Source organism: Eleutherodactylus coqui, chromosome 10, assembly GCF_035609145.1.
Source record: "Eleutherodactylus coqui strain aEleCoq1 chromosome 10, aEleCoq1.hap1, whole genome shotgun sequence".
Taxonomy (NCBI): domain Eukaryota; kingdom Metazoa; phylum Chordata; class Amphibia; order Anura; family Eleutherodactylidae; genus Eleutherodactylus; species Eleutherodactylus coqui.
Window position 1 is genome coordinate 14581822 of NC_089846.1, and position 144179 is coordinate 14726000.

The 144179-nt window shown below is 47.3% G+C and overlaps 3 protein-coding genes across 7 annotated transcripts; 2 read left to right on the forward strand and 1 right to left on the reverse strand.

Moving 5' to 3' along the window:
* The first annotated feature begins 14172 nt into the window (after nucleotides 1-14172).
* PHF19 (PHD finger protein 19) lies at nucleotides 14173-70143 on the forward strand. 4 transcript variants are annotated; one of them, XM_066580311.1, is made up of 15 exons: nucleotides 14173-14435; nucleotides 23292-23488; nucleotides 25569-25650; nucleotides 31481-31576; nucleotides 34725-34825; nucleotides 42960-43108; nucleotides 43802-43897; nucleotides 49714-49782; nucleotides 51204-51324; nucleotides 55324-55391; nucleotides 57919-58086; nucleotides 58184-58271; nucleotides 59316-59401; nucleotides 61276-61371; nucleotides 64019-70143. In XM_066580311.1, exons 2-15 carry the CDS (start codon nucleotides 23297-23299, stop codon nucleotides 64365-64367), a joined length of 1761 nt encoding a protein of 586 aa, XP_066436408.1. In that variant the 5' UTR covers nucleotides 14173-14435; nucleotides 23292-23296; the 3' UTR covers nucleotides 64368-70143. The 4 variants fall into 4 exon arrangements, with proteins under 4 accessions (XP_066436408.1, XP_066436407.1, XP_066436405.1 ...); XM_066580310.1 differs by having other exon boundaries at nucleotides 23295-23488; XM_066580308.1 differs by lacking the exon at nucleotides 14173-14435 and adding an exon at nucleotides 22788-23142.
* Nucleotides 70144-73489: 3346 nt separating this feature from the next.
* Nucleotides 73490-87199, reverse strand: LOC136579684 (protein CutA homolog). 2 transcript variants are annotated; one of them, XM_066579739.1, is made up of 6 exons: nucleotides 87072-87199; nucleotides 83145-83293; nucleotides 79835-79894; nucleotides 78046-78091; nucleotides 77065-77114; nucleotides 73490-74286 (listed from the first exon to the last, which is right to left on the reverse strand). In XM_066579739.1, exons 1-6 carry the CDS (start codon nucleotides 87129-87131, stop codon nucleotides 74184-74186), a joined length of 468 nt encoding a protein of 155 aa, XP_066435836.1. In that variant the 5' UTR covers nucleotides 87132-87199; the 3' UTR covers nucleotides 73490-74183. The 2 variants fall into 2 exon arrangements, with proteins under 2 accessions (XP_066435836.1, XP_066435837.1); XM_066579740.1 differs by lacking the exon at nucleotides 79835-79894.
* A 16417-nt stretch (nucleotides 87200-103616) lies between these two features.
* Nucleotides 103617-111469, forward strand: PSMD5 (proteasome 26S subunit, non-ATPase 5). The gene is made up of 10 exons (XM_066580312.1): nucleotides 103617-103798; nucleotides 107108-107252; nucleotides 107331-107444; nucleotides 107742-107870; nucleotides 108965-109074; nucleotides 109156-109298; nucleotides 109379-109570; nucleotides 110019-110128; nucleotides 110239-110379; nucleotides 110562-111469. The coding sequence occupies exons 1-10, from the start codon at nucleotides 103626-103628 to the stop codon at nucleotides 110817-110819; spliced, it is 1515 nt and encodes a 504-aa protein (XP_066436409.1). The 5' UTR covers nucleotides 103617-103625; the 3' UTR covers nucleotides 110820-111469.
* The last annotated feature ends 32710 nt before the right edge of the window (nucleotides 111470-144179 follow it).

Here is a 144179-nt window from a genome sequence, read left to right on the forward strand (position 1 = left end):
CAATCCTATCCTGTGTGATACCGTCTGCTGCATCTAACCCTACCATGTGAGATACAGTCTGCTGTATCTAATCCTATCCTGTGTGATACAGTCTGCTGTATCTAATCCTATCCTGTGTGATACTATCTGCTGTATCTAATCCTATCCTGTGTGATACTATCTGCTGTATCTAATCCTATCCTGTGTGATACTATCTGCTGTATCTAATCTTATCCTGTGTGATACAGTCTGCTGTATCTAAACTTATAAAGTTTTATCCAAGCAGATTTAACCAGTTATGTGCTGACCCCAAATAGCATCAGAGAACAGAACTCAACACCTGCTGAGGAATAGGGAAGTAGGTGATTGATGTCACTGAATGGACTCATCAGGTGTGATGTCATCAGTGTTGTACATAGTGACATTTGGTAAAATGGCGGCAGGGCAGCGACTCACATGTGCCCTCGGTGCATCCTATGAGAATTGTCTGTATTCCAACCATTGCGTGACGCACAAAATGCGCAAATATCAACTCCATTCCTTTTAATGGAGTAATTCACATGAACGAGCCTTTCCTTCACAAAGATGCTACGAGGATAAATATCGCCGCGTTACGTATCTTCTGGCGCTTTCAATGGGACCTTTAAAGGCATCGCATGGCATTCGCATACCGTACGATGTGACGCTTCCCATTAAAATCGCATCCGCACGTGAAACGCACGTTGGCAAGCGTGATACGGAGTGAGTTTCTCAATGGCGAAAACAATCGCAAATGGGATTGAAAATCATTGGTTTCATCATTTCGTTTTTCGCTCGCTCTTGCGTAGATTTTCTCGCAGTGTGAAGGCGCCCGGAGTTCATATTCGCGCGAGTTTTGTGTATCTCACAACGCACAAAAATCATGCAAGATTCCCGCGCCATTCTCTGATTCCCTGTGAATAAGCCCCTAGGAGTCTGTGATGTTCAGCTCATACAACTGGATACAACTGTAACAGCCCCTCAGCTGTGAGAACTATATACTGTGTAGCCTTAGTGAGAATGTTTCTATTCACTGACAGCAAGCAGAGTTGTTGATGCTTGTTCTTAGTGACTTCTTCCAGGACGGGATCCTCTTGCTCTGTTTCCCCCTAATCGCTGGTTTTCCTGGAAGTGACGGATGACATCAACGCTGCTGCCGATGGGCTGAATCATAGGGGGGATTGCCAGGAACGCCGTCCTGCTGCTATGCGAGCTGCTATGTACGGGGCGCAGCAACACCGGGGAGATGCTTCCCTGAAAACGCATCAGAGACCCCCCCCCCTATCAGAAGGGGCGTACGGGTCTGCACCACTGACACAGAAGCCCCCTATACACAGCCTAGGGGGCAGCTCATACAGCCCCCCTTACAACCCTGCTGCATACAGGTCTGCCCCCAGGACCCCCATCCCAGAGGCAGCTGTGTGCAGTATACCGTATATCGCCTTATCATCCATAGTCACTGCCTCCTTTGTTCATCCTGAGCCTCCTGGTTCATGAATAGAACACCAGAGCTGCACTGCAGACTGACACACACATCAGGACAATAGTGAGAGGATTGAGGGGGGATTCACATAAATGATTTTCACGTTCAGGTTCTGTCCGGTTGCGATATGGAAGGAAGTCGACTCCCATCGATTGATAGCGCAGAACTAAAAAATTACAGTGCGCCCTATTTTTGGGTGATATCTCATAATTTTTTATAGAGGCCCCAAAAATCCCATCGCGCTGGCATGTGGATGCAATGTTCATACAATGTGATGGGATTTCCTATTTTTACTATTGGAGAAACGTGAAAATCGCAAGTTCAGTGCTGCGATGCGATTTTCTTACAAGACCGATCGCAACTGTATGTAAAAATGACGGGAGTACAAATGAAGATTGTCAATTCAGGAAGTATGAGAAGGTGGCTGTAGTGGACAACTGGGGGTCATTCACATAAGGATACATGTAGTGGACAACTGGGGGTCATTCACATAAGGATACATGTAGTAGACAACTGGGGGTCATTCACATAAGGATACATGTAGTGGACAACTGGGGGTCATTCACATAAGGATACATGTAGTGGACAACTGGGGGTCATTCACATAAGGATACATGTAGTGGACAACTGGGGGTCATTCACATAAGGATACATGTAGTAGACAACTGGGGGTCATTCACATAAGGATACATGTAGTAGACAACTGGGGGTCATTCACATAAGGATACAATACATGTAGTGGACAACTGGGGGTCATTCACATAAGGATACATGTAGTGGACAACTGGGGGTCATTCACATAAGGATACATGTAGTGGACAACTGGGGGTCATTCACATAAGGATACATGTAGTAGACAACTGGGGGTCATTCACATAAGGATACATGTAGTAGACAACTGGGGGTCATTCACATAAGGATACAATACATGTAGTGGACAACTGGGGGTCATTCACATAAGGATACATGTAGTGGACAACTGGGGGTCATTCACATAAGGATACATGTAGTGGACAACTGGGGGTCATTCACATAAGGATACATGTAGTAGACAACTGGGGGTCATTCACATAAGGATACATGTAGTGGACAACTGGGGGTCATTCACATAAGGATACATGTAGTAGACAACTGGGGGTCATTCACATAAGGATACATGTAGTGGACAACTGGGGGTCATTCACATAAGGATACATGTAGTGGACAACTGGGGGTCATTCACATAAGGATACATGTAGTGGACAACTGGGGGTCATTCACATAAGGATACATGTAGTAGACAACTGGGGGTCATTCACATAAGGATACATGTAGTAGACAACTGGGGGTCATTCACATAAGGATACAATACATGTAGTGGACAACTGGGGGTCATTCACATAAGGATACATGTAGTGGACAACTGGGGGTCATTCACATAAGGATACATGTAGTGGACAACTGGGGGTCATTCACATAAGGATACATGTAGTAGACAACTGGGGGTCATTCACATAAGGATACATGTACATGTAGTAGACAACTGGGGGTCATTCACATAAGGATACATGTAGTAGACAACTGGGGGTCATTCACATAAGGATACATGTAATGGACAACTGGGGGTCATTCACATAAGGATACATGTAGTAGACAACTGGGGGTCATTCACATAAGGATACATGTAGTGGACAACTGGGGGTCATTCACATAAGGATACATGTAGTGGACAACTGGGGGTCATTCACATAAGGATACATGTAGTAGACAACTGGGGGTCATTCACATAAGGATACATGTACATGTAGTAGACAACTGGGGGTCATTCACATAAGGATACATGTAGTGGACAACTGGGGGTCATTCACATAAGGATACATGTAGTGGACAACTGGGGGTCATTCACATAAGGATACAATACATGTAGTAGACAACTGGGGGTCATTCACATAAGGATACATGTAGTGGACAACTGGGGGTCATTCACATAAGGATACAATACATGTAGTAGACAACTGGGGGTCATTCACATAAGGATACAATACATGTAGTAGACAACTGGGGGTCATTCACATAAGGATACATGTAGTAGACAACTGGGGGTCATTCACATAAGGATACAATACATGTAGTAGACAACTGGGGGTCATTCACATAAGGATACATATAAGGTGGGTGTTCAGTTTATAGAACAAGTTAGCAGGTTCAGCATCCACTCCGTATTCTGCACGCAGCACATCTGCTAAACAACACGGTGTATACAGTGAGGGCAGTATAGGACTAAAATGTATATAGCACAGTATTTACAGTGTGGATGGTATGTACAGTGAGAAGTGTATAGAGGACAGCGACAGTATAGAGAATAACACTACAGTGGGACTAGTATATACCTTGTGGACAGTATATGCATTGATGAGTACAGTGAGGGCAGTATATACCGTGAGGAGGGTATAGAGGACCGTATAGACAGTGAAGAAGGAATATACAATGAAGACAGTAGAGAGGACAGCATGTACAGTGAGGATGGTATACACAATGAGGACAGTATAGAAGACAGTATATACAGTAAGAATGGCAGAACGTATGGTGTAGACAGCGAGACCAACATACAGAAGAGTATATGCTGAATACAGTATAGAAAACAGTGTCCACGATTAGGAAAGCACAGAACACAATGTATAGGGGACAGAATATGCAGTGAGGATGACATAAGGCACAGTGCAGGCTGAAAATGTATAGGTACAGTATGGGGATCGGAGGACGGTATGTACATTGCTGAGTACAGTATGGGGGTTCGGAGGACGGTATGTACATTGCTGAGTACAGTATGGGGGATCGGAGGACGGTATGTACATTGCTGAGTACAGTATGGGGGTTCGGAGGACGGTATGTACATTGCTGAGTACAGTATGGGGATCGGAGGACGGTATGTACATTGCTGAGTACAGTATGGGGGATCGGAGGACAGTATGTACATTGCTGAGTACAGTATGGGGGTTCGGAGGACGGTATGTACATTGCTGAGTACAGTATGGGGGATCGGAGGACGGTATGTACATTGCTGAGTACAGTATGGGGGAACGGAGGACAGTATGTACATTGCTGAGTACAGTATGGGGGATCGGAGGACAGTATGTACATTGCTGAGTACAGTATGGGGGATCGGAGGACGGTATGTACATTGCTGAGTACAGTATGGGTGATCGGAGGACGGTATGTACATTGCTGAGTACAGTATGGGGGATCGGAGGACGGTATGTACATTGCTGAGTACAGTATGGGGGATCGGAGGACGGTATGTACATTGCTGAGTACAGTATGGGGGATCGGAGGACGGTATATACATTGCTGAGTACAGTATGGGGGATCGGAGGACGGTATGTACATTGCTGAGTACAGTATGGGGGTTCGGAGGACGGTATGTACATTGCTGAGTACAGTATGGGGGATCGGAGGACGGTATGTACATTGCTGAGTACAGTATGGGGGATCGGAGGACGGTATGTACATTGCTGAGTACAGTATGGGGGATCGGAGGACGGTATGTACATTGCTGAGTACAGTATGGGGGAACGGAGGACGGTATGTACATTGCTGAGTACAGTATGGGGGATCGGAGGACGGTATGTACATTGCTGAGTACAGTATGGGGGATCGGAGGACGGTATGTACATTGCTGAGTACAGTATGGGGGATCGGAGGACGGTATGTACATTGCTGAGTACAGTATGGGGGATCGGAGGACGGTATGTACATTGCTGAGTACAGTATGGGGGATCGGAGGACGGTATGTACATTGCTGAGTACAGTATGGGGGATCGGAGGACGGTATGTACATTGCTGAGTACAGTATGGGGGATCGGAGGACGGTATATACATTGCTGAGTACAGTATGGGGGATCGGAGGACGGTATGTACATTGCTGAGTACAGTATGGGGGTTCGGAGGACGGTATGTACATTGCTGAGTACAGTATGGGGGATCGGAGGACGGTATGTACATTGCTGAGTACAGTATGGGGGATCGGAGGACGGTATGTACATTGCTGAGTACAGTATGGGGGATCGGAGGACGGTATGTACATTGCTGAGTACAGTATGGGGGATCGGAGGACGGTATGTACATTGCTGAGTACAGTATGGGGGATCGGAGGACGGTATGTACATTGCTGAGTACAGTATGGGGGATCGGAGGACGGTATGTACATTGCTGAGTACAGTATGGGGGATCGGAGGACGGTATGTACATTGCTGAGTACAGTATGGGGGATCGGAGGACGGTATGTACATTGCTGAGTACAGTATGGGGGATCGGAGGACGGTATGTACATTGCTGAGTACAGTATGGGGGATCGGAGGACGGTATGTACATTGCTGAGTACAGTATGGGGGATCGGAGGACGGTATGTACATTGCTGAGTACAGTATGGGGGATCGGAGGACGGTATATACATTGCTGAGTACAGTATGGGGGATCGGAGGACGGTATGTACATTGCTGAGTACAGTATGGGGGATCGGAGGACGGTATGTACATTGCTGAGTACAGTATGGGGGATCGGAGGACGGTATGTACATTGCTGAGTACAGTATGGGGGATCGGAGGACGGTATGTACATTGCTGAGTACAGTATGGGGGATCGGAGGACGGTATGTACATTGCTGAGTACAGTATGGGGGATCGGAGGACGGTATGTACATTGCTGAGTACAGTATGGGGGATCGGAGGACGGTATGTACATTGCTGAGTACAGTATGGGGGATCGGAGGACGGTATATACATTGCTGAGTACAGTATGGGGGATCGGAGGACGGTATGTACATTGCTGAGTACAGTATGGGGGTTCGGAGGACGGTATGTACATTGCTGAGTACAGTATGGGGGATCGGAGGACGGTATGTACATTGCTGAGTACAGTATGGGGGATCGGAGGACGGTATGTACATTGCTGAGTACAGTCTTATACAGTATAAATAACAGCAGGTAAAGTGGTGAATACAGGGTATATAACTGTGTATACATCGAGGGTGGGATATGCATGGCTGAAGACAGTGCAGATGATAGAATGTATAGTGCTAAATACAGGGTATATAACAGTGTGCACAGTATAGATGACAGTATACATAGTGCCATGTACAGGGTATGCAGTGAGGACAGTATAATCGTATCTAGATTGCTGTGCACAGTGAGTACAGTATATATGATGGTATATACAGTTCTGTGTAGAGTGAGAACAGTATAATAGCATATAGTGCTGTGTATAGTGAGGACAGTGTGACAGTATATACAGTGCAGTGTACAGATAGGACAGTATATATGCAGTATATGCAGAGTGACAGTATATATAGTGCTGTGTACAGTAAGGACATTATATACAGAGCTGTGTACAGTGTGGACAGTATATAGATTGCTGTGCACATTGACTACAGTGTATATGACAGTATATACAGTGCTGTGTACAGCAAGGACAGTCTGACATTATATACAGTGCTGTGTACATTGAGAATAGGATATAAAGCAGTATATATAGTGTTGTGTATAGCGGGGAAAGTAGATATGACAGTATATACAGTGCTATTTACAGTGAGGACAGTATGACAGTATATACAGTGCTGTGTTCAGTGGGGACAGTTTAATAGAATACAGTGATGTGTATAGTGAGCACACTGTGACAGTATATACAGTGCTGTGTACATTGAGAATAGTATATATAACGGTATATATAGTGTTGTGTACAGTAGGGGCAATATATACAGTGTGGTGTACAGTGACGACAGTGATTACAGTATATACAGTGATGTGTACATTGAGGACCATGTGACAGTATATACAGTGCTGTTACAGTAAGGACAGTATACACAGTGCAGTGCACAGTGAGGACAGTATAACAATATTCAGTGCTGTGTACAGTGAGTACAGTGTGTATGACAGTATATACCGTGCCGTGTATAGTGAGGACAGTATAATACTATATAGTGCTGTCTATAGTGAGGATAGTGAGACTGTATATACACTGATGTGTACAGTGAGGATATTGTGACAGTTTATACAGTGTAGTGTACAGAGAGGACAGTTAAGTATATGCAGTGATATATATATATATATATATATATATAGTGCTGTGTACAGTGAGCACCATATATACAGAGCTGTGTACAGTGAGAACAGTATACAGATTGCTGTTCACAGTGAGTACAGTGTATATGACAGTATATACAGTGCTGTGTACAGTGAGGACAGTTTGACAGTATATACAGTGCTGTTTACAATAATAATGGTATATATAACAGTATATATATACTATACAGTGATTACAGTGTATATACAGTGATGTGTACATTGAAGACCAGGTGACACTATATACAGGGCAGTATACAGAGGGGACAGTATATATGACAGTATATGCAGTGAAACAGTATATACAGTGCTGTAACAGTGAGAAGAGTGTTGTGTACAATAAGGACAGTATTCACAATGCTGTGTACAGTGGGGGCAGTATATAGAGTGCTGTGTACAATTAGGATGATATATACAATGCTGTGCACAGTGAACACAGTATAAAAGTATATATTGCTGTGTACAGTGAGGACAGTGTGACTATACAATGCTGTTTACATTGAGAATAGTATATATAACAGTATATATTGTGCAGTGTACAGTGAGGACCGTATACACGACAGTATATACAGTACTGTGTACAGCGAGGATTATGTGACTCTATATACAGTGCAGTGTACAGAGAGGACAGTACATACAGTGTTGTGTGCAATTAAAGCAGTATATAGAGTGCTGTTTACAATAAGAACAGTATTCACAGTGCAGCGTACAGTGGGGGCAGTATATACAGTGAGAGCAGCATAACAGTATATACAGTGCTGTACACAGGGATGGCAGTATAACAGTATATACAGTGCTGTGTACAGTGAGGGCAGTATAACAGTATATACAGTGAGGGCAGTACAACAGTATATACAGAGCTGTGTACAGTGAGGGCAGTACAACAGTATATACAGTGCAGTGTACAGGGAGGGCAGTATAACAGTATATACAGTGCTGTGTACAGTGAGGGCAGTATAACAGTATATACAGTGCTGTGTACAGTGAGGGCAGTACAACAGTATATACAGTGCAGTGTACAGTGAGGGCAGTATAACAGTATATACAGTGAGGACAGTATAACAGTATATACAGTGCTGTGTACAGCGAGGGCAGTATAACAGTATATACAGTGCTGTGTACAGTGAGGGCAGTATAACAGTATATACAGTGAGGACAGTATAACAGTATATACAGTGCTGTGTACAGTGAGGGCAGTATAACAGTATATACAGTGAGGGCAGTACAACAGTATATACAGTGCTGTGTACAGCGAGGGCAGTATAACAGTATATACAGTGCTGTGTACAGTGAGGGCAGTATAACAGTATATACAGTGAGGACAGTATAACAGTATATACAGTGCTGTGTACAGTGAGGGCAGTATAACAGTATATACAGTGAGGGCAGTACAACAGTATATACAGTGCAGTGTACAGTGAGGGCAGTATAACAGTATATACAGTGCAGTGTACAGTGAGGGCAGTATAACAGTATATACAGTGAGGGCAGTACAATAGTATATACAGTGCAGTGTACAGTGAGGGCAGTATAACAGTATATACAGTGAGGGCAGTATAACAGTATATACAGTGCTGTGTACAGTGAGGGCAGTATATACAGTGCAGTGTACAGTGAGGGCAGTATAACAGTATATACAGTGCTGAGTATAGTGAGGGCAGTATAACAGTATATACAGTGCTGTGTACAGTGAGGGCAGTATAACAGTATATACAGTGCTGAGTATAGTGAGGGCAGTATAACAGTATATACAGTGCTGAGTATAGTGAGGGCAGTACAACAGTATATACAGTGCAGTGTACAGTGAGGGCAGTATAACAGTATATACAGTGAGGACAGTATAACAGTATATACAGTGCTGTGTACAGGGAGGGCAGTATAACAGTATATACAGTGCTGTGTACAGTGAGGGCAGTATAACAGTATATACAGTGCTGTGTACAGTGAGGGCAGTATATACAGTGCTGTGTACAGTGAGGGCAGTACAACAGTATATACAGTGAGGACAGTATAACAGTATATACAGTGCTGTGTACAGTGAGGGCAGTATAACAGTATATACAGTGCTGTGTACAGGGAGGGCAGTATAACAGTATATACAGTGCTGTGTACAGTGAGGGCAGTATAACAGTATATACAGTGAGGACAGTATAACAGTATATACAGTGCTGTGTACAGTGAGGGCAGTATAACAGTATATACAGTGCAGTGTACAGTGAGGGCAGGATATACAGTGCTGTGTACAGGGAGGGCAGTATAACAGTATATACAGTGCTGTGTACAGTGAGGGCAGTATAACAGTATATACAGTGAGGGCAGTATAACAGTATATACAGTGAGGGCAGTATAACAGTATATACAGTGCTGTGTACAGTGAGGGCAGTATAACAGTATATACAGTGCTGTGTACAGTGAGGGCAGTATAACAGTATATGCAGTGCTGTGTACAGTGAGGGCAGTATAACAGTATATACAGTGAGGGCAGTATATACAGTGCTGTGTACAGTGAGGGCAGTATAACAGTATATACAGAGCTGTGTACAGTGAGGGCAGTATAACAGTATATACAGTGCAGTGTACAGTGAGGGCAGTATAACAGTATATACAGTGCTGTGTACAGTGAGGGCAGTATAACAGTATATACAGTGCTGTGTACAGTGAGGGCAGTATAACAGTATATACAGTGCTGAGTATAGTGAGGGCAGTATAACAGTATATACAGAGCTGTGTACAGTGAGGGCAGTATAACAGTATATACAGTGCTGTGTACAGTGAGGGCAGTATAACAGTATATACAGTGCTGAGTATAGTGAGGGCAGTATAACAGTATATACAGTAGTGTGTACAGTGAGGGCAGTATAACAGTATATACAGTGCAGTGTACAGTGAGGGCAGTATAACAGTATATACAGTGAGGGCAGTACAACAGTATATACAGAGCTGTGTACAGTGAGGGCAGTACAACAGTATATACAGTGCAGTGTACAGGGAGGGCAGTATAACAGTATATACAGTGCTGTGTACAGTGAGGGCAGTATAACAGTATATACAGTGCTGTGTACAGTGAGGGCAGTACAACAGTATATACAGTGCAGTGTACAGTGAGGGCAGTATAACAGTATATACAGTGAGGACAGTATAACAGTATATACAGTGCTGTGTACAGCGAGGGCAGTATAACAGTATATACAGTGCTGTGTACAGTGAGGGCAGTATAACAGTATATACAGTGAGGACAGTATAACAGTATATACAGTGCTGTGTACAGTGAGGGCAGTATAACAGTATATACAGTGAGGGCAGTACAACAGTATATACAGTGCTGTGTACAGCGAGGGCAGTATAACAGTATATACAGTGCTGTGTACAGTGAGGGCAGTATAACAGTATATACAGTGAGGACAGTATAACAGTATATACAGTGCTGTGTACAGTGAGGGCAGTATAACAGTATATACAGTGAGGGCAGTACAACAGTATATACAGTGCAGTGTACAGTGAGGGCAGTATAACAGTATATACAGTGCAGTGTACAGTGAGGGCAGTATAACAGTATATACAGTGAGGGCAGTACAATAGTATATACAGTGCAGTGTACAGTGAGGGCAGTATAACAGTATATACAGTGAGGGCAGTATAACAGTATATACAGTGCTGTGTACAGTGAGGGCAGTATATACAGTGCAGTGTACAGTGAGGGCAGTATAACAGTATATACAGTGCTGAGTATAGTGAGGGCAGTATAACAGTATATACAGTGCTGTGTACAGTGAGGGCAGTATAACAGTATATACAGTGCTGAGTATAGTGAGGGCAGTATAACAGTATATACAGTGCTGAGTATAGTGAGGGCAGTACAACAGTATATACAGTGCAGTGTACAGTGAGGGCAGTATAACAGTATATACAGTGAGGACAGTATAACAGTATATACAGTGCTGTGTACAGGGAGGGCAGTATAACAGTATATACAGTGCTGTGTACAGTGAGGGCAGTATAACAGTATATACAGTGCTGTGTACAGTGAGGGCAGTATATACAGTGCTGTGTACAGTGAGGGCAGTACAACAGTATATACAGTGAGGACAGTATAACAGTATATACAGTGCTGTGTACAGTGAGGGCAGTATAACAGTATATACAGTGCTGTGTACAGGGAGGGCAGTATAACAGTATATACAGTGCTGTGTACAGTGAGGGCAGTATAACAGTATATACAGTGAGGACAGTATAACAGTATATACAGTGCTGTGTACAGTGAGGGCAGTATAACAGTATATACAGTGCAGTGTACAGTGAGGGCAGGATATACAGTGCTGTGTACAGGGAGGGCAGTATAACAGTATATACAGTGCTGTGTACAGTGAGGGCAGTATAACAGTATATACAGTGAGGGCAGTATAACAGTATATACAGTGAGGGCAGTATAACAGTATATACAGTGCTGTGTACAGTGAGGGCAGTATAACAGTATATACAGTGCTGTGTACAGTGAGGGCAGTATAACAGTATATGCAGTGCTGTGTACAGTGAGGGCAGTATAACAGTATATACAGTGCTGTGTACAGTGAGAGCAGTATAACAGTATATACAGTGCTGTGTACAATGAGGGCAGTATATACAGTGAGAGCAGCATAACAGTATATACAGTGCTGTACACAGGGATGGCAGTATAACAGTATATACAGTGCTGTGTACAGTGAGGGCAGTATAACAGTATATACAGTGCTGTACACAGGGATGGCAGTATAACAGTATATACAGTGCTGTGTACAGTGAGGGCAGTATAACAGTATATACAGAGCTGTGTACAGTGAGGGCAGTATAACAGTATATACAGTGAGGGCAGTATATACAGTGCTGTGTATTGTGAGGGCAGTATAACAGTATATACAGTGAGGGCAGTATAACAGTATATACAGTGCTGTGTACAGTGAGGGCAGTATAACAGTATATACAGTGCAGTGTACAGTGAGGGCAGTATAACAGTATATACAGTGAAGGCAGTATAACAGTATATACAGTGCTGTACACAGGGATGGCAGTATAACAGTATATACAGTGCAGTGTACAGTGAGGGCAGTATAACAGTATATACAGTGCTGTACACAGGGATGGCAGTATAACAGTATATACAGTGCAGTGTACAGTGAGGGCAGTATAACAGTATATACAGTGCTGTGTACAGTGAGGGCAGTATAACAGTATATACAGTGCTGTGTACAGTGAGGGCAGTATAACAGTATATACAGTGCAGTGTGCAGTGAGGGCAGTATATATACAGTGCTGTGTACAGTGAGGGCAGTATAACAGTATATACAGTGCTGTGTACAGTGAGGGCAGTATAACAGTATATACAGTGCTGTGTACAGTGAGGGCAGTATATACAGTGCAGTGTACAGTGAGGGCAGTATAACAGTATATACAGTGCTGTGTACAGTGAGGGCAGTATAACAGTATATACAGTGAGGGCAGTATAACAGTATATACAGTGCTGTGTATTGTGAGGGCAGTATAACAGTATATACAGTGCTGTGTACAGTGAGGGCAGTATAACAGTATATACAGTGCAGCGTACAGTGAGGGCAGTATAACAGTATATACAGTGAGGGCAGTATATACAGTGCTGTGTATTGTGAGGGCAGTATAACAGTATATACAGTGCTGTGTACAGTGAGGGCAGTATAACAGTATATACAGTGCTGAGTATAGTGAGGGCAGTATAACAGTATATACAGTGAGGGCAGTATATACAGTGCTGTGTATTGTGAGGGCAGTATAACAGTATATACAGTGCTGTGTACAGTGAGGGCAGTATAACAGTATATACAGTGAGGGCAGTATATACAGTGCTGTGTATTGTGAGGGCAGTATAACAGTATATACAGTGCTGTGTACAGTGAGGGCAGTATAACAGTATATACAGTGAGGGCAGTATAACAGTATATACAGTGCTGTGTACAGTGAGGGCAGTATAACAGTATATACAGTGAGGGCAGTATATACAGTGCTGTGTATTGTGAGGGCAGTATAACAGTATATACAGTGCTGTGTACAGTGAGGGCAGTATAACAGTATATACAGTGCTGTGTACAGTGAGGGCAGTATAACAGTATATACAGTGCTGAGTATAGTGAGGGCAGTACAACAGTATATACAGTGCAGTGTACAGTGAGGGCAGTATAACAGTATATACAGTGCTGTGTACAGGGAGGGCAGTATAACAGTATATACAGTGCTGTGTACAGGGAGGGCAGTATATATAGTATATACAGTGCTGTGTATTGTGACAGAATCTTCTATATGGGACCCCGACCCCCTAATGCCTCTTCCCACCATATCTGCGCTCCCTGCAGGCGGTATACGGCAGGTTATCCGGCAGGTTATCCGGACATATAAACTCCCATAGAACAACCTGCTGCCTTCTCCCTGTCACTGCAGAAAGCCCCTGAGCGGTGGGCTGTCACAAACACCCCGCGTCTAATGGCCCCCCAGCTAGAGATGCCGTAGGGAATAACCCTGAACCTTCTCCTCCCGCTTCACCGTCATCTGACCAGCAGTGAGGGGGTTACAGCCCGCAGCTCACGGGGACAGATGGGAGAAGCCCCCGCAGCCCGGCCGTACATGAGGGGCTCCGAGGTGCGGCCCGACAGGAGGGCTGTCAGGGGGCAGAGTCCGGGGGCTGCGCGGCCAATGATGGCGGCCGGGGGCGGCGGAGGGGAGACTCCTCATTACATAAGACAAACGTCAATAATCCGCGGGAAAACTGACGGCGGCTGAACATGGCGAGGAGCGGCGGAGCCCGGGGGACGAGCGGGGCCTGCGGCAGCCGGCTGTGAGGGCGACACCCCGGCACTGAGGTGAGACCCCGGCGAGTGACATGTCAGGTACCCCACTAATAGACGGAGGGAACCCCCTAATATACTGAGGAACCCCCCCTGATGTGTAATGTACCCCACTAATATACTGAGGGAACCCCCCTGAAGTGTCAGGTACCCCACTAATATACTGAGGAACCCCCCCTGTGTCAGGTACCCCACTAATATAATGAGGGATCCCCCTGATGTGTCAGGTACCCCACTAATATACTGAGGGAACCCCCCTGATGTGTCAGGTACCCCACTAATATAATGAGGAACCCCCCCCCCTATGTCAGGTACCCCACTAATATACTGAGGGATCCCCCCTGATATGTCAGGTACCCCACTAATATACTGAGGCAGCCCCCCTGATATGTCAGGTACCCCACTAATATACTGAGGCAGCCCCCCTGATATGTCAGGTACCCCACTAATATACTGAGGGATCCCCCTGATGTGTCAGGTACCCCACTAATATACTGAGGGAACCTCCTGATGTGTCAGGTACCCCCCTAATATACTGAGGAACCCCCCCCCCCTGATATGTCAGGTACCCCACTAATATACTGAGGGAACCCCCTAATATACTGAGGAACCCCCCCCTGATGTGTCAGGTACCCCACTAATATACTGAGGAACCCCCCCCCCTATGTCAGGTACCCCACTAATATACTGAGGGATCCCCCTGATGTGTCAGGTACCCCACTAATATACTGAGGAACCCCCCTGATGTGTCAGGTACCCCACTAATATACTGAGGGATCCCCCTGATGTGTCAGGTACCCCACTAATATACTGAGGGAACCTCCTGATGTGTCAGGTACCCCCCTAATATACTGAGGAACCCCCCCCCCCCTGATATGTCAGGTACCCCACTAATATACTGAGGGAACCCCCTAATATACTGAGGAACCCCCCCCTGATGTGTCAGGTACCCCACTAATAGACTGAGGGAACCCCCCCTAATATACTGAGGGAACCCCAGGATATGTCAGGTACCCCCCTAATATACTGAGGAACCCCCCCCCCCCCCTGATATGTCAGGTACCCCACTAATATACTGAGGGAACCCCCTAATATACTGAGGAACCCCCCCCTGATGTGTCAGGTACCCCACTAATAGACTGAGGGAACCCCCCCTAATATACTGAGGGAACCCCAGGATATGTCAGGTACCCCCCTAATATACTGAGGGAACCCCCTAATATACTGAGGAATCCCCCTGATGTGTCAGGTACCCCACTAATATACTGAGGGAACCCCCTGATGTGTCAGGTACCCCACTAATATACTGAGGGAACCCCCTGATATGTCAGGTACCCCACTAATATACTGAGGGAACCCCCTGATATGTCAGGTACCCCACTAATATACTGAGGAATCCCCCTGATGTGTCAGGTACCCCACAAATATACTGAGGGAACCCCCTGATGTGTCAGGTACCCCACAAATATACTGAGGGAACCCCCTGATGTGTCAGGTACCCCACAAATATACTGAGGGAACCCCCTGATATGTCAGGTACCCCACTAATATACTGAGGGAACCCCCTGATATGTCAGGTACCCCACTAATATACTGAGGGATCCCCCTAATATACTGAGGAACCCCCCCCTGATGTGTAAGGTACCCCACTAATATACTGAGGGAACCCCCTGATATGTCAGGTACCCCACTAATAGACTGAGGGAACCCCCTAATATACTGAGGAACCCCCCCTGATGTGTAAGGTACCCCACTAATAGACTGAGGGAACCCCCTAATGTGTCAGGTACCCCACTAATATACTGAGAACCCCCCTGATGTGTCAGGTACCCCACTAATATGCAGAGGGAACCCCCTGATGTGTCAGGTACCCCACTAATATACTGAGGGAGCTCCCCTGATGTCAGGTACCCCACTAATAGACTGAGGGAACCCCCCTGATGTGTCAGGTACCCCACTAATATACTGAGGGAGCCCCCCTGATATGTCAGGTACCCCACTAATATACTGAGGCAGCCCCCCTGATATGTCAGGTACCCCACTAATATACTGAGGGAGCCCCCCTGATATGTCAGGTACCCCACTAATATACTGAGGGAGCTCCCCTGATGTGTCAGGTACCCCACCAATATACTGAGGGAGCCCCCCTGATGTGTCAGGTACCCCACTAATATACTGAGGGAACCCTCTGATATACTTAAGAACCCCCATGATGTGTCAGGTACCCCACTAATATACTGAGGGACTCCCTGATATGTCAGGTACCCCACTAATATGCTGAGAGAACCCCCTGATGTGTCAGGTACCCCACTAATATACTGAGGGACCCCCCCCCCCTGATGTGTCAGGTACCCCACTAATATACTGAGAACCCCCTGATATATCAGGTACCCCACTAATATACTGAGGGACCCCCCCTGATGTGTCAGGTACCCCACTAATATGCTGAGGGAGCCCCCCTGATATGTCAGGTACCCCACTAATATACTGAGGGATCCCCCTGATATGTCAGGTACCCCACTAATATACTGAGGGATCCCCCTGATATGTCAGGTACCCCACTAATATACTGAGGGAACCCCCCTGATATGTCAGGTGCCCCACTAATATACTGAGGGAACCCCCCTGATGTGTCAGGTGCCCCACTAATATACTGAGGGAACCCCCCCTGATGTGTCAGGTACCCCACTAATATACTGAGGGAACCCCCCCTGATGTGTCAGGTACCCCACTAATATACTGAGGGAACCCCCCCTGATGTGTCAGGTACCCCACTAATATACTGAGGGAACCCCCCTGATATGTCAGGTACCCCACTAATATGCTGAGAGAACCCCCTGATGTGTCAGGTACCGCACTAATATACTGAGGGACCCCCCCCTGATGTGTCAGGTACCCCACTAATATACTGAGAACCCCCTGATATATCAGGTACCCCACTAATATACTGAGGGACCCCCCCTGATGTGTCAGGTACCCCACTAATATGCTGAGGGAGCCCCCCTGATATGTCAGGTACCCCACTAATATACTGAGGGATCCCCCTGATATGTCAGGTACCCCACTAATATACTGAGGGATCCCCCTGATATGTCAGGTACCCCACTAATATACTGAGGGAACCCCCCTGATATGTCAGGTACCCCACTAATATACTGAGGGAACCCCCCTGATGTGTCAGGTGCCCCACTAATATACTGAGGGAACCCCCCCTGATGTGTCAGGTACCCCACTAATATACTGAGGGAACCCCCCTGATGTGTCAGGTACCCCACTAATATACTGAGGGAACCCCCCTGATATGTCAGGTACCCCACTAATATACTGAGAGAACCTCCTGATATATCAGGTACCCCACTAATATACTGAGGGCCCCCCCTCTATGTCAGGTACCCCACTAATATACTTAGGGAACCCCCTGATATGTCAGGTACCCCACTAATATACTTAGGAAACCCCCTGATATGTCAGGTACCCCACTAATATACTGAGGGCCCCCCCCCTGTGTCAGGTACCCCACTAATATACTGAGGGCCCCCCCCCCTGTGTCAGGTACCCCACTAATATACTGAGGGCCCCCCCCCCTGTGTCAGGTACCCCACTAATATACTGAGGGAACCCCCCCTGTGTCAGGTACCCCACTAATATACTGAGGGAACCCCCCCTGTGTCAGGTACCCCACTAATATACTGAGGGAACCCCCCCTGTGTCAGGTACCCCACTAATATACTGAGGGAACCCTCCTGATGTGTCAGGTACCCCACTAATATACTGAGGGAACCCCCTGATATGTCAGGTACCCCACTAATATACTGAGGGAACCCCCTGATATGTCAGGTACCCCACTAATATACTGAGGGACCCCCTGATATGTCAGGTACCCCACTAATATACTTAGGGCCCCCCCTCTGTCAGGTACCCCACTAATATACTGAGGGGACCCCCTGATATGTCAGGCACCCCACTAATATACCGAGATAGTATGCCCACTGTATGGGTGAGGTAACACCCCCTTTCAACATCCTTCAGGTGGAGATGTCCTGTGGGGGGATCATTCAAGCAGAGGAGGTTGTGAGTTGTCATTCAGGCAGAAGTGTTCCAGAGGGTCATTCAGGCAGGTGTTAGGGCAGGGGGGTCATTCAGGCAGGAGGGGTCCGCAGGGGTCATTCAGGCAGGTGTTAGGGCAGGGGGGTCATTCAGGCAGGAGGGGTTGGGAAGGGGGTCATTCAGGCAAAAGGGGTCCGGAGGGGTTATTCAGGCAGGAGGGGTCCGGAGGGGTTATTCAGGCAGGAGGGGTCCGGAGGGGTTATTCAGGCAGGAGGTGTTAGGGCGGGGGGTCATTCAGGCAAAAGGGGTCCAGGGGGGTCATTCCTGCAGGAGGTGTTGGGATGGGGGTCATTCAGGCCGGAGGAGTTGGGATGGGGGTCAGGCAGAAGGGATCCGGGGGGAGGGGGGTCATTCAGGCCAGAGGGGTTGGGATGGGGGTCATTCAGGCAGAAGGGATCCGGGGGGAGGGGGGTCCTTCAGGCAGGAGGGGTTGGGGCAGGGGTCATTCAGGCAGAAGCAGCCTACATCTATGGGCGCCTGACCTACAATTGGGGAGACGGGTTAATGAAGTTGTCCATCACTGTAGTTCTCACAGGTTCTCACTCCTCACTCTGCAGTTCTTGCCCTCAGGGCTTGCACTCTAGTGTATTTGTGGTCAGACGCGTGTCTCGCTGCTTGTGGGTAGTGACTAATGCCTGACTCACCTCATAGAGCAGAACAATCCCGCTCATCGTTCACTGCAGTTTTGTGGTTTCTCTCCCTGCAGGTGCTGTGAGGGTTGTAGGGGCCGGGCTGCACTTGAACTTTAGGTCCTGCAGGTGATGTGAGGGTTGCAGTGTCCGGGTTGCACTTGAACTTTAGGTCCTGCAGGTGGCATGAGGGTTGTATCGGGCGGGCTGCACTTGAACTTTAGGTCCTGCAGGTGGTGCGCGGGCTGTAGCACTTGGGCTGCACTTGAACTTTAGGTCCTGCAGGCGGTGCGTGGGTTGTAGTGCTCGGGCTGCACTTGAACTTTAGGTCCTGCAGGTGGTGTGAGGGTTGTAGTGGCCGGGCTGCACTTGAACTTTAGGTCCTGCAGGTGGTGTGAGGGTTGCAGTGGCCGGGTTGCACTTGAACTTTAGGCCCTGCTGGTGTTGTGAGGGTTACAGTGGTTGGCCTGCACTTGAACTTTAGGTCATGCAGGGGGTGTGAGGGTTGCAGTGTCTGGGTTGCACTTGAACTTTAGGTCCTGCAGGTGGTGCGCAGGTTGTAGTGCTCGGGCTGCACTTGAACTTTAGGTCCTGCAGGTGGTGTGAGGGTTGTAGTGGCCGGGCTGCACTTGAACTTTAGGCCATGCAGGTGTTGTGAGGGTTGTAGTGGCCGGGCTGCACTTGAACTTTAGGTCCTGCAGGTGGTGTGAGAGTTGTAGTGGTTGGCCTGCACTTGAACTTTGGGACCTGCAGGTGGTGTGAGGGTTGTAGTGGCCGGGCTACACTTGAACTTTAGGCCCTGCAGGCGGTGTGAGAGTTGTAGTGGTTGGCCTACACTTGAACTTTGGGACCTGCAGGTGGTGTGAGGGTTGCAGTGGCCGGGTTGCACTTGAACTTTAGGCCCTGCGGGTGTTGTGAGGGTTACAGTGGTTGGCCTGCACTTGAACTTTAGGTCATGCAGGGGGTGTGAGGGTTGCAGTGTCTGGGTTGCACTTGAACTTTAGGTCCTGCAGGTGGTGCGCAGGTTGTAGTGCTCGGGCTGCACTTGAACTTTAGGTCCTGCAGGTGGTGTGAGGGTTTTAGTGGCCGGGCTGCACATGAACTTTAGGTCCTGCAGGTGGTGTGAGGGTTGTAGTGGCCGGGCTGCACTTGAACTTTAGGCCATGCAGGTGCTGTGAGGGTTGTAGTGGCCGGGCTGCACTTGAACTTTAGGTCCTGCAGGTGGTGTGAGAGTTGTAGTGGTTGGCCTGCACTTGAACTTTGGGACCTGCAGGTGGTGTGAGGGTTGCAGTGTCCGGGTTGCACTTGAACTTTAGGCCCTGCAGGTGGTGTGAGAGTTGTAGTGGTTGGCCTGCACTTGAACTTTGGGACCTGCAGGTGGCGTGAGGGTTGTAGTGGCGGGCTGCACTTGAACTTTAGGTCCTGCAGGTGGTGTGAGGGTTGAAGCGGCCGGGCTGCACTTGAACTTTAGGTCCTGCAGGTGGCGTGAGGGCTGCAGTGGCCGGGTTGCACTTGAACTTTAGGTCCTGCTGGTGATTGGGGGGTTGCAGTGGTTGGCCTGCACTTGAACGTTAGGTCCTGCTGGTGATTGGGGGGTTGCAGTGGTTGGCCTGCCCTTGAACTTTAGGTCCTGCAGGTGGCGTGAGGGTTGTAGTGGCCGGGTTGCACTTGAACTTTAGGTCCTGCAGGTGGTGTGAAGGCTGTAGTGGACGGTCTGCACTTGAACTTTAGGTCCTGCAGGTGGTGTGAGGGTTGTAGTGGACGGTCTGCACTTGAACTTTAGGTCCTGCAGGTGATGTGAGGGTTGTAGTGGCTGGGCTGCACATGAACTTTAGGTCCTGCGGGTGGTGTGAGGGTTGTAGCGGCTGGGCTGCACTTGAACTTTAGGTCCTGCAGGTGGTGTGAGGGTTTTGGTGGCCGGGCTGCATGCACAATTTATGTAGCAGCGCTGATTGACTCCTAATTAGTCGGGCAGAGTAGTCGCTTACGATCTAGTGCTGCACAGCTGACTGAGTTGCGCCGTCCAACAACTTTAGCTTATTCTGAGTTCACATTCTGGTTTGCAAATTGCAGTTATCATGAAGTTTGAGCGCCGGGCTTTTGCAGCATTTATTAACCATTTGTGCGCCAAGGGGGGATTTTCCTACTGCTTTTGCTTCTGTAATAAAACTTGGCTGATTAGCGGGACTAATTAATTGGGGGAGGCTTCCTGCGATGGACTACTGATGTCACAACAGCGCTGATGCCACAGCTCGACTTTATCATCCGTTGCGTTATCGCTGCCAGGCGTGGGTCATGTGACTTGCTTCAGTCGCACCCCTAGGGATCTTTCACGAATTCTGTCCTGCAAGTCGCAGTAAATTTCACACCAAGGCAGAAAGATGCGGAAATAAAATGGCTTAAAACGGCCCGCAGTTCTGCGTCAGACGGTCAGCGCTGCTTTGTTGTGGGATTCCACAGTGGCAACATCTACTGCTCGCTGGTATCTGCCCAGCTGTTATTGCATAGACTTGGTAGCCGCGCCTGCGATATCCGCCTGGGCCGCTGCACTATGAAAAGAGCGTCCGTCCTCCAGGTCTGTCTGCAATCACAGCTGGTCCGGCGGTGATAGACGGGGGTCCTGACCCTCACTAATCAGCCATTGATGCCCTATCCTGTCTTGGACGACTCCTTTAAGCCTGGCATCAAACACAACCATGCAAAAAAAAAACAAAAAAACATTTTTTCCCCCATTTTTGTCACTGGTGCGTTTGTCATGTTTTTTTGCCACGTGTCCTGATATTAGCCCTATAGGGGTAGCGGTTTTTGGTTTTGCACACTCGGTCTGTTTTTTCTCAGTTGCCCATCATGGGTATTGCGCTTCATCTCTTCCCCCTCTTGGTCTCGCCCATTAGCATGCCCTGTGCAGCGGATGCCATGCTGTCCCTTTAGCCGTCTCCTTGTCCTGTAGGGTCTCTCCCCCTTGGTTGCCTGATTTGTGCAAAACTTTTGGTGCACATGGCTGCATTTCTGCCGCGTCCCCCTCCCCACCTCCCGTCGATGGGGGTCTAGTAGATGCTGCTTTTTGCTACATTTTCTTCATAAAGGCATCTAAAACGTGATGCGACTTTTAATGCTCCCAGGTTTGGCGTATGTCACATTAGTAACTCGGTCCCTTTACTCCCACCCTGCACATATGAGTCCTGGTGGGCTGTGGTGTACCTGGCCTTCAGGCTGTGACTCAACCCCCTCCTGAGACCTGACTGGAGTGTTTTCCGTCTCTGATCTACCAGGCGCCAAGTTCTGCGTATCCGTTGATCATTTCAGGGATAGGAGTTTGGCCCGGAGTTCCCCTTTCATCACATCTGATGAGATATGAAAGTATCCGGCGATATCCCGCAGTCTGATGCGCTGCAGAGCGTCTCACCCGCTGGGGGGGGGGGGGGTTACTTTATTAGAAAACAGGAAATACAAATGACAGCTAAGGTTTCCGCTGTAGAATAATCCTCGGTGTCCTGGTGGAGCGAGGGATCATCGGCAAGCAGGGAGAAGACCGAGTTCTGTCATTGTGCAGCCTTCTGTCCACTAGGGGGAGGTATTGGGCTGTGCAGGGAAACATAGAGTGTAAGTTCTGCAGACCACGCCGTCCGCTGAGCCCGCTGCTGCTGTCCTCCTCCTTCACAAGCCGTTACGTTGGCGGTTTTTCGGCTGTGCCTCATCTCGTTCTCACATTGCTCCTGTCACTGAATGACGCAGGAAGAGGAAGCTGCTACTGACTCATAGTAAGAAATGGTTCACCAGCTGCTACCAAGCGTGCACCTGATTAACTGCTTCACGTCCTGAGGAGCGCTGGGCGCCCTGTGCACGTCCGCATCTGATTAACTGCTTCATGTCCTGAGGAGCGTCGCATGCCCGTGTCCAGTCCTGCCACAGTCGACCTAAGTACCCTCAGCGCTCTGAGGTGTATGCAGTGGCAGCGCCCGGCTCTATGCCCTGCATGCAGAAAGGTTAGTGGAATGACAAGTCTGCTTGGATCTCGCAGGATGCGTATCCACCGGTTAACCATTTATTCCCAGGGGGGACTAGCAGTTGCTCTCCAGGTACATCTCGCTGCTTCAGGTGGAGTTAATGGGTTTTCATCCTATGTTCTGTCCAGCAGAGATGGAAGACGGGAGCCTGGAGCCAGCGCTGCGAGATGTCTACATGTCTTGTGGGCACCTCCACCACTCATCCATGGAGGCGTCTGCAAGGAATGAACAGGGCTGTTCAGAGCTGATGGTCAGTCAAGCCGAAGGGCAATACGTTCTATGCCGGTGGACGGATGGGCTCTATTACCTGGGGAAGATTAAGAGGGTAAGTGCAAACATACAGCGGATATTCCAGGGAGGCGCCGGTGCCCACTTCTGGGGTTACTGCTGATGATCATGCCATCTGTCAGGGGGGCTCAGTGTTACTGTGGTCCTAGGCATGGTGGGAGGGATGCATTGTGTGAGATAAGGAGATTAGATTGTGAGCTCCTGGGGTCAGGCATGATGCATTGTGTCAGATGGGGAAATTAGATTGTGAGCTCCTGTGGGAGGGTGTGAAAAGCGTGATGCACTGTGGGTACTGCGCCTACGTCATTGATGTTACTGCCATATAAATAGTGGGAAGTAGAATAAAAATAGAGCAGAACATGCCGATCATTCTCTGCTCACCGAGGCGATTCTGGGTACATGGCAAGGAACAAACTCCTAACCGTCACACTCTGGCGGGTGTTGGTCCTCTGCAGCCGGGAACCGCAAATTTATAGATTTTAGTAGATTTATTAATGACCCGGTGGAAGGTGGATCGGGATAAGTTGGGCACAAAAGTGGCAAATGAAATGTAACACTGATAAATATAGGGTTTTGCACATGTGCAGAGGAAATCCATGACAGCATTACACCAAATAAGGGAGATGGAATAAAACCTCCACAGCGCCACCTATTGGAAGGCAGCATTCCTTGAAGCCAAAGTTAGACTCTTTATACAAGCCATGTAACAATAACTGGGAATTAAAAGCAAAGCCAGACCCCATATACAGACAGCTGTTTCAGGGTATTGGATCATCACAGCATAAATGGGAAACCACTGGGTAACACTGACATGGAAAAAGACTTGGTAGGTTTTAGTTAACTGTAAGTTTAACTGGGGCAACCAGTGTCAGGCAGCTGCTGCCAAAGCAGATAGGATCATGGGGGGCATCCTCTCTACAAGTCACAGGTCAGACTGGCGCCAGTACTCAAGAAGGACATATCAGAGCTTGAGCCGGTACAAAGGCAGGCAGCTAAAGTAATAAATGGAACGGGCGGACTACAATACCCAGAGAGGTCATCAAAATTGGGGTTATTTAGTTTAGAAAAAAGACGGCTGAGGGGCGACCTAATAACTATGTATAATATATCAGGGTCAGTGCAGAGATCTCTCCCATCATCTATTATACCCAGGACTGTAACAAGGGGGCGCTCTAATAACTATGTATAAATATATCAGGGGACAATACCGAGATCTCTCCCATCATCTATTACACCCAGGACTGTAACAAGGGGGCGCTCTAATAACTATGTATAGATATATCAGGGGTCAGTACAGAGATCTCTCCCATTATCTATTATACCCAGGACTGTAACAAGGGGGCGCTCTAATAACTATGTATAATATATCAGGGGACAATACAGAGATCTCTCCCATCATCTATTACACCGAGGACTGTAACAAGGGGGCGCTCTAATAACTATGTATAATATATCAGGGGACAATACAGAGATCTCCCATCATCAATTATACCCAGGACTGTAACAAGGGGGCGCTCTAATAACTATGTATAGATATATGAGCGGTCAGTACAGAGATCTCTCCCATCATCTATTATACCCAGGACTGTAACAAGGGGGCGCTGTAATAACTATGTATAGATAGGCCCCCTGCACACGCGTGAAAACACACTTGGTAAACAAATCGCGGCATGTTCTATTCCTGTGCGGGTCTTGCTGAGGCCCACACAGAAATGTCAGTGGTGACGGGCCGGCTCCGCTCTGTGCATGCGCCGGCTAGCCGGCGCATAGCAGAAGACAGAAGACGCCGGGAGCTGGTGAGCCGCAGATCTCTGCAGCGGCACGGGTCTGCATCCCGCTGCGAGAATTCTCACAGCAGGATCCGTCCCGGTCGTCTGCAGGCGGCCATATACAGAGATCTCTTCCATCATTTTCGATAGCTAGACTTAGAATCGACAAGAAATCTTTCCCTTTTAAATGAGAAAACTTGGCTTTCTACATTATTATTTATTATTATTTTATTATTTTTTTTGCTTGTTTTTGGCTTTTTGTGGTTCACCATTTGGGATAATAGACTGAACTGGGTGGCTATATATATGGTCTTACATACTGTGACTGTTCGTTTTCATGCCTTGTAGGTGAGCAGCACAAAGCAGAGCTGCCTCGTAACGTTCGAAGACAACTCCAAGTACTGGGTGCTGTGGAAGGACATTCAGCACGGTAAGACCCGGAGCCATCCGGTGTAAGGTGTAATAAGGCCGTTATCGGGGTCGGTGCCTCATGGAGAATACAGTGTTATGTACAAAAAGAGCAATATTCTACTAAAACAGAGCGAGGAGCCGCCATTGTCTCCTTTTCTCTATAAAGGGACCGCAGACAGCGGCAATGTCCCCGTGATGATGGTCATTATTTAGATCTTCCACACGCTTCTTTTTAAAGGAGTTTCCCTCTCCACTGGATAGAGGATAAGTATCTGTTGGGGTTCTGACAACTGGACCCCACTGATCGCAAGAATGGGGGGTTTTGCACATTTATTGATGGATATGATCACTTCAATACCTTTACTGAATGGCCACTTTTATTAGAGACCCCCATCTGGTAGCGTTTTGCACCTCCTTTGGCCTCCAGAACTGCAGCAATTCTGCAGGAATATCGGCCCCTGTGGACAGGAAGCTTCTTGTAGTTGCTGCAAATTTGATGGAGGTGCTGATATGTTCTGAACAGCTGACGGGAAGGGCTCATTGAAAGAGGATCAAGTCATCGTCAAAAATGATTCATAGGAGGATGTTGGAAATTGATCCAACTAATGACCCTTTTACACGGGCCGTCAGTCGGGTAGATGACGTCAGCGCTCATGCAGTCATCGGTGCTCATGCAGAGCGTTAACACTGACAGACGTCGCCGCTGGATTGCGGGCTTCTCGCTCAGCACTTCACCTTCTATGAGGGGTGCTGAAAAGTATTGAGCCATACCCCAAAAATTGAGCTAGGAAGCTGGAACTGCCGCACTATTCTACATATTTCCCCAGGATGCCAACGCACTTCTGACGTCTCTCCTGCATTTTTTTTAAGTCCCTGCAAATAGAATTCTACCGACTGTTCATCAAACAACTCATTTGCAGCATTAGTTGCCTCCAAAACATTCCCAAACCGTTGTCCCTTTAGGTGTTTTTTTAAATTGCGGAACAGATGGTAGTCAGATGGAGCCAGGTCAGGTGAATGGGGCATCAGTTGAAAGCTTAATGAGGTCATTTTTACAATACTGGCACCTGCATTGCGTGACGGGGCATTGTCATGCAGCAGGATGACACCTTTGGAGAGCATTCCTGAACGTGTTTCCTTAATATTTTGTCTCAGTTTTGTCAATAACGAACAGTAATATATTGCATTGATGGATGAACCCCTTGGGAGGTCCACGAGCAGAACTCCCTCCTTATCCCAAAAAATGGTTGCCATTTGCTTCTGCACTGACCTTTACACACAGAACTACTTTGGCCTGGGGGAACCACTGTGCCTCCATTCTTTAGACTGTTCCTTTGTCTCTGGCACAGTAACAGTAGATCCATTTCTCATCACCGGTTACCAGATTGTCCAGGAAATCGGACTCATTTCTTGCAAAATGCTCCAAAATAGCCACCGATGTCTCCACACGTCTCCTTCTGTTCGGGATCCACTTGGCTGTCAGATTTCTCATTCCCCAGTGGTTGTGGATAACGGCACCATCTCTCTCACATGATATCCCCAGATATGTAGCCATTCTTCTGGCTGATAGTCGTCGGTCCTCCATGATCCTGCCATGGATCGCTTTCACGTTTGCAGGCAAGCAGACGGAGACCGGCCTCCACTGGGGTTCTCGCTTTCAACACCAGTTTTAAAATTCACAACCCAACGTTTACCTGTTGTACATAAAGGGCCGCCGTCGCCCAAAGTTTGTGACATTTCATCATGGATCTGCTCTGCACCTTTCCCTTGGAGAGACAGGAACTAGATTCTGGTCCTCTGCTCTTCCACACTGAAGTCTTTGGAGATACCGCCATGTTCACTTTGGACAGGGAAAAAGATAAGTTAAAATCCTAGGTAGTTCATTTTCGCATAATTCAATATAGACAAATAGACAAGTCCACCCTGCGATTTACAGCTTCCTAGCTCAATTCTGTCTGGCTAAGGCTCAGTACTTATCAGCACCCCCTCGTATGTGCAGCGGGGAGCGTCTACTCTGAGCGACGAGCCCCACCATCCGGCCATGCTCTTTAAGATGATTTAGAGTTAGCTTTAAAAACCTGTGAATGAAGTTTGAGCAATAATCGCCCCATGTGAATGGCCCATAATGTGTCCGGACGTACAGCCCATCGGTCCTCAGGACAGACGGCCCATAACGTGTCCGGACGTACAGCCCATCGGTCCTCAGGACAGACGGCCCATAACGTGTCCGGACGTACAGCCCATCGGTCCTCAGGACAGACGGCCCATAACGTGTCCGGACGTACAGCCCATCGGTCCTCAGGACAGACGGCCCATAACGTGTCCGGACGTACAGCCCATCGGTCCTCAGGACAGACGGCCCATAACGTGTCCGGACGTACAGCCCATCGGTCCTCAGGACAGACGGCCCATAACGTGTCCGGACGTACAGCCCATCGGTCCTCAGGACAGACGGCCCATAACGTGTCCGGACGTACAGCCCATCGGTCCTCAGGACAGACGGCCCATAACGTGTCCGGACGTACAGCCCATCGGTCCTCAGGACAGACGGCCCATAACGTGTCCGGACGTACAGCCCATCGGTCCTCAGGACAGACGGCCCATAACGTGTCCGGACGTACAGCTCATCGGTCCTCAGGACAGACGGCCCATAACGTGTCCGGACGTACAGCTCATCGGTCCTCAGGACAGACGGCCCATAACGTGTCCGGACGTACAGCCCATCGGTCCTCAGGACAGACGGCCCATAACGTGTCCGGACGTACAGCCCATCGGTCCTCAGGACAGACGGCCCATAACGTGTCCGGACGTACAGCCCATCGGTCCTCAGGACAGACGGCCCATAACGTGTCCGGACGTACAGCCCATCGGTCCTCAGGACAGACGGCCCATAACGTGTCCGGACGTACAGCCCATCGGTCCTCAGGACAGACGGCCCATAACGTGTCCGGACGTACAGCTCATCGGTCCTCAGGACAGACGGCCCATAACGTGTCCGGACGTACAGCTCATCGGTCCTCAGGACAGACGGCCCATAACGTGTCCGGACGTACAGCTCATCGGTCCTCAGGACAGACGGCCCATAACGTGTCCGGACGTACAGCTCATCGGTCCTCAGGACAGACGGCCCATAACGTGTCCGGACGTACAGCTCATCGGTCCTCAGGACAGACGGCCCATAACGTGTCCGGACGTACAGCTCATCGGTCCTCAGGACAGACGGCCCATAACGTGTCCGGACGTACAGCTCATCGGTCCTCAGGACAGACGGCCCATAACGTGTCCGGACGTACAGCTCATCGGTCCTCAGGACAGACGGCCCATAACGTGTCCGGACGTACAGCTCATCGGTCCTCAGGACAGACGGCCCATAACGTGTCCGGACGTACAGCTCATCGGTCCTCAGGACAGACGGCCCATAACGTGTCCGGACGTACAGCTCATCGGTCCTCAGGACAGACGGCCCATAACGTGTCCGGACGTACAGCTCATCGGTCCTCAGGACAGACAGGCCATAACGTGTCCGGACGTACAGCTCATCGGTCCTCAGGACAGACGGCCCATAACATGTCCGGACGTACAGCTCATCGGTCCTCAGGACAGACGGCTCATCGGTCTTCAGGACAGACGGCCCATAACGTGTCCGGACGTACGGCTCATCGGTCCTCAGGACAGACGGCCCATAACAGCAGACGACCAGTTCCAGCACCTTTGTGTCTAAGACTAACGGAGGGGAGATTCCAGGGGGCAAAAGAACGCGAACATTGTATTGTGGTGGAAAAAGTCACCTGGTCAGACGGGTCCAGGCTTCTGTTGTATCTGTGACCCCCTTCGTGCTGGCTGGTCAGAATATGTCAATCCTTCCATCAATCTGCAGCATCTACAGGAGCTTCCTGTCCGCACGGCTAATATTCCTGCAGAACAACTTCATTGAACTCTACGCCATCGTGAATTGCTGCAGTTCTGAAGGCCAAAGAAGGTGCAACACCCTGCTAGATGGAAGGGGGGGGGGTCTCTAATAAAGGGGCCATTCAGTATATGTATATCACAAGCAATGTGAGCATATCCATCAATAATGTGGGAAATCTGTATATCAGTCCATATACCATCCACAATATGAGAACAGACAAGTTAACACAATGAAGGGTTTGGCATTAGGGTGTTAATAAGGGATGGGAGGCACAGGGTCAGACAATGTTCATGCGCTCATTCTCGTCATCACCAGCGAGGCTTTCTAGATAAAGTATATTGGGAAATTGCATAAAGTTAGAAAACCTCTTCAGAAATTCCAGGTAAGACTCTTCTAGGGCTTTTCTTACCCGTCAGTCTCAGTTTGAGCGGGAACAGCCATTCATTCACAGAATGATCTGGACTTTCCCTTGCTTGGTCTCAAGTCCAGACGTGTAATTACAGTATGTAATAATGGCATTGTCCCAAGTGTGCAGCCCATTCAGACGGTCGGCGCTGCTGCATGCAGGGATTCCTATTCACAACCAGCCTCATCCCATAACCTCATGTGTGCAGGAGGAGCTCAGGTATACCATTCAGATAACCACTTCACCACATGCAATATCACATGTGGTGGTATAGCGATGCAGCAGAAGGAGTTACAAAACATATGCAGTATTTATTTACGAACAAAGGAAAGTGATTTGTTACAATAAATTTTAGCACCTGCTGCTAACTAAATCCTGTGATTTATATTTGTCACGTAGTGAAAAGGAGGCTTAGAGTGTGCAGTGATTGGTGCCCAACTTTCCGTACAAGCAACCATCACCTTCTGCCACAATTCTACAGCAATCCGCCTAGCCCTGTCCTCAATATTGCTGAGATTGCAAGCTTGAAGTGTTTAGAATATAGGCTGATTTGTACCCAGCTTTCCCAAGCTTCTGCACGTATGCGTAGTGAAAGCTCAAGTCATCCACTTGATCCATTCTAACACACTCCACAGCTCTCCAATACTTAACAAAACTAGTGGTGGCAGCATTTATTTGAATATTGGTAAACTGAAACCCGATGTATGAATTATCCAGACCCAACTCAATCTTTGGAGTTATCATTTGTTTTAAAATGGACAAGGCTGACTTTTAAATCGCAGATTTAATTTAGAAAAGGTCTAGCAGTGCCAAAATATATAATACGTACCAAGATATACAAAAGGTATTGTTACATGGGAGAATAAGGAATACAGGAGAAATTAAAACAAAGTTACCAGACTTGGATATCGGTCCAATGGTCTGATTCGGCGGCGCTCTTAGAAACAAAGGGAAGTACCATATACTGTAGCATATCTTTGTGGCTCCGACGATTTGGGCCTGTGGGGTCCCACGTTACAAATGATCCCTCAGAACACTCCTTTCCCCTCTGATGTCATTCAGGAGGGTTGAGGTGGAATCCTGTATGCCTCGTGGAAAAATCATAATTCCCCATTTTCGGGGGGGGGCTCTGATCTTGACTATAGGCCCGGCACATTTTTCGTCATGATTTTAGCTCCTATTTGAGTCTGCACACGGGTATGTTCAGATACATACTGATAATGAAGTAGCCCGCTGGTGAGGCTGGGGGCAGCACAATGACTACGGGATTGTTTTGGGGGAGTTCTCCCATATCAGGGGCTCTACTGCCTTTATGGCTATTACTATAAGATAGTGAGGCAGGAATAACTGATGGAAGACTGCGAGACGTTGAGTATTATATCTTTATACCACCAAGGAACCGCTCCCATGCTGCGCTCCCCACTGCAGTGCAGTAAGCTATAACGTAGCAGCAGTTACTAGTCGGTGATTGTAGAGTCATATGCAACGTTCAAAGTGTATTCTCCCTGACATGAGCTGCTTCTGTGTTCACAGCCGGGGTGCCGGGAGAGGAACCCAAGTGTAATATCTGCATGGCCAAGACGAAAACCTCTCTGAATGACATTCTCATATGTGGAAAGTGCGGACTTGGTAGGTGCAACTCTAGCTCTGGACAATTTTAGGGGGAGTATAGTAACACACTGACACTTTGGTGGGGAGGGGGGGGGACAGAGAATGATACAATGACACTTTGGTGGGCAGGGGGGGGGACAGAGAATGATACATTGACACTTTGGGCAGGGGGGGGACAGTGAATGATACAATGACACTGGTGGGCAGGCGGGGGGGGACAGAATGATACAACGACACTTTGGTGGGCGGGGGGGGACAGAGAATGATACGACACTATGGTGGGCGGGGGGGGCAAAGAATGATACAATGACACTTTGGTGGGCGGGGCGGGACAGAGAATGATACAATGACACTTTGGTGGGCGGGGGGGGCAAAGAATGATACAATGACACTTTGGTGGGCGGGGTGGGACAGAGAATGATACAATGACACTTTGGTGGGCGGGGGGGACAAAGAATGATACAATGACACTTTGGGGGGCGGAGAATGAGACAATGACACTTTGGGGGGGCGGAGAATGATACAATGACACTTTGGGGGGGCGGAGAATGAGACAATGACACTTTGGGGGGGGCGGAGAATGATACAATGACACTTTGGGGGGGCGGAGAATGAGACAATGACACTTTGGGGGGGCGGAGAATGATACAATGACACTTTGGGCAGGGGGGGACAGTGAATGATACAATGACACTGGTGGGCAGGTGGGGGGGGGTGACAGAGAATGATACAACGACACTTTGGTGGGCAGGGGGGGACAGTGAATGATACAATGACACTGGTGGGCAGGCGGGGGGGGACAGAGAATGATACGACACTTTGGTGGGCAGGGGGGGAGAGAGAATGATACAACGACACTTTGGTGGGCAGGGGGGGACAGAGAATGATACAATGACACTTTGGTGGCGGGAGGGGGAGGCAAAGAATGATACAGTGACACTTTGGTGGGCAGGGGGGGGCAAAGAATGATACAGTGACACTTTGGTGGGCGGGGCGGGACAGAGAATGATACAATGACACTTTGGTGGGCGGGGGGGCAAAGAATGATACAATGACACTTTGGTGGGCAGGGGGGGGCAAAGAATGATACAGTGACACTTTGGTGGGCGGGGCGGGACAGAGAATGATACAATGACACTTTGGTGGGGGGGGGCAGAATGATACAACGACACTTCGGTGGGCAGGGGGGGGGGCGGAGAATGATACATTGACACTTTGGGGGGGAAAGGATAGGGACACATTGACACTTGGGGTTGAGCAATGAATTAAAAGCTGCTTTTAGACGAGCCAATTCTCATTTGAACAAGCCAATGACCTCGCCGCTAGTTATTCGCTCCCGTTCAGCCTCTTTAGGCAGGCGGACATATCATTGGCCCGTTCCTTCCTGAGTTTATTCACACATCTCATTCATGCTGCGTTTTTGCTTATACGGTTTGGACATACTGCAGGTAAGTTCTGTTTGAGACGGGCGGTTCACCTCAACAGACTCAAAACATCCTGACCTTTTCTATGTGGGACGGGTATCTGGGGGTCTCCCAACCTTACACAATACTGAGGGCCGAGCCCATTACCGGGAATCTCCAGAGTTGTGACGTGTTTTACTGGGAAAGATGGAAATGCCTGAGGAATGTTGATCCTTCCGCTGCGAGGAATGTGCTCTGCTCTCCGCAGACATCTGTAACCCGGGCGGAATGGATGCTTTAATTGCTTCCGCATGAGTCCTGGGGGGCAGGTATATCCGGGCACACTTAACCTTTCTTCCCCAGTATCTGGAGTTGTCGCCTCTGACCGCTTCACCCCTCTAGTTCCTGCTCAGGCCTGGGAATGGCGCCAACTTTCATGAGAATACTGCTGTGGAACATGATTGGATTTTTGTGTCCGACACATTAAGGGCTCCCACCCAACTGCCAACAGGACTTTCTAATGTTAAAAATGCATCACAAGTTTGTGCTTTGTGATTTTTGTGCCTTTTTAACATTAGAAAGTCCCATTGATATTCGCATTAAACGCTGCGCTAAAAAAACGCGCAAGTAGGTGGAGCCCTAACCCCACAACTTTACTCTAACTTTCATGTGAGCCTGAGCCGCTGTGTGGCTGCACGGCTTCCTTTCATGTAACTGAAGCTTCGTCCTTGTGTAATAGAAAGTAGCGGAGGGGGGCAGAACCTTCCATCTTCATTACTCATCTTTATAATGATTCCTGATTGCTGTCATTGAATGGAAGCTTACTTGGTTGCCTCTACAGGCTGTCCTGACCTCGTCCAGCTGAAGGATTGTGGACGACTCTGAGCGCAGCACGAATCTATTGTATTAACTGCTGATGTCTTCGTTATACAAGTGCGACGATTTACTTACACTGGGGCTACACCTCGACTTAGATTGCGCGACACGAAGTCACAAAGTATACTAATCATCCGTTTGATTTTTGGTTGCCGGTCAGAAGTCACACGCAACTGTGCAATCGTAGACTGCAATGTAAATCACTTGTGACGGTGATGCTAAATCCCAGCGCAAAGAGTTGCACAACGACAACTTGCACAATTTTATTTTTTTGCACGAGGTTTGACACGGGACCAAAGTGTGCTTGTAGCCCGAGCCTCATGTGGTCGCATGACATGAAGATCAGGGTCTTACTGGAAGATCCCATCTGATGATTATCAGGGAGGTTGCATTGTAGCTGAATTCTGCCACAATGTGGCAGCTGTAAATAATCCCCAAGACTGATGGATTTTTGGTTGCAAGTCGCATGCTCCAATGCACATGGTGTCTAATAGAGATGAGCGAGCATTGCCCTTAGCGAGTACCTGCCTGCTCCAGACAAAAGGTTCGGGTGCCGGCACGGGGGAGCAGCGAGTAGCGGCAGTCAGCAGGGAGAAGCGGGGGGTCGAGAGGGAGAGAGAGATCTCCCCCCTCCTCGTTCCGCCCCGCTCTCCCCCGCAGCTCCCTGCCCGCCGCCAGCACCGGAACCTTTCGTCTCGAGCGGGCAGGTACTCGCTAAGGGCAATACTCGCTCATCGCTAGTGTCTAACTCTGACTTGGCTGGTATTTAAATGTCAAATCGAAGCTCTGAAACAGTCATGTAACAGCAAGTCGACCGAAGTCACCGTGTAGCCGTAACTGTAGAGATGTGTGTCTTGTATCTGAAGCCTGTTTTGCTATCATTTCAGGATATCATCAGAAGTGCCACATCCCAGCGGTGGAGAGCGGGGAGAACGGCGTTCTGGAGCCCTGGTTCTGCAGACGCTGTATCTTTGTCCTGGCTGTTCGGGTAAGAGTACACCGCTGTCAGTGACCGATCGGAGGCTTACAATACTTTGCTAGTTACAGAATCCAAAAACTTAGCAGTTTTGCTGCGCAGAACTTGAGGAAAGCTGGGTGACAACCTCCTTAGGAGACCATATTGTCTATCACTCAGCTTTCCAAAGCTCATTCATTGGACGCTCGTTAAAAAAGGAACGGCAGTATAAGGCAGCACAACTGGGCAGACTTGCTGTTCAGGACTGTAGCAAAGCTGGGTGCTCTTTGTGAGCTCTAATGGCTGCCATATTGGTTATCCCCCATCTTTTTTAGATTCGCATCATGCAGTGATGAGGGTGTGGGGGATGTAATGTTTGCAGGGTTCTAGGAAAGCTGGATTACAAGTAATGGCTGCTGTGGTTATTGTCTGGCTTTCTCTGAAACACATGCTCCAGAATAGAAGTTTTAACAACTCCACAGAAATGGATGATGAGGGGCTGCCCTCTTTTAACCCTTTCCCAATATCACTCACTATACATGTACAGTGGATGGGGACGGTATGGAGCAAGCTCAGGAGCTGAGGCTGCTTCATATGCTGTGGGTGACATCTATAAAACACAGCTGACACCCGGCCGTAATGGCCAGGATCAGAGAGAACTCCAATGCCAGCTATTTAACCCTTTAGATGCTGCAGTCACTGCTGACCACTGCATCTAAATGGTTGGACAGAAGGAGGGGACACTTCCTGTCCCTCTGCAACACAATTGCGATGTGCTGTTCAGTTGCTGTGGCAGTCCGGGTCCTAATGAGCTTGCCATTTGAAATACTTCTATTCCAGGGTGCAATAGAGTGATTGCCATGGAACAATACACTGCTATATGGAAGTACTGCAGTATATTGTAGGAGTGATTGAAAGGTCGCATATTCAAGTCCCATGTGAGGATTAAAAAAAGAAGCGTAATAGAGTTATAAAAAATGTACATAAAATATTAAAAGTACAAAAACACTTTAATTTTTTTTCACATAATGAAATAGAAACGTAATGAAATATAATTGGTATCTCCCTGTTTGAAACAGTCCAATCTAATAACGGTATAACATTATTTATTCCACACGGTGACCACTGTTTAAAACACTGAAGCACTTCGACAAAAATGATCAAAGTCATACGGACCCAAAAAATATAACAATAGAAACCCCAGTTCGCCCTGCAATAAAATAAGCCCTCACACACTACCATTGACAGAAAAATAGCTATATGGTTAAAACATGGACATAAAAAGTGAGTCTGAGGAGTAATGATGCCCCTTATGGACAGGACCACAGAAGGGAGGACCACGAGGGTGTTGTGCACTGGTGTCAAGCTAATTTTTACAGGGGGCCACCTCAGCCTTATGGTTACCTTCAAAGGGCCAACTCGTAATTGTTAGACTGTATAGTAATAGTGTCCCTTATATTGGAGGCCCCAGTAGTAATAGTGGCCGCCATGGTGGCTCCAGTAGTGATAGTGTCTTTATTGGCCCCAGTAGTAAGTCACCCCATGGTAGTCCCAGTAGTAATGGCGACATCCCTATTTGCTTCTGGCTGGCCAGCATCACTATAGGCATTCCACTTACCCAGCCTGGAGCTCTGGTTTAGTGGTGGCAGTCGCTGCTGCATCTAAACGCGCTGACCTCTCCGCATCTGCGCTCTATACAGGATGGTGCACACAGGGGGTGGGGGTGAAAGGTCAGCAGTCTCGGTGAGTTGAATGGCAGTTAGTTTGCTGCATGGCCGGTGGGCCACATAAAGTGAGGTAGCAGTCCGGATTCGGCCTGAAGGTCTTGTGCTTGATATATATGCGGTTTAAGGCCTCTTTCACATGGGCGACAGTGGTATCTCTGCGATATATGAATATGGCTGTGATTTGTTCATCGAGCGCTGCAGTGATTGGCTGAGCCGTGAAACTTGAGAGCCAATCAAAATCAGTGCTTGCTGGATGTGGGATTTATGAACCCCCCCTGAGCAGGAAGTGGCAGCTGAAGACTACAAACAAGTGCAGCGAACTGCCAGAGGAATTCAAGGTCCAGATGAATTACATCCTAGGATACTAAAGGAGGCAGTGAAGGTAATTGCTGAACCACTCGCCATAATCTTTGAAAATCCCTGGAGATTAGGAGAAGTACCAGAAGATTGGAAAAGGGCAAATGTTGTCCCTATCTTCAAAAAAGGGAAGCAGGTGGACACAGGAAACTACAGGCCTGTGAGCCTGTCTTCTATACCGGGAAAGATCTTTGAACAAATTATTAATCAACATGTATGCAAGTACTTGGATGAGAATGGAGTAATTAACCAGAGCCAGCATGGGTTTGTAACAAACAAGTCATGCCAGACAAATCTAATTTCCTTCTATGACAGAATCACTGACTGGGTTGATCAGGGAAATGTGGTGGATATACTATATCTTGACTTTAGTAAAGCATTTGACAAAGTATCTCATACCATACTAATTGAAAAAATGACCAAATAGGGATTGACAAGGAAACTGTTAGGTGGATTCACAACTGGCTGAGTGATCGTACTCAAAGAGTGGTCATAAATGGCTGCACATCCAAGTGGAAGAATGTATCAAGTGGGGAACCACAAGGCTCTGTCCTAGGCCCAGTGTTGTACAACATATTTATAAATGATCTGGAGGAGAGAATTGAGGGGAAACTGATCAAATTTGCTAATGACACAAAGCTAGGAGGGATAGCTAACAGTAGGGAAGAGAGGGAGAGGATTCAAAAAGATCTAGAATAGCTTGAACAGTGGGCAGTGACTAACAGAATGGTATTTAACAAGAAGAAATGCAAAGTCCTACATCTGGGGAAGAAAAATGAAAAAAGCACATACAGAATAGAAGGAATTGGGCTCAGCGGCAGTACATGTGAAAAAGACTTGGGTATACTAATAGATCATAGACTGAACATGAGTCAACAATGTGATGCAGCAGCCAAAAAGGCAAACACAATTCTGGGGTGTATTAAGAGAAGCATAGAGTCTAGATCACATGAGGTCATTATCCTCCTCTACTCTTCCTTAGTCAGACCTCATCTGGAATACTGTGTCCAGTTCTGGGCACCCCTATTTAAAAAAGACATAGACAACTTGGAGAAAGTTCAGAGAAGAGTTACCAAGATGGTGAGCGGTCTGCAAATCATGTCCTATGAGGAACGGTTAAAGGATCTGGGAATGTTTAGCTTGCAGAAGAGAAGGCTGAGAGGAGACTTAAAGGGGTTGTCTCGCGAAATCAAGTGGGGTTATACACTTCTGTATGGCCATATTAATGCACTTTGTAATATACATCGTGCATTAAATATGAGCCATACAGAAGTTATTCACTTACCTGCTCCGTTGCTAGCGTCCTCGTCTCCATGGTTCCGTCTAAATTCGCTGGCAGCTTGCTTTTTTAGACGCGCTTGCGCAGTCCGGTCTTCTGCTCAGCACGAGCCGCTTCAGCCTGCTAGCCGCTACAGCTCTTCTGCGCATGCGCAGACGAGCTGTCACTTCTCGGGAGCGCGCTGGAGCGGCCATTCTGTACCATCCTCTCTTAGAGGAAGGTGCAGAAACTTGAGCCGCCCAGCCGTCCCGAGAAGCCGCCCAGCTGTCCCGCCGTCCTGCCGCCCAGGTAAGTGATGGGCCGGGGGGGGGGCTGCCGCTTTGCCGGGGGGGGGCTGCCGCTGGGCCGGGGGGACTGCCGCTGGGCCGGGGGGGCCTTCGTCTGTTGTCAGGGGTCTAGCGCCGGTTACCTGCTGCCTGGCGGTGGGTGACTGTGTGCCGTGGTCGGCCGCGTTCAATCCAGGGGTCCGGTCGGCGGCTGCGGGGCGTCTGGTTGTCAGGGAGACACAGCTGGTAGCGTCTCGGGAGCGCGCACGTCGGGCTACAGCAAGCGACGGGAAAAAAGCCGGCGGCCATCTTGGGAAAATTTTTATAAGTTGCTGGAACTGTAAGTACAAACCAGCTAGAAAAGTCATTTACAGGGGGGCTTAGTAATGTATGCTTAATTAGGGGGACTGGGCAAAAAAAAAATTCACTGCTTCCTCGAGACAACCCCTTTAATAGCTGTCTACAAATATCTGAAGGGCTGTCACAGTGCGGAGGGATCAGCCCTATTCTCATTTGTACAAAGAAAGACTAGAAGCAATGGGATGAAACTGAAAGGGAGGAGACACAGATTAGATATTAGACCATGAGGGGGATCAATGAGTGGAACAGGTTACCACAGGAGGTGGTGAGTTCTCCTTCAATGGAAGTGTTCAAACAAAGGCTGGACAGACATCTATCTGGGATGATTTAGTGATCCTGCACTGAGCAGGGGGTTGGACCAGATGACCTTGGCGGTCCCGTCCAACTCTATCATTCTATGATTTTAGGAGAAGTGCGGCAGAACCAAATCCCTGCCCACCCAGAGATCTTTTATAACTCCTTTCAAACATTATAAGGTACCATAAAAAAAAAATACATTCGTCCCGCAAACATCAAGCATCAGCTCTGTCAACGGAAAAATAAAGTTATAGGCAAGGACGAAAAAAATGAGCCTGGTTCACTGTGGGAAGGGGTTAAATTATTCTCTGCAAATAAAGAAGAAATTAAAGCGAAATCCGTAAATGAGTCCTCTGTCACTTACTCTTTACTACAAGTGTCTGCGGTTCGACTTCTCCAGCCACGTCCTCTTCATTGCATATTCTTCCCCAGCATTCAGCTTAGCCGCAGTCCCGAGACGCCCGTTATCCTCAGCGCACAAATACGTCACGCCCGAGGACCGTCTGTGGCCGGCCGCTCGTCGTCTCGCTGAAGTCATGCTCGGTGTCTACCAGGCTCATTAGCTGGCCCACAATGGTGTAGTGTCCTCTCCACCGACGCTGCTGGTAAATGAGGATCTGGCCGCTGTGAGGTCACCACGCAGATCACACCCTGCTGTACAGTGGTAAGAGTACCCGCTGCGCCAGGGTGTGTGCCAGGCACGACGCTACTTCAAACACTTATGGGGTTTCTGTCTATTAATCCATGTTGTAAAATATTTGACAAGGAGTCTAACTGACTGGCGAGACATTATCTATCCAGCAAGAGCCGGCTGAGTCAGTAAGAGTCAGGCCAGGTCAGATGCAGCACCAAGAGTGACCACTAGGAAGCAGCATAGAACACGTAGGATGCGTGGTGGGAAAAAGCGTGTACAATAGGGAGAGACACACCTACCTATATCATCAGTGGAGGGACCTACAGTCACACACATGTTTGTATCGTCACAAGAGAGACCTTCAGATGAGCAAATATTGCCCAAGGCCGGTGAAGCACAGGCTTATTATGGCCACGTATATGTGTTTGTAATCCGGATGAGTGTTCTGGCTTGACGTGAACCCTGAGCATCATGGCAATCTATGGTCAGGCCGGGGCGCTCATCCGTATTAAGGATGCATAAATGCAGATGTAACATGTGCATACTGGCCCAACTCACAGAGGGAGAAAAGTCAAAACTTGAGCCCCATTTACATGCAATGATTATCACTCAAAATGCGTCCAAATGATGGATTTGCGTGATAGTCGTTATGTGTAAACGCTTCCATCTTTCACTCTTCATCTGAATTATGATTTTTAGATGAACATAAAATCCATCGTTCAGCCGAAGAGCTAGCAGGACCGCACGCTGTGTTCTTCACACGAGCAGCTGATTGCATTGTATTCAGCTGGCAGCCTGCGGCAACCTGTGCAAAAAGCCCAGACCGCATGCTTGGATTTGCAAACAGTTGTGGAGGCTTATTCGCACGCAAATGAAGCTGATTAGTGCCCATTAGTACTTTATGCAAAATGATCGCTAGAACTGTCAATCGTTTGAAAGATTGTCTTTGTGTGTAAATGAGCCTTTACTGTCAAAAAGTATTGGGGGGGGGGGATGTGCAATTCCACAGGCCTGCAAAACAAAGCTTTTTTTTTTTTAAAGTTTTTTATGAAGTTTAGTACTTTTATGTGAAACCTAGTTTTACCTAGAAAGTTTTTGATGCTGATTGATGGGTATATTTTGCTTCTGGGATGTTTCTCTTCATGGTCCAGCATTGGGGCTCCTGTCCACGGGCGATGGTTCATTGCGTCATCCACGGCGCGGGTAACGCAGTGAAGGCTTTCCATAGACTTACTATGGAAGGCGCAGCCCCGACGTCCACGAGCGGAGAATCCTAGCGATTCTCCGCTTACTGGATTCAAATGGTGGCATGCCGCGATTCTCTGTGGTGAGCCGATCTGTCAGACAGGCTCACTGCAGAGAACTGTCCGTTCTGTCCCCTGCTCCCCTCGCTAGTGATATTCCGTCACGGCCGTGGACCGGGGCCTTAGTCAGCCGGCATACCGGGACTCCTTGTCTTGGTACTTCTGTTCTGCTGATAGAAACACTCGTCTTGCCGGTCGCTGACCGCCCCTAGGTTTTCTGGGAAGAAGTCCAGGTGGGAGTCCAAGAAGTGACGTGTAAGGACCTGCTGCATCCCATCGCTCGGGAGGATTTCACAAGATCACAATAGTTTTCTGATTTATGATTTCCAAGAAGAGCCACTTCTGGATGACGGCCGGCTGCTTCTCGCAGTGGATTTAACAGTTCCTGAAACTCTTCATCCTCGTCACGGATCAGATTTGTGGTCCTATAAAAATTCCTTCTTTCAGTTCCGCATCGCTAACATTGGGAAATGTAGATTTCAGATGCAGAAATACTGCAGCCTTTCTATCAGCTGCCTTTACAAACTGTTTCATCATCCCAGTGGAGGCGAATACACGGTCAGGGTTCACTAGAGGTGCGAGTTTAGGCCCTTGTCTGTAATAGTGCGACCTCCTCTCCCTGCTGTTCCATCCACATAGGAAGCGGCAGGCGTTGCGTTCCAAGCAATATCCCTCATCCCCGCAGATATTCCAGTTGTATCTTTCATACTGGATCTTTCCTAAAGCTGGGGTCACACAGTACGTAAATCTCGTGGAATGACTGCACCGAAAAACCGCGATATTTCCGCAGGAGCGGTTTCACCGCCTGCATTTCCATCTCGGCCATCTCTCTTGTGGACAAGATTTTTATTTATTTTTTTCAGAGACATTTAATTTTTTTTTATTATTTTCTGCCGCCATCTTCTGTATAACATTTTAATTTTTCCGTCCACATAGCTGTACAAGGGCTCATTTCTTGCAGGACGTCCTGTAGTTTGCGTTGGCACCATTTTGAAATACGTATGACTTTTTGATTGCTTATTCTTTTTTTTTTTTTTTTTTTAATTTTATCACTTTAAGTCCCCAGAGGGGACAACCACTTGCAATGCTTTGACCGCTCCTGCAGTATGATGTAATGCCAAACAGAATTGCATCATACTGCGATCGGGCATCGCTTGATGGGCCTTTCACAAGGCCCCCAGCTGCCATGACACCCGCACGGCTCCTTGCTATCTCTTCACAGGGGGGGCCGTACAGGACACACCCGAACATCGTTTCGGGGGATTTAAATGCTGCTGTCAGAATTAACAGCGGCATTTAAAGAGTTAACAGCTCCGATCAGCCGTGCGGCTGATCGGAGCTGTTGCCGGCTGTAAGAAACAGCCGGCTCCCATGTTGTATGGAAGAAGGTCGCCCCGCGATCTCCCTTCATACATACCTCGACGCTGCAGGATATAAATATACGTCCCATAGCGGGAAGGGCTTAAAATCACTCTTGCGGCTACGATATCTGCATATTCGTACGTGTTTAATATAAAGGTAATTCATCCAAAGGCAAAATATAAAGAAGACCTGAATTTAGAAAGAAAATATAATTGTCACAAAAACGTCTGCCTGATGGGGAAATTCTATCAAGATATTTGGATTTAGGAGGTGAAATACTTCTAGAATCTCCATTAAATATTCAGGAGGTGAAATACTTCTAGAATCTCCATTAAATATTCAGGGGGGGGGGGGGGGGCGATCATGCTGACCACCGGTGTTATTGAATCCACATGCGCTTTATTCTCCTCTCCTGTATCTTTATTGCACCGAATACACCATTCCAATCGGCATCATAAACCGCTGCTGACACGGCGGCCGCCTGGCGGATAACCAATTCTAGAATTGCGCAGATTTCGACTAGCAGAACAGAAAAGAATAGTTGAATTTGTTGCTGATATTAGATTTTTCTGTTCTTGCAGAAAGGAGGCGCCTTGAAGAAGGGTCAGATCGCGAAAAGCCTCCAGACGGTGAAGATGTTCCTGACGTACTGTCCCGAGGACCTGGACTGGGACTCTGCTCACAGAACCAACCAGCAGCAGTGTTACTGTTACTGCGGGGGCCCCGGAGAGTAAGACACAAGACCCCGTGCTGCTCCTTTCTATCTGTGCTTTAACCCTCTCCAATCCACTGTCTGACATCTTAAGACATTATGATTTAAGGCTGTACAGCTCTGATGTTGGAAGACGTCCGTCAGGGTTCTCTTACTGTATATTACCAGTCTCTCTGCTGTCAGAGCCTATTCAATGTGCCACCTCATGCAGTACTTGCTTTAGCCAGCAGATGGCGACATTGTATACCAACAGAAAAAGAGTAAGCCCCGTAGGAAAACCAGGATACAAATTGGATTGGAAGGGGTTAAAGCCCCCCCCCTCACCGCCACCCTCCTTTTGGAGCCCCCAATCGCAGTACTGGCCCTTGGGTGATCTAAAGCATTCCATGGCTCGTGAAGAGCAAATCGGTCTAATTATGATGGTATGGCTATGGGATTTGTTACTCCACAGTCTAGGAAAGCTGGGTTATCTGTATCCTGCAGCGGTCCTCGTCGCACTGTACACTATACTATAATGTGGTCACCCCCCCTCCAGTAGAGTGCGGACTGCTACATCACTATGAGCAGTGAACAATGGCTGTCCGCCATAGATATAACATTTATCATTATGAGCCGTAACGGCTGATTATCAGTACATTTAAAGCCCACGATGTCTTGTAATACGCCATAATCCCCTGGTTACACCATTGACGGTATTTGTCTGTGTCGCAGGTGGTACCTGAAGATGATCCAGTGTTGCCGGTGTCGGCAATGGTTCCATGAGGCTTGTATCCAGTGCCTGAGCGAGGCCATGCTGTTTGGAGACAGGTAGAGTCGGTCATCTATGTCCCCCTTGTTCCCCTGTGGTATGGGATATGGTGCCTTTTATGTATGGATTGGGCTGTTAACACTCGGCTCCTCCAGCTGTTAACAGGCAGTAAATGATGCTGATGGCTTATCACCCGCAGACGACGTGTGGGGAAGTAACCTGCTGTGGTCAGGACTGATGGAGCGGCTGGCCTAGTCCTATACATACCACCGTTCAGCACATGACCTCAGAGTACAGCGGATACTGATATCACAATGTGACATGGTGTAATTACACCATGATGTCCACGTAAAGGTACCTTTTAACACAGGCAACTATTCAGAAAAATGGCTGAAGCGTACGAACCTCTGCTGTCATCTACACAAAGCGATGATTGTTCATTAGTTTGTTGCCAAGATGTTACTTATAGGGGAATCTCGATGCAAATTCATTCACAAATTCTTCAAGCACGAACAACTGTGACTTTACACCGGATGACTTTTGATCAACCAGCAACTATTTCTTTTCTTTTTTTTTTCTCCATTGCATTTGGGGACACCGCCTAGGACCATGGGTATAGCGACTGCCACCAGGAGGCGGAAACTAAGCAAAAAAAAGTTAGCTCCTCCTACCAGCTATAACCCTCCTGCAGGCACTAAGCTATACAGTTTTAGCTGGATGTCCGTAAGAAGCAGACCTCTTCCTTCTTTGGTTTTCCTGACTAGGGGACGTCAGGGCGGCCCAAGACTTTACCTTTTAACTCCACCGAGGAGGGCAAACAGGCTTTAACCTGTTTTCACAGCCCAACCCTCAGAAGACAAGGAAGCTTGGTCAACGTTAGTTTAACCCACCAACCATATATAACAATCTTGGAGCACTCGCTTCCTCCTTGAAGGCAGGCGAGTATCGGGGTGTACATTGCCGGTAGCTGGACTCTTTTTGGCAAAAAGGAAAGTATTCTCTCTGCCAGGGTAAGTATCCTTTCAGTGTTGGAGCCTCCCTCCGCCACTATCATGACCTCCTGATTCTTGTTCCAGGGTGGCATCGGCATCACAGCTCCGCATCCACACCAGCCCAGGACTGGTAAGGGCTGCCTGGGGTGAGCTCCTTTTCTCCTCCTGCAGCACCCATAGCAATAGGCACATTTAAAGGGCACTGCAGCACTATGTCCGACTCCAGGTTGGACAGACCCAGACCAGCAGATCAATCAGGTAGGGAAGTTTTTCTGCGCAGTATCTTTAGATATGGCCAGGCTCTTGGCTTCTTCCTCAGCTGCTTCAGTAATCTTCAGTAACTCTCCTTCCCTTCATCGACTCAAACATTTTTGGTGCTAGACTGGGTGCGATTGTTTCTAAGGCTACTGGAGGGGAAGAATTCCTGTCTTCCACAGTATAAAGCGAGTTGTGCAAGATCTGTACAGAAGAAACTCCCTCCTTTTTGTTCCTTTCGTCACTCCAGCCCCAGATCCTCAGCAAGAAATCTTTGCAGGCCCTTTTTTTCCCAGCACAACCTTCTTGGTGTCCCGACGTCAATCCTCCAATTGTGCTTCTGTGAAAACTTCTGCATGAAGGACGGGGATCCCCCTTGATCCATCCTGGATGGTGGGACAAATTTTCCCTGTTTAGGGAGACCTTGCTCGCTCACAACGCCAACACCTGGGTTCAGGAGGTCCTTCCCTAGAGCACTTCTTCACTTCCAGAATCCCAGCGTCTCCTTCACAGGGCCCGCTTTGGATCGGGCAATAGCGACTCTTTCCTCTCAGGGAGTAATGGTGCCAGTTCCTCCCTCAGAACGCTTCAAGGGATTTTATTCCAGCCTTTTCATAGTGCCTAAGAAGGATGGTACTAGACAGACCGCTTGTAGATCTGAAGAAGTTTAACCACATTGTCAAGGTCCGTCACTTCCGCATGGAGTCATTGAAGTCATTTTGTGTGTCCCTTGAGCAGTGAGATTTCCTATCTTCCATAGACATCGAGGATGCTTATCTTCATGTCCCCATATGTCGAGCTCGTCATTTCCTCAACTTTGCCATCCGCTCGAATCATTACCAGTTCACGGATCTGCGATTCAGGTTGACCAGCCCCCCCCCCCCCTCGAGTTTTCCCCATCTGGGATGGCTCTCCTCCACTCCAAGGGAATAGTGGCCATTCCCTACCTCTAAGGACACTTTGGTAAAGGCTCTGAATCTGTACAGTCTCCAAGTCATTATCTACAATGTGTCCCGGTTCTGCTGGATTATCAACCACAAAGTCCTGCCTCTCACCATCTCAATGTTAGGCTCATGTCAAGTGACAAAGTTGAAAATGAAACTCCTTTGGTTGAAGGTGTGACTCCTGCAGAGCCAGTCCCCAGTGACCATTTGCCACTGCATGAGAGTCCTAGTAGTGATGGTCTCATCCTTCGAAGCATTCTCATTTGGGTATTTTCATGCTGAGTCTCTCCAGTGGGACAAATTGGCGAACTCTCTCAATCGCTAGATCCGACTACCTCCACAGCTTCAACGCATCTTTCCTGGTGGCTACACTCCCCATAGATAATTTGGGGCCTCTCCTTGCTAACACTGCACTGGCAGGTCATTACAATGGAGGCCAGCCTACTCAGCTAGGGGTACGCTGCAGAAACTGACAGCTTGGAGCACTTTGACAGTACAGGAGTCCACCCTTCTCATAAGTCGTAGAACTTCGGGCTATTCTTCTGTTACTGCAGTACTTCTCACCTCAGGTAACGGGACTCCCGTCCAACAACATGATGGCCATTGTATTTATAAATGACCAAGGAGGGACCTGCAGCATGGCGGTCATGGCTGAAGCAGCGAAGATCCTGATATGGGCCGAAGACCACCTTTAAGCGTTCTTCGTAGTTCACATACCAGTGGTGGACAATTGGATAGCCAACTTGAGCAGAACAGTCAACCAGAGAGAATGGGAGTTGCACCCCCAAGATGTTCCACAAGGTTTGTCAGAGATTGACACGGCTTCCAGTTTCAACCACAAACTTCCCATCTACGTGTCTGGATCTCGGGACCCTCAGGTTCGAGCATTGGATGCCTTAGTAATTCCATGGACTGTATTCCAGTTCCCGTACAACTTACCTCCTTTTCCACTCATAGCTTGACTTCTTAAGAAGGTCAAGATGGAGAGCCTGCCAGTGATTCTCATTGCACCAGAGCGGCCTTGTCATACATGGTACACGGCCCTCGTCGACCTCCTCATCAACACTTTCTGGCTGCTCCCTTTTTGAGAAGATCCTCTTACACGGACCCATCTTCCACCGGTGTTTGTCCACCCTTTGTTTAACGGTGTGGTAGTTGAAACCGTGGTCCCAAGAGCCTGTGGTTTTGACGAACCAGTCAGTCAAACTATGATGAAGGCCAGGAAGCTCTCCTTTTCCTGAGTTTATCATTGTGTCTGGTGGGAACAGTGTAACTTCCATCTTATGCATTTTTTTTGCTCACCCCTTTCCTACAAGAAGGGTTGGACGTGGTACTGGGCCTTAGTTCCCTGAAGGTTCAGGTATCTGTGTTGTCCATTCTTTTTCAACGTCCTCTGGCCTCAAAGTCAGCCGTCCCTACCTTTCTACAAGGAGACTCTCCGCCGCTCCTCCATACTGTTCTGTCCCTCCTTACTTGACATGCTGCAGGTTCACCCTTTTGAGCTGTAGCGCAACATCCCGACTCCTCCTCTTTTGTCCTGTAAGGTAGCGATCGCTTCCGTCCACCGGGTTTCTGAATTGGTTAGCAGCCTTGTTGGCCAATCCTCCGTTCACGGTCTTCCATCAAGACCTGCTGGTCCTACGTCCCTCCTCCTTGCCTAAGGTGGTGTTTGTCTTCCACATCAATAAGAACATCATTTTGCCTACCGTTTGTCCCTCCGCTACGCACCCCCCAAGAATCCGCTGTCCATAGATTGAACTTGGTTTGAGCCTTGAGGATTTACCTCTCCCAAACCTCGTGTCTCAGATGCTCGAACGCTCTCTGTGATTCAAGATGAGCTGAGACTTGGCCAAGCAGCGTCCGGGTCAAATCCGTAGAGGTGAAGGCCTATCGCGCCAAAGTCACGGTGTGTTCCCCAATGAATGATTTTTGTACTTGCCTGTAAAGTCAGATTTTTTTTTTTTTCTTTATTATTTTTTGGTGAGCTGAAACAAAACTCCAAGCTGCTTATCCCTCGTCGCCTGCCGGTAGCCATGTTTATGTTTACACTTGACAGCTGTGTTGAATTAGATTTTTCTCAAGCAGTCATTGGGCCAATAGTCATTTGTGTAAAGGTATCTTTCTGCCGCAGACACTCTTTTTCATTACTTTTTTTTTTCCCCGTGATTTTTAAAAATCAGAACTCCTCCTCCTTTTTTTTTTTTCTGCCGAATTTGCTGTATAAGGGCTCCTTTTTTGCCAAACGGGTTGTATTTTCCAGTGGGACCATTTAACATCTCATATAAGGTATTGGAAACGTTTTTGAAGATTCGGCCGAAGTGGGCTGAAACTGAAAGATACCGTTACGCTGTGTAGTTGTGTTTTATGCACATCTGTTAATTAGATATTAATGGCCTGTCCTGAGGATGGATCCTCAGTAGTTTAGTCCCTGAAAACCCCTTTATAAAGGTGCAGTCAGCACTGACCACAGCATCTACATTGTTAAACTGCCGGGATCAGGGTTGTCTCCGATGCCCGCTGCTGCAGGCAGGTGTCGGATGTATTTTACTGCTGCGTATGGACCCCACATCTGCCGTATGTGTACGATGGATGCCTGGAGAGGTTTGTAAAGGTTTAAGGACTCCCTCACACGCTGTTTTGGCAGTGCACTAAAACTTGTCCACTAGCCAAGCCAGGATCCTACTGCACACTAATGAGGGGCGAAACCCGAAACAGCTGTCTGTGCATGGCTTCTGGCTTTTGGCCAATTCCCAGTCGTTGTTATAAAGGGTCTGACATCAATTTGCAGGAATGCTGCTATCCAATAGGTGGCGCTGCTGACGTATTGTTCCATCTTCCTCATTCGCTGAAGCTTGTAGGGAGCGGTGTGAATTTCAGACATTCGTTTGTTACGTTTCTTTTATTTTGTAACTTTTAAAACATCCAATTATCCAGGCCGAATTATTGTCTTGTTTTTTGTTTTTTTTTTGTTTTCTTGTTTTGCTCTTTTTTTTTTCTTTTAAAAATACTGCATTGAGATGTTACGTCTGTAGCGCTTTTATTTATTTTCTCATTTTTCGTATTTGTGGCCTCTTTACAGACACCCTGCCCTCTGGGATGACTTTTTTGGTGTTTTTCCAATAGGCTTTTTTTTTATAGATTTAAAGAGACAAAAAACATGTATTTCATGTGACAACATAAGAAACGCCACCAAAAAGGCTCCGGTCTCAAGCTGAAGACCCAGTGTGTGTGAAGGAGCCCTCATTGTGTGGGCCGGTTTTTCCTGGCGGCCCTCCCCTTCCCCTGTGAATTGTCGGGTGCAGCCTGTCTGAAGAGGATGCTTGTAGAATGGATTCTGTACATTCTCGCACATTCCTGGGCCTCTCCTGGCAGCACATGGGGCCCGCCCTGCGCTACCAGCTAAAACATTCCCCGCATTAACCCATTCAGAAACATGGCTGCCCCCAGGCTCGCTGTGCTGCGTACATGTAGGGGTATTAAAACGGGGCAGAGCCCTCACTAGTCCGACACGGCATCCTCCATCTCTTAGTACTACTGCCAGGTTCAGGTTATATAGGGGCGGCTCATACTGAGCTGAGGGATATGGGGGCAATGGATTGTAATGGACTCGCAGACCCTGCAGGGACAGACCATGTCTTATATGTCATGTACAAGATTAATCTATCCCTTTTTGTTTATTGGCAGGTTTTTCATATTCTTTTGCTCTGTCTGCAACCATGGCGTCGAGTTCATCAAGCGGCTGCCGCTGCGATGGTAAGGGTTCGGGGGGCCAGAATTCTCTCAGATTGCATCAAAATAACAGACTACTTCTTGTGTGCAAAATTAACATTATGGTGACATTGAAGTCAATGGGGTTACAGTGTGGGCCGGGCAACCTGGGACTCAGACCGCGACCCAACTGACTTCAATAACAGTATGAGGTCGACTGGCTACATAACGGTGTTTGGTCACAGCCCCTGGCTTAGCCAAAGCTCCCCATACAGCCCTAGCCTTATTTAATTGTTTTTGGGACTTTTTGCACCCACTTTGACAGTCTAGAAAAGTGGTGTGACAAAGGGGAGGGGCTAAGACCGCTCATAAAACTAACTGAATATAATAAAAAATGTGCCCCAATTCATGGTGAGAATCCTTAGTGCATAAGTACACCAGTATGAAGCAACATAAGAGAACACCACGTTCACACCTCTGTCAGACGCTCCCGTCGGAGGCTATGGCGCACATCTGGCTTAAAATTTCGAAATAGAAAACGCAGCGTGCAGTGGTATTTCGTTCAAGAAAATGTTGGGCAGAATGACGGAAATTGGAAAGACTCCATTATAGTCAGGGGGGACCGTTTTGGTCCAACGGTTCCAGTATTGTCATTGTTCGTCTCAGAGAACGGAAGGAAGGAGTTAAACCAGAACTGCAGGACCGCATGAACGTGCCGTAAGGAGTCTAAAACTACAAAAACTACGCACCAAACACATGGGGGCGCATTTATTAGCCACGCCCTCTGCTTAATAAATAAAAGGGGCAGACCACAAAAAGTCTCATATTTTTGTGCAAATCCCTACCAGAAACTTCAGAAACTGGCATGAAGTTCTGTGAATGCCCCCATCGTGCCTCTCACCCGAAGTGTCCAGAAAATGGGGCGAAGTTTGAGTGGAATAAAGTTTTAAGACAGATTTAGGAATTGCGTCTTTTTAAAAAGTTGCTCAATTTGTCACCTTTTTAGTGACCCGTATAAAGTGCCGGCGCACATCTGGACAGTTAGAGATGTGACCAATGTATCCGCTTTGTGCAAACATTTAGCTTTATCTGTTGCATTTTGAGGCTCCGTTCACACGGTGCAGTTCGGTTGCAATAAAAACCGCACCAAAAAGTGCATTCGCAGAACTGCGTGCGTTTCTTGTCACAAATTTACTACAAATGCGGTAAAAACACAAGGTTTCCCCAGGGCACTTTTTGGTGTGGTTTTTATTGCAACCGAACTGCCCCGTGTGAATGGAGCCTAAACCAGACAAAAACATATCCCAGGAAAGGGGGTATTAAAGATTCCGTTATTCTGCTCGCGCCATTTTTGACTTTGGCGTAATTTGCTTAATTTTTACTTACATTTGTGCATCTCCGATAAGTCTCACTGGTGTAGACGCTGGCGGATACCACTGCCTCTCATTCGCTGCCTTCCCTTCCAGGGTGGACATGGTACACCTCGCTCTGTACAACCTGGGGGTCCTCAGTAAGAAGAAATACTTTGATTTCGAGGAGATCCTGACGTTTGTCAATGACAACTGGGAGCATCTGCAGCTCGGGAAGGTAAGTGTGGAGGCATGCCTGCCCTGCCGCATGTACAGGAAATAAATGGATGCTCTAGGGGGACTTGTGCCCACGGTAAGGGGACAATTTGCACAACTCAAAGTAGATGCGGCAGTAAAGGAAGACTCTGGGCAAAACCGATGGCATCCAGTTTGTGCAGCTCCTATGCCAGCCTACCCCGGTGACATTTGGTCGCGGCCGCGTTCTGTATGTAACACAAGGTGACCAGAATCTGCCATGAGAAATGTACAGAAACTCAACCACCAAACTCTGTGCCACCCAGCAAAGTGATAGGTTTTTGGACAAAGTGTGTTGGATAATTGGCATCTGTATGATTAATCAGCAGTAGAACTTAAGAGGTTAATGAGCAGGTAATTAAAGTTGGTCTATCCTGGTCAGCCCGTCCTATCTGCTCATCTGTAAGAGCGCAGCTTCCGCCATCATATCCTCTCCCCGCCTGTTCTGGGAAGGGAGTGAGGTGGATGATGGAAAGGGGTGGATCCATCAGCTCCGTTATTGTATGGGACCTTCCGATAAATGACCGAAGCAGCCGCTGAGTGACCAGTGGAGATACAATCGCTGACCGTGAACTGTTTGTTTATGGAGGGAATTTCCCGAGTAATTTGAGAATTGGGAAACTTCAGAATTTCAAGCGTTTTGCAAAATAGCCTTCATTATAAAATCTTTCATCCTGTCTGCTGAATAGTGTATCTAATCCTATTCTGTGTGATACTGCCTTCTAACCAGAGTATCTAATCCTATCTTATGCGATACTGTCTACTGAGCTGTGTATCTAAGCCTTTCATGTGTGGTACTACCGCTGCTGTATCTAATCGTAGTACTACACACTATCTTCTGACCAGTGTATCTAATCCTATCATATGTGATAGGGCTTGTTGAGGTATGTATCTAATCATATCCTGTGTGATACTGTCTGCTGTGCTGTGTATCCAAACTTATGTACAATATTGTCTGCTGAGCTGCTGTATCTAATCTACCATATGTGATACTGCCTGCTGACCAGTGTATCTAATCCCATTGTGTGATGTCTGCTGGGCTGTGTATCTAATCCTATCATGTGTGATACTGTCTGATGAGCTGCTGTATCTAAGCCTAACTTGTTTGATACTATCTCGGAGCAGCATACAACATTCTGCTTGCTGCTCTCTGTACCCTGATTCTTTGCTGCCACCTAGTGATGACATGTAGTAGCACACAACCGAGACTACAGCAGGATACTAGTATCTTGCTTGCTTAAAATTCTTGTGCCTTTTTGCCCTGTACTGTGGCGTACGTGACTTCTCAGGAGGCGATGCCATCCAGGACGACACATTTATGTATAACTAGCTTACCCGTCGCGCGTTGCTGCGAAGACAGACATACAGACATACATACATACGTTCGTTTTTATATATCTAGATAACAACCAATCACAGCGCAGCTTTCAACTTCCCAAAGTCTCATGGCGATTGGATGAATGGTGTAGTAATGCATAAAGGACAGACAGACATTCATTTATATATATCAGGAAGTGAGAGAATTAGATTCCGTACGTAAAATTTGGACGCCAATTCTTTTGCGCATAGAATTGAATAATCGAGTTGGGACCCATTAGCTTTTCCTATTTATGACATAATCAATGCTCGTGCCAAATTTCATGTTTCTACAACATCGGGAAGTGAGAGAATTAGTGGCAGTGATGGAAATCGAACGATCTACGTGGGGGGGGGCGTGGGGGGGGCGTAACTGTCGACGACGCTCGCACACACGCGCACCATTTATCGTAGGATATTTGTACTATGCCTATAATCTTCCCAGGAGTGTACTCAACAACTTCCCAAAGTTTCATGGCGATCGGATGAATGGTGTAGTAGCGCATAAAGGACAAACAGACAGACAGACAGACATTCAATTTTATATATATATAGATTAACATCAAACGCTTGTCAGACCCGGTGTACAGAGGGGCTAACATGTGCTTAAAGGGGGTCACCAGAATTCACTTTTATCACCTATTCCCCATGAGTGGTGGGTTTCTCACCCCCGAGACCCCCACTAATCCCAAGAATAGGTGTCCCATGTCCCCTTTTTCTTGTCGCTGTATGGATGATTTCTTCCCCTATCTCTGGCAGTCGCATTGAAAATGAATGGAGCAGCGCCGCACGTGAGTTACCACATAAAACATCTATGCCAGGACCAAACGTTACCGCCATACACTATTTAAATATCCCTCTCATATCTGTACTGAACAAAACCAATCTAAACCCCAATATCCCTACACAAAGCCGCTCGGACCGCTACCATAACCACTAAATATTACTACCATGGTGCTACGGAATAGTAACTCACTATACAAAGAGCAATATTACTGCCACACCACGACTACTACCGTTATTACTGCACAGTGCCGAATTACTATATCGTTACTGAATAAAAGCCACTCTATAAGGGCCGACATCACTATCATACAGCGACCATATAGTTGTAGATACGCGTTCTACACAGATGTAGATTATATATGTGATTATAGTACAGGTATATCCAGAGATGACAGGTGAAGGTCCTCTCTAACTGGAGTCCTTTTTGCTTTCCCCATCTTTTCCATTCCATTCGACCCAAACCTCCATGACGACTCCTTCCAGCCAGACTTGTCTCTGTAACGTTTGCAGCACAGACCTCTCTGCTTCCTCGCTTCTTCTTCAGTATCCTGCTAACATTTTCCCAACATACATAATCTCTCCTCCCTGAATTCTGTGCCCATTGCTGCGCCATTTGCACCCATTACTGTACCTGCTGTATGGCACAGTGTCCCCTAAAACTGAACTGGACTTTGGAATTAATGTTTGTAGTAATGAGTAACACCTTAAAAAAAGAGATTGCGCCTAAAAACAATACTGCCGAGCAGATGACCCGTGGGGTTAATGCACCACGCAGTAATGGTGCCATCTTTGTACGACAGAGCAATATGGATCTTCTCGGTGCCAAACCGCAGAGTCAGGGCTCATTCACATGATAACGCTGCGACGTATGCGGTGAATTGGGTCAGTGAAAGTACATTGATTTTCACGGATCCATTCGCATTTGTGTAGATTGCATATAATATGTGTGTGAAAAAGAGTGCAGCGTGTTCCATTTCACCACGTGAAGCTCTTTTGTTCTCTATGGGTTGCATATTACACGCTGTACATACATTGTCTATGTGCGGCGTGTAATACACAACACTGCTATGCGACGGAGCGGGGAATTGAAAAGAAACTAGTCAGACTGCGCAGGAGCGCGTATGTGAGATGCGCTGCCATACACAGCGATGGCGGCTCACAGGCTGGTAAAGTCATCGTTGGCTCGTGCCCGTGTCGTTGCGTTTATCCACTTCCCTTCATTGTATACATAGAATGGGAAATGCTGAACGATTCTCAACAATGATCTGCTTGTCTAAACGGGCTGCATGAGCGCAAACGAGTCGGTGCTGACCTCGCCAGTTCATTCACTTGGCAAACCAAAGCCTCCTGCGTTCCTCGTTGTGTGTAATAATGCCACCTGTGTGCCCCTTTTGAATGCAGCAATGTCCCCTACTGCCCCTTAGTTCCCTCAACTCTAATGCTGCCCCTTAGTGCCTCCAGTTGGTTATGGTGCCCCCGCACTTGGTAAGAGTGCCCTCAACTCAGTATCTGTGCCCCCACTCCATATTGATGCCCCCTTAATAACCTTAATAGCAGCGCTCCTTCCATCCTCCGGATCGGTGGGCGTCTCGGTGATGTCAACACACACAATCCGACTATGGATGGGTGGTAAAAGTTAACTGGTACAACCCCTTTAATATTTGAACGGGTGCATCTGCTGGTATATTAGACGCATCGTGTGCCAATGGGAATAATATTGAGACTGCTATGTGAAATGCTGATACTTCCCTATTGTATTAGTAAGTCCAACATTTCTGTAATCGCCTGCCGACATCCCTCTACCTGTCTATACCTGACTTGTCCATCATTGCCCTTGCAGCTGGCCGTCACCCTGGTAGAAGAGCGTGGGCAGCACCTCCTGGAGGCTTTGAACAGCTATAAAAGCAGGTGAGTGCCGGCTGCTTCATCATTACTTTTTCTGTTTGCTAATGAGACGGATAATGAGGATTCTGAGTGATGGAGGAAGTGAGAAAAAATAAGTTGGCGTTCAGGAAACGTACCAGAGCGCTCGAGAATATTTAACCACCGCACATAATGGGCAAATCCTGATCTCAGGCCAACCTGTCTCCTCGGGATGTGCAGCATGCTGGAATGGTGCAAATGACAACCGCTAAGTTTGCAACTGTTTGCTGGAGGAACAGAGAAAGCCAATCCAGGCAGATAAGTAAATGCTGGGGGTCTGGTGATTAGATGAGCGGTCTTGTCACTCGAGACCCTAAAAGTGGTTCCCCCCTTGGCCTATAAGAGGCTCTCGGAGGCTCCTTGTGTGTAGTGACCTCTTCTTCCGCTTGTGTGGAGCTTGTTGTCCACTAGACGCCTCTACGACGCAGGGAAGAGATTTCACCCCGTTACCAGAGTCTGAGAGGGGCGCAGTACTGGGATGTGAGAGGCTGGATGGTCGTATCCATGAACTGTCCCCCACAAGGCCGTTCTGACAAGACTGTTAGGAGGTGTTGGGACCAGTGGATGGGGGCACACAAGGTGACCGGGCTCAGGACGCCTCCTACAGACCACCAGTAGAGAGGCGCGTCTGACTAGAACTGCTTGTGTTTGTCGGACAATTGTTTCGTTGTCTGCCATCCACAGATAGGTGCCGCCATCGTTTACAGTTTGCTGCATTTGTTAGAATCATTTCCAGGCACTTGGCTGAAGGACATTTGGTCTCGTGGTCCCCATTATATGCAGTGATGTCATGAATGATGAAATTGGACGCAATGGAGTGGAACCGGGTTGTCTTCAGCGATCAATCCAGGTTTAGTTTGGGTGCTGACGATGGTCATGTTTGGGTCCATAGACCTGGGGTGAGCGCCTCAAACCTGCCTTTGCTGTGGAGTGGCACACTGCCCCCTGCTGGTGTGATTGTCTGGGGGGCCATCACATATGATAGTCTGTCCCCCCTAGTAGTGGTACGAGGGACAATGACAGCTCAGCGATTGTGTTCAGGACATCCTGCAGCCACATGTGTTCCTCTCATGGCGGCTTCCACCAGGTTAAAGGGGTTGTCCCGCGCCGAAACGGGTTTTTGTTTTTTTTTAACCCCCCCCCCGTTCGGCGCGCGACAACCCCGATGCAGGGGTTAAAAAAACAACCCGCACAGCGCTTACCTGAATCCCGGCGGTCCAGCGTCTTCATACTTACCTGCTGAAGATGGCCGCCGGGATCCTCTGTCTCCGTGGACCGCAGGGCTTCTGTGCGGTCCATTGCCGATTCCAGCCTCCTGATTGGCTGGAGTCGGCACGTGACGGGGCGGAGCTACACGGAGCCGGCATTCTACACGAGCGGCCCCATAGAAGACTGCAGAAGACCTGGACTGCGCAAGCGCGGCTAATTTGGCCATCGGAGGGCGAAAATTAGTCGGCTCCATGGGAACGAGGACGCCAGCAACGGAGCAGGTAAGTATAAAACTTTTTATAACTTCTGTATGGCTCATAATTAATGCACAATGTACATTACAAAGTGCATTATTATGGCCATACAGAAGTGTATAGACCCACTTGCTGCCGCGGGACAACCCCTTTAATGCTCGGCCGCACACACAAGGGGGGCACAGGAAGCCCCCCACAACATTGTCACACTTCAGTGGCTGCCCGATCGCCAGATTTATCACCAATAGAACATTATGGGACCATCTAGGACACCAACTTCCACAGCCTATGAGTTTATACAATCTAGAGGCTCAATTACAGCAAATGTGGAGTGATATGCTGCAGGATACCATACAGAACCTGTATACCTCCATGCCCATCTGTATCACATCTTGTATCCAAGTTAAAGGAGGTACTAGAAGGTACTAGAGCTTCCATACCCATCTGTATCACACCTTGTATCCAAGATAGAGGCGGTACAACAGGGTACTAGAGCTTCCATGCCCACCGTATCACATCTTGTATCCAAGCTAGAGGTGGTGCAACAGGGTACTAGAGCATCCATGCCCACCGTATCACATCTTGTATCCAAGCTAGAGGCGGTACAACAGGGTACTAGAGCCTCCCTGCCCCCCGTATCACATCTTGTATCCAAGCTAGAGGCGGTACAACAGGGTACTAGAGCCTCCATGCCCACCTGTATCACATCTTGTATCCAAGCTAGAGGCGGTACAACAGGGTACTAGAGCCTCCCTGCCCCCCGTATCACATCTTGTATCCAAGCTAGAGGCAGTACAACAGGGTACTAGAGCCTCCATGTCTGCCCGTATCACATCTTGTATCCAAGCTAGAGGCCGTACATCAGGGTCCTAGAGCCTCCCTACAAGGGGTCGGTCCTCCACAATAAATGATGCTTTTGCTCTGATATGTAATCACTTCTATCAATGTTACAATCACACAGAGAAGGTTTCATCCCTCCGACAACCTCTAGGGATGACTGGTTGACCAACGGGTTGATGTAACTTTTATTTTATCTATATATTTTTTAGGTTTCTTTGTGGAAAAGAAATCAAGAGAAAAAAATGCATCTTCCGCCTGCGTATCCGGGTCCCTCCGAGTCCCCCCAGCAAGCTCCTACCAGACAAACTGCTGGGTCAAACTGAGAACCGGTCTGGGGGTGACGTCAAGAAGAAGGGACGGAGCAAGTACAAGAGCAGGTATCCTCACTACACGTGTGCAGCAGAACTCCGGGGGATGTCATTATACGCTGTACAGCCTCTAAATACAGGACCGGCATTGTCTTGTCTGTTGCAGCCTCCTGCCCCGCGACCACCAGCGACAGGAGAGGAGAGGAATCCGCAGGAAGCAGTCGCAGTTCCTCCTGGAGGACGCCATTCCCAGTGTCAGTAACGGTCTGCTAAACAGTCATTTGTAATGTTCTGTACAGGATGATATTAAAGGGGTTGTCCCGCGAAACAAAGTGGGTCTATACACTTCTGTATGGCCATATTAATGCACTTTGTAATGTACATTGTGCATTAAATATGACCCATACAGAAGTTATCAGAAGTTATTCACTTACCTGTTCCGTTGCTAGCGTCCTCGTCTCCATGGTGCCATCTAATTTTCAGCGTCTAATCGCCGGATTAGACGCGCTTGCGCAGTCCGGTCTTCTTCTTTTCTGAATGGGGCCGCTCGTGCCGGAGAGCGGCTCCTCGTAGCTCCGCCCCGTCACGTGCCGATTCCAGCCAATCAGGAGGCTGGAAACGGCAATGGACCGCACAGAAGCCCTGCGGTCCACCGAGGGTGAAGATCCCGGCGGCCATCTTCACCAGGTAAGTAAGAAGTCACCGGAGCGCAGGGATTCAGGTAAGCACTGTCCGGTTTTCTTTTTTAACCCCTGCATCGGGTTTGTCTCGCGCCGAACGGGGGAGCTATTGAAAAAAAAAAAACCCGTTTCGGTGCGGGACAACCCCTTTAATCATCAACACCGAACAGAAAAGCAAAGATCAGCAGCCCAAACCAAAGTCCAAACAATGGGGGAGCCAGAGGAGTGCGCGCTCAATTAGGGATCTGGACCTCTTCAAATCCTCCACGCAAAGCAAACCTTGTAGGAGAGCGGCACCGAATCGGAATCCTTAGAAGGCTTCTTAGAATCCAAACCTCTTCATTGTGAATCCACTGGTTACAAAAAAACTGACAAACGACGTTTCGACCGACGCTGCGGTCTTTGTCAAGCTTGACAGGCTTGGATACTGAGAAGCCTAAGGATTCCGATTCTGCGCTGCTCTCTTACAATCAGTGTATCATCAGCGCCATCATTATCGCTGCCTCTTTATCATCGTTACTCTTTGTTCCAATCATTCTATCGCTGCACATGTCATCTCCGTATCCTCTGCGATCACCATCCCTTTTATGATGAGTCCTTCCCCTCCTGTCATTACAGAGTGACTTCACCTCGGCCTGGAGCACCAACCACCACCTGGCCAGCATCTTTGATTTTACGTTGGACGAGATTCAGAGCCTAAAGAGGTAAACTTGCTTGCTCCCACTCCTTCCTTCCCAGTCGGCTGACTACTGCAGGAAATCGCTTAAATATCATTTATTGATGTGCCAAACCTCATAGGACAGGAACTGATATTGTGTAGGACCCATCTAGCCTGGCAATGTTCAGCAGCTCGCCCTGGCATCAATTCCACGAGTGGATGGAGGGATGTTGAACCGTCTGGATAGCCGCCCACATCTCCCTGTTATTTGTAGGAACGCTGCACTCGCCTGCGGGCTATGTGTGCGGGGTCTCCGGCACGGACCTGCGGGCTATGTGTGTGCGGGGTCGCCGGCACGGGCCTGCGGGCTATGTGTGTGCGGGGTCGCCGGCACGGGCCTGCGGGCTATGTGTGTGCGGGGTCGCCGGCACGGGCCTGCGGGCTATGTGTGTGCGGGGTCGCCGGCACGGGCCTGCGGGCTATGTGTGTGCGGGGTCGCCGGCACGGGCCTGCGGGCTATGTGTGTGCGGGGTCGCCGGCACGGGCCTGCGGGCTATGTGTGTGCGGGGTCGCCGGCACGGGCCTGCGGGCTATGTGTGTGCGGGGTCGCCGGCACGGGCCTGCGGGCTATGTGTGTGCGGGGTCGCCGGCACGGGCCTGCGGGGTCGCCGGCACGGGCCTGCGGGGTCGCCGGCACGGGCCTGCGGGGTCGCCGGCACGGGCCTGCGGGGTCGCCGGCACGGGCCTGCGGGGTCGCCGGCACGGGCCTGCGGGGTCGCCGGCACGGGCCTGCGGGCTATGTGTGCGCGGGGTCGCCGGCACGGGCCTGCGGGCTATGTGCGCGGGGTCGCCGGCACTGAACGTGGATGTGATTTTTGCCGCAGTTGCTTATGTGTTCACACTGACCATTTATTCTAGCCAGATGCCGCCGGTCACGATCATTAAACACCCGTGGGCACCCCCGCGCTGTCCACTGTGGGTGGTAATGCCTTCTTTGATGTATTCCCGGTTCATGTGACACTGCGGATGGAGGAATGTTAAATATCCAAACAACATCTGAAATGGAACGTACCATCCGTTTGGCACCCGTTATCGTACCTCCTTCTAACCCCAATCATTCATGTTGCCTTGCCATGAGCCCGCTGGCCAGAGTTTAACCTCCTTCACAACGTATACAGGGCTGGGCGCTCCCGAGCCGTCAGTAACGCCACTTCATAACCAATTTTACCTGCTCTTCCATGATGTTTGGCAGTCAGTGTATCTATGTGACGGGTGATGAGGGATTTTTTTCTGGTCTTATGACAGTCCAGATACATATTGAGTCAGTTTATAATGTGTATTTAGATAATGTTTATTTAAGGTGGTTGTGCCAATGTGAAGAATTCCTTCAAGAATGTGAGGCCTGTGGCCAACAGCTGATCACCTTGGTTCCCGCTCCCAGCGCCCCTAGCAATCGGCTGGTATTGCTTGGGGAAGCCACGGCCAGCTATAAATTTTCCCTACAGTGCTAGCTGCATGGCAAATGTAGTCATACAGGACGGCCAATCCTATGAATGGCTATCTTGTCCTATCCGGATGGCACGAGGTCCACCAATGACAGGAGCCCCTCTTATTTAGCAGCTCTCTGTTCTGGATCATAGAGAGGGGTCCTGAGCAGGGAACCCCACTCCATGATGTCCATATGCCATAATAGGGCAAACGATCGGGGGATGTGCTCTTGGAACAGCGACCTTTTACACAGTGAAGTCCTCTAACAATACGGCTGACTTCCTACGACCCGCTGGGCTCGGCAGCACCGCATGCTGTTTTATGCTAGCTGCATTTTGTATAAATGAAGTATTTCCAAGCCCCCGTCCTCCTTCCTGTGATTTATTTCTAAGTCTCCATTTTCCTTCCTGCAATGTCTTTTCTTGTTTTTAGTGCAAGTTCTGGACAGAATTTTACTTCCGATCTGGATTCCAATGACGCCGCCAGTACGTCCGGCTCTGCCTCCACCAGTCTGTCGTACGAGTCCCAGTAAGTGGCGCAATGACCGTTATAAGAGCATATGGAATAAAACCCCTGATTGAAAAATGTAGAGGGATTTCTTCCAATATTAAACATATAGACTTAAAGGGACTGTTCACACGAAGTGTCTGCGCCGTCTGCCTTACAGCACGCATTTAACTCATTAAAGTAGCAGAAAGGGGAAGAAGTCAAGAAACCTCGTCCACAAACTGCAGCGACAATCCACTGTAAATGAACCCGAGGCGAGGACTTTAAATCCTGGGATGTCAATTTGGGCTGCAGATTGTTAAGGCTGATTTCACCTCGTCAAATTAGAGTCTGTGAAATCAACCGCAAATCTGCGTCAAAATTTGACTTTTGATGCAAATCTGTATCTCCACTGCAGAAATTCCACAACTTGTGGACGCGATCTGGGGATACCTTCACATATTTCGCATCCACAGTGGTAAAATGTGTAATGAATAATGCACAGATTAATAATGTTACAGATTCACCTAGTATTTCACTCCATTATTGGAAGGGGTGAAGTACTAGGTGGCAATCTGTATCTAAATCTACAAGGATGCGGATAGCCTAGGGGGCTCATTCACATTGGCGTTTATGGATTCTGTTTTCCTGTTCTGTTTCACAAGCAAGACAACAGAATCCCTGGCCACAACGGATCTGTCCTGTGATTTCCCTTCCGACCAGTGTAATGCCCTCCTGGATGAAATGGTGCTACATGCTGCACTATTATGTCCACGACTTCAAAGGAACCCTCCAAACAGAACCTCTGCCGCAGATGTGAACGAGCCCTAAGGGTGTCTTTACTCTGGGGGCGGAAATTCAGCAGAATCTCCGCAGCAGAATATCCATAGTAAATCTGTAGCAGAAACTCCACATCAATTGGTACCGATTGTGTTGCAGATTTTACCTCCTCCTCTGACAAGGTGGAGTCGGCTCTGAAAATTCACAGCCTAAACTGATGATGGGGGATTTAAAATCCGCAGCACAGGTTAATTTACAGATCCGCATCACAGATTTTGTCTGCAGCCTGGGATGGGATTTCTAAATTCTCCTCCACATACATGCTGTGGATTCTCCTGCAGCGAATTCTACTGCAGAGCATTTCCAACCCGAGGGAACATTCGCCGATGTTCTGTGTGGGTTTTATTAATGGAAAATCAGTAGTATTCACTAGAGATGAGCGAGTATTGCCTTAGCTGAGAAACTCCCCGCTTGTCTCTAAAGATGCGGGGAGGAACGGAGGGGAGATCTCTATACCCCTCCCCGCCCCCCTCCGCAACTCACCTGTCACCCGCTCCGGCCCCCCGAATCTTTAGAGACGAGCGGGGCGATACTCGGCTAAGACACTACTCGCTCATCTCTAGTATTCACAGTAGCTGCAATGTGGGAGAGATTTTCAAAATCTGCTGCAGAAATTGACCTGCGGTGCAGATTCTAAATCCACAGCATATCATTTTTTTGGTCAGGACCGCACCTCTGATGCTAGTAGGCGAAGTAAAACTGTGATGGTTTGCTGCGTGATGACTAAAGGGTGCAAACAGCAAAAGTGTCATAGGTGAAGGAAACCCCCCATCCCGAGGGGACATCAAAGGAGAGCGGCTGGGGTGCGTGGAACCGCCAAAAGTAATAAATTATAGAAACCAGAAAACCCCCAACAGACCCCATCAGATAGACACAATAGGAGACTACAAGAAGTAAACCATACGGAATGGTCCAGATCAAAGTCAGAAAGAGCAAATATTTATTTTGACAGTAGAAAAGGGTGCAACGCGTTTCAGAGCTCCAAATGCTCCTTTCTCAAGCACAAGACTAATTAGCGGTAACTATTGATTTTAATATGTATTTTACCGCTAATTAATAATAATAATAATAATCTTTATTTGTATAGCGCCAACATATTCCGCAGCGCTTACATAGACAGGGGGAATACAGAAAGACAAAATACAAACATTACAGAACCACAGTTACATAGTAATCAGCTGATGGAAACAGTAGGGGTGAGGGTCCTGCTCCAACGAGCTTACATACTACAAGTAATGGGGTGATACAGAAGGTAAAGGGCTGGAGATGTATGGCGGGGTGGAAATGTGCACAGTATGGCGGGGTGAAGAGTGAGGGGTGATATACACATAGACAATGGTCAGACATTTGGCCGTGTGACGGCAGAAACGACGTGGGAGAGCGGGGAGGAACTGAGGGGAGATCTCTCTCCCCGCCGCAACTCACCTGTCACCCGCGCCGGTCCCCGAATCTTTAGAGACGAGCGGGGAGATACTCGGCTAAGGCACTACTCGCTCCAGTAATGTGCCTTAGCGAGTATACTCGCTCATCTCTACTTTTGACTTTATCACGGAGGCGTCTTTGATCTGGACCATTCCGTATTATTTACTACTTGTAGTCTCCTATTGCGTCCATCTGATGGTGTCTGTTGGGTTTTCTGGTTTCCCCGGGCGCAGGAGTTCTTCTGTCTATACTTTTATTGTTTCTGCTGCCCCTTTTCAGTGCGGATTGGACCTTTTTTAAATGGGGGTGAAATTCCCACCAAAATGCGCATAACAGCAAGCCGAGCCCTTGAGCGTCTGAGGTACGGGCACACAAGGCAGAGTAAGGAGTTGCAGGTCTTCTGATTGCTTCCCGTCTTCCGTTCTAGGGGCCATGTTGGAAGCAGGAAGAGAAAGTTGACTTCTAAGATGTATTCGTCCTTCGAATCAAAAAGACGGGTGGTGAACCATTCCGACCAACAGAGCAGCTGCGCCCAAGAGTTTATAGAATATACCAGAGCGTCTGATTTCCAAGACAACGGCCTGGATGGGCACACCTACGAAAGCATCAGTGAGGATGACGTGTCGCTGCCGCACCTTAAGACCTCTATCACCAATTACTTTGGAGCTGCGGGCAGGTTGGCATGCGGAGAGAAGTACCAGGTCCTGGCGCGAAGAATCACCCTGGAGGGCAAAGTTCAGTACCTGGTGGAGTGGGACGGAACAACTCCATACTGAGGCAGATTTATAACCTAAGTATATATTGTGTATGTTAGTCAAGTAACCAAAGGTAGAGTCTGCGGGCGGCAGCCGGCGCTCCCCACCACGGAGCTGGCGAGGGGTTGTGCTGCCATGATGAGGGCGTTGTGTAGGTGTCAAAGAGACTTCTATTTTTATTAACTTGCTGCAATTATAACGAAAGCACTTAATACAGGGTACAATGCCGAATGCCTTACTCCAGGTTTAGTACTTACACTTAACAATTCTGTTTTTATAGGCCCCCCAGGGTGCGGTAATATGGCTGCCAGGCACGTACCATTATCACTGACGGCACAGAGGGTAGGACCAAAGACGTTTAAACTCCGCCATTAAATACCTTCTCTGATGACAAACTTCTGCAACTTTCTAAGGACTTTGTGTTTCAGCTCTACCTGTGGACAGTGGACAGCTGCGGGTTTGCTACAGTTGCAGCTAGTGTAGACAATCCTCTGCGGACTCCAGACTGACACATGTTAATTTGACAGATACATTGTACCAGATCGACAGGACAGGGATTTGCGCTGCTGATGCATCACAGAGGATTTTCTAGACTTCACACACTTGTAGCAAACCCTCAGCTGTGAGGAAGGGGCTGAGCAGTTTTTAGCCCCTGAATGGAAACCGAATTGTTCACATTCACTCACAACAAGCAAAGATCTTGAAACACAAACCAATACTTGGAAGTTGTAGCAATAATTCAGCTTCATCTCCTTAAGACTTGATGACCTCCTTAGGTTCCTCCTTGGCGTCCTTCACCCCGTAACCACCAATGAGGTAAATGTATGTCACGGTCGGGTGCTAGTTCCACATTGTGATATATATTCTCATCATGGTGATTATAGAGGCGCTATCACTGCCATTTAAGCCCTTAGAGGCAACCCTGTCATCTAAGGTGTTTGGCAGAAGAAAGGGGCTCCCTCTGTCACCACATTGGTGCCCTGCAGCATGCTAATTTGTTGCCTTGGCAGCCAGTGTCCCGTTAAAGTCCCCCAGACCTTCCCCTGCTATAGACCTATTAGGCCGTGCCAAAGATCCTAATCAAGCCGTTGGTAAATGATGGGTACCGCTACATCCTACCAAATACAACTCGCCCCGCTATGACGATGAGAAGGAAAAAAGTTATGGCTCCTCAATTGCAGAGATGAAAGAAGAAAATAGATTCCTTGGTCATTTAAAGAGACGGGTCCTACAATAAGACGATCAGTAGCTTTAGGTGATCGCACTACCCAACCACCTCAATAACGCTTGATCTGATTGGGACCCATTGAGAAAAGGCTCCACAGCGCCCTCTAACTTCACCGACCTCGCCTCGAAGGTCGGGCAAACTCTTCCAGTTTTCATCTCCCAGCATGCCTTGTGTGCGTCCCAACAACCTCCGCAGCCTCCGCCTTGGAATAGAAGAGCTCATGTTCTGACTAATGGCCCTTTTTACATGGGACGACAGTCGCATAAATGACGGTCCGAGCGCTGGGGTCACCGCTAAGGTCGTCATCGCTTGTGCAGAGCGCTTAGACTGAAAGACGTCTCGCTCCAACTTCTAAGTGAAGCGCTGAGGGGGAGTATTTACACGGAACTAGGAGGCAGCGGTAGTTTTTCCGCTGACTGAAGGTCAGTAATAAAAAAACAACCGCAAACGAACGGGGAGCAATTTTTTTTCGCACTGTACATTGAACAGTTATTATTCAAATTTGTTCGTTTGTATGAATTTTTAGCAATAGTCATTGCGTGTAAACGGGCCAGAAGACTACCTACACGCGGGCGAGCGCGATATCGGGCCGTGAAACTCCGCCCCCTGTAGCGCTCGTGAACGTGTGATTTACCCGTGTATGTGGGGCGTTTTTCAGGCAGAACCTCACAATGTATCTGGGACATTCCGATCCTCTTGCCAAGATCCACATCAGCGCAGCATGGAGGGGTTTGTTTTTTTTTTTCCCTTTTCTTGGGTACCAATTACAGTTTTCTGTAGGGAGGGTAATGCGTCTTAAAATAAAAGCAACCCCTAGGTTCAGGTTGGGGATCTCCTTAACCCCTTAGTGACGAGCCTACTGTTTTTTGCTTAAAGGGCCAAGTGATTTTCATTGTTGCATTGCAGGAGCCATAACTGGCTGACGGCCGTAGGGGGGCTTGTTTTTGTGGGACGAGTTGTAGTTTTTGTTGGTACATGTGACTTTTGGATCGCTTTTTATTGTGGTTTTTGGGAGGCAAATCCGGTATTAATACTTAAAATTTAGTTTTATGGCGTTCACCATCCGCAATAAATAACCCCATATTTTCATTGCCTGGGTCATTCCGAACGCGGTAATACCTATATTGTGCTGCTGTTTTTTGGGGGTTTTTTCCCTCCAATTTTGGGCGGTAGTTTTCCATTTAAAGAGGTTTTTATGGTGAAAAAAATTTTTCAATTGAACTTTTTTTTTTTTTTTACACTATTTTTTTTTAGTCCCTCGAGGACTTGAAGGTGCGATTGTTCGATCACTAGGATAGTACACTGCATTACTTATGTAGTGCACTTTACTAATCCTATGACCTATTAGACCCCACCTCTGGCATAGTCTGAGTTACATGGCAGACATGAAGGCCTTTGTCAGATATTCGGCTGCCATGGTAACCCATTGGTACCTTGGAATCGCATGGGAGGGTCCCAGTAGTTGACAGAAAGAGCCCCTTACCCCTGTCCTCTACTTACATGCTGCAGTTGCTATTGATTGTGGCATGTAGTGGGTGAAGCAGCCAGGATCTGAGGTTTCTCCATTCCTGGCAGTTAGAGCAGGAGCCTGGCTGTCAGTCAGCTAACCCACCACCTTAAAAAGATTTATGTGCAGTTTTAAAGGCCATTAGGGAGGTCAGTGAAAAGGTGTATTGGCTGTCACTAAGGGGTTAAGATCCAAAATAGGCGGGTCCTTAACGGCTAAATGTTGGACGGGAGCCAATCCACATCCATGTATAATTCTTGGGCCGGGTCTTCAGTAAATCCTTCCCAGGGTCCAAAGAACACTTACCATGGAGCGACACTCAGCTCCTCATTTGGGTGCAGTCATCGCCTCTTCAGCCCCTGACCCTGGTAACTATCATGCCATGTGATCCAAACGCCTTATGTTGCGGATATTACTAATGAAATGGCGGTTCAGAGGGGGGTCTGCTAGAGTCCGCTAATAGAGGGGGTTCCTGGATATGGGAGGTGTTCAAGCATCTCGCTGGAAGCAGTGGATGACCATTGATTTCGATTGTCTCCCGTCATGACAATGTAGCCCCCCGCGTTCTGCCTGTAGCAGTAAACCCGCAACGTGGGAAGAGCCCGTCCAAACCAGACCGCCACTATAGTGATACAGGGCCAGAGGATTCCCATAGGACTGTAAGAATGGTGAATGTGTGTCCCGCGGCGCTCCCGCTGTGACGGCCGTTGGCGCTTGCTCTAGCTCCGCCCCTTCATGCATATTAGTAACAGAGTAGGGCTCCGCGCTTCTTCCTTATACTCGAATACTGACTTCTGCGTCCGTAATAGAGGCGCGGCGTACTAACAGGAATTTGGGTGGAGACGGGCGGCTGCCGCCATAGTTGGCCAATGTTCTGCCGGTGTAGTAAGTGTTTGTACAAGGCCTTCAGTTTGAGGCCATCTTCTTGCGCTGCTTCCGTTTTTAGGTTGGTGTTAGGTCTAGAGATTCGCTGCGTGATGTTGAAGCCGATTTAAGCTGGAATCGATGAGCAAAACCAAAACTTGGCGTTGCAAACCATGTGCAACCGCGATGGGAAACGTCCTCCGACTTCAGTACGGGGCAGAAGTGATGTAGACTCTATAGGAGCATCGCCTCTACTTGGCCTGTAGGGGGCAGTGATCACTCTTCTCTTCTAATCACTGGTACTCCATATGTCCTCTATAAGACTTCAAGTCTTGGCATGCTGGGAGTTGTAGTGAAAGCTGTAAAAGCCCCAGACTGGAGAGCAGCTGCTTTAAGAAGTCCAGTTAGTGTAGTGATACAATCCCCTGCTGTGGAGAGGGCAGTCATCACGGTCTGTTACCTCTAGGGGGCACCGTGATGTCTTGTCTGTCATACATATTCTTGACTCCTCGTCCGGTCAGATGAGTCAAGATTTCTGTAGCCCAATGTTGATGGGAGGTCAGAATTTGGCACAAGCAGCATGGATCGGTGACCCCTTCCTGTCAGCCGGTCAGAACATTTCAGTGCCTCCATTTAATCTGCAGCCTCTACAAGAAGCTTCCTGTCCGCAGGGGCCGGTATTCATCTAGAATGATCTCATCTAGTGGAATCTATGGCATGACGAACTACTGCGGTCTGGAGGCCAACGAGATACTACATGGGTCTCCAGCAAAGCGGCGGCTCGGTATATATCCGTTCTTCCTGCAGGGGGCGCACTTCTGTGTCGTGACACCGAGCATTTATTAATGACGTTGTTTACTGATGATGCAGAACATAAAGCACTTCAGACTAAAGGAAGGCGATGGGTGTCATTTGCGGTGACTCGTTGCTTGGTGACCAATTACCGCTGAAGCCAAATGTTATTCCAATGACTGCAGATTCCAGAGCAGGAACAAAGTCAATTATTAGCGAATGATCGTCCTGCCAGTGACCCCCCCCCCCCCCCCTCCACGCATGGAGGGCAGCGAGCCGCATCGCATGTGTCCCGCAGTCCACACTGGAAGTCCTCTGGAGGGGCGTAGCAAGTTTAAAGGGGTCATGAAGGCAGCGCGTCCGCTTGTAGCAATGTGCGCCGTACAGTACGAGCATCTAGTTACTAGATGACTGCCATACGGTCGGGCCGCACTTAGAGATATAGGGTCATATATGCTAAAGCACCGTACAGTACGGACCTGTTACTGCCGATGGGGTAGGAGGTGGCGGTTATTAGGGGCTAATGCCCACAGACGGATTTATGCTGCAGCAGAGTAGCGCACATGCGGGATTCTGCCGCGGATTTACGCTGTGGGGAAAAAAATAAGTTTGTCGCAGTTCATATCGTGACCAGACTCTTACATACCGCCTGATGCCGTGTCTCCAAATGTGTTACAGAGTAGGAAGATGAAAATGGCGCGCGTTATAAATGTGGTGGGCGCTACTTGTCGCATGATGCGGCATTTTGTGATGCATACCGTTTGATAAATCTGCCCACAGGTGGCGCTAGCGATGTCCGATCTCTGCGGTATCATGGCGGCAAAATGTGCTTGGCTAATCAGAATGTGACGGAGATCTCATGTGATACCTGTAGCCGTCACATGAGGCGCTGTGGAGCACCTGAACATCTGACGGGACCCCCCCAATCGAGCCCCTCCCACTATTCCCACTTCTGGGGCGGGGTTTAGTAGCTCGGTCATCTGTCCTAGTAACCGACGCCTCCTCTGCCAAGATGGCGGCCTGCGCTGTGTATGGGGTGACAGGTGCACTAATACGCAGCGTCATATAAATGTCTATATCTACTCCATAGTATCTCATAATTAATATAAGAAGCAGAAAACGTTTATTTTAGATCGCGCTCGGCGAGTGAAGATTGTATTTTATAGATCCTATTTTATCATTTGCTGCTAATCCTCCTCTCCTCACAACGTCCCCGCAGTTTCACGTGGATGCGTTCCGCGTCCTCCGGACGGTCGCCACCCATCGGCGCGCTCTCTGAAGAGAAGGTTATCGTATTTATATGGAATAACCGCCTGTGTAGAAAATGCTATTTTTCTATTTTTGACATTTTTCACCTTTAAATTCTGATGTCACTGCGTGTATCAATAAACATTTGGTATATGTTACCGCGTGTCGTTAATGACCCCTAACGATGATGACTTCATGTAGGGAACAAGCCGCTTGTATCGGGCTATCTTCGCTCCTGGTGGATCTTCTGCTGATGTTTGTATGGCATCCACGGCAAAACCTGCATGTAAAACACGGAGCCGCACCAAAACTGGCATCGGATCTTCCCCTGGCGTGTGAATGTAAGCGGCATCAGAAAACCGTGCCACGGGCGCAGTCACATGTAGCGGAAAAGATGCGACCCGACCTATTCCTGGTGCGCAGGAGTGTCCATAGACTCCTATGGGAGCTGGATAACAAAGGGGAGAGCGGAGGTTGATTAGGTAATCAATCGGAATAGATGCAAGGGAGATAAGGGGAGGGGGGAGCGCTGCCGCACAGCTAAGCACATTTTAAATGTCCCGCTGTAAGCTGTTAAGGTCCTTTTACACGCAACAATTATCACTCAAAATTCTTCCAAACGGACAAAAATGAGCGATAATCGTTACATGTAAACGTGGGCATCGTGCAGTTTTCGTTTGAACAATGGATTTCAGGCCAGTTAAAATCCATCATTCACACCTCTAAAAGACTGAGCAAATACGTTCCATTTGAATGTATTTTGCTCACCTTTCAATAGACTGCAGGATGTCCTCCTCACGGCATGTTTGGCTCTGCTAAGCTGTCTCCCCTTTTCCTCCCCCTCGCCGGCTCACCTCCTCTCGCCTCCCCTCCGACTGTTTGCAATAGGAGTGGGCAAGACAGGGGTGGAGCTAAGCTTCCGCCCCTTGTCTGCAGCCAGCAATGGGATGGGCTGATCTTAGCTCCACCCCCTCACATTGCAAGTATCTGGAGGAGAGAAGGGGGACAGAGCTTAGCAGTCACGCTGCTAAACCTCCTCCCACCTCCCTTCTCCGGCCGCTGTCATTGGCTTCCATAGGAGTCTATGCAGTGGCTGACGTATTCCGGGCAGAAAGATAGTTCCAGGACGGATCTTTCCTGCCCGGCGTAATATATTGGCCGGCCGGGCGCTTTTACACCGTGGGAATACGCCTGTGTGATCTGATGCATTGGAATCCAATGCATCAGATTGTAGCGTATATCAGCCGGCCGATATACACTCATGTAAATAAGCCCTTAACAGGAGTTTATAGAGAGACATTGAAAATGTGCTGTTCAGCCGTCCCCGAACGAAGAATTCTCTATGGCTGGGAGAGCAGGAATTCCTCTGCAGGGGAACCTCTGTCAATGCAGCAGGGAGAAACAGAGGGTAAGGAAAGCCCCGGGGGACCCCAGTTGGCTGCAGGGGAGAATAAGGAAATCCCTGTAGCCAGGGGGAAGTGGGGGGGCTGGAGGGGACCACACTCTAGGCCCGCCTCCTCTCTCCTTGCCCTGGGGGAACCCCTCTAGCCCTGGCCTCTCTCTAGCCCCGCCCCTGCTCTCTTCCTGCTATGGGGGAATCGCAAAGAGTCAGGGTTCATCTACAGGGAAGAATAGAGCGGGCGGTGTATATTTTTTGTGCACATGATATGTGTGTGTGCCAGATATCCTTATGTGAACTAAACCAACAACAGGTATGGGTTCTATGGACTGCGTATTGTGCACGCGCAGAACATTGTATCCGGCCTTAACATGACACCGATCCCAATATACAGCGGACTAACAATAGCGGTCAGTCAGCGTACCTTTTCTCTCACTGCTTCCTACATGATATAAACATATTAATGGAACGGTCCGATGAGCGGTGCTGCAGCTGAAGTTGTCCGCTGCTCGCTGGAATGAGGGGGCTGCATTGCTCACCTGGACGCTGTGCCCCCTCGGCTGTCTTCGCTCGTTTTCTGCTCTCTCAGCAGCTGACGCCCTACATCTCTATGAGGCGAGTCCTTGTACAGACCGCTGCGCAGGCCATGTTCAGGCGCTGGAAAGGGACGAAAACGAGTGAACATAGCCGACGGGGCACAAGGTTCAGGTGACTGCAGCAGTCTCATTCCAGTGATCAGCGGGGGTCTTAGCAGTGGGACCCCCACTGATCAATACTTTTGACACGTCTCTGATTAATCCGTGCGGACGTTCCCGTCCCAATGTTATCTCTATGGGGCTTGGAATTCCACAATTGTTAACCCTTTCCAATCCCATTTGTATCCTGGTTTTCCTAGGGGGCTTACTCTTTTTCTGCCGGTATACAACGGCGCTATCTGCTGGCTAAAGCCAGTACTGCATGAGGTGACACATTGGATAGGCTCCAACAGCAGAGAGGCTGGCAATATACAGTAAGACAACCCCGGCAGACGTCTTCAAACATCGGAGCTGTACAGCCTTAAATCATAATGTCTTAAGATGTTAAACAGTGGATTGGAAAGGGTTAAAATGTCTGCATTTTTACAAATCAGAATTACGGCCGTTCTGCAGAATTGTTGTTGCGCCATTTCTATCATACAGGAGATTTAATTCTGCAATTAAAGTCTGCATAAAAAACTTGAAATTCTGTAAAATGTTCGGCAGAACTCATTCCACAATTAATAATGCACCGCAATCCGCACTAATCGACAAACTGCACTGCGTTCTGCAGACAACTCCATGCTGCGTGATATATCCCGTAAGCCCCAACATGGCGGACATTAACCACAGGGGAATGTCTGTGCTCTTGCCTGAGGCATGATGGGAAGGGGCTTATTACTCATGAGCCGCTGACGGGAGCCGGCCTCTAGGATAGGTTCACACATGGCGGCCGTCCGCACAGAAAATCCATGGAATTTACAGAAGCAGCAGAGTGGAGGAGAGTTTCAAACTGTTGCCCACAGACTGCGGACAGATCTCCACAAAACCCGCGTGGAAAAAGACATGAACTCCGCCGCAGGGTAATGATATCCGTGGATTGGTGGTGCGGATTTCATCTCTTCCAATGTTACCCCACAAATCTGTCCCGTGTGGACGTAGCCTCGCGGTGCTATCACAAGGGCGGAATTATGCCACCAGGGGGCACCGCAAGATGCCGTGGCGGAATTCCGCACAAAAATCCGTAGGACTGAGGGCTTCCTTTTAACGCTGCGATATCGCGTTTTGTTTTTTTTAATGGGACTTTCTAATGTTAAAATCGCAAATATTAGAAAATCCCATTGAAAAAACACCAGTGGGTAGAAACCCTAAATGTGGATTTTGCTGCAGATTTCAGCCAATTCCACATTAAAGCCGCAGGTACCCGGCAGAACGTACCGTGTCTTGTGGGCAGATGCCGCTCGTGTGAGAGCGCCCTCAAGAGGCTACTCGGGGTTATTTGTGCATTTATTGATATGTTTTGTGAGAGCAGATCCCTTCGGATTGGACACTGACGGCTGGAGGAGTCTGAGGATGATGAGAGTTATAATCTTCAGCCATAAAGCTTTAATCAACAGTAATGGCGCCAAAACCGTCACCGACGGGACAGAGGTGAGTTCTCATTATAGCCTCTATAGGGTGACGTTGGTCATGCGACATGGGGATCGCCGTGTGGCACTGCGGCATCGCATCTAATGATCGTCAATGGGGTGGCATCTGACCTGCTGATAACAGGAAGCAATAGATTGTATTCACCTTTCCTGCAGTCAGTCTCTCCCCAGCCTGACATGGCTGATAACAGGGAGCAATAGATTGTATCCCCCTGTCCTACAGTCAGCCTCTCCAGGAGTGTAGGTTTTGGGGGACTTTATTATAAGGCGGGGTAATAAGGCACATGTGGGGTTCGGGTCACAATCTGCCTTCTCTCTGTTCGGTTCCTTCCTCTTCCGGCCCGTGACTTATATTAGCGCATATTCCCAAGTCGCGGTCACGTTTCGCTTTTGTCGCACTTTTTGAAAATGTGAGTTTTGGAGAATACTTGACACGATGCAACATGTGAATAAATCCTTGAAGGGGTCGTAGGCCACCCCTTCACTGCTGAGTATAGTTTGTAGTCACATGACCCAGATAAAGATGGACTCCAGTGCTGGCCACTCCCATCATCAGTCCTTCCAGGTAAAGCGCATCACATGATCACTGTCACTGGCAGCTACTACTTCCTGCTGAACGGCTTCACCGCTGGATGTCAGTTCCTCGCCGTAACTTTGTCTATATACTTAGAATATTCCAGGTTCTCCCGATCGATGGGAACGCTCATAAAATCCGGGGCTTCGAAGGGGTGAACAAACCTGTAAATGGCAAAAGGTGGAGATGACTTATTTCCTGTGTATTATACCATGAGCCTCACTTGCAATGCATACAAAGTCATAGATTGCCACCTGGAAACCATCAGCAAGCTGCTGTTGATGGATCTATTTAGTACATAGGAGCATCTAAACAGTAATGTTCTAGGCACAAATAGGACCTGACTGCCGATTATCAAATGGTCATAGTAATGTGTGTAAACCGCATCTGGGGACCCAAAATCTAACATAAAATTTGCTACTACTGCTTGTAATGGAGCCTGCATGCTGCCGCTCTCCTCTCTTGAGCTCATGAGATTCCTGATTAAAGGGGAAGGCAGGGGATAGTAATGACCAACAGTGTTGTTTAAAGGGGTATACCCAGAAGTGTAGCTAAAGGCTTGTGGATCTGTATAAAAAAGTTCATCATGGAGGCCCTTACACAACTTTCCTCTGCATTGCTAGGTCTCTTAAGAAGCCCATTAATGTGCAGCGTCCCAGGAGCGGGCCCATAGCAGGGTAGACTGAGGCCTTGTCACAGGGCTCTACCATCTCCTCCCCTGGGGGGAGCACTGGACCTGACCAAGTTACTGCTGGGGAAATTTCACTGGGTAACCCAGTACGCGGTTTACCTTAAAGTCCTGTCACTCGTGACGCCATCGTTCCTAACCTCTGCGGTGAATTCCAGTGGATTGAAATAAGTAGTTCACACTTAGGGCGCCCACCCACTGGCGTTTTTTTTCCCTGTGAAATTCGCAGCATTTTTTTCTCTGCAGGGGTCTATGGGACTTGTAATGTTAAAATCGCGATCGCGCAAAATCGCGATTTTGCGGTAAATTGCGATTTTGCGCGATCGCGATTTTAACATTACAAGTCCCATAGACCCCTGCAGAGAAAAAAAACGCTGCGAATTTCGCAGGGAAAAAAAACGCCAGTGGGTGGGCGCCCTTACAGGGAAACATTTCAAAGCAAAGCAGGGAGCAGTCAGCAGTGATTGTTTACTTGAAGAAACCCATTACAGTGACTTTAAGGCCTCATGTCCACGGGGAAAATCAGGCCCGTTACGGATTCTCCCGCGGACATGAGGGCTGAAAATAAGAATAAACTCACCTGCTGCGGGCCCTGCGTGTCTTCCTTTCTTCACGGCCGGATCTTCTTTCTTGGGCCTGGCGGATATGCTCGGCACGCCGGCTGCGTGCCGCGCGCATGCGCCGGGCACATCCGCCGGGCCGAAGAAAGAAGTTTCCGGCCGCGAAGGAAGTAAGACACGCACGGCCCGCAGCAGGTGAGTTTAATTTAGGCGCGGGTCTCCTGCGGATCCGGACGGCTTCCATAGGCTTCAATAGAAACCTGCGGGAGACCGGCACCTAAATGGAGCAGGTCCGGATTTTTTCTTGCACGCGGGACCCGCACCTGTAGGGAAAAATGACATCCACAGGTATTTAACTACCTGCGGGTGTCTAATGCATCCCTATGGGGCGCGGATCCGCGTGCGGGAAAAATGCTGCGGATTGAAAATCCTAATTTGCCCGTGGACATGAGGCCTAAGTGTTCTCCCGCGGCAGAAATCCGCTTGCATTAAAACGCCCGTGGACAGGCGACCTAACACTTCTGCTCCTCCTCGGTTTGGAAATCTCCCTTCTGTTCTGCTTTTGGACTTGAGGAAAGTAAGATGACAGGTAAGACAAATGTTAGTCTTGGTGTAGCAGGTTGTGTTCAGCGGCAGTGGAGGTAATTCTAAGGGTCATGATCATTACACGGATGTCGCATATATCGTGTTAGCCAATAGAGTAGTCCTGTAGATATCACCCCTTTTTGGTGGCTAACATTGCTTTTTAACCCTTTGCAATCCAATTTTGGATTCAGGGTTTCCTAGGGGGCTTTCTCTTTCTGCCATTATACAATGGCGCCATCTGCTGGCTAGAGCCAGTACTGCAATATTGGACATGCTGAAGAGGCCCCTGACAACAGAGCGGCCAGTAATATACAGTAAGAATACCCTGCCGGATGTCTTTCGACATCGGAGCTGTACAGCCTTCAAACAGAATGTCTTCACTCGTCAGACAGTGGATTGGAAAGGGTTAATACCCATTAACAGCCATCATACCTGCAGGACTACTTTGTTTAACATTTTTTTTCTTCACTTTTACAAAATAAAACAAAAAAAGCTTTTTCAACAATGTAATTTTTTTCCATAAATGTAACCTGCACTCCATTATTTCTTTAGACCCGCGAGGGACGTCACAATGTATCTTTGTAACACTAGCAGAGAATTATCACTGTGCGTCTAAACTGCCAAGCAATCCATTAGGCGATACTGAATGCTCAAGCTAAGAAGAGTTGAGCCTGCAATTACCGGCACCGGCCACTACACAGGGGTCAGCACTATCTGCCTCCACTCCGTAGCTTGTGTTTTGGTGCTGCTAGTACACACCCGAAGAGCAGATCTTAGCCAATCAAGTATTGACGCCGGATCCTGAGGATAGGTAATTAATAGTATTTGCCCTGAAAACCCCTTTAATGTATACCTCCAGTCATAAACTTCTCCCCTCCTACGACCTTTTTGTGTTGTGGGCATGCTTTGTGACCTGTGTAGGGAGGGGGAGGAGGTAAGCTGTGACATTACCTATTGTGAATGATGGACCCTATCTTATCTCTATTTAAGTAAAAATTGGTGTCCTAATTCTTTTTTTCAGTCGCTGAGTATTACATTTGGTAGCTAAAGGCAGAACTTCTATCTTCTAAGTAAGTGCACCCCCTCTCTTGATAATCTAAAGAACATACCGCACATATCCTGATAACTCATGTAACTTCGCCGTTCGAGTTTTTACAACCTGCGAAAAAAATGCAACATCAGGTCAGAATCTTTATCTGTTCACCGTAAGATAACATGTCATGCCTACTTAAAGGAGAAGTCGATGTATCATATGATGGCTGGCTGACTAGCAGGAGGAATATCTCCAAAGAGCGAATATCTTTACTGACATTGTAAAGTATGAAACCGCTGCTCCAACCCGTGTAGTGGCCGGCGCTTGTAATTGCAGGTGCAGCTTCCACTGATTTCAGTGAGACCCCAGCCTGCAGTTACAAGCGCTGGCCACTACACAGCGGTTGGAGCAGCAGCTTCCACTCCAATCCTGCTGTATCCCAGATCTGACAGTGGGCGCTGCCTGGAAAACCTCTCGAAGGGCTCATTCACACAGGCGTATACCATTTCGGTGCATGATAATCTCACCGTTTTCACTGCGGGTATGTGGCTATTTAATGCGTTTTATGGTGTTTATGATGTCCATCCTTAAAACATATGGACATAATAAGGACAGAAAATACGCCCGTGTGAACGAGCCCTAGGAGTTCCCAGAACGGCGGCGGTCATTTCTCTGCAGCTTCCTCTTTAAATCACAGTGTTGTGAGCTCATGTTGGTCGCCGGTCACCTCGTTCCCAGTCAGGTGACTAATTGCATTCCAGAGCCTCGTTATCCCGCAGGATTAGAGTCGGAGAATGTAGACTCCGCAGTGCGGGAGGGAGATGGCGATGCGGTGGAGAACGGCCCAATGTTATATAGGTTCTGTACCATCCTATCAAACCCAATGGGGACTCTTCGACAAAATGCGCCTTATAGGGGCGGAGCTTACGTAAACGTGCCTTAGTATGGGCATTTCTGTTAAATGTGGGTGTGGCTTATATGGGGATTTTAATGCTTGCTTGTTTGTGTAATAGCGCCGTGTGTGAGCGCAGGTGACAGCGGCGAGTGATCCACCTACCAGCAGCACCTCGCTGGATTCCTCGATCTCTCCCTTCCAGATGTAACTGCAAGATAAGAGAACATTGATAGTAACCGCAGGAGGAAGGCGGTCACATGACTGCCCACGTACCAATGTGCCATAGGACAATAATGTGCCCCAGATCCCATACAACAGACGCGGAGGGGCATTTCCCTGTGTCTGTTGCCCTGCTACTATTTTACCGCTTGTAACCCTTTAATGACTCGCCAGTTTCAGAAAAACTACAATTCTTATTTATCTATCAGCGTAGATGTCTGAGGGATTGTGTTTTTTTTGCAGGATGATTATTTACACGAGCGTATATCGGCCGGCTGATATACGCTTCCATCTGAGCAGTCCTCTCCCCCACCGTCTCTCTGCCTCTCTCCTCTCCTCTCCTCCGGCTGTTTGCAATGGGAGTGGGTGGGATGGGGCGGAGCTAAGCTCCTCTCCGCCCCTTGTCCGCAGCCAGTAATGGGAGTGGGCGGGACAGAGGAGAGCTTAGCTCCACCCCGTCCCACCCCCTCCCATTGCAAACACCAGAGTGGAGAAGAGAGGCAGAAGACCTTAGGCTACCATGTCAGACAAACAGCATCTCGTGATCTCATTGCAAGGGGGGCATTTTAAACCCCCAAACACCAATTGGGGCCTTTAAATGCTGCAGTCAGAATTGAAAGCAACATTTAAAGGGTTAACGGCTGCGCTCAGAGTTTACGCTGCCAAAGACAGCCGCCAGCTACCGTGTATGGAGCAGTATTGGCTCCTGATCCCGCTCCATCCATATCCCGCACACCCAGGACATAACTGTACATCTTGGGGCATGCGGGGGTTAACATGCATTCAAAAAACACGTATAATCTGCAGCACGGTGAATGTTGAAACTAGTTTGGAACCCACAGGTCACAGATTGGGGTGCTTTGGGCCACGGTGGGCACACACAATCCTATAAGCCAGCTTCAGAGCCATGGAAAAACTGGGCTGCATCGTTATTGTACAGGACCCCGCCTCTGTAGGGATGCACTACTGAGATATAGGGGCCGCTATACTGCTCTGGACCCCAGATGGCCCTCCGCAAGGCCCCTAATATAACCTGCGTCTGATGGGAGGTGGTTTCCATTGGTTACTGCAGACGTCTCAGCTTTCTCTTCTGATCTGATGCAATGTCTTCATCAATCACTGCTGACATCCAGCCCCTATATCATGTCTAAGAAGTAGTCACAGCTCCGCCCACTAGTGATGACATCACTGATATAATAACTTCTGATCAGACATGAGATCTGCACACCTCGTACTACAGTAACAGCTAGTCTTCTATCTCTGCTGACATCCGGCCCCTATACTGTGTCTGAGAGGTAGTCACAGTCTCGCACCCTAGTGATGACATCACTGATATAATGACATGTGATCAGACATGAGATCTGCACACCTCGTACTACAGTAACAGCTAGTCTTCTGTCTCTGCTGACAACCAGCCCATATACCGTGTCTGAGAGGTAGTCACAGTCCCGCCCCCTAGGGGTTGACATCACTGATATAATTACATGTGATCAGACATGAGATCTGCATATCTCATACCACAGTAACAGCTATTCTTCTATCTCTGCTGACAACCAGCCCCTGTATCATGTCTGAGAGGTAGTCAGAGCCCCGCCCCCATTGCGCAATTCGGTACAGTGTGATTATCCTGGTGGGGGTATATTAGGAGCCCCTTCCGTCTCTGACTGATATAGAGATGAATGTGACAGAACATGGGGAGAATATTTCATGGCTGCGTTATTCATGTACTCACAGTGATGAGCTTTTTGGCATAATATTCACACTGGCCGCCAGTTTTTTCTCCAAGATGCCCCTAGGGAAGCAGAGTGAACATTAGACAAACATGGCTGCTGGGTTAATGCATTGCTCTCAGTGATGTTACTGCTGCTCTCTAATGAAGGGATAGGCTGCACACACCGTGATGTCACCACTGCTCTCTAGTGAAGGGATAGGCTGCAGTCTCAGTGATGTCACCACTGCTCTCTAGTGAAGGGATAGGCTGCACTTTCAGTGATGTCACCACTGCTCACTAGTGAAGTAATAGGCTGCATTCTCTGTTATGTCACCACTGCTCTCTAGTGAATGAATAGGCTGCACTCTCAGTGATATCACTGCTGCTCTCTAGTGAAGCGATAGGCTGCATTCTCAGTGATGTCATCGCTGCTCTATAGTGAAGGGATAGGCTGCATTCTCAGTGATGTCATCGCTGCTCTCTAGTGAAGGGATAGGTGGCAATCTGTGATGTCACCGCTGCTCTCTAGTGAAGCGATAGGCTGCACTCTCAGTGATGTCACTGCTGCTCTCTAGTCAATGTATAGGCTGCACTCTCAATGATGTCCACGCTGCTCTCTAGTGAATGGATAGGATGAACTCTGTGATGTTTCCGCTGCTCTCTAGTGAAGGGATAGACTGCACTGTCAGTGATATCACTGCTGCTCTCTAGTGAATGAATAGGCTGCACTCTCAGTGATGTCACTGCTGCTCTCTAGTGAATGGATAGGCTGCACTCTCAGTGATGTCACTGCTGCTCTCTAGTGAATGAATAGGCTGCACTCTCAGTGATGTCACTGCTGCTCTCTAGTGAATGGATAGGCTGCACTCTCAGTGATGTCACTGCTGCTCTCTAGTGAATGGATAGGCTGCACTATCAGTGATGTCATCGCTGCTCTCTGCTGAAGGGATAGACTGCATTCTCACTGATTAAACCAAGCAAGAAAGAAAATGGCACATTACATGTGCACACCCACGTAAATAATTAAATTCATTTATTGATACACAAAAGAGCAATTCAATTAAAAGCACCTGAAAAAACAAGAAAATTGCATCAAAAGCTCAGAACTGCCAGTAGAAGGAAGTAGATCCTGCCGCAGCCAATTATGGTAATGACTGCCTATATACTCCATAACCCCAAAGCAGCTCTCTACTCACACTATATTATATTAATATTTATAGGGCTCACACTGCCTCTCATTATTTTAGCAGTTCTGGACTTTTAATGTAATTTTATTGTTTTTAGGTATTTTTAATTGAATTGCTCTTTTTTGTGAATCAATAAATGAATTTAACTATTTATGCGGCTGAGCACAGCTATTGCTGCGCCACTTTCTTTCTCTTATTGTTTGTTCAATTTAGGGTGCGTTCACACGAACGTATATCGGCTCGGTTTTCACGCCGAGCCGATATACGTCGTCCTCATCTGCAAGGGGGGGGAGGATGGAAGAGCCAGGAGCAGGACCTGAGCTCCCGCCCCCTCTCTGCCTCCTCTCCGCCCCTCTGCACTATTTGCACTGAAAGGAGGCGGAGCTAAGTGGCACAAATTAGTCCCGCCCCCTGACCAACCTCTCCCCATTGCAAATAGTGCAGAGGGGCGGAGAGGAGACAGAGAGGGGTCGGGAGCTCAGTTCCTGCTCCTGGCTCTTCCATCCCCCCCCCCCCCCCCTGCAGATGAGGACGACGTATATCGGCTCGGCGTGAAAACCGAGCTGATATACGTTCGTGTGAATCCAGCCTTAAATGAACACAGTAGCGCCCCAATCAGTTAATTCTTGGGTGTAAAGGCCCATTTACACGCAGCGATGATCTCTCAATAATCGCTAAAAAGTGATTGTTTGACCGATAATCGTCTAAACGCGCGGCCATCGTGCACTTTTCGTGCACTGCTAGCTGATCATTAAATTCAAGCCAGCCTAGAATTGTCATGTGATCTTATCAGGACCGCACGCTGAGTTCTCCGCGGGTAGTGCTGATAGCATTGTTTCAGCTATTTAACTCCATTGGAGAACAAAGGAGCTGGATGCAGATAAGAGCCCTCCGGCTATTAACTGCATTCAGCTAAAGGCTTTATTTGCATGCTAATAAGCTATTAAGTAGCTACTTAATAGTCTATGCAAAATGATCGCTCAAAGCTGTCACTTAAAGGGGTTGTCCCGCGCCGAAACGGTTTTTTTTTTTTTTCAATAGCCCCCCGTTCGGCGCGAGACAAACCCGATGCAGGCATAAAAAAAACAAACCGTCCAGTACTTACCCGAATCCCCGCGCTCCGGTGACTTCTGACTTACCTTGTGAAGATGTCCGCCGGGATCTTCACCCTCGGTGGACCGCAGGGCTTCTGTGCGGTCCATTGCCGATTCCAGCCTCCTGATTGTCTGGAATCGGCACACGTGACGGGGCGGAGCTACACGGAGCCGCTCTCTGGCACGAGCGGCCCCATTCAGAAGACAGAAGACAGGACTGCGCAAGCGCGTCTAATCGGGCGATTAGACGCTGAAGATTAGACGGCACCATGGAAACGGGGACGCTAGCAATGGAGCAGGTAAGTGAATAACTTCTGTATGGCTCATAATTAATGCACGATGTACATTACAAAGTGCATTAATATGGCCATACAGAAGTGTATAACCCCACTTGCTTTCGCGGGACAACCCCTTTAAACTGTCGTTTGAGCGATTTTTGAGCGATCCTCTCACCGTGTAAATAGGCCTTTACCTGCCGTTCTCTTAATCTTTTACATTCTCAGTGATGTCACTGCTGCTCACTAGTGAAGGATGGGCAGCACTCTCAGTGATGTCACCGTGGCTCTCTAGTGAAGGGATAGGTGGCATTCTGTAGCATCACCGTTACTCTCCAGCGGATGGATAGGCTGCATTCTCACTGATGTCACCATTGCTCTCTAGTGAAGGGATAGGTGGCATTCTATGGTGTCACCGTTGCTCTCTGGTGAAGGAAAAGGCTGTATTCTCCATGATCCCACCACTGCTCTCTAGTAAGGGATAGGTGGCATTCTCAGTGATTTCACTGCTGCTCTCTAGTGAAGGGATAGGTTGCACTCTCAGTGATGTCACCGCTGCTCTCTAGTGAAGGGATAGGTTGCACTCTCAGTGATGTCACCGCTGCTCTCTAGTGAAGGGATAGGCTGCACTCTCAGTGATGTCACCGCTGCTCTCTAGTGAAGGGATAGGTGGCATTCCCAGTGATGTCACCGCTGCTCTCTAGTGAAGGGATAGGTGGCATTCTCAGTGATGTCACCGCTTCTCTAGTGTGTCACTTACAGTAGCACGCTTTACCTGGCGATTTCTCTGGCTATTTGCTCGTTGGGGCAGTTGATGAAGGCCACGGAGTGAGAGCCTGAGATGTAGCTTCCAGTGATTATTCCATATACCTGCCAGAATATACTCCACAGTATGGGATAGAGTAGAGACGAACCGACCATCACCTGAAACACAGACACGGGTCACGTCCTCGGAGAGTTCACACTGATTGTTTAGCGTCACATAAGTCTTCGCTGTAAGGGGGTCTTGGTGCTGATCCGATCATTACCAGTCATGCTCTATAGACCCCAGTCCCAGAAGTTACTGTCAGGAGAGGGCCACAAATTGACTGCAAGGAACCTCTCCGCCACCGTATCTGAGGAGACACGCACCCTAATCACCGCAATTAACAGCCACGGTTATTCTTAAAGAAACAGTTCAAGAAAATGCTCCCTAAACGGCTTCAAGGGCTCTTGTGGTTTGACATGTGGTTAAAACACAGCAGCAAATCTCTTTCCTGTCCTAATACTGTAGTTTGCTACAATGTATCAGTGCAGGTAACAGATTGGAGTCTAACAGCTCAGGGAGAATTGCTTAGACTGGATACAATGGTAGCAAACCCTCCTCTATGAGAAGTATCAATTTAGGACAGGATTTTAACCTCTGGATGTTAGATTGTTCCCATTCACTGACATGAAGCATAGAAGCTGAAATGGTGAGGAATTGAACCCAAAGTATGGAAACAAACCCTTATTCTGATCAAATGACGGGTTCAGGTTCACATCTCTTTCGCGAGCGAGCTATCACCTGGTGAGGCGCGGGCAGCGGGGAACATTATGGTAACGTGATTCCTCCTTATCAAGGTGCAGTGGAAATTCTGCGCCATTCTCAGTGCCTGGGAGCCCGCAGACTCCGCTCGCTCCTGCGCCCAGTTTTATTACAGAATTTGTGGCACTTTTGTTTTTAACTCATTTTATTGAAGAATAACATATTCCACTATTCTAAACAAACAACTGCAGCTACAATGTTACAGAGAGGACAAGCCCAAAACGAAGAACTCTGATATGGAGGAAGGGGAAAAGAAGGAGACTTTCAAGAGTTCGGGAATTATGTTATCATAAGCGCGGGTTCACACGGGGCGGATTTGCTGCGATTCTGCCGTGGTTTGCCGTTGCGGCAAAACCACTGCGTTTGCAGTGCAAGGCAGTGCAAATGTGTTTGAGCAAAAAGCTGTTCTCACAGGACGGATTTTTTCCGCACTGCCGCAGTGCGGAAATGCAGCTGCGTTACGGTTTTTCAAGACGCAGCATGTCAATTCTTTTGACTTTTCTGCAGCGCTTTTTTGTCCATAGACCTCTATGGACGCGGCAAAATCCGCTGCAAAAGTAAAAAAGCGCTGTGGAAAAAACGCAAGCAATTACGCGAGACAAAAATAACATTTAGAAGCGGTTTTGCCGCAGAAGCAGTTCTTCTGCAGAAAAAACACAGCAAAACCGCAACAAATCCACCCTGTGTGAACCCAGCCTAAGGCTGCATTTACACGAACGTATATCGGTTCGGTTTTCACGCCGAGCCGATATACGTCGTCCTCATCTGCAGGGGGGGGGGAGGATGGAAGAGCCAGGAGCAGGAACTGAGCTCCCGCCCCCTCTCTGCCTCCTCTCCGCCCCTCTGCACTATTTGCAATGGGGAGAGGCGGAACGGGGCGGGGCTAATTCTTGTAACTTAGCCCCACCCTGTCCTGCCTCCTTTCATTGCAAATAGTGCAGAGGAGGCGGAGAGGGGGCGGGAGCTCAGTTCCTGCTCCTGGCTCTTCCATCCCCCCCCCCCCCCCCCCCCCTGCAGATGAGGACGCCGTATATCGGCTCGGCGTGAAAAGCGAGCCGATATACATTCATGTGAATGCAGCCTAAGAGTGCTGGAATATTACAGATTTGAATATTGCTTTGACGATAATGAACATAAATTAGATTTCGGGTGCGTTTACACGCGGCGGAATGTCCACAGCTGAAAATTCTGCAGCATTTCCACATCCATTGGTGTGGATTTTGTCTCGAAATTAGCTGTCTGCGCACTCCTTCACCCAGTACCTGGCAGCCTGTGCTGAGAGCAGTGCCGCTGGTTAGATGGTGTGGAATGCCATCACCTGTCCGGCCCGATGCTCACTAGAGGCTGACTGGTACCGAGTGAAGGAGTGCGCTGACAGCCGAAGACTTCTGAAGTGGTTCGGATTTTGACTTAGTTTTGGATGCGGAAATGCTGTAGAAGCTTTCATTTGATGCCACTGCGCTGTAGTTGGGAGTCGTCTGGCCATCCTTGTCATCGCTATTGTTTTACGGGCTATGCAGAATGCTCCACAGAGTGAGATTCGTGTACGATGAAGCCATTGTTCAGCATCTAGAATACCTAATAAACAAACTTGTGGGGTTTTTGGAACAGGGAGTCACACTAATTGGCTAAATAGGCCTGTTACTCCATTCCAAAAAGATTGGATCTCATTACAATTCCATATTAGGTGAACGAAATCTATCTGGGGTATTAAACATCGATGACGCTGAGAGGTTGGTCATCTCTCCATATTAGTAGTCTAGTAGGGGGAGAGAGCATTGATGTAGTATGTAAAGTGAAGGGGACCCTCTGCTATTCCATAAGGGAGTTTCAGATGACACTTGACTTGTGGCACTGTTAATATAGAATCTATAATCTCCTCCCACTACCTTTGGCCGGCACGCTGCCCTCTGAGGAGTCTGTAGCCTCTAGAGAACACTCTACTGGCACTCTATGTTGGCATTCTACCAACTCTGTACACAAGGACATTGTACTGGCATTCTACGTGAGGACTTTCTGACATCACTTTATAGGAGGAGATTCTATCCGCACTCTATTTGAGAACATTCTGTTGGCACTCTATACAAGGACCCTCCGCCAGCATCTTACTCATCTCAGTTCTGTACTTAGCCTTATTACAGCACTTGTGGCGTGTGCTCTGCCCTCTGAGGATTCTGTAGCTGGGACTTCTAAACATTGAAAGTGATGGTCACAAGAAGGCAGATAGTAACTATGCAACTGGTTTCTTGACTGTCATGCCCAAGTGAAAGTCCACATGTTCTACCAACACTCTATACAAGAATATGGACATTCTACCAGCGTGTTATACAAGACCATTAAGGTGGTAATCTATATGAGGACAGTCTACCTACACTACTGGCACTCTATGTGAGGACATTCTACCAACACTCTATACAAGAACACTCTACCACCATTCTACATGGGGATGTTTGAATGGCACTCTGTGAGAACTTTCTGTCAGCACTCTATAAGGACATTCTACTCACACTGTACAAGAACATTCTATCGGCACTCTATATGAGGACATTATACTGGTACCCTATATGAGGAGATTCTGCTGGCACTCTATATGAAGACATTATACCGGTACCCTATATGAGGAGATTCTGCTGGCACTCTATGTGAGAACATCATACTGACACTCCACGTGAGAACTTTTTGCCAGCACTCTACATGAAAGCATTCTGTCTGCCCCCTATATGAGGGCATTCTACTAGCACTCTATACATGGATGCTCTATTTGCACCCCATTTAAGGACATTGTTATCACTTCATGTCGTGTGGCAGAGTTATAAAAAGCGACGGCCATGTCTGATATCTGCGGATTACACTCCCGGCCCCCCACCACTAGTTAGCGACGCTCTTTGGTCTCCACAGAATTCTAATTCCCTAACTTTGTGCTGATGTCAGGAAGCATTCTGTCCCAAAATCCTCTGCAGGAGCCGCAGCACAGCCAGCAGAGCAACTGCCACTGATGAAGAATACATGGCAGGGCTTGTGCCAAGACACCAGATGCCGGGTGGTGTGCTGATTAACCCTGTACAGTCCGCTAGCTGAGGGACTGTCACCGCCTGACACATCCAACTTGGGAGTGAAAGAAGAAAAGCAGCTCACCAGCACCGCTGTCATCCAGCCTGAGCGCAGCCAGTTCTGGGAGGGAGCCTGGCACCCCATGTTCACCAGCTGCCTGGCACCCCAGCTTCCCTCATGCCTCGCTCTGTGCCGCTCTACTCATGACTTATCTCTCCTGCCCTGTGGACTCAGTTGGCAGTCTCTATCCCACCCTCCACAGCTCCCAGCAAATCCCTTCCTGCCTCCATGTGCTCAGTCCTGCCCCCTGTCATTACTGCTGCTGCGCCTCCAGAGGTCACCCATCAATCTGCACATCACTAACTGAAAGGGTTAAGTGCACCCAATACTTCTCCCTGTCCTGCAGTCAGCATCTCCCCAGCCTGACATGGCTGAAAACAGAGAGTAATAGATTGCATTTCCCTATCCTTCAGTCAGCCTCTCCCCAGCCTGACATGGCTGAAAACAGAGAACAATAGATTGTATCCCCTGTCCTACAATCACCTCTACCTAGCCTAACATGGAGCAACAGATTATATTTCCCTGTCCTACAATCACCTCTCCCCAGCCTGATATGGCTGATAACAGAGAACAATAGATTGTATTCTCCTGTCCTATAGTCAGCCTTTCCCCAGCCTGACATGGTTGAAAACAGAAAACAATAGACTGTATTCCCCTGCCCTACACTCAGCCCCTCCTCAGTCTGACATGGCTGATAAAAGGGAGTAATAGATTGTAGGAAAGGGGAATACAGTCAACCTCTCCCCAGCCTGAGAGGCTGATAACAGAGAGCAATAGACTGTATTCCCTTATCCTACACTCAGCTCTCCCGAACTTGACATAGCTAATAACAGGGAGAAATAGACTGTATTCACCTATACAACACTCAGCTTCTCTCCAGCATGACAGGGCTGATAACAGAGAGCAATAGATTGTATGTACCTCCACAACACACCTGCCCCCTATGGATGACAAAGATGCTTCATTGTAATATCTGTGAGCAACTGACAGTTCAGTTCATCCTAAGCCTCCTGGGTCATGAATAGAATGCCAGGACTGCAGTGAAGACTGACACACAGGCAAAGCAGGGGGTGAGATGCAATGTAACCAAATAACACTGCAGATGTATGGTATGTGCCATTCAGGGTGTATAGCCAGCTGGGTGATGGCGGTCACACATCTGGGACTTGTGTCTTTACGTTTCCTCGTCTCTGCCTTGACGAGTCTGCTGCTGCGGCTGTTTACTCTGCAGCCCATGACGGATGACCCGAGCGGCAGGTAATAAGCGGTGCCTGTGTCTGTGCGGCTGCACTCAGCATAAAGGCGGCATTGAGCTGCGCAGAGACAGAGGAGCATTCACAGCAGCCGCCACTTACCGTGTGTTTCCATTCACTACAAACAAGGAGGCGCTCAGGGCCGATGATCCACGTGTTCCTCTGTAAACTGACATTGGCGCACTCACCCGTTTACAATGTTTCCGCCAGACAAGACGGTTTTGGAGGATTCTGACAATTTTATCTTTTTTAGTTGCGCTTCCCAACAATAAAAGAGGGTGCAGGATTTACACATACGAGCTATGGCGGCAATCTCTGGCATACACTCAATGAATGACGGTGGAGCGGGCCGGGGATCATTCCGGTCCACCCACCTCCATTCACAGTAAGCAGGCAGTCGTTCATAAATGATACTGCCTGTTTACACGGCCGATCCGTCGTCCAGTTTTATGCATAAACAACGAATGAGGAGCGAACAAATTCTCATTCGTCGTTCAGCTGGGGTGTGCCTTTACACTGAATGATAAAATTCCTGATGAACTTGGGAATCTGCATGATATAGTAGACTGTGTAAAAGGTCCTTCATCCTGCAGCACCAACTCGGGGCCACCACAGAACGCACAGAGCCACCCACCCCCCGCAGCAAAACAGCCAGAAGCGAGACAACCCCTCCAAGGACCTTTTACGAAGGCAGATAATTGGAAACGGATGTTCGCTGGCCCGATCATGGCCCTTGTGAAGGTACTGGTGATCAGTGAACAACCAAGCAAAAGCTCGCTTGGCAGGTGATGTTGGCACCAAACCTTTGTTTTCTTGGCTCATGCCACACCATGGGTACACCGAACGGCACTGATTCCCTCTTTCCACTTTTCCGGTTCCTGAATCCCTCCACAAGGCACACTTTGTGAGGAGCCCACGGTTTGCTCTGATCTGCTAGTTTAATCCCGAAGTATTGAAAATAAGCATTTTTTACGAAAGCCGTAATATTTTGCCTTTGTTTTCCTGTCGTATAACGGCCACATATGTAGCAAAAGATGTCTGGATGATTGACACGACCACGTGAAGCCATTGTGAGCGCCACGAAGAAACAAGCGAACGGTCACTATAAGGAAAGAAGGGAGAGGCGGCGAGAGGCACGAGTCATACTGGCGTGCCAAGATTACCGCATTTTTCGCTTTATGCGACGCATTGGATGATGAGGCGCACCCCTGTGTTAGAGCGGGGAAATAGGGGAGAAATATTTTGAACTCCTCCAGGGATGGCGCAGGGATAGTGCCGCGCGCCGGAGCAGAAGGAGCAGCAGAGGTCTGAAACAGCGGAGCTCCGTGTCACAGCGGCGCTTCTTCTTTTGCCATGTAAGCAGTAGTTACATTTAGCGCTCATTCGCAGGCTGAAGCTGCGCTTATTCACTGTGGATTTGGATCTTTTGCTTTTTTTTTTTTTTGAGTGCAGATTCACTATGTTTTCCATGTGCCACAAAAACCTAAGAAGGTCCGATAGATTTCTCCCGCCTTCATGCGTAAATATGCAATGAATACACACATATCATGTATTTACGCAATCCCATTAACTTTAACCCTTTCCAATCCACTGTCTGATGTGTGAAGACATTGTGATTGAAGGCTGTACAGCTCTGATGTTGTAAGACGTCCATCAGCGTATTCTTACTGTATATTACTGGCCCCTCTGTTGTCGGGGGCCTCTCCGGCATGTTCCATACTGCAGTACTGGCTCTAGCCAGCAGATGGTGCCATTGTGTAATGGCATAAAGAGTAAGCCCCCTAGGAAACCCTGAATCCAGAATTGGATTGCAAAGGGTTAATAGGCAGTTTCAGCCCATAGTGTGATAGACATGATGATTGCTATTATAAAATGTCTATCGATATTTGTATATAACCCAAATGTATTTTGTTGTTGTAATGACTTTTAGCTCAAGAGTTTAAAGGACACACACACAATCTAATCATGGTATTTGCTAGCCAATGGATGGGTGATGTATTTGCTCTAAGTACATAGAAGTTGCTCAACCAGTTTCTAAGAGTTAAGGGCCATAGTGTTATGTGTATATCCTGTGTTTAATACTGAGTGTTTACCTAGGCCCCCTTCCACTCTCATCCTGAAGCTAGGTAAACAATGATTCATCACTACACGGAGATGACTTCAGCTAGAGGACGAAGTCCATGCTGCCTCAACACTTGGAAGGGGGTGGGCAGAGAGGTGGGGGATTCTATATGATCCAACAAATGAGAATCTTATATGTTACTGATGTAATCTGTTGCACGCCCATTGAAGGGCGGTTGTCATGTGTTATAATAAAAAGCCTGAGCCTCTACACAGTGTAGAGACTCTCTCGGTTTTAGACAAGCATTTGTGTCTGACTCTGGTCAACGATGTGTGCACACGATACTCAATTCGGAAAGCGACAAAATACCCCAAAGCCTGCTGGAGAAATCATAATCCAGATCAGTGGAGTCCCTGGGTGAGCGAGTGGATCTGTGAGGTCACAGCCTGGAACGTACAGAGATCGGCAGATGGCACGCAGAACTCAGGGGCCCGAAAATCTACAGAACACGGTAAGATTGCTTTATGTAAATCTACCGATGTGAGCTGGGTTCTGACTGCTTTTCTGCCTGTTCCTGATCCAGACTGGACCTTCACTGAAAGACAGGTAATAACTCTAGTTCTGTCCACTCGGAAAAACCACCACGTTACCTGTCTAGGGGTATTTTGTACGCTGTGTATGCTTCTCCAGTAATCCCGTCTGTCTGGTATTATAGAAAGAATGTGCAGTGTTGATTATTGGGGGAGGGGTGCTGGTAAGAGAGTGAACTGAAAGCTTTTTCAATTAACCCTTTCTGTTTCCTTTGTCTTTTCTGAGTGGGAAAGAGAGGTTATATGGGAAGGATTTGAAGAAAGCAGATTTTAGAAGAGGAACACTATTGTGTCCAGAAACTTCGAATAGGCTAGAATAAGCAGGTAGCATAGAGTTGAGCAAAGTGAGCAAGGACAAAGGTCATAGAGCTTGTGATCTGGTTGCTGAAGGGAGCAGAGTTTACTGAACAATGGGAAAGGACCAGGAAAAGTTGCAGAAAGAAATGTTAGGTCATGGACAGATAAGCAGAAATGAGTATGGACAGTATGGACAGGTAAGATAGACTGTAGAAAGTTTTCAGAAGATGAGCAGGAAGCCTAGCAGAAAGAAAGGTGTTTTTAGATTGCTAGGAGGAGGTATAACATAGTTGAGAGATTGAAGAGGGGAAAGCATGTAGGGGGGTATGTGTATTGCTAATGAACAATGTAATGTCTTTGTGTTGACTACAGCCCCTCCCTGTAATGGCGGCCGTGCTTGCAATGTTTACAATCCAACATAGTGTGACTCTGCAGTAAATGTAGTGAGCTCTGCCCCCACCCTGAAGTTACTTCCCCCCATGTGCTCACTTTCAGGGTGTGTGATGTTACTTCCGGTCCCTCCCCATCCGGGACAGGACCTGGCCCCGCCCCTTCCTCCTCCAGCGGCCATCTTGCCTCACCTGGAAGTGCTGCTGCCCCTGGCCCCGCCCGGTCCTCCGGCAGCCATTTTGCCTCACCTGGGAGATTTGTAGCCCCGCCCCTTTCTGCCTCTGGCGGCCATTTTGCTGCACTTGGGAGGCCTATATTCCCCAATGCCACTGTATCCAGAGCTAACATCATGATTGTCTGAAGTAAGGTCTTGTTTGACCGGACTTTGTTACACTCCAAGATGTGGCCACTTTGGATGTGTGATAAGTTCAGGGAAACAAACCTTTGCGGAGATGCAGCTTGGGACATAGTAGATGACTAAGCTGGTTTATAGTGCATGGAAGAATGGAGTTGATGCATGGGGGGCAGAGACCGGGAATACATGACAGGGGACGCTCTCTCATGTTCCCAGGGGCTCTGTTTTCCACTGCCCGCTTCTCCAATGGATACTCAGACAGATGATGTTACGGAAGGCTCCTACAGATGAAATAATTTCCCTATAGTCACCCAGCAAACTTTTTCATGCAATTTGGTGAAGTAATTTTACTTTTAATGTGAAGAAAGAGGGACTGAATTGCCCAGAGTAGGATGTTAATTCATCCGTATTCTTTAGTTTTTCTTTAAGTCTTTTGTATATTCTAGTGTCAGTCTACACTGAAGCTATAATTATATTCCGACAGGAGAGTAAAAGCTAAACGCTGGCCATACCCTGAAATACTATTACACTGGGTGACGTAAAATTTGAATTGTGTGGCGCCCCCTTGTGTTAAAAAATACTAACTGCGACCTGAAAGGAAAAAAAAAAAAAAACAACATTTTTTTTGTAAGGAGATTTTCGCTCAGACTTCGCTGTATACAATGTCACCTTGACCTACAAAGTGCTTGTTTTTGTGCCTCTTGGTTTACTAGTTTGAACGCAATGACTCTTTTTCCATTGAGTATTCCGCTTCAAAAGGGGGGAGGCATAGGTGATCTGGGCCATAGATGATCTAGGTGTTGTAGATCAGCTATTGGGTTTGAAAAAAAACATCAGCACGATTATTTAGTACTAATTCAGTAAGAAACTGCAGGTATGCAAACAGTTATCAGAACCTCTGTTGATAATGCATATGTTGAGCTTTTTGCAGATGGTACCAGGGTGAGGATTGATGACTCCACATCGGATATGCAGTGGTCACACAACAAGATGTCCTAGAAGCAGAAGCTCTGCCTCCGCATGTCACAGTACAATAAGCGGAATTGAAGGCCCTCACTGAGGCGAGTAGAGTGGCGAGAGGTAAGACCGGCAACCCTTTACACTGACTCCTGGTATGCATTTGGCACAGCTCATGATTACGGCCCAATATGGAAGGCCAGACAGTTTTTACCTCAACAGGACAACCAATTGAGAATGGTGCAGCGGTACAGAGTCGCATGGAGGCCCTGCTTCTACCTGACAGAGTTGAGAGTTCGCACCGATTCCTACACTGGAGAGGCGAGAGACGACACCCTCGCTGACAGCGCAGCAAAGGCAGCGGCCCTCAAGCCGTGGAAGAAAGAAGAAAGATACTGACAGCATGAGTCAGTGGTAAAAAACTTTGGACATTGACAAAAATTTGGACTTTGATATGCTAAAAGACTTTTACAGTTACAAGCCAGCAAGGAAGAAAAGAATAAATGGACTAATATGGGAGCAGCAGAAACAGGACAGCGTGTGGTGAACGGTCAACAGCACTTGCCCACCACAGTTCCTGTATCCCATGATGGCCCAGCTGATGGACGGAAAGACCCACCTAGTAAACCAGCAATGACGACGACGCTTGAAAGAGGTTGGGCGACTTCTGGGTTCTCTGTAGCTGCTGCATCATTTGTCCGGTTTAGCATGATCTATGCCATGGGTAAGTCAGGGCAGAAGTAAATTTGCCACACCACACTTGCCTGGACCACTCTACCCATTTCAGGGATTGCAAATTGACTACGTTCAGCTCCCACTTGTTGGGAAGTATGAATACGTGCTTGTTGTTGTTGATGTCTTTGCAGGTTGGAGGCCGACCCTGTTACCAAGGCAAACAAGTAGGTAACCGCAAAGAAGCTCATGAACGAGGTAAACTGTGAATATGGGGTACCAGAAGTGATTCAGAGTCAGACAGAGGTATAAACTTCACAGGTGAATGTAACATGTCATGTCTGCTCTGGATGTATCCCAGGCCTTTTACATACTGTACCACCTTTAGTGTAGTGGAAAGGTGGAGAGACGTAGTGGCACGCTAAAAGTAAGATACTTAAAAATGACGCCACTTTGGAAAGACTGTCATCCAATAGCCTTATACAGTGTTAGATATGAACCTAGGGGGGATTATACATTATCTCCCTACGAGATTGTTTGGGCTAGCCCCAAGGCTAGGTCTTTACTATCCTCAGTAGTTACAATTACAATCTGATGTGTTGACTGAGTATGTGATTTCCGTTGTTAAAGAACTAACCAAAGCCTATGCACAGGTGTTCTCTTCCAGACTCAGAGGCAGACACTGGGACACATATCTTGCAGCCTGGGGATTGGGTGTGCGTCAAGAAGTTCCTCAGGAAGCACCCTCTTGAGCCCCGATTTGATGGCCCCTACCAGGTGCTTCTGACTACTGCCACAGCTGTGAAACTAGCCGAAAGACTTACATGGATCCATGCTTTATACTGTAAGAAAGCTTCAGATCCGGGAGACCAGTCTTAGTTGTGCCAAAGACGTTACTCTGGTTAGGGCTAGTGAGAGAGGAGGATGGCAACTGGAATCCTTAGTCGGAAGAATATGAGGGTATGGTTACCTTCTGGTATAACTCGTCCAATGCTCAAGTAGCCGCATATTCCTTCGACTATTGTACTGTGGTCCCGTGTCTAGGCGCAAGATCCCACCGCAGGCCAGATTTAGCTCAGTCCGGCTGGTTATATGACTTATATACCCGGGGAATACAATATGCTTGCGCCACTGATAACGTCTGGGGAGAAGACTGCCGTTATTGGGGATTAGTGGGATGGAACGCAGGAACAGACTAGTCCTATAAACCGCGAAGTGCCTTAAATAAGAAAGATAAGAGCGGGAAATCCCTAATTAGTCGTATAACCCTCCTTGAGAATAATAAGGACAGCAGGTATTGGAAGGCTGAACTTAGTATGTTGCTTGGTTTTAATGCAGTTTTTACATTAACCATGGGAGATCCAAGCCCGGGGGACGGGGAGACTTATAGTCTGGGGACATACCGGTACGGGAGGACAGATCCCTTAGGGAAGTTTAAAATAAGGGATATGGTAGATGCAGCCGAATGGAAGCCTTCACTTAGTCCCGTGCCCATAATTAACCCCCTCCGCCGTAAGATAAAGACCTTGACGAACATGATGATCATAGCCGACCCTACCTTTTGAGGACACCTTGACAGTAGCGACTGGCTACTCTGACCAGAATCTCTGGTTGGAGTTGATGAGGTACAATGCTAACACGAGCAACAGGTCTAACTGTTGCGTGTGCGGTAGTGCCCGACTACACTCGGGGATGGTCCCCCTAAATCTCCCTGTAGATGCTGAAGAGTGGTTTATTAGTCTCTTCACGAACATTTCCACTAATTACACTGTCCGTGAGAAATGGAAGAAGGAATACTCTATAACTACTTAAGTGTTTTGCACCGGAGAGAGTATTACTGACTACCCTGGAAACCACACCTGCCAGGCAATTAGGCAGGGTGGAGGGAGATTTTTGGGGAACTCACCAACGGGTATTGCTCCTCCTACAGTATGATAGGAGGGGAATAGATGCAGAATCAGGTCCAGTCCTTAGGAGACGTTTACTGGCTTTGTGGAGACATGAGGTAGAGGACCCGCCTGGAGGGTAATTGGACAGGGGAGTGTGCCTTAGTAAAGCCCTTATGCTCCTCCACATCCTGTCAGACACCAACGTTTCCCTTGTTTGAAAAAGATGAAGAGCCAGTTCCGATAATGCCAACCACATACGCTACCAAAGAAAAGGAGAAATGTACTAGTACTGCGCCTGCCCCGATCTCCTAAGATGGATTGTCAGTGGAATTCCCATTTGCCAAGGGATAGTGCAGAAGACCTTAGGTTCCGGCGAGGGCACACCCTGTGGGGTGTTAACTTGTACAGATAGAGGGTATGGATGCCCGGAAATGAGCCCAGGGAATCCATGGCCTCCCTCTGAGGTGAGGTAGGGATCCCCCCCCTCCTAGGAGTAGGGACTTACGGGCAGTGGGAAAACCCTGACGCAAGGGTGAGGCGACTTGGACGTGTTCACCATTAGGACTATCTCCAGGAGGGACTTTGGTGTGGGTGAAGATTAGGGAGTCCCACGCCGTGTGTACCTGTTCATGCTACTAGTATTGTAACATTATGCTAGAGCGAGAAGAGAGACCCCCGGTGGTAGTTTTGATCTACACGTATAAATTGACGTCATAGGATAGCCAAGGGGGGTACCTGACAAGTTTTAAAAATTAGAGATCAAGTTAAAACTAGATTCGAGTCCATTTTCCTGATCATTAGAGTAAATAAATGTTGACTGGATTAATTATGTTTATTATAATTAGCAGTGGTTTATAAATTATACTAGAGACGCCTTATAGGGACTAGTCGACCAATAGGACCTACCTCGACTATGACTTTTTAAAAAATAGAATGGCCTTAGAGACGACTTTAGCTAAAAAGGGGAGTGTCTGAAAGATGATAGGGGAGACTTGTCATACCTACATCCTAGACGACACGTGACCCGCGGGTAAAGACGCAGTTGTCATTAAGAAGCTGACCGCACTAACTAAAAAGAGCTAACTTTTGGGACCAGCACTCGCCATGGATGAGCCGGTGGTAAAGGATCCTGGCACAGACGGGCGTCGCTGTTGTATGTGAACTGATGGTTACCTTTTCTGTTCTAGTCTGCTGTGTTATCCCCTGTGTCAGAGAGACCTGTGAAACTGATGCTGGAAAAGCCGCCCCCACCATGAGTTTGCTGAATGCATCCCCAGAAGGAGTGGACAAGTCCTACACCCCCTTGAAGACTCTAAAACGAACCTTCAACGCGCTCCAGTTATAGGCTCACGCGCAGGGAACTGTGAAAATTAGATAGAGAATTAGAGGATAGACATTTTAAGGGGGGATTGTGATAGACATGATGATTGCTATTATAAAATGTCTATCGATTAATATAACCCAAATGTATTTTGTTGTTGTAATGACTTTTAGCTCAAGAGTTTAAAGGACACACACACAATCTAATCATGGTATTTGCTAGCCAATGGATGGGTGATGTATTTGCTCTAAGTACATAGAAGTTGCTCAACCAGTTTCTAAGAGTTAAGGGCCATAGTGTTATGTGTATATCCTGTGTTTAATACTGAGTGTTTACCTAGGCCCCCTTCCACTCTCATCCTGAAGCTAGGTAAACAATGATTCATCACTACACGGAGATGACTTCAGCTAGAGGACGAAGTCCATGCTGCCTCAACACTTGGAAGGGGGGGGCAGAGAGGTGGGGGATTCTATATGATCCAACAAATGAGAATCTTATATGTTACTGATGTAATCTGTTGCACGCCCATTGAAGGGCGGTTGTCATGTGTTATAATAAAAAGCCTGAGCCTCTACACAGTGTAGAGACTCTCTCGGTTTTAGACAAGCATTTGTGTCTGACTCTGGTCAACGATGTGTGCACACGATACTCAATTCGGAAAGCGACAAAATACCCCAAAGCCTGCTGGAGAAATCATAATCCAGATCAATAGTACAGTCAAGAATAGGACAGCTGGGATTCTTTCAAGCAAGTAAAATACAAGTGTGAAAAATGTATGTTTGAATACCTCAGTGCAAATCAAGGGGTTATGTGTGTAAAAAAATACGTGCAGAATATGGAGTGCAAATACACCCGTGTGAATGAGCCCTTAGAAACGGCTCTTTGAAGACACCCATAATGTTGATATGGCCCTCGGTGTAAATGAGTTGGACCCCCCCTCCCTGCCCTGAGAATACAGGGTGCCGTTAGCTGCTGTATCTTTTCAGTGGTGAAAAAATGTATAATAAATGGAGATGAGCGAATATACTCGTTTCGAGTAATTACTCGATCGAGCACCGCGATTTTCGAGTACTTCAGTACTCGGGTGAAAAGATTCGGGGGGCGGGGGGAGGCGTGACGGAGCGGGGGGTAGCAGCGGGGAACAGGGGGGAGCCCTCTCTCCCTCCTTCTCCCCCCCCTCTCCCTGCTGCAACCCCCCACTCACCCACGGGGCCCCCCGAATCTTTTCGCCCGAGTACAGTAGTACTCAAAAATCGCAGTACTCGGGCGAAAAAGGGGCGTGGCCGAGTAGGCTCGCTCATCTCTAATAATAAATGCTCTCCGTTTGTTGAAAAAAATTTTGCATTTGTCTTTCCTCCTCTCTATCTCTATACGGTCCAGCAGCTCGAGTTGTTGGAGAAGGCGTTACTGGCTGCAGCCATTGTAGTAGAATCCCCCTTTTAGCCACCAGACAGATGGAGTGGAAGAGTCTGGGGTCCCCACAGCTGCCCAACTCACCATCCGCTGGCTCATCCCCACAATGGAAGCTGTCGGACTTAGTGGCGCTGTGAAGCCCCATCACTGACTACCAGGCATCTCCAAAGTCCAGGAAGCGAGTATTTAGGGCAGTTTACCTGACTTTTAGGTGTCCGGAGGTTAAAAGCAAAAATGGTCCTATGCATGATTCCAAGTGGGAGTGCCTCCACACCTCAGTTATTCCATTCCGCTGCAGCATTCGCCATCCCGTCAGGATTTCATCCCCCACCTTACTGTCCTCAAGTTGCCTGGCCCCGTTTGCTATATAGAGTCGTCACCGCAGAGGGGTCTGGAGCCACGAGTAGAACTGTGTCAAACTGGTTTGTCGCCATCTCCCATCTCATGTCACGCAGTTGGTCCATAAAGAAATCTCTGATTGGGTCGTACGGTAGGTGCTGGAAAGGTGTCAGTCCGTATTGTGATATTCCAGCATGGACAACCTCCTAGGTTCAGTGTCATTCAAGACGTGTTTAATGATCACGATCCCTTTCCCCCTCCACTGCGTGCCGTTTTTAGAGGCACATGGGTATATTGTGCAATACGCAGTGAATAGAACCAATTGATTTCAATGATTTCATATTTTTTCTGTGCTTTCAGTCACATTTGCGCACTAAGTTCCCATAGACGTTAATGGGGATGCACAATGCGCATAAGATACTCCAGATGTGTGAAATATTGCGTATTTGCACAGGAAAAACAACATAACTGGAAATCATTGGACTAATTAGCCAATTTAATAAGTATGTATTTTTTGCTGCATGTGTTGTGTGCAGAAATCGTACCGTAAAATACGCTGATGCAGCACAAAAAAGCATAGTTCATTCTGCAAAAACGCTGGGCTGCTGTGTGCGCAAATACACATATGCCGGCCTAAGGTTTTATTCACACGAGCGTACATACGGAGCTATTCACCTGTGTAAATACGGCGTCCATCTGAATAAACGCAATGAATTCCATGCATTCCTTCTGATGGTCAGCGAATTTACACGGTAAAACAGCTGCGCATATATGTTCGGGTGAGTAAAGGCTAAGGCCGGCTTAACATGGGCGAAAAAGTTGCACGAGATACACGAATATGAACCCCATTCTTTTGAATGCGGTCATACACATGAGCGATGTTTTTCCACACCCCACCTGTCATGCCCGTTTGGCGCACGTAAGCGCCATTCCACAAAAGGGACGCAAGTGTGTCCATTTAAAACCTACAAACACTCTCATACAAATCATAAATGGGAAGGCTTTCCCTAAATACGTAACCAATGAGGGAGAGGCCCTGCCTACCACGGCAGATTGATTGCGTCGATAGATGCGGGCCTGCACTCGTACCTGGGACCTAACTATCTCTGGTTAGGGAGATGGAGAGATGAACTAAACAGACACACAGGACATGACAATGTACTGACACACCGAACACAGAACAGGACTAGACATACGGAAAATGGCAACCAGCACAGACATATCCAACACGTCGCTGTTCACACCAAACATACAACAAATAGTGCATAAGATAGGAACCCCACCCAGAGCTCACATGCAAGCAGCTGAAACACCACAGCAAGTCTCAGTGTCCTCATACCAGGGGGATAAACAGTCAGCCACCATGCCGACATAGGGAACTGTGTCAGTGATCCACAACTGACACCCAGACGAGACATAAGACGTTTGGAGGCCGCACCTGTATGGGGAAGGAAGAGGGGGTCTGCATATGATACAGACAAGGACTACAGGTGTCCAAACCGTCTTTAGGGAAGTAGAGAGACACAGGCAGCCAAGCAGACAAGCATAGCTCTGGGTGGACACAAGACAGGGATAGCCAAGCAGTAAAATGACCAGCATCAACTACTGAGAGATGGGTGCTGAGGAATACCACACCCAGCCAGCTCCATTAACACTCACCACCTGTGGACTGTGCTGCTAGAAACCATAGTACTACAGGTCCCAGCAGCACAACGTAATAGCACCATGATGCGGGAAACAAATTGTGGCATGTCCTATCTTTTTGCGTGCTCTCGCACCGAATTGGCAATTGGTTTCAATGGGGCTGGTGGCAGCATCGCACAATGTGCTAGGTGCACGTGAGGCAAAGTCTCCCATTGAAAACAATGGCAGAAACTACGCGATCGCTTCTTCCCCGAAGTGATGCGAGGTGATTTTGAAACAAAACCGCCTCACATCCACAGGGCAAAAGCATGTTGATGAGCGCAAAATTGGGCCGCGACTTACAGCCCAATATCTCGCTTCACCAAGTGAAGATAGCCTAAGGCAGCTTTCACAGGGGCTACAAAATCACGCAACTTTGTAGCAATGCGACAGCACTACAAAATGCATGTATGTGAAGCCCATGGTTTCCAATGGGTTCCTTCACATTAGCTATGTTTTGTCTGCTGCTGTGGACCATGCATGTACTCCCTGCATGATCACGCAGGAGAAGTGGCTTGATAAAGGCCAATTATTGGCCGAAACGTTGCCTGACACTTGCTCCATGGAATAATAAAGTATTGAGTTTTTGCAATTAACAACTATTCGCACCAGTTTATGCTGCCCCACTCATTTATATTTGATCATACGGAGGTTGACTAAGGGGCGTGTCCGAGTAGGTTCACGCATCTCTATTCACAACCTGTTCGTGGCTGTTGCGGGAGTTTTATTGCCCTATTGTGAGTGCTGCGGTCCTACATATCTCCACCATTATCCCTGTCACCACTGCTAATTGCTCCCTGCTCCACCATTCATGTCACCACTGCCGCTTCAAAACTCATATATGTGAAGCCCATGGTTTCCAATGGGTTCTGTTATGATCGTGTGGGCAAACTAAGCACAGGGCCAACACAATCGTAGCCAAAGAATGGATACACACGGATTTCAGACAACTGACCCTGAACTACAGGGAGGATGACATGGCCCTACCTGAGCGGGGACATCGCCCCAATAAAGGGCGGCCCAGAGGTCTTCTGATCTGGGCTCTAGCTACTCCTAGGAACCACGCACCAGAACAGGACACATACCCATGCCACATGACAGGGACAAAACAACAGGACACACAGGGCCAGAAAACACAGCATACAGCAGCCAAAATGCAAACACTAATAGCAGGTGGTAAAGCTGAATATAAATACCAGGTATTAGTTGACATTTTGATCAAAACGTGGAAGCTAGCGGGCCACTTCAAGGCTCCTGGCTATACCGCTAGTCCCTACACTATTCACCTGTCACCACTGCTAATTGTTCCCTGCTCCACTGTTCGCCCTGTCACCGCTGCTTGCTGTCTGTTTTCTGCTCCACTATTCCCCTGTCACCGCTGCTGCCTGTTCCCTGCTCCACCATTTCCCGTCCTTGCATTCCCAAAGCATTCATTTGGTCACCACTGCTGGCTGCACTTGGCGCAGGCAGGTGTGATACGACAGCATCATTGTGCTGACTATACTGATCTGCAGACAGTACAGTATAATCTGGTTGCCGGTTAGTCGTGGGAACGGGCACTATTTATTTATTTGGAGTCACTAAGGAGGGATCATTGTTGTAGGATTTTCTTACTGTATGCCACACAGAAGCCACTATGAAGGTGTGTTACACAGAAGGGATTGGGGGGGGGGCTAGAGTTTTAGGGTTTACTCACACAGGAGTGTGAGTAACACGGAGGACAAGATGACCGGGCTCAGGCTCACAGAGGACAAGATGACCGGGCTCAGGCTCACGGAGGACAAGATGAGCAGGCTCAGGCTCATGGAGGACAAGATGAGCAGGCTCAGGCTCATGGAGGACAAGATGACCGGGCTCAGGCTCACGGAGGACAAGATGAGCAGGCTCAGGCTCATGGAGGACAAGATGAGCAGGCTCAGGCTCATGGAGGACAAGATGAGCAGGCTCAGGCTCATGGTGGACAAGATGACCGGGCTCAGGCTCAAGGAGGACAAGATGACCGGGCTCAGGCTCACGGAGGACAAGATGACCGGGCTCAGGCTCACGGAGGACAAGATGACCGGGCTCAGGCTCACGGAGGACAATATGACCGGGCTCAGGCTCACAGAGGACAAGATGACCGGGCTCAGGCTCACAGAGGACAAGATGACCGGGCTCAGGCTCACGGAGGACAAGATTAGCAGGCTCAGGCTCACGGAGGACAAGATGAGCAGGCTCAGGCTCATGGTGGACAAGATGACCGGGCTCAGGCTCACGGAGGACAAGATGAGCAGGCTCAGGCTCATGGAGGACAAGATGAGCAGGCTCAGGCTCATGGTGGACAAGATGACCGGGCTCAGGCTCACGGAGGACAAGATGACCGGGCTCAGGCTCACGGAGGACAAGATGACCGGGCTCAGGCTCATGGAGGACAAGATGACCGGGCTCAGGCTCACGGAGGACAATATGACCGGGCTCAGGCTCACGGAGGACAAGATGACCGGGCTCAGGCTCACGGAGGACAAGATGACCGGGCTCAGGCTCACGGAGGACAAGATGACCGGGCTCAGGCTCACGGAGGACAAGATGACAGGGCTCAGGCTCACGGAGGACAAGATGACCGGGCTCAGGCGCGCGGAGGACAAGATGACCGGGCTCAGGCTCACGGAGGACAAGATGACCGGGCTCAGGCTCACGGAAGACAAGATGACTGGGCTCAGGCTAGCGGATAATGAGCCCTAATGTAAACAGACCCGCGAAAATGTGAAGCCCTTGTAGGCTGATTGGACTGTTCATACTGACATGAGAATGCTCGCTGGTCGGCGGAGTGTCTCCCTTTTTACACGTGGCAGCGATCACTAGGACGATCGTTAATACGCCGGTTTGTCCCCATACAGATTGCATTGATCTGCAGTGCGTCCCGATGAACAGGCGCTTCCTTGCTGGCTGATCGCGGACATCGTGGCCTGATTGGGGAAACAACCTTCCGTACAAACCTAAACGTTAAGGCCCGGGGCCATATGACGACTTTACGCCCTGCATTAATGTCACCTTGTGATTGCCGTGGACTGCGCTTTCTTGTTAGTCTATGACACACAGTCACATCCGTACGCGCTTCTTCATGTGTCGCCACATACGGCAATATGAGATTTAATTATATTACAGAGTGCGGAAATGTGATCATTAAATACTATTGTATACATCTCTTCTTATGAGGCTCCAGCTGTGGGGAACTACAAGTCTCAGCAGAATTTCATACAGCAAGAACCCCCAGCATTCCTTGCCTGGAGACGTCACGGAGGGGGCGGAGCTCTCAGCTTGCGGGCTCCTCTCGTCGTCGCTATAGCAGTTCTCGCGAGGTTTGGTTTCTTCCCAAAGATGGCGGCGTCCATGGGGCAGTTGCTAAGCGCCCTGACGGGATCCGCGGAGCCCTTGGAGGAGCTGCGGAGTCTGAAGACAGCGGCTCTGGCCCTGCCGCTGAGCACCCTGAGGGAGCGGGTCCCGCAGCTGCCGTTGGGGGGCGTCTTCTCCGTCATGGCTGGCAATGACAAGTGAGTCAGCGGTACCGCAGTGTCGTCCTCCTTATACACCCCCATATATCGCTGCGCCCCAGTATAAGCCCCCCTGTATACCACTGTGCCGCCAGTATACGGCCCCCTGTAGACCGCTGCGCCACAGTATATCGCTGCTCCCGTTTGTAAATTGCTGCACCCCTGTATTCGTCCCCCTGTACATCACCACGTTGCCCTGTAAATCAGCATGCCCCCAGTATACGCCCCCCCCCCAGTATTGCCGCGCCCCAGTATATACCCCCGAATATAACTGCACCCCATTATACGCTCCTCTCCTTCCCATATTGCTGTGCCCTGCCTGCACCTTCATACATTCATGTGCCCCTATGTACATCTGCATATGAGGTGTATATAAGGGGAATATCCATATCCTCCCCCTTCCACCTTTGTAGACACTATTTGCACCCCCCTATAGCTGTGCCCCCGTATGGCGGATTCCTATATAGCCCATCTATTCCTTTACTGCCTTCTTGTAGAGTTTCTATTTCTATGTTCCCGTTATACACCCCCATATCCATGGTAACAGACACGTGTCCATCCACTGCAGCTTATTACACCCCCATATCCATGGTAACAGACACGTGTCCATCCACTGCAGCCTATTACACCCCCATATCCATAGTAACAGACACGTGTCCATCCACTGCAGCTTATTACACCCCCATATCCATGGTAACAGACACGTGTCCATCCACTGCAGCTTATTACACCCCCATATCCATGGTAACAGACACGTGTCCATCCACTTCAGCTTATTACACCCCCATATCCATAGTAACAGACACGTGTTCATCCACTGCAACCTATTACACCCCCATATCCATAGTAACAGACACATGTTCATCCACTGCAGCTTATTACACCCCCATATCCATAGTAACAGACACGTGTCCATCCACTGCAGCTTATTACACCCCCATATCCATAGTAACAGACACGTGTCCATCCACTGCAGCCTATTACACCCCCATATCCATAGTAACAGACACGTGTCCATCCACTGCAGCTTATTACACCCCCATATCCATAGTAACAGACACGTGTCCATCCACTGCAGCCTATTACACCCCCATATCCATAGTAACAGACACGTGTCCATCCACTGCAGCCTATTACACCCCCATATCCATAGTAACAGACACGTGTCCATCCACTGCAGCCTATTACACCCCCATATCCATAGTAACAGACACGTGTCCATCCACTGCAGCCTATCACACCCCCATATCCATAGTAACAGACACGTGTCCATCCACTGCAGCTTATTACACCCCCATATCCATGGTAACAGACACGTGTCCATCCACTGCAGCCTATTACACCCCCATATCCATAGTAACAGACACGTGTCCATCCACTGCAGCTTATTACACCCCCATATCCATGGTAACAGACACGTGTCCATCCACTGCAGCTTATTACACCCCCATATCCATGGTAACAGACACGTGTCCATCCACTTCAGCTTATTACACCCCCATATCCATAGTAACAGACACATGTTCATCCACTGCAACCTATTACACCCCCATATCCATAGTAACAGACACATGTTCATCCACTGCAGCTTATTACACCCCCATATCCATAGTAACAGACACGTGTCCATCCACTGCAGCTTATTACACCCCCATATCCATAGTAACAGACACGTGTCCATCCACTGCAGCTTATTACACCCCCATATCCATAGTAACAGACACGTGTCCATCCACTGCAGCCTATTACACCCCCATATCCATAGTAACAGACACGTGTCCATCCACTGCAGCCTATTACACCCCCATATCCATAGTAACAGACACGTGTCCATCCACTGCAGCCTATTACACCCCCATATCCATAGTAACAGACACGTGTCCATCCACTGCAGCCTATCACACCCCCATATCCATAGTAACAGACACGTGTCCATCCACTGCAGCTTATTACACCCCCATATCCATGGTAACAGACACGTGTCCATCCACTGCAGCCTATTACACCCCCATATCCATAGTAACAGACACGTGTCCATCCACTGCAGCTTATTACACCCCCATATCCATGGTAACAGACACGTGTCCATCCACTGCAGCTTATTACACCCCCATATCCATGGTAACAGACACGTGTCCATCCACTTCAGCTTATTACACCCCCATATCCATAGTAACAGACACATGTTCATCCACTGCAACCTATTACACCCCCATATCCATAGTAACAGACACATGTTCATCCACTGCAGCTTATTACACCCCCATATCCATAGTAACAGACACGTGTCCATCCACTGCAGCTTATTACACCCCCATATCCATAGTAACAGACACGTGTCCATCCACTGCAGCTTATTACACCCCCATATCCATAGTAACAGACACGTGTCCATCCACTGCAGCCTATTACACCCCCATATCCATAGTAACAGACACGTGTCCATCCACTGCAGCCTATTACACCCCCATATCCATAGTAACAGACACGTGTCCATCCACTGCAGCTTATTACACCCCCATATCCATAGTAACAGACACGTGTCCATCCACTGCAGCCTATTACACCCCCATATCCATAGTAACAGACACGTGTCCATCCACTGCAGCCTATTACACCCCCATATCCATAGTAACAGACACGTGTCCATCCACTGCAGCCTATTACACCCCCATATCCATAGTAACAGACACGTGTCCATCCACTGCAGCCTATTACACCCCCATATCCATAGTAACAGACACGTGTCCATCCACTGCAGCTTATTACACCCCCATATCCATGGTAACAGACACGTGTCCATCCACTGCAGCCTATTACACCCCCATATCCATAGTAACAGACACGTGTCCATCCACTGCAGCTTATTACACCCCCATATCCATAGTAACAGACACGTGTCCATCCACTGCAGCTTATTACACCCCCATATCCATGGTAACAGACACGTGTCCATCCACTGCAGCTTATTACACCCCCATATCCATAGTAACAGACACGTGTCCATCCACTTCAGCTTATTACACCCCACCCCCCGATGTTGATCCAGAGGAAGGCAAAAAAAGACCTAATAAAGTAGAAGCCAATTTTCATCATTTAAGGGAGAATCTTCCTTTCCGACTCCAATCTGGTAATCAGAATAACCCGCGGCTCAGCGCCCCTCTGAAGTCAGTAATGATTATAACATATATTGTATGTGTCCGGGCCCTCTTGTACCCTTTTCGTCCGCCATCACCGTGTCATCGGACTGGTCCACGGTCTCCCTGCTCCTACAGACCCCCTCTATAATCCCTCCTCTCCCCCCCGCAGGGAGTCGGTCTCGCTGTGTGTTGCGATTCTAGAGAGATTCCTTCAGGTCTTGGAGCCGCTTCACGTCGCCCGGAGTTATAAGGAGGAGCTGCAGAGGGGGCTGCACCACCCCGAGGATGCCGTCAAGCTGCTGAGTATATCGCAGGTGAGGCGGTGATTGGTTGCGTACTGCCGGCGGGGGCCGCCATGTCTTGCGCACGCTCTGTAACACTTTCCGTTGCAGGTCGGGAGGATCGTGGAAAGTTCGGAAGCGATGACAGAAATCCTGAACAACCAGGAGCTGCTGAAGCAAATGATTCTCTGCATCGGAGGAGACAAGATTGCTGTGGCGAAGGAGGTGAGCGCCGGCTGTCTGCCGTTATATGGGTGTATGCCATAGAAGGACAGGAGTGGGGGGGGGGGGCATAGCTCCGAGCGGGGCTGCGTACATTACACTGCACTCCACACAGCTGCCGATCTCTGGGAAATGGGACTTGAGATTCGTGCAGCACGTCTCGTTCCATTTCTTGTGACTGTTAGATCCGACGGTGTGGCGTCACGAGATGCCGGAGGGGAGTGAAGAAGCAGCGCAGCGTTTGGGTCTAAATGACTTTCCGTGTAGCTTTATGATCTCCGCTGTATACTTGCTCTGCAGGCTATCGCATCCCTCTCCAGGATCGCTCGGAGTGAACCCGGGCTACAGCTGCTGTTTGCGAACAACTTGTTAGCGGAGCTGCGATCGGTCATGGCCATCAGTGACGTCGTCCGTTACCGGGTGTACGAGGTGATTATACACCAGAGCTGTCCAGCTGAACATGTCACCCCCCCCCCCCCCCCGCTTAGCAAACCACCCAGCTTTCCCAGACCCCTCTATGGCTTATCTACATAATGTACTGATTTGTTCCGTTTTCCGCTATCACAAATTTGCCATTCGGGAATCTCAGAAAGTTGGCTGATGGCTTCATTGTAACTTTTAGGCCGCCTGCACACGGGAGGATTTGCATTGCAGAATCAGGAGTGGACGTCCGCCTCCGGATTCCACAGCAAATACCGCCCATGGCATGCTATGGCAATACGCGATTTCATGTCCACAAGTAGAAATCGGTTGTGATTTTTTTTAAATGTATTTTTTATTTTTTCTTCTCGCTCGTGGAGGAGAAATCACAACATTCTGCAATCTATGTGCGGGCTCCACATGTACAGCTTCCAATGAAGTCCATGGAAGCTGTCCGTTCCCCGGGGCCCTTCCGCAGTCATCATTGCGGAAAGGTTGCAGGATCCGTGTTATCGCCTAGCAACGGCGTGGGCTATTCTCTACTGCACATGTGCGCTGGTCGGCACATCAATAGAATAGAAACTGCCGGACAGGTACGCGGCGGTCACCAGCCAGGCACAGGTCTGCTGCAGGATTCCGCATGAATCCGACCCACCAGTGTGTAGTCAGCCTTAGGGTATGCTCCCACGTAGCGGAAAATGGTGGGATTTGTCCGACATGGAAAATCCACAGCAAAACTGCAATGTTTTGCATAAAAAAAGCATCAAAATCTACACTATTAGTGCGGCGTTTGACACGGATCCACGGTTGATTTCATCCTTTCAATAGAAGGGGTGAAATCAACTGCATTCACAGCACTGGTGTGGATTTTGGCGCAGAAATTATGCACTTTTTGGTTCATATTTTCCATAGCGCCATTCCGCACCCTTCTTCGCTGCGTGGGAATATACCCGTAATAGGGATCATTTTGGTTGTCACCTAGCTAGGATGACAAAACGGGGACTGATATTTCCCAGACACAGTTTTATGGGGCACAGTTGTCACCCCCAAAACATGTCCGCTCAATTATTGTGTGTGTTAGTGTTTGCTGTCTCTCTCCGTAGCTGCTGGTGGAGATCTCATCTGTGTCCACCGAGTCTCTGAGCTTCTGCGCCAATAGCGGTATTCTGTCCCAATTACTGGAGGAGCTGACGGGGGACGACGTCCTGGTGAGGTCAGTGGGATATCGTACACTAGAGTGCCAGTACATCTCCCACATGGCATTCGATGTGTTAACCTGTGTCGTCTTCTGTAGGGTCACCTGTGTAGAGATGGTCACTGCACTGGCGGGCACACTTCATGGGCGCCAGTATCTCGCCCAGCAAGGAATCATCGACAAGATATCGAATCTGATTGTCGGCGCCGATTCAGATCCGTTCTCGGGCTTCTATCTGCCAGGTGACAAGCTCAGGAACTTTGTGATTTCCTTTCTGTTCTTCTCCGCTCTTCAGTCTCATGATGCGGTTTGTGGTCTACAGGGCTGGTGAAATTCTTTGGAAATCTTGCGATCATGGACAGTCCGCAGCAGATCTGTGAACACTACCCTGCGTTCCTGCTGAAAGTGTTCGATATGGCAGAAGGCCACGAAAGCACCATGATTGGTGTTGCGGTGGACACTCTGGGGGTTCTGGGATCAAACATAGAAGGAAAACAAGTCCTACAGAAAACAGGTAAACGCTGCTGTCATTGGAGATTGGGGGGCTGCTGCTGTCGTAAATAGGAGTGGGGGCTGCTTCAGGCAACTGCTGCTGTCATTGTAAATATGTGAGGGCCGGCTGCTGCAAGTAACTGCTACTGTTGTGACTAGTTGCGGGGCTGCTGCAGCTATCCACTGCCGTCACTGTAAACAGTAGACAGGCCGCTGTAGGTAACCGCTGCAGTCATGATATTGCGTGGAGCTGCTGCAGGTAACTACTGTTATTTTAAATAAGGGCAGCGCTACCGCAGGTAAGCGCAGCTATCGTTACAAATAGTTAGGGGTTGGGCCTGCTGCAGGTAACAGCCTCCCTGGCACAGCTCGCTCTTTCTTCCTCTATCCCACCTCCTGTCAATTGTTTTTAGGTTGTTTTTCCAGCTTTGTTTTTGTAGAATTTCTTTTTTGTTTTTTTTTTCCCTCAGGAACCAAATTTAATAATGTTTTCAAGAAAATTGGACATCATGCGAGAAACGCCCCGACAGAGCTGAGAGTGCGATGTCTGGACTCCATCTCCTCCATCATGTACCTCCCGGTAGGTGTGCTTGTCAGCCTGTATAAGTGATGATGCCACAGGGTCAGCCCTCCCTGTCCTTACCGGGTGAAGTTGGATAGAAATCCTCATGCAATGATCTTCTCCTGCAGCCGGACCACCACACTGACGATCTTCTAGCAATGGCTGAGTCCTGGTTCAGGTGTCTGTCCAACCAACCGATGGAAATGTTCCGCAGCATCGCTGCCCAGCCGTTCCCGGAGCTGCACTGCGGAGCTCTCAAGGTTTTCATAGTAAGTTTCCTCTTCACCTGCACAGTTGCACCATCCCCAGTTACAATGAAGTAGAATGGCAATACCAGACCGGTCTGCCATTCGGGGAGCTGTAGTGGCGGCCATATTGTCACCCAGCTTTCCCAGTACAAGAAATAACTAAATGATTGTTTCCTGATGGGAGTTGTTTTGTCTTCCCTTAGGCCATCGCTAACCAGCCCTGGGCGCAGAGAATGATAATTGACAGTCCAGGATTTGTGGAGTATATTGTAGACCGAACCGTTGACCCGGACAAAGAATCTAAGGACGCCAAGTTTGAACTTGTAAAAGCTCTTATCAATGCCAAAACTACGGCGAAAGTGTTTGGGAATCAGCACTACCTGAGACTGCGCGCCTATCACAGGGAAGGCCCCTACTATGTCAAAGCCGTGTCCGCGGTGGCCGTGGAAGGAGCGGAGTAGGTAACAGGATGATTGGACGCTGGCACACTGCCCGGGCCCCCCTCTGTCGCGCTTGTGTACTTGCCTTTTAGGACATCTTTTGCTTCCCAAGAGCCGAGCTCCTGTCGGTCTGTTCTGGGGATCAGGTGGCAGACTCTCGAGAATCAAACATCTGCGTCAGAAATTGAAGAGGATCATGGTGGCGTTCCCTTCATTTCTGGCGATCAGCGGGATCACAGGGCACTGACTCCCATCCATGACATGTCAGAAGATGGGTACAGCTGAACTTTCCCTCTGAACTGAAGCTTTCTAATAGACTGAGTGGTTCAAGTTCTCACCATTCTCAAGATCTCTGCTTGCTGTCAGTGTATGTGAACTCTTGTTACCTGTAGGGGCTGCTAAGCTTGTCTTGTAGTCATTCAGGTAGGACAGACACCCTGAGGTAACATTTTAAACTTTTGGGTACAATCAGTTCTGTTGACTTACAGCAAGCAGAGGCGGTCAAACTAATAAGGCATTGAAGACCAAGTGATATTAGAAGGTTGCAGACTTTATTATGACCAAGCTCATATTAGTAATGGCGGTAGTTCCAGAAGAGGCACCCGACTGCTGGGCCATAACTGAAGCCGGCTTACTGCATGCAACTTTCATAAAAATATACAGAAAAACAACCTCTTTACCACTAATTTCTTGTTCGCACTGGCGTTGGTTGTTTCCATTCCTCTGTTCCATTTTTGGAGCAGAGAAGGTAAATGAAATGAAACGGAAACATTTCCTTTTTTTTTTTTTTTTTTTATTTAAACCTATTGAAATCCATGTGGGGGGGGGGGGGGGGGGGGGAGAATGATACATTTTTTTTTCTATCTTATTTTTTGTTTCCCTGCACCAAAAATGGAACAGAGTGATGGAAATCGGGGCTGTATGAGATGAGGACAGGCGGTGTGCCTCTCCTTGTCATGGTCATATCTGGTATTGCAGCTCAGCCCCGTTCAGTTAAATGGGTTTTCCAGGGCAGTACCATTGATTAACTATCCTCAGGTAAGGGTGAATGCACACAGGCAGCTTTGAATTGTGGAGTCCGGAGTCGGTGACCACCTCCAGATTCTGCAGCAAATACCGCCCATAGCATGCTATGCAAAAGTGATTCTTCATGCACGCGAGTGCAAACCAATTGCGTTTTCCACTCGCGGATGAAAAATCGTAGCGTGCTGCATTTTCCTTCGGTGTATGCACGAACTGCTTCCATTGAAGTCAATAGAAGCCATCCGACCCTCTGCCCGTCCGCAATTAATATTACAGATTCCTCGGGAAATGCAGGAGTTTTAAAAAAGAGAAAAAAAACCTGTACTGTGCATGTCCGACCGGCTGTGCAGACCATCCACAGGGCAGATCAAGAAAGCAGGTACGTGCTGACGCCGCTGTTGCCAGGGCTGGATTCTGCATGCGGAATCCAACTCTGCCATGTGCCTGTGGCCTAATGTCAACAATAGTTGATCAGCTGCGGTCACCGCCCAGGACCCCTGCCAATCACCTGATCGGGCGCCTGTTGTCAGCGCTGCTACACGCTGGGGTACACAGCAGAAGCTACTGCTCCGATCCCTGTGTAGTGGCTAGAGTTTGTAACTGCAGATGCAGCTCCAAGTGATTTTAATAAGGCCCCATCCTGCAACTCCAAGCACCGACCACTACACAGGGGTCAGGGCAGCAGGTTCCATACCCCCTGTGTATTGTGGCGCAGAAAGTGGGCTGACTGGCTGGGGTCTGTTGCTCAGGACCCTGGCCATTCGATTGATGACCTATCCTAAAGATGGATCATCACTAGTTTTTCCATGGAAAACCCCTTTAATGCCTGATATGTGGCATGGCGCTGGTTCTGGCAATAAAGCCTTACCTCCTGATCTCATATCGCTTGATTAAGAATGTTGCTGATTCGTGTGCTCATGGATACGATGTAATAAACATTCGCTGATAAGACGAGTTTGTTCTAGATCTTCATTACCTTCAACAGCAGGAACTTCCATCACAGCGCCGGTCTGCCAAGGAACGCCCAAACTATGGCGAAATTGGGTATTCGAGGGTCTGTCAGAGATGTGTCTGGATATATAGATACTGTGTGTATGTGTATATACATATTTATTCATTATCCTACACAGAGTGCAGAACTCCACTAGGGGCGCTGTGTGCACTGCTCATCAGATCAGTGGTGAAGAGGAGGGGAGTCTGTTCTGCAGTGAAGCAGCTGTTTGTTTTGGATTAGGAAAGTGATTGATTGACAGGAGATTGAAAGATCTCTGAGCATCGATGATAACGAGGGGGTCGCCACGCCATCTAAGGCTCGTCCACATCTGCATTAGAAGTTTCATTCAGAGTCTCCGGTGCAGATCTGTTCAAAACCCCCAAACAAAATCTAGGGGACAGTGTAATGGAAGCCAGAAGGACCCGAATATAGTCACTGGGGTCCTTTCGGCGGCGACATAGGACGGATGCGTTCAGGCAGGGATTCTGTTTTTGTTCTGCAGTAACCTGGCTCAGAAGAAGTCCGTCTTCAGCTAGCTGCATACTGAGGCCCCTTCTTCACTGTGCTGCGCTATCATCCATAGTGCAGCACAGCAACTGGCATAGGATTTATTAACCCCCTTAGTGACCAACCTATTCTGTGCCTTAAGGCACATTGACATAATGGTATGAGGGCTTGTTTTTTGTGGTACAAGTTGTATAGTTTAATGGCACCACTCTGGGGAACATATAGTGTGTTTTATAACTTTTAACCCTTTAATGCTGCAGGGCGTACATTTACATCCTGCAGCGTTAAGTTTTATGTATGAAGGGAGATCGCGCAGCAATCTCCCATCATACACCACAGCGGCAACAGCTCCGGCCAGCCTCTTGGCTGATTGGAATTGTTAACCCTTTCAATGCCGCTGTGAACTCTGGCAGCGTCATTTAAATCCACCGAATGATGTTCTGGGGTCCTGTATGGCACCCCCCGTAATGAGATCGCAGGGAGCTGTGCTGGTATCATGGCAGCAGGGGGCCTTCTAAAAAGCCCCCAGCTGTCCTAGCAGAATACCTATCATGCCATCCCCATGGGGTGGCTTGATAAACTGCTTGCCCGGTCACAGTATGATGTAATGCTGTGGCATTACATCATACTGCAGGAGCGATCAAGGCATCGCATGTAAAGTAAAAATAAGTACAATAAAGTTTATTTATTTATATATTATAATCTCCATCCCCCCTTTTTTGCAATATTTATAATAAAAGAATCTAAATCCTAAAACAAATAAGTACTAGGTATCACCTCCTCACTAAAAGTCTGGTCTATCAAAGTAACACATTGGTTCCCCCGCACGATGAACGTCATCAGAAAAACTAAAAATAAAGGACACCAGAAATCCGCTTTTTTTGGTCAGCCTGTCTCCAAGAGAAAAATGCAGTAAAAAGCGATCATAAAGTTGGATGTATTCCAAAAATGGTACCAACACAAACTACAGGAGGTCCCGCAAAAAATGAGCCCTCGCACAACTGTCACCGAAAAAATAAAAAAAGTTACTGTGCGCAGAAGATGGAGGCAGAAAATAATTTTCAAAAATTGTCTTTGAAAAAAAATTAGTACAGCAAAAAAAAATTAATTCTATTAAATAAATAAACATTTGGCATCGTAGTAATCATACTGACGGATAGATTAAAGTTAGTGTGTCATTTTTGTTGCAGTTTGTGTGCCGTAGAAACCAGATGTACCAGAAGATGGTGGAATTTCATATATATATATATATATATATATATATATATATATATATAATGTGTATGGCTGGATTCACACGAACGTATATCGGCTCGGTTTTCACGCCGAGCCGATATACGTCGTCGTCATCTGCAAGGGGGGAGGGGGGAGGATGGAAGAGCCAGGAGCAGGAACAGGAACAGAGCTCCCGCCCCCTCTCTGCCTCCTCTTCGCCCCTCTGCACTATTTGCAATGGGGAGAGGCGGGGTGGGGCTAATTTGCGGAACTTAGCCCTGCCCCCGTTCCGCCTCCTTTCATTGCAAATAGTGCAGAGGGCCGGAGAGGAGGCAGAGAGGGGGCGGGAGCTCAGTTCCTGCTCCTGGTTCTTCCATTTCTGCTTACAGGCTGTGGTTGCTTTTGATTGTGGCATGTGAGAGGTTAAACTGTCAGGATCTCTGTTTCTGGCTATTAGAGCAGGAGCCTGGCTGGCAGTAGTAGTCAGCCAAGCCACAGCCTTAAAACTATATGCAGGTTTAAAGCCCATTGGTGAGGTCAGTAAAAAGGTGTATTGCTGGTTACTAAGGGGTTAATAAATGGCTGCCTTATATTCAGTTTTACAATGCTCCCATCATCTCTGCCGCTCTAAGACGTTGGCCTCCTCTTCCTCTGACATAGCTAGCTCCTCCTTTTCGCAGGTTGCTGCAGGCAATGATACAGCTCCGTACTTGTATGTGTAGACCCCTGCCCGCTGTTACGTTCGTGTGGGCAAATAAGCACCAGCCCAACACGAATGTGACCAAAGGTCAGGGATTTGGGACAACTGGCAGACTGGGGAAAACGGCAGAACTAGCATACAAAACACGAAAAGGGAAACTGACCCTGTGCTGAGGGGAAGAGCGTGAGACCCTACCTAACAAGCAGAGCGATCCTCTCAATAAAGGCGGCCCCATGCTGGAACCTCGGCCCTGGCTTTCGTAGAATAGGTGGTACACCGAATCGGGACAAGAACGGACAAACACACTTACCACACAACCTTGCATGCTAAAGCAGATGGTAACGCTGAATATAAATACGAGAGCTTAGTTCGTACATTGGTCAATGAATTTAAGCTGCAAGACCGCGATCAAGGCTCCTCGTGTCTTGCAGTCCCTACACTAGCAAGACACAAAACAGCCAGCACAGGACACCAAACGTGACCCAAACACAGGCAGACAAGACTGAGGCGATAACGCTCCTTCTTGCGTGCGTGTGTGTGTGTGTGTGTGTGTGTGTGTGTGTGTGTAAAATACACACACACACACCCCCCCAGACCCTGGGGATTGGCTGAATTGAGCTAACCATACCCAGCAGCCAAATTATCCCTCGCCTGTGCAGATGTGCTCATGGAACCCAGAGTACTAAAAGTCCCAGAAGCACAACCTAACACACGCCTTTCTTTACCTTCAGACGCAGCGTTGTAGATAGTGTTTATTAGGGTTGATATGGGGCTCAGAAATGCTATCTTTTCTTCTTAGGGAGAGCACCTAGACGCTGAGTGAGGAGACTCAAATGGCCATGCCCGCTCCTCTGGGTAATATGCAAATAAGGGAGATGGAATAAAACCTCTACAGTGCCACCTATTGGAAGGCAGCATTCCTTCAAGCCAAAGTCAGACTTTTTATACAAGCCTTGTATAAAAAGTCTGACTTTGGCTTGAAGGAATGCTGCCTTCCAATAGGTGGCACTGTAGAGGTTTTATTCCATCTCCCTTAGTAGGGTTGATATTACATGTGGTGTCTTTTACAATATGGGCTGTGGATATCCTCTTTTCCCGTTCCGGACTCGTGTTTGCTGCAGTCACCTGAATCAGCTCACTTGGGACATCAGTGACCGGTTTATGGCAGCGATGGTTCCAGCACTGATGGGATTGTTCTCTAGACTGATGTTGGTGAGGGTGCCGCTGGCGCCGCTGCTCATCAGGCTTTCCATGATGGCTCGTCCACCCTCCTCCCCTATATCATTACCGTCCAGCTCCAGGCTCAACAAACTCTGGTTCGTCTGGATGACTTCAGCCACCTGTTTGGCCCCGGGGTCCCCCAGGCCGTTGTCGTCCAGCAGAAGTTGGGTGAGATTTGTGTTCACCTTAATTGCATCAAACAGTTGTGCCCAGGAGCCCATGTCCGCCACAGGGCTCTGTGCCAGGCAGAGTTGTCTCAGTGGCGGGTTAAGCTTGAGGAAAGCAGCAATGCTCCTCAGGGCTTCACTGTCTACCTGATTACCTCCCAGATCCAGTTCTGATAGCTGGAAGCCAGTCCTATGAAAGGATGAGACCCTCGGAGTACCTCGAGCTGGAAACCATAGATCAGAAAGGCCGGCCATGATGGTCTTAATACCAGCTGCCCCCAAATGGTTTCCATATAATCTGCAGGAAGAAGCAAACGAGACGTCTGTAAGGTGAGAGGATTACAAGGTTTCAAGTAATGGCAACGTGTTTCCGGACCACCTTATTGGGGTATAATGAGTCTACCAAAGGAAATCCCCCACCACCATCACTAGCTGGAACTGGTGGCTCCTATAAAGAGCACTTGACTGTCTCTAGGAACCTTTCCCTCCGCCCATTGAATGGTTTCCCACTAATCTCATGGGATGCCCCACTACCCCCAAGGACCGGCAGGAGGATTACTGCGGTCATTTTCCATTTTGTGAGGGTCTCGGGATTATCTTTGTTCTTAGGTCTCCCATGTGGGCAGCTCACTCACAGGAGGCTTTTCACACTTGGCTTGTCCCTCAGCAGGCAGATGATGGTCCTTGCTCCCTCGGGGCTGATCTCATTGAGGTTCAGGTTGATGCTGTTCACCTGAGACTTGCTGGCGCTGATCGCTGGGGCGAGGCGATGCAACAAAGCGTCCGTCATGCCGGTATTCCTAAGAACGAGCTGAACCACCTCTTCAGATTCCTGGAGGACCGTGATGAGGTCTACAATCTGGATGAAAGACATGGAGGTCAGGAGCTAGAGAACTCTGGACCAATATATGGGAACTACTTGTATCAGGCGGCTGCAGAACAGCGACTGGAGTGCTGAGATATAAAGGTAAAACCCTACAAGTCTTCCTCCCCTAAATGCAATGGATGTGGAACATGAAGGTCACAAAGATATTTGCATCATTAAAGGGCAGCGCCAAGATGGAACCTTATTTCTTATCCACAAGTATAGGGGATCATTTTATGAGACTGCCCAATGGGACACCCGCAGATCGGGAGAATTGGACCCATAAAGGCCCCCGTATAAATAGAGCAGAGGGGTCGCACATCCACGCCACGTCTCCATTTGTTTCAATTGAATGGAGTGATGGCGTGGATGCTGGGACTTCTGTTCTTGGGATCGTGGGGGTATTGGTGTTCAGTCCTTCAGAGGGATTTTTCAAAACAAAAAGGTAAAAAAAAAACATGATCAGCACTTCCGGTTGTTACCACATTGGTGGCACCTAAGCACGAGTTGTGATCCTTGAAGGTCCATTGGATTTCATGGTCTTGTAAATGTAGGATAATCCACATCTCACCTGACAGACAAGACCCTCGTCTTCAGCAGTGACCTCCGATATCCACTCATGACACTCTGCTGCCACCTGCTGCTGAAGTGCTGGAACTGAACAGTAAAATATAGCATTATGTTACCTGTCAACTCCTGTATAATATAACAGACTAGCAGATATCCCGGGTTAATCTGGTACAGGTGTTTGCTACATGTTTGCACAGAAAATGTTATGAAGTGGTGGTTACTTCAGGGGAACCAAGGAATAAAATATGTATACACATAGATAAGCATTAGATTCTCCTCAGACTGCATGTACTGATATTTAACTGATAGCTGGAGGGAGCTGATGTCACTGCTCTTGTATACTATATAGCTGATACATGAGTGGTGCTGATGTCACACCTTCTGTGTAATATATCACCTATAGCTGGAGAGTGCTGACATCAATGCTCCTGTATAATATATAACTGATAGCTGGAGGGCGCTGATGTTACACCCCCTGTATAATATGTAACTGATAGCTGGAGGGCGCTGACATCAATGCTCCTGTATAATATATAACTGATAGCTGGAGAGTGCTGATGTTACACCCCCTGTATAATATGTAACTGATAGCTGGAGGGCGCTGATGTTACACCCCCTGTATAATATGTAACTGATAGCTGAAGAGCGCTGATGTCACTGCTCCTGTATAATATATAACTGATAGCTGGAGGGCGCTGATGTCACTGCTCCTGTGTAATATATAACGGATAGCTGGAGAGTGCTGATGTCACTGCTCCTGTATAATATATAACTGATAGCTGGAGGGCGCTGATATCAATGCTCCTGTATAATAGATAACTGATAGCTGGAGGGCGCTGATGTCACTGCTCCTGTATAATATATAACGGATAGCTGGATAGTGCTGATGTCACACCTCCTGTATAATATGTAACTGATAGCTGGAGGGCGCTGATGGCACTGCTCCTGTATAATATATAACTGATAGCTGGAGGGCGCTGATATCAATGCTCCTGTATAATATATAACGGATAGCTGGATAGTGCTGATGTCACACCTCCTGTATAATATATAACTGATAGCTGGAGGGCGCTGATGTCACTGCTCCTGTATAATATATAACGGATAGCTGGATAGTGCTGATGTCACACCTCCTGTATAATATGTAACTGATAGCTGCAGGGCGCTGATGTCACTGCTCCTGTATAATATATAACTGATAGCTGGAGGGCGCTGATGTCACACCTCCTGTATAATATGTAACTGATAGCTGGAGGGCGCTGATGGCACTGCTCCTGTATAATATATAACTGATAGCTGGAGAGTGCTGATATCAATGCTCCTGTATAATAGATAACTAATAGCTGGAGAGTGCTGATGTCACTGCTCCTGTATAATATATAACGGATAGCTGGAGAGTGCTGATGTCACTGCTCCTGTATAATAGATAACTAATAGCTGGAGAGTGCTGATGTCACTGCTCCTGTATAATATATAACGGATAGCTGGAGAGTGCTGATGTCACTGCTCCTGTATAATATGTAACTGATAGCTGAAGAGCGCTGATGTCACTGCTCCTGTATAAGTCTGGGTTCCCACGGGGCGGATTCCCGACAGAAATACCGCGGTTTGGCCGCAGCGAAAAACCGTGAGATTTCCGCCGGGAGAACCTGCGGCGGTTTTGAAGCAGCCCGGCCCCTCGCTCTTCCGCTGCGGCTGGCGCTTCCATAGAGAAGAGCGCGGCCGCAGCGGGGAAAAAAATGAACATGCTGCGGCCGGCAAATCCGCGCTGCAGCGGCAGCTTCTGCCGGCTTAGCCGCAGCGGATTTGCTGTCCCGTGTGGACGAGATTTCTCAGAAATCTCGTCCACATGGCTGGCTAATCTCGGGATTAGCGGCCACATGTGGATTTGTTGCGGCAAAATTCCGCACGGAATTTCCACGGCAAATCTGCTCCGTGTGAACCCAGCCTAATAGATAGCTAATAGCTGGAGAGCACTGATATCACACCTCCTGTATAATATATAACTGATAGCTGGAGGGCGCTGATGTCAAACCTCCTGTATAATATATAACTGATAGCCGGAGGACGCTGATGTCACACCTCCTGTATTATATATAACTGATAGCTGGAGGGTGTTGATGTCACTGCTCCTGTATAATATATAACTGACACCTGGAGGGCGTTGATGTCACACACCTCCTGTATACTATATAACTGATGGCCGGAGGGCGCTCATGTCACACCTCCTGTATAATATATAACTGATGGCTGGAGGGTGTTGATGTCACTGCTCCTGTATACTATATAACTGATGGACGGAGGGCGCTCATGTCACACCTCCTGTATAATATATAACTGATAGCTGGAGGACGCTGATGTCACACCGCCTGTATAATATATAACTGATAGCTAGAGGACGCTGATGTCACACCTCCTGTATCATATATAACAAATAGCTGGAGAGTGCTGATGTTGCTGCTCCTGTATACCATATAGCTGATAGATGGGGGAGGAGCGCTGATGTCACACCTTCTGTGTAATATATCACTGATAGCTGGAGAGCGCTGATGTCACTGATCCTCTATACTATATAGCTGATATCTGGAGGGCGCTGATACGACTGCTCCTGTATACTATATGGGTGATACATGGGGGGTGCTGATGTCACACCTTCTGTGTAATATATCACTGATAGCTGGAGAGCGCTGATGTACTCTAACATTCAGTCTTGTTCTTATATAGCAATGTATTTAGTAGGAGGGTGACGCACCTGTAACACTGCTGGAGTTGTCACTGCTGTCGCTGGAATCGCTCAGCTCCACTTCTGAGTGTGCACTCCACTCACTGACGGCAGTCACAAGTCTGCTGTGAATTGCCTGTACTGCACACAATGGTGAGAGATGATTGTTACACCAGATGCCTTTTTCTAGAGTCCTTTCCATTACTGATTAGATGTCATTGTGGAGTTTTACAGTGAACATACACATTAGATGCAGATTTGCCAAACTCATACTTTGGTGGAATGGACAACCATCTAATGTGTATGGCGGCCTTCCAGGTCTCCCCCAATGTCGGATGTTAGCGAGATAAGCTTTAAGGGGTTGTCTTGGACTTTTACTTTTGAGGAACTATTATCAGCGCGGTCGACATTGAATTCAATGGGAGCTGTGCCTGTAGTACCAAATTAGACCACTGCAATGTTGACAGAGATATCTGCTTTCAGCGCTGTCCGCACTGACAATGGGCCCAGTGACCGTGGTAGTGCCACAGGTTGGCCTCAATCCCATGATCTATTTTTCTAGTGCTGATTGTTTAGTTTTTCTGATGCAGAGCTCCAAAATCTCTGCATGGTCTGAAAGTTACATAATATAATGCTGTCTTGCTAAAAAATCTATGCAGTGAATGCCCCCTAGTGGTAGCTGCAGGACGTAATGACATTCTCTGTGCAGGGAGCCACCACTAGGGGGCAATCTCTGCACACATATGCATATGGCCATATGGCAGCAGATGCAAAACTCCAGTAATGATAGATCTGTATGCAGTGAGCTCCCTCCAGTGGTAACTGTATATATCTGTATACGAGGAGGTCCCCCTAGTGATCACTGCAAGAAGAGACAATATTATAATGTATCTTTCTGTAGCCATCACTAGGGGGAGCTCACTGCAGACAGTTCTATCACTAAGATCAATGGGAGCTATATACATCTATCTGCAGGATTCATCCACTATTAGTGACAGCTATTATGCATCTTCCTGTAACTAGAGGGAAATCTATTTTCACTGAAGTCAATTGAAGCTATATACATCTGTTTTCAGGGAGCTCCCCCTAGTGGTGGCAGCTTACAGAGAGAATGTTATTATGTATCCTCCTGCAGCCACCACTGGGGAGCACTCACTGCAGACAAGTGTATAGAGGCACAGCTAGGGGATGCTCAATACAGACAGATATATGCAGCGACAGCTAGGGGGTGCTCAATGCAGACAGATCTATAATGGCAGAGACGAATGGATGGTGTATACATCTGTCTGTAGGGAGCTTCTCCTAGTGGTGGCAGCTAATGGAGTGAATGTCATGTATCGTTATGCAGCCACCACTGGGGAGAGGGGGGGTGCTTACTGCCGGCAGGTGTATACAGTGACAGCTAGGGGGTGCTCAATACAGACAGATCTATAATGGCAGAGATGAATGGATGGTGTATACATCTGTCTGTAGGGAGCTTCTCTTAGTGGTGGCAGCTTACAGAGTGAATGTCATGTATCCTCCTGCAGCCACCTCTGGGGGGGGGGGGGTGCTTACTGCAGGCAGGTGTATACAGCAACAGCTAGGGGGTGCTCACTATAGACAGATCTATAATGGCAGAGATGAATGGGTGGTGTATATATCTGTCTGCAGGCAGCTCCCTCTAGTGGTGGGAGCAGAATGTTAAGTAACTAACTTTTAGACTATGGAGAGGGTTTAGAGTTTTGTGTCAGAGGGATCATGCTGAGCTCAGAGTTTGGCTCTAGTAGTTCGGTGGTTGTCAGGGTGGGCATGTATTTTGACTTTTCACCCACTTCTGTTGTCTGTACCTGCATCCTTAGGCTGCTCCTCCATGTGACAGCTGCTACTATCTGAGTGTTGTGCCTGCTCTGTGTTTGCTGCTTCGAGGTCTTTGCAGTCTGTAGTTCCTTTGTTCTTAGTGGATCTATGAGCGGCCCCTGCTGTCTTGTGTACGGGGGTCCTGGTCTTCTCAGAGGGGTCTCCTCCTTTAGACCCCCGCTGGTCCACCGTTGACTTATCATTTTGTAATGAAAGCGTTTTGTAGCTTGTTCTAGATCCTGGGGGATGTTATCAGACAAGTCACCAGTCCTGCACATGCTGTCTAGTTCTACCGTAGTATCCACCACACACACATTACTACATAACTGGCCCGATTACAGTACTACTCCACTCACACCCAAAGCTGCATACAGAATCCTGAAGGGCTAATGCGCACAGCTATCCAACAATATAGAGACAGAGATGGGTCTCTGCAGTCACCAAACAGGAGCCTAGAAAAGCTGAGTGAGTAGTGGGAGCTGAAATAATAGCCATAATGGTTGTCACCCAGCTTCCCAGCCTGTGATTGGTTGCTGAGACCTCAGTGCAGGTCACTATAGTCAAGCAGATGATGGAGGTGGTAGTGTTGGCGCTAACGTCTTACCTTTCCTCCTGGGTTTCGGGCACCTTTGATTCCTCTCCTGTACTTTATTTTCTTGCTCGGAGTCAGATCCTTGCATTCTCGGGGGCGCTTTCCTCCTCATCACTTTGGGTTTAGGTGGAGCGGGGTAGAGGTTGTGGGGGGCCCTTGTGTTGGACTCCATGGTCGCCGGTTTTGCCTCTTTGTGATTGGCTGCAATATCCGTCCTCATTAGCACTAGTAAAATGCATTTCACAAGCGTTGTAAGGGCCCCGGGGCCGACACTGGGCATCAGGTTGGGGTCTGGGCACTGGGTCATGCACTTACAAATATAATATCAGCCATTGCCCAATCATGAGGGCTGTAGAGGGCATTACAGAAAGAACCTCTAAGAGTGGCTAGCGGATATTTTGAGGACCCATGTTACCCTATTATGTAGCTTCTCACCACCAATTTGTGTTAACATACCATTCTCCTTGTTGGTCACAGAGCCCCCACAGGTGCTGCCTGATGACTGTTTCCTTCCTGGTCTTGTCTGCTGTTTCTTGTGGAACTCAACACACCTGGAAGACACCGCAAAGGTGATGCCTGTTCTGCCCCCTCCTTGGTTATGCGGTGCACCCTCATACAGAGCCCAACTTCACCAATGTATTGACAGTACACATTAAAGTATGCTATACATGGGGGGGGGGGGGGTCTACGTGTTTCTCCCCCCATACCTGTAACAAGGCCTCCCTCCATTCAGCTGAGTGATTCGGAAGCAGCCACGTCGTCCCTGCTGGAACCCCACCTGGTGACGGTATTCGCAGCACCAGCTGATCCGCGCCGCGATGAGCCCGTTGATGTAGATGCTGGAACTGAATGGAAATCCATAGTGACGACGGGAGATGATCTGGAACATGTCTGTGACAGAGGATAAACGTTAATACGATACCTGACATTTCATAGGTGCAAAACTACAACTCCCAGCATGCCTTGACAGACAGAGGCCTGGATATGATATCTGCATACTGGGAAAAGGTGGAACATTATGAGATGGGGAAAACTTCCATGACATTCCTCTTGTTTGAATTCTTTTCCTCTATGAGGCCTGGCCTTACAATCTACTCACCCTTTTTGAGCACTTACTCCATAAGCTTGCACTTGTCGAGTAAGGACCTTCAGGACCCCACCTTTAAGGAGCACTTACCCCCTGGGCTCACATTTGTGGAAGAGAGCCATAATCATTACCCCACCCCTGAGGAGCACTTGCCATTTGGATTCCTTCATGGGAGGAAAAGTATAATCCTTACCCCACCCCTGAGGAGTACTTACCCCTAGGTTCAACCCAATAGAAGAGAAACATAATAATTATCCCATGTTTGTTGGAGCAATTCTCTCTGGGCTTACCCTTTGTGGAGGAGGGACATACTCATTGTCCCACCCCTGAAGAGCACTTACTCTTTGGGATTGCCCTTATTGAGCAAGGAACCCACCCCTGAGGAGCACTTACCCACTGGTCTCACCCCTGTGGAGGAGGGTGGAAATCATTGCCCCACTCCCAAGGAGTACTTTACCCCCTGGGCTCACTAATGCCAAGTAAGGACCTCATTAGGATCCATGACTGTGGTGCACTTACCCCCTGAGATCACTATGGACAAGTAACATAATCCTAAGTACTCCTGAGGAGTACATATCCTCTTCCCTCCACTGAAGTGAGTCCAAACATAATCATTACCCCATCTATGTGGACCACTTGCCCCATGGGCTTGGAGGGGGAAATCGTTCCACCCCTGTGGAGTAGGGACATAACCATTGTCACACCTCTGTGGAGCATTTACCTCCTGTGTTCACTCAAGTATAGGAGAAACATAATCATTACCTCACCCATGTGGAACACTTGCCCCCTGGGCTCATCTCTGTGGAGGAGAGACATAATCACTGTCCCACCCCTGAAGAGTACTTACCCCCTGGGCTCAGGTAACCTTTAAAGACGCAGATGCTCTCTCCTCCACAGATCTGCTGGAACATGCTTAGCTCGTCTTTGGGGTTTATGATCTCGCTGGTGATGGAAAGCCCCGTCCCCAAATACTGCAGGGTCATCTTCACGTCCGATCGTATATTTAACTTTTGATGTAATATTTTCTTATTAGAGTCATAATTTGTGGGAGAAACCTGGAAGAGGAGATGATGGGGTCAATGCAGCCCATGATTGCCCCCAGTCTATAGTTTCATTACATGCTCCATACGTGAACAAGTATCAGCACTATTATACATGGGGGCCTGGGCTCCTTCTAGGATTTACCTGGTCTGGAGTCTGTAGTGATGGGGACTTCACCTGTAGAGCCCTCTGGATCATTGAAGCCTGGAGCAACGTGGAGGTGAATGGCGGAGCGTAGTCAATACTGAAGTTCATGGTGTCCATGATCATTGACGTACATTTCAAGTATATACTTGGTAACCGAGTCATGCCCCTGGGGTCGGTGCCGGCCATGTGCTCCAGCCACATCTGCAAGTAACCAAGGTGAGAGGAAAGTTAGTGCACTATTAACCCTTTCCAATCCACTGTCTGACCTCCTGAAGACATTACGATTTAAGGCTGTACAGCTCCGATGTTGGAAGACGTCCATCGGGGTTCTCTTACTGTATATTGCCAACCTCTCTGCTGTCGGAGCCTATCCAACGTGTCACCTTATGCAGTACTGCCTTTAGCCAGCATATAGCGCCATTGTGTAACGGCACAAAAAGAGCAAACCCCCTAGGAAAACCAGGATACAAATTGGATTGGAAAGGGTTAAATGAAGCCTCATCACACCAGTCAACAAGTTAGCTTCATCAGGCAGAGTGACATGCAGATTACGTCACGTGCAGAATACTTTTGTATGCTGGTTATGAATATGCAATCAGCTTGGTGCCATCACGTCTGGTTTTCAAGATGATGGTATGTATCTACAACAGTGCAAATAAATAAGATGAAACAATACCTCTGTAGCGCCACCTATTGGATGGCAGCATTCCTTCAAATCAATGTACGACTCTTTAACAAGTCTGTTTTAGAGTTAGTCGTACATTGATTTGAAGGAATGCTGCCATCCAATAGGTGGCGCTGCAGAGGTATTGTTCCATCTTCCTTATTTACATAAATTACCCAGAGGAGCTTGCATGGCCGTATAAGTTTCCTCACTCGCCTCTCAGGTGTCTTCTCACACCCCTTCTGAGTGCTCTCCTTAGGGAGAGACAATACCGCACCCCCCCTTCCCCTACCCACTCACCCCCTAGGTGTCTCTACACACTTTTTAGGTGCTCTCCTTAAGGAGAGACGACGTCCCTCTTGATCTACAACAGTAATAATATGTAGTGTCTTATTATGTAACATAGTATGCTGAAAAAAGACAAATGTCCATCAAGTTCAGCCTGTTTCCGGGCCCCCCACCCTCATTGTTGATCCAGAGGAGGAAGAAAAAAAACAATGAGGCAGAAGCCGCCAATTTCCCCCATTTTGGGGGAAAAAATTCCTTCCCAACTCCATAATGGCAGTAAGAATAATCCCTGGATCAACATTTGAAAAGTTCCTACTTGACTCCAAGTCTGGCAGTTGGAAGATCCCTGTATTAACAACCCTTCTGACTATTTAATGTCTATATTCTGTAATGTCATAGTGCTCTAAAACACATATGGTATCTTTCACTAAGTTTCCATGGCTGACCACTGTGTCCTCAACATTGCCCGTTTCTTTGTACTTCTTTAAAATAGCTTTTGAACAGCCCAGTGTGCTCTTAAATCTTGGCCTGGAAGAGACCTTGCTGGCAGTATAACTACCTTGCGTTTTATTGCTGTGCTCACTCGTGCCTTGGTGTATGACCTGTGCCATGGAACTGTCTTCCACAACCTCACCTTTGTAGCAGTTTGGCTGCTCCTCACCCAGTTTTAAGCCTCCTACACAGCTGTTTCTGTTTCAGTTAATGACTATTTCAACCTACATATGAAAAGGATGTTCATTATCACCTGTTGGTATAATTAGTTAATCGTACACCTGACTATAATCCTACAAAATCCCTGACTGTGTGCAAGTGTACCGAGAAGAACTGATGCTGTTGTGAAGGTAAAGAGCCGGTACTTCAAATACGGATTAGATTTAGATTTTTTCATTTGTTCTGTCGTTTTGCTAATAATAGGTTTTTTTTGTCCATTAACCCTTTTTTTCTGAAAGCATTCTTTCTTGCTACATTTTTTTTCACACCTCTTTTGCATAGTACTGTGTATATATAGCTCAGCTGCTGGTGATATAATGGGGTTGGTGTGTGATGGGGTATTATTGTGTCCTGAGGCCAGGACCTTCTGATGATGTAGCATTGAGTAGCGGACATCGGACATGTAAGATTGCTACTGGCTCCCTTGCTCCCCTTTCCCTGTGCTTACATGTCGGCGGTCTATTATGGCATGCCTGCTCTGCTGCTGTATGTGTTGGCGGTGATGATGCATACCGCCAGCATTGCAGTTTTGTCCGGCGCTGTGAGTGCCCCTCTTCCACCGACAGCAGTTCCATTAACGAGGGGGGATTTTGGACGGTGCCGCCTGGAGATATGACTGGGCCCTCCGCCGGTGACCAAACTTTAATTTTCCAGCGGGGAATTTGGAAGGGTCCTGCACAGGGACTACATCACAGCCAGCAGCGACGCCGACAACTGCAGTGTAGATGCTAGGGGGGGGGAGCAGGGAGAAATGAGCCGCTGCACGCACCGCTGTTACCACCTCCATGCCACTGCAGGCAGTCAATGTCCCCTGCAGCGTGGGTAGGGGGGGGGGGGGGCAGCTGCAAACACCTGCCGGGGGGAGACACACTGTTACGCCCTGCAGATGGTAGGGGGGGGAGCACGGAGAACTCACGGGCTGGGTACTGTTGTTTGTTGACGCCACTGCACTGCAGCTAAGCATGACCTGACTGTCTAATACCCTAAGCCTTCTCTCCACCCATCAGTTCTGGTGGCGTCAAGATACAATAATACCGTGTGATGGGACCCCTGGCAGTCTTTTCATGTTTAGGATGTGTTCCTCCTTTTATAGAAGGGTTTGTGTCCTTGTGTGACACCTGACCCCCTGGCTGGTGCTGTACACACTTACAAGACACTAAAGGGCCATGAATAATGCATAAAGGAGTGAGGTCACCCTCCCCATTTAATGCATCTATTGTGTGAACAGAAACTTAGATGCCCCATAAATAACAGGCGAGCTTCCTGTATGCAGCACTGCTATAGTACATCCGTGCTATTCGCCAGCTCAGCAAGGTTGGATACATTATAGCAGACGCCCCCTGTAGAGAGCATCTAACTATTATGTATCAGCATTCTGTATTTCTATGAGTGAATCATTCACCTCAATTTTAGATATAGAGGGTTCATGTCCTGCCCCATTACTGTCCGTTGAGTACAGTTGCTGCCATATTTGTGACTTTCCCTTCAACGACTGTCCGTGGACCTCCGCCTGCCTCATCCTGGCTTGTAGAGCCATACAGAAGCGTAGGCCCTTTAAAAAGTAATGAGGAAAGTATGGCAAAATGTGATGAAGAGGAAGCAAATCTGTTAAAGGAGATGTCTCGAGGAAGCAGTGAATTTTTTTTTTCCCAGTCCCCCTAATTAAACATACATTACTAATTACCCCTGTAAATTACTTTCCTAGCCGGTTTCTACTTACCGTTCCAGCGTTTCAGCAACGTATAAAACTTTTTCCCAAGATGGCCGCCAGCTCTTTTCGCATCGCTTGCTGTAGCCCGACGTGCGCGCTCCCGAGACGCTACCAGCTGTGTCTCCATGGCAACCAGACGCCCCGCAGCCGCCGACCGGACCCCTGGAGTGAACACGGCCGACCAGTCACCCACCGCCAGGCAGAAGGTAACCGGCGCAGCCCCCCCCCCCCCCCCCCATCACAGCGACAGCCCCCCGGCCCAGCGCTAGTTCCCCCGGCGCAGCGACAGCCCCCCCCGGCCCAGCGCTAGTTCCCCCGGCGCAGCGACAGCCCCCCCCCGGCCCAGCGCTAGTTCCCCCATCACAGCGGCAGCCCCCCCCGGCCCAGCGACAGCCCCCCCGGCCCAGCGCTAGTCCCCCCGGCACAGCGACAGCCCCCCCGGCCCAGCGCTAGTTCCCCCATCACAGCGGCAGCCCCCCCCCCCCGGCCCAGCGACAGCCCCCCCCGGCCCAGCGCTAGTCCCCCCGGCACAGCGACAGCCCCCCCGGCCCAGCGCTAGTTCCCCCGGCGCAGCGACAGCCCCCCCCCCGGCCCAGCGCTAGTTCCCCCATCACAGCGGCAGCCCCCCCGGCCCAGCGACAGCCCCCCCCCCCCCCGGCCCAGCGCTAGTTCCCCCGGCGCAGCGACAGCCCCCCCCCGGCCCAGCGCTAGTTCCCCCGGCGCAGCGACAGCCCCCCCCCGGCCCAGCGCTAGTTCCCCCGGCGCAGCGACAGCCCCCCCCCGGCCCAGCGCTAGTTCCCCCGGCGCAGCGACAGCCCCCCCGGCCCAGCGCTAGTTCCCCCATCACAGCGGCGGCCCCCCCGGCCCAGCGACAGCCCCCCCCCCCCGGCCCAGCGCTAGTTCCCCCGGCGCAGTGACAGCCCCCCCCCCCCGGCCCAGCGACAGCCCCCCCCCCCGGCCCAGCGACAGCCCCCCCCCCGGCCCAGCGACAGCCCCCCCCCCGGCCCAGCGACAGCCCCCCCCCCGGCCCAGCGACAGCCCCCCCCCGGCCCAGCGACAGCCCCCCCCGGCCCAGCGCTAGTTCCCCCGGCGCAGCGACAGCCCCCCCCCCCCGGCCCAGCGCTAGTTCCCCCGGAGCAGCGACAGCCCCCCCATCGCAGCGACAGCCCCCCCCATCGCAGCGGCAGCCCCCCCCCCTCCCCCCCCCGGCGCAGTGGCAGCCCCCCCGGCCCATCACTTATCAGGACAGCTGGACGGCGGGACAGCTGGGCGGCTTCTCCGGACAGCTCGGCAGCTCTGCACCTTCCTCTAACAGAGGAAGGTACAGAATGGCCGCTCCAGCGCGCTCCCGAGCAGTGACAGCTCGTCTGCGCATGCGCAGAAGAGCTGTAGCGGGGAGCACACTGAAGCGGCTTGTGCTGAATGGAGAAGACCGGACTGCGCAAGCGCGTCTAAAAAAGCAAGCTGCCGGCGAATTTAGACGGAACCATGGAGACGAGGACGCCAGCAACGGAGCAGGTAAGTGGAATAACTTCTGTATGGCTCATAATTAATGCACGATGTACATTACAAAGTGCATTAATATGGCCATACGGAAGTGTATAACCCCACTTTGTTTCGCGAGACAACCCCTTTAAATAGTTTTTTCTCCAATGTATTCACTCAGGAAAATGAAATCTCAGGTGAAATGCAGAGTGATAAAGTAAATTCTGTTCCACTGGATTGGTACATTGCCAATGTGATGCTGATATTCAAAAAGGGGTCAAAAAGTGAATCTGGAAACTACAGGCTGGTAAGTCTTACTTCTATAATGGGTAAAATGTTTGAAGGGTTTCTAAGAGATGCTATACTAGAGGACCTCAAGGAAAATATCTGTAGAACTCCATATCAGCACAGGTTTATGAGAGATCGCTCCTGTCAAACCAACCTGATCAGCTTCTATGAGGAGGTAAGTTCTAGACTGGACCGGGGAGTCACTGGATATTGTGTATCTGGACTTTTCCAAAGCGTTTGATACTGTGCCACGTAAAAGGTTGGTATATGTAATGAGAATGCTTGGTCTGAGTGAGAATGTGTGTAAGTGGGTAAGTAATTGGTCAGTGATAGAAAGCAGAGGGGGGTTATTAATGGTACATAATCTGAATGGGTCATCGTTACTAGTGGAGTACCACAGGGGACAGTAATGGAAAGGTCACTGTTACTAGTGGGGTACCATAAGCGGCTATATTGGAGGAGATACTAGTGGGGTACCACAGGGGGCAGCACTGGGCTCTATTCTTTTTAATATATTAATGACCTGGTAGAAGGATTGTGCAGTAACATATCAATATTTGCAGATGACACAAAACTGTGTAAAGTAATTAACACAAGAGGACAATGTGGTTGCAGGTGGATCTGGATAAGTTGGGGGCAGAAAAGTGGCAAATGAGGTTTACCACTGATAAATGTGTGGTTCTGCACATGGACAGGAAATACATGTCACCATTACACACTAAATGGGAAACCACTGGGGAACACCGAGATGGGAAAGGACTTGGGGATTTAAGGTAACTGTAAGCTTAACTGGAGCGACCAGTGTCAGGCAGGAGAACATTGTTCTTCCTCTTTATAAGTCACTGGTCAGACCGCACATGGAATGTTGTGGACAGTTTTGGACAGCAGTACTCAAAAAGGGCATATCAGAGCTTGAGTGGGTACGAAGACAACTAAAGTAATAAATGGAATTGGCGGACTACAATACCCAGAGAGGTCATCAAAATTGGGGTTATTCACTTTAGAAAAAAGACGGTTGAGGGGCGGCCTAATAACTATGTATAAATAGATCAGGGGACAATACAGAGATCTCTCCCATCATCTATTATACCCAGGACTGTAACAAGGGGGCGCTCTAATAACTATGTATAAATATATCAGGGGACAGTACAGAGATCTCTCCCATCATCTATTATACCCAGGACTGTAACAAGGGGGCGCTCTAATAACTATGTATAAATATATCAGGGGATAGTACAGAGATCTCTCCCATCATCTATTATACGCAGGACTGTAACAAGGGGGCGCTCTAATAACTATGTATAAATATATCAGGGGACAGTACAGAGATCTCTCCCATCATCTATTATACCCAGGACTGTAACAAGGGGGCGCTCTAATAACTATGTATAAATATATCAGGGGACAATACAGAGATCTCTCCCATCATCTATTATACCCAGGACTGTAACAAGGGGGCGCTCTAATAACTATGTATAAATATATCAGGGGACAATACAGAGATCTCTCCCATCATCTATTATACCCAGGACTGTAACAAGGGGGCGCTCTAATAACTATGTATAAATATATCAGGGGACAATACAGAGATCTCTCCCATCATCTATTATACGCAGGACTGTAACAAGGGGGCGCTCTAATAACTATGTATAAATATATCAGGGGACAGTACAGAGATCTCTCCCATCATCTATTATACGCAGGACTGTAACAAGGGGGCGCTCTAATAACTATGTATAAATATATCAGGGGACAATACAGAGATCTCTCCCATCATCTATTATACGCAGGACTGTAACAAGGGGGCGCTCTAATAACTATGTGTAAATATTTCTTGAGCATTACAATATTAGGTTAGGTCACTGATTGCTTCAGAAGGGTCGGTGAACCGGGGATTATTCTGATTGCCAGACTTGGAGTCAGAAAGGTGTTTTTTTCCTCAAATGGGGAAAATTAGCTTCTACCTCATTGGGTAATTTTTGTCTTCCTCTGGATCAACATTGGGGGTTAATAGCCTGAACTGGATGGACAGATGTCTGCTTTCAGCCTTACACACTATGACTATGTTTGTTAATATCATCATTACCCCCATCATCCATCTGTCCCCTAGTACTGACCTGGCTGTGGTGCCCGCTGTCCCTCTTGTGCCCAGTTCTCCGATGTCCGTGCTCTCAGTCTCCTCGGTCTCGTCTTGCAGTCCTAGGCAGCGGTTGCTAAGTCGCTGGAGTCTTGTGTCTTCAGGAGCTGCTGCTGCACTGCTTGACTTCCTGCGTATTGTTCTGGGGCATGGGGGGGCGCAGCGCTGTGAATATGTTGGTGCTATAAATACGGGTTAATATGGGCACTGTGATGTGGGGGGCTTCATACAGAGCCTCCCTGGGTGATGTGGGGGCTCCATGTACAGCATATTACAGGACCTCCCAGCAGATGTGTATTGGGCAGTGCCATGCAGTGTGTACTAATGCTAATCGGGTCTTATCCTCCAGTCACATCCAGAGCTGTACTCACAATTCTGCAGTTATATCCTCTTTTATACTCCAGTCTCGCCCAAATATGCAGTCACTATTCTGCTGTTACACTAGTCACAACCAGAGCTGTCCTCCCTGTGAAGTTCAGCACTAGGTGTTTTCGCACGGTTTTCACGGAATACGAGTGTGAGGAAAAATGCAGAATTCTGAAACCAATGATTTTCAATGGTTTCCTTCCCATTAGTGATGGGATGTGTGTGTTTTTCCTTAAATCTCCATGTTCCCCTATGGAGCCTCCTTTTTATCGCATCACAAAGCACAAACCTCCGATTATCATGCGATGCGTTTCTATCACTGGAAAAGTCCTATTAACTTTCACGCCAAAAAAGCGCGGCAAAATCACGTGAAAAAGTCGCAAGTGACAGAAGATGTTTTTGTGAGAAAAAGTAGCGCTGATGCTCAAATTCATGGGGGAAAAAACTTGATTTTGTCCCAATTTTCTCGTGGCGATGTCGCGATTGCCCATGTGAAACTACCCTAGAAGACTTATCAGCTATGCTGTGCTCCCATAATCCTTTGCATCTGCTGGGCTCTATGATTGGAGCATATGACCTGATGTAAGAGCAGAATTATGAGTACAGCTTTGGATGTGGCTGGAGGATAAGACATGATGTAACAGAAGAGTGACTGCAGCTCTGGATGTGAGTGGAGTATACAGTAAGCCATGATTTGATACAGTCACTCCATGTCAGGGAGCGTTCGCGTAGCATTATTGTACACGCTGTGTGATATGTTCGTAAGGTGGGGGGGGGGGGCTGACGGCTGCTGAAAACAGCGCTGTAACGGAATCCCCGAAAGGAAACAAACGGGGCTATTGACTGGTATTGTGACGCGGACTCCTCTTTGGTGTCTGGTTTACAAGGTTTCCGTTTGTTTCCACTGATTTCGGAGTACAGGACGACACCGTAGACTGCGCTATTCTGCACTCCAAACCAAGCGGAAGCAAACGGAATCCTTGTAAACCAGACACCAAAGAGGAGTCGGCGTCACAATACCAGTCAATAGCCCCGTTTCCTTTCGGGGATTCCGTTATAGCGCTGGTTTCAGTAGCCATCACAGAAGCCCCCCCAGCGTATCACACAGCCTGTACAATAACGCTACGTGACCGCTCCCGGACATGGAGAGGAGTGTATTATAGATTGCGTCGCTCCTTGTTATAATCCTCCACCACCGCAACTAAAGGCTGGAGATCCCGGGGGACGAGGTGGGGACCTGCGCCGCGTCATCCTAGCTCTATAATTCATGTGCAGAGATCAGGCGGCACTGCTGGCTCATGATCCGCTCCCCGGGGAAGCCACCATTAATAACTCAGTATGTAGAAGTAAGCCGCACCCGGCCTCCTGAATAATGACTGCCCTAATTACCATATTTACATCCTACAAGAAGCCAAAAAAGGGCCAATCTGTGCACCAAATATCCACCGTGCCTAAAGACTTCCGGGAACTCTGCATTAGAATAGTTATACATAGGGGGGGACTATTATAGCAGTTATATTCTTGTACATAGGGGGCAGTATTATAGTAGTTGTATTCTTGTACATAGGGGGCAGTATTATAGTAGTTATATTCTTGTACATAGGGGGCAGTATTATAGTAGTTATATTCTTGTACATAGGGGGCAGTATTATAGTAGTTATATTCTTGTACATAGGGGGCAGTATTATAGTAGTTATATTCCTGTACATAGAGGCAGTATTATAGTAGTTATATTCTTGTACATAGGGGGCAGTATTATAGTAGTTATATTCTTGTACATAGGGGGCAGTATTATAGTAGTTATATTCCTGTACATAGAGGCAGTATTATAGTAGTTATATTCCTGTACATAGACGCAATATTATAGTAGTTATATTCTTGTACATGGGGGCAGTATTATAGTAGTTATATTCTTGTACATAGGGGGCAGTATTATAGTAGTTATATTCTTGTACATATAGGATAGTATTATAGTAGTTATATTCTTGTACATAGACGCAATATTATAGTAGTTATATTCTTGTACATAGGGGCAGTATTATAGTAGTTATATTCTTGTACATAGGGAGCAGTATTATAGTAGTTATATTCTTGTACATAGGAGCCAGTATTATAGTAGTTATATTCTTGTACATAGGGGCAGTATTATAGTAGTTATATTCTTGTACATAGAGGGCAGTATTATAGTAGTTATATTCTTGTACATATAGGATAGTATTATAGTAGTTATATTCTTGTACATAGGAGCAGTATTATAGTAGTTATATTCTTGTACATAGACGCAATATTATAGTAGTTATATTCTTGTACATAGGGGGCAGTATTACAGTAGTTATATTCTTGTACATAGGGGACAGTATTATAGTAGTTATATTCTTGTACATATAGGATAGTATTATAGTAGTTATATTCTTGTACATAGGGGACAGTATTATAGTAGTTATATTCTTGTACATATAGGATAGTATTATAGTAGTTATATTCTTGTACATATAGGATAGTATTATAGTAGTTATATTCTTGTACATAGACGCAATATTATAGTAGTTATATTCTTGTACATAGGGAGCAGTATTATAGTAGTTATATTCTTGTACATAGACGCAATATTATAGTAGTTATATTCTTGTACATAGGGAGCAGTATTATAGTAGTTATATTCTTGTACATAGGGGACAGTATTATAGTAGTTATATTCTTGTACATAGGGGGCAGTATTATAGTAGTTATATTCTTGTACATATAGGATAGTATTATAGTAGTTATATTCTTGTACATAGGAGCAGTATTATAGTAGTTATATTCTTGTACATAGACGCAATATTATAGTAGTTATATTCTTGTACATAGGGAGCAGTATTATAGTAGTTATATTCTTGTACATAGGGGGCAGTATTATAGTAGTTATATTCTTGTACATAGGGGGCAGTATTATAGTAGTTATATTCTTGTACATATAGGATAGTATTATAGTAGTTATATTCTTGTACATAGGAGCAGTATTATAGTAGTTATATTCTTGTACATAGACGCAATATTATAGTAGTTATATTCTTGTACATAGGGGGCAGTATTACAGTAGTTATATTCTTGTACATAGGGGACAGTATTATAGTAGTTATATTCTTGTACATATAGGATAGTATTATAGTAGTTATATTCTTGTACATAGGGGACAGTATTATAGTAGTTATATTCTTGTACATATAGGATAGTATTATAGTAGTTATATTCTTGTACATAGGGGGCAGTATTATAGTAGTTATATTCTTGTACATAGGGAGCAGTATTATAGTAGTTATATTCTTGTACATAGACGCAATATTATAGTAGTTATATTCTTGTACATAGGGAGCAGTATTATAGTAGTTATATTCTTGTACATAGGGGACAGTATTATAGTAGTTATATTCTTGTACATAGGGGGCAGTATTATAGTAGTTATATTCTTGTACATATAGGATAGTATTATAGTAGTTATATTCTTGTACATAGGAGCAGTATTATAGTAGTTATATTCTTGTACATAGACGCAATATTATAGTAGTTATATTCTTGTACATAGGGAGCAGTATTATAGTAGTTATATTCTTGTACATAGGGGGCAGTATTATAGTAGTTATATTCTTGTACATAGGGGGCAGTATTATAGTAGTTATATTCTTGTACATATAGGATAGTATTATAGTAGTTATATTCTTGTACATAGGAGCAGTATTATAGTAGTTATATTCTTGTACATAGACGCAATATTATAGTAGTTATATTCTTGTACATAGGGAGCAGTATTATAGTAGTTATATTCTTGTACATAGGGGGCAGTATTATAGTAGTTATATTCTTGTACATAGGGGGCAGTATTATAGTAGTTATATTCTTATACATAGGGGCAGTATTATAGTAGTTATATTCATGTACATAGAGGGTAGTATTATAGTAGTTATATTCTTGTACATAGGAGCAGTATTATAGTAGTTATGTTCTTGTACATAGAGGCAATATTATAGTAGTTATATTCTTGTACATAGGAGCAGTATTATAGTAGTTATGTTCTTGTACATAGGGGGCAGTATTATAGTAGTTATATTCCTGTACATAGACACAATATTATAGTAGTTATATTCTTGTACACAGGGAACAGTATTATAGTAGTTATATTCTTATACATAGGGGCAGTATTATAGTAGTTATATTCTTGTACATAGGAGGCAGTATTATAGTAGTTATATTCTTGTACATAGGAGCAGTATTATAGTAGTTATATTCTTGTACATAGGAGCAGTATTATACTAGTTATATTCTTGTACATAGGAGCAGTATTATAGTAGTTATATTCTTGTACATAGGAGCAGTATTATACTAGTTATGTTCTTGTACATAGAGGCAGTATTATAGTAGTTATATTGCTGTACATAGAGGCAGTATTATAGTAGTGATATTCTTGTACATAGAGGGCAGTATTATAGTAGTTATATTCATGTACATAGGGGGCAGTATTATAGTAGTTATATTCTTGTACATAGGGGGCAGTATTATAGGAGTTATATTCTTGTACATAGGGGGCAGTATTATAGTAGTTATATCCTTGTACATAGGAGCAGTATTATAGTAGTTATATTCTTGTGCAGGGGGGCAGTATTATAGTAGTTATATTCTTGTACATAGGGGGCAGTATTATAGTAGTTATATTCTTGTACATAGGAGCAGTATGATAGTAGTTATATTCTTGTACATAGGAGCAGTATTATAGTAGTTATATTCTTGTACATAGGGGGCAGTATTATAGTAGTTATATTCTTGTACATAGGGGGAAGTATTATAGTAGTTATATTCCTGTACATAGAGGCAGTATTATAGTAGTTATATTCTTCTACATAGGGGGCAGTATTACAGTAGTTATATTCTTGTACATAGGGGGCAGTATTATAGTAGTTATATTCTTGTACATTGGAGGCAGTATTATAGTAGTTATATTCTTGTACATAGGGGGCAGTATTATACTAGTTATATTCTTGTACATAGGGGGCAGTATTATAGTAGTTATATTCCTGTACATAGAGGCAGTATTATAGTAGTTATATTCTTGTACATAGGGGGTAGTATTATAGTAGTTATATTCTTGTGCATAGGGGGCAGTATTATAGTAGTTATATTCTGGTACATAGGGAGCAGTATTAGAGTAGTTATATTCTTGTATATAGGAGGCAGTATTATAGTAGGTATATTCTTGTACATAGGGGGTAGTATTATAGTAGTTATATTCTGGTACATAGGGAGCAGTATTAGAGTAGTTATATTCTTGTATATAGGAGGCAGTATTATAGTAGGTATATTCTTGTACATAGGGAGCAGTATTATAGTAGTTATATTCTTATACATAGGGGCAGTATTATAGTAGTTATATTCTTGTACATAGGAGGCAGTATTATAGTAGTTATATTCTTGTACATAGGAGCAGTATTATACTAGTTATATTCTTGTACATAGGGGGCAGTATTGTAGTAGTTATGTTCTTGTACATAGAGGCAGTATTATAGTAGTTATATTGCTGTACATAGAGGCAGTATTATAGTAGTGATATTCTTGTACATAGAGGGCAGTATTATAGTAGTTATATTCATGTACATAGGGGGCAGTATTATAGTAGTTATATTCTTGTACATAGGGGGCAGTATTATAGGAGTTATATTCTTGTACATAGGGGGCAGTATTATAGTAGTTATATCCTTGTACATAGGAGCAGTATTATAGTAGTTATATTCTTGTACATAGGGGGCAGTATTATAGGAGTTATATTCTTGTACATAGGGGGCAGTATTATAGTAGTTATATCCTTGTACATAGGAGCAGTATTATAGTAGTTATATTCTTGTGCAGGGGGGCAGTATTATAGTAGTTATATTCTTGTACATAGGGGGCAGTATTATAGTAGTTATATTCTTGTACATAGGAGCAGTATGATAGTAGTTATATTCTTGTACATAGGAGCAGTATTATAGTACTTATATTCTTGTACATAGGAGCAGTATTATAGTAGTTATATTCTTGTACATAGGGGGAAGTATTATAGTAGTTATATTCCTGTACATAGAGGCAGTATTATAGTAGTTATATTCTTGTACATAGACGCAATATTATAGTAGTTATATTCTTGTACATAGGGAGCAGTATTATAGTAGTTATATTCTTGTACATAGGGGGCAGTATTATAGTAGTTATATTCTTGTACATAGGGGGCAGTATTATAGTAGTTATATTCTTATACATAGACGCAATATTATAGTAGTTATATTCTTGTACATAGGGAGCAGTATTATAGTAGTTATATTCTTGTACATAGGGGGCAGTATTATAGTAGTTATATTCTTGTACATAGACGCAATATTATAGTAGTTATATTCTTGTACATAGGGAGCAGTATTATAGTAGTTATATTCTTGTACATAGACGCAATATTATAGTAGTTATATTCTTGTACATAGGGAGCAGTATTATAGTAGTTATATTCTTGTACATAGGGGACAGTATTATAGTAGTTATATTCTTGTACATAGGGGGCAGTATTATAGTAGTTATATTCTTGTACATATAGGATAGTATTATAGTAGTTATATTCTTGTACATAGGAGCAGTATTATAGTAGTTATATTCTTGTACATAGACGCAATATTATAGTAGTTATATTCTTGTACATAGGGAGCAGTATTATAGTAGTTATATTCTTGTACATAGGGGGCAGTATTATAGTAGTTATATTCTTGTACATAGGGGGCAGTATTATAGTAGTTATATTCTTGTACATAGGAGCAGTATTATAGTAGTTATATTCTTGTACATAGACGCAATATTATAGTAGTTATATTCTTGTACATAGGGGGCAGTATTACAGTAGTTATATTCTTGTACATAGGGGACAGTATTATAGTAGTTATATTCTTGTACATATAGGATAGTATTATAGTAGTTATATTCTTGTACATAGGGGACAGTATTATAGTAGTTATATTCTTGTACATATAGGATAGTATTATAGTAGTTATATTCTTGTACATAGGGGGCAGTATTATAGTAGTTATATTCTTGTACATAGGGAGCAGTATTATAGTAGTTATATTCTTGTACATAGACGCAATATTATAGTAGTTATATTCTTGTACATAGGGAGCAGTATTATAGTAGTTATATTCTTGTACATAGGGGACAGTATTATAGTAGTTATATTCTTGTACATAGGGGGCAGTATTATAGTAGTTATATTCTTGTACATATAGGATAGTATTATAGTAGTTATATTCTTGTACATAGGAGCAGTATTATAGTAGTTATATTCTTGTACATAGACGCAATATTATAGTAGTTATATTCTTGTACATAGGGAGCAGTATTATAGTAGTTATATTCTTGTACATAGGGGGCAGTATTATAGTAGTTATATTCTTGTACATAGGGGGCAGTATTATAGTAGTTATATTCTTGTACATATAGGATAGTATTATAGTAGTTATATTCTTGTACATAGGAGCAGTATTATAGTAGTTATATTCTTGTACATAGACGCAATATTATAGTAGTTATATTCTTGTACATAGGGAGCAGTATTATAGTAGTTATATTCTTGTACATAGGGGGCAGTATTATAGTAGTTATATTCTTGTACATAGGGGGCAGTATTATAGTAGTTATATTCTTATACATAGGGGCAGTATTATAGTAGTTATATTCATGTACATAGAGGGTAGTATTATAGTAGTTATATTCTTGTACATAGGAGCAGTATTATAGTAGTTATGTTCTTGTACATAGAGGCAATATTATAGTAGTTATATTCTTGTACATAGGAGCAGTATTATAGTAGTTATGTTCTTGTACATAGGGGGCAGTATTATAGTAGTTATATTCCTGTACATAGACACAATATTATAGTAGTTATATTCTTGTACACAGGGAACAGTATTATAGTAGTTATATTCTTATACATAGGGGCAGTATTATAGTAGTTATATTCTTGTACATAGGAGGCAGTATTATAGTAGTTATATTCTTGTACATAGGAGCAGTATTATAGTAGTTATATTCTTGTACATAGGAGCAGTATTATACTAGTTATATTCTTGTACATAGGAGCAGTATTATAGTAGTTATATTCTTGTACATAGGAGCAGTATTATACTAGTTATGTTCTTGTACATAGAGGCAGTATTATAGTAGTTATATTGCTGTACATAGAGGCAGTATTATAGTAGTGATATTCTTGTACATAGAGGGCAGTATTATAGTAGTTATATTCATGTACATAGGGGGCAGTATTATAGTAGTTATATTCTTGTACATAGGGGGCAGTATTATAGGAGTTATATTCTTGTACATAGGGGGCAGTATTATAGTAGTTATATCCTTGTACATAGGAGCAGTATTATAGTAGTTATATTCTTGTGCAGGGGGGCAGTATTATAGTAGTTATATTCTTGTACATAGGGGGCAGTATTATAGTAGTTATATTCTTGTACATAGGAGCAGTATGATAGTAGTTATATTCTTGTACATAGGAGCAGTATTATAGTAGTTATATTCTTGTACATAGGGGGCAGTATTATAGTAGTTATATTCTTGTACATAGGGGGAAGTATTATAGTAGTTATATTCCTGTACATAGAGGCAGTATTATAGTAGTTATATTCTTCTACATAGGGGGCAGTATTACAGTAGTTATATTCTTGTACATAGGGGGCAGTATTATAGTAGTTATATTCTTGTACATTGGAGGCAGTATTATAGTAGTTATATTCTTGTACATAGGGGGCAGTATTATACTAGTTATATTCTTGTACATAGGGGGCAGTATTATAGTAGTTATATTCCTGTACATAGAGGCAGTATTATAGTAGTTATATTCTTGTACATAGGGGGTAGTATTATAGTAGTTATATTCTTGTGCATAGGGGGCAGTATTATAGTAGTTATATTCTGGTACATAGGGAGCAGTATTAGAGTAGTTATATTCTTGTATATAGGAGGCAGTATTATAGTAGGTATATTCTTGTACATAGGGGGTAGTATTATAGTAGTTATATTCTGGTACATAGGGAGCAGTATTAGAGTAGTTATATTCTTGTATATAGGAGGCAGTATTATAGTAGGTATATTCTTGTACATAGGGAGCAGTATTATAGTAGTTATATTCTTATACATAGGGGCAGTATTATAGTAGTTATATTCTTGTACATAGGAGGCAGTATTATAGTAGTTATATTCTTGTACATAGGAGCAGTATTATACTAGTTATATTCTTGTACATAGGGGGCAGTATTGTAGTAGTTATGTTCTTGTACATAGAGGCAGTATTATAGTAGTTATATTGCTGTACATAGAGGCAGTATTATAGTAGTGATATTCTTGTACATAGAGGGCAGTATTATAGTAGTTATATTCATGTACATAGGGGGCAGTATTATAGTAGTTATATTCTTGTACATAGGGGGCAGTATTATAGGAGTTATATTCTTGTACATAGGGGGCAGTATTATAGTAGTTATATCCTTGTACATAGGAGCAGTATTATAGTAGTTATATTCTTGTGCAGGGGGGCAGTATTATAGTAGTTATATTCTTGTACATAGGGGGCAGTATTATAGTAGTTATATTCTTGTACATAGGAGCAGTATGATAGTAGTTATATTCTTGTACATAGGAGCAGTATTATAGTACTTATATTCTTGTACATAGAGGGCAGTATTATAGTAGTTATATTCTTGTACATAGGGGGAAGTATTATAGTAGTTATATTCCTGTACATAGAGGCAGTATTATAGTAGTTATATTCTTCTACATAGGGGGCAGTATTACAGTAGTTATATTCTTGTACATAGGGGGCAGTATTATAGTAGTTATATTCTTGTACATTGGAGGCAGTATTATAGTAGTTATATTCTTGTACATAGGGGCAGTATTATAGTAGTTATATTCTTGTACATAGGAGCAGTATTATAGTAGTTATATTCCTGTACATAGAGGCAGTATTATAGTAGTTATATTCTTGTACATAGGGGGTAGTATTATAGTAGTTATATTCTTGTGCATAGGGGGCAGTATTATAGTAGTTATATTCTGGTACATAGGGAGCAGTATTAGAGTAGTTATATTCTTGTATATAGGAGGCAGTATTATAGTAGGTATATTCTTGTACATAGGGGGTAGTATTATAGTAGTTATATTCTTGTACATAGGGGCACTATTATAGTAGTTATATTCTTGTACATGGGGAGCAGTATTATAGCAGTTATATTCTTGTACACAGGGAGCAGTATTATAGTAGTTATATTCTTGTACACAGGGGGCAGTATTATAGTAGTTATATTCTTGTACATAGGGGGCAGTATTATAGTAGTTATATTCTTGTACATAGGGGCAGTATTATAGTAGTTATATTCTTGTACATAGGGGGCAGTATTATAGTAGTTATATTCTTATACATAGGAGCAGTATTATAGTAGTTATAGTCCTGTACATAGGAGGCAGTATTATAGTAGTTATATTCTTGTACATAGGAGGCAGTATTATAGTAGTTATATTCTTGTACATAGGGGGCAGTATTATAGTAGTTATATTCTTATACATAGGAGCAGTATTATAGTAGTTATAGTCCTGTACATAGGGGGCAGTATTATAGTAGTTATAGTCCTGTACATAGGAGGCAGTATTATAGTAGTTATATTCTTGTACATAGGGGGCAGTATTATAGTAGTTATATTCTTATACATAGGAGCAGTATTATAGTAGTTATAGTCCTGTACATAGGGGGCAGTATTATAGTAGTTATAGTCCTGTACATAGGAGGCAGTATTATAGTAGTTATATTCTTGTACATAGGAGGCAGTATTATAGTAGTTATATTCTTGTACATAGGAGGTAGTATTATAGTAGTTATATTCTTGTACATAGGAGCAGTATTATAGTAGTTATATTCTTGGACATAGGGGGCAGTATTATAGTAGTTATATTCTTGTACATAGGGGGCAGTATTATAGGAGTTATATTCTTGTAC

Coding starts and splice junctions, on each gene's coding strand:
- LOC136579684 (XM_066579739.1), bottom strand. CDS start 87,131: ATGGGGTGCCAGGCTCCCTCCCAGAACTGGCTGCGCTCAGGCTGGATG. Junction 78,092..79,834: donor ATGCCAAAAAGCTCATCACT/GTGAGTACATGA, acceptor CTTATCTTGCAG/TTACATCTGGAAGGGAGAGA. Junction 77,115..78,045: donor AATCCAGCGAGGTGCTGCTG/GTAGGTGGATCA, acceptor TTTTTTTCGCAG/GTTGTAAAAACTCGAACGGC.
- PHF19 (XM_066580308.1), top strand. Junction 25,651..31,480: donor GTGGAAGGACATTCAGCACG/GTAAGACCCGGA, acceptor CTGTGTTCACAG/CCGGGGTGCCGGGAGAGGAA. Junction 49,783..51,203: donor AAGCGGCTGCCGCTGCGATG/GTAAGGGTTCGG, acceptor CTTCCCTTCCAG/GGTGGACATGGTACACCTCG.
- PSMD5 (XM_066580312.1), top strand. CDS start 103,626: ATGGCGGCGTCCATGGGGCAGTTGCTAAGCGCCCTGACGGGATCCGCG. Junction 109,075..109,155: donor GGGGACGACGTCCTGGTGAG/GTCAGTGGGATA, acceptor CGTCTTCTGTAG/GGTCACCTGTGTAGAGATGG. Junction 109,571..110,018: donor ACAAGTCCTACAGAAAACAG/GTAAACGCTGCT, acceptor TTTTTCCCTCAG/GAACCAAATTTAATAATGTT.